Source organism: Psittacula echo, assembly GCF_963264785.1.
Source record: "Psittacula echo genome assembly, chromosome: 3".
Classification (NCBI taxonomy): Eukaryota; Metazoa; Chordata; class Aves; order Psittaciformes; family Psittacidae; genus Psittacula; species Psittacula echo.
In genome coordinates, this window is record NC_137736.1 from 546,542 (window position 1) to 690,720 (window position 144,179).

The window sequence follows — 144,179 nt, forward strand, 5'->3', positions numbered from 1 at the left end:
CGCTCTTCAAACCCAAACATCTTTCTTCTTTTCCTTTGTGTTCTTAGTTTTGAAGCAAGATTAAGAAACATTTATTTATTCCATGTTAATATCTGCTCAGTTTGTTATTCCTTGTATCTTCTGAAGCAACTGTAGCTCCTGGATATTCTCATCTGAATATTTGGAGTAATGGTATTAGATACTCTACAGGAGCTAGGCATTTAGTCAGCATTGGTGTTTTAAATAGAAATTTCTCTTATTGCTTTAGTTCCCGCTATTAATGACATGGGGGGGATCCCTGTACAGAGAGGTGAAACCGGCTGTGCTATCCCTGTGGGCTGAGGCTGATGCCTCTAGAGCAGCAGTCAGGCCATTGAGGTGGTGACCCGGCTTGGTGAGGCCCCTTGCATGGCAGGAATCCGTGGGGCTGGGTGGTGACTGTGCTTCTTGTTCCAGCTGCCTGCTGCTCTCAGGATGGCATAAGGTAAAATTATGCCAAATTGGTGAAATCTGCTGAGGGCTAATTATAAACCACATCTAAAAGTAGGGCTCTGCCAGATGGGACCTGCCTTTGGGTTTCTCCCTGTCAGTTGTGGGTGTCAGGAAAATAAATCCCTTCCCCCAGCCTATCACTTTGTGATAACAGTTTTAGAAAGACAGCGAAAAACCCCAAATCCCCAAACACCGGCAGTGAAGGGGAGATGCTGTAGGACACCCCTATGCGACTGCTGTCCCTTCCAGGCAGGCACAGAGGCTGTGGGGTGGCCACACTTGGGTGCTCCAGGGCTGCGAGTGGAGTGAATGGTGATCCCATGAGAGTGAGGAGAAGTGGGGGAAGAGGGGCTTAACTTATTTAATTCTTTGCAAGTCTCTGCATAATGGGTTGAGAACTTTGTTTTGAGGCTCACCATGATCTGACCAGTTGATATTCCTTACCTTGCTTGCAATTGTTCCCCTGCCCACCATCCTGCTCCCCTCTGCCTCCCTTCCTTTCTTTGTTAAAACAGAAGTTCTGAATGAAGTGGGCCTAAAGGATTGCTGCTGTTACCAAATGCCCTGTCTGTCTGGTTGGATGAAGTACAGTACAGGTTTTTAAGTTTATTTTAATGACCATCAGAGACAGGTTTTCATCTCTGAAAGGGTTTTTCTATGGGTTTCCTTTCACCTCCTGCCCAGGATCTCCCTCATTTGTGTGAGACTCCAGGTATTCAGGGACAGATCCAAACTGTGGCTTCTTTCTTGGTTTGTTTCATTGTTCTATTCCCACTTACTGCAAAATAACTCCATTATGTGCAGTGGAACTGAAACAGTGGAGATAATACTGGGTACGTGAAATGGGGCCAAGGGCATCCTTATGACAGCAGAGCAAATGCTTTAATCTTAAAACTGGCTAATCTGGTGCAAGATTAGGAATTACAATTTGTTTTACCTTTGGAAAAGAGTGTCCTAAAAACACCTGTGAGGAAATATTGTGTGACACTTGAGATACTTGCACACCAAAAGAGTTGAAAGTATTTTTGTTACTGAAGATTTGGAGTACCTTTTAATCGTAATCCCAGGGGTTTTCCTTTGAAGATGTCTAAAAGAAAGGGAGGGGAAAAAAGTCCCTTTTCATCTCCTGTTCCAACCTTTTACACTCATAATGATTTGCTACTTCTAAAGTTTAGTTTTGTGACTCATTAGAGAAACACAAATGCTTCTTTTTAGAGAGGTGAAGAATACTTTAGTGAATGGATACAGGCAAGCTTGCTGTCCAAAAGGTTTTTTCCCCACATAAAATAAAGAGAGATATATATATATATTTATATATATATATTTGTTTGATCAGCATCTTCTTTTTATCTGGAATTATCCAGGAGGTTTCTTTGCCTGCATCCAGCTGGCAAATCTATAACTAATCTGTAAATAATTGTCAGAGGATGAGATGGCAAAGGGGACGCAAAGGAACAGCTGTATGGCTGCCCTGTCACATACAGCTCTCTGGTCAACCTTGGCAGGAGCTTTGTGTCAGCAAATCCATGCTGCCCAGAGCCTGCATAAACTGTTGTGTGATGAGCACTTTAGTAATGCTACAGTGTAGCCCAGGAGTGGAATTCTCCATCTTCCCTCCCCTGGAGGTGGAAGTGCTGTTTTTCTAATCCTAAACCTGCTGGAATTTGGCTGTAGGCTCCATTAATCAGTGTGCTGAGGAAAACGCGTGCAGTATTGTCTGCTCTGAAAAAGGTGCACTGACTTCTCTTATGAGCAGCAAGTCCAAAAGGGAATGCATGAGGTGCTGTATGTGGCTACATCTTCCTGCAAGGTATGGCGCTCTACATTTAAAGAAATAAAAATTCATGAAGCAATTTCGTGAATCTCATTTGTTTTTTAATAAATGGGCATTTACAACAGTGGCAGACTGGAAGGAAACAGTAATTGAGAAGAGCCAAAAGAGGGCATTACCAGATAATCACTGTACAATTTGAACACAGTGTGTGTTCAATTCTTTCTGTACAGGATTTCACTGGTTCCTCACAGTATATGGAGAAGTTACACCCGAGAGTGGCAGCCAGGAATATAGCAAAATAGGGACCTTAATCTGTGGTTTGCTTTCTAGAGCAAGACCACAATGTCTTGGTTGCAAATAAGAGCATACCCTAGTGACCATCTTCTTCAAACCAGAAATGATTTGCAGGTAAAGGAAAGGAGGCATGTAAACTGTGAAGTAGGATATGAGACTAGTGAATGTGGGAGAGGGTGAGTGAGAGTGTGGGAGTTGATTCTTGCTTTTTTCTGACCTTAAATAGAGACTACTGTAATATTCTTTACTGTCACTTAAACAAGTATTCCCATTATAAAAATCTTGATGATACAGTATCTAGAACCTTTTTCAAATGGTGAACAAGTTTCCACCAGAAATCTGTCTCTGCACTAAAGCCTTGGTGCCTGAGCAATCAGGAAAACATAAACCTGAATTTTAAATTGTGATGAGGTTTTAGCCTGTGTTTGTTTGCCCTGTGTTTCTTCTCTCTGTGTAGCTTTTCTGCAAGTACACAGGTGTGTCACATCAAAGAGTGGATGGAGCTGGGCTTTTTGTACCTGATATGCGGAGAGACTCCACAACTCGTAAAAGTTGTAAAGTAGGTATGCTTTTATTCAGCGCTGAGGTGCATCGGGATCGCTCCTTCAAAGTATGCACACCTCAGTGTCGTTTTCCCGCTACATTTATCCTCCAAAGTTACACGCCTATACATATTCATGATCTATCCCTGCTTTGTATTATAATGAGCTAAAAAGTCCTTTGCACATGCGCAGTGCCTCCCCGTGGTCATGGGTGAGGGTCTCAGGATGAAGTAAATGAGTCTTCCTCTTGTGGGCAGGGGTCTTCAAGATGAAGTAAACGAGTCTTCCTCTTCTTAAACTTTTCACCTTTGTCACATCTGGATGCCCCAGTGATTACACAAGTAGCTGGAACCAGCCCTATCTGTCTGTCTTTGCATTAACTGATAAGTAGAGAAGAATGAGAAGGAATAGTAGAATGGGCCAACTGATATGTAGATGTGGTGAGGAGAAGGAGAAGAATGGTAAGGAGGATGGGTCAACTGATAAGGAGGATGGGCAGAAGAATGGTATGTAGAAGGCAATTTATGTTTAGTGGGGCCCCTAAATTCCACAGCCTTCCAGGCGCTAGCATTTCTTATATCAAGCCCCCTTGTATCATACCCACTTGCTAAGAAGGAAACAGAAGAAGGGGAAAAAAAAATCTCCTTTTAGAAAAGAACAGAGTACATATAATCACCACTCAGTTTGGGATTTAAAAACATCTGTTGAATAAAGAATCGATTTCAGCCGTGTATTAGTTCTATCCACCTTGCAGGGCTCTCTTGAGAGAGGGGCTAGATTATCTGTATCTTTATCTGCTAGACTCTTAACTGCTGCTCTTCTGGCAGGCATCTAGCTTGATTGCTTCTCCAATTCTTTGGTGCAAATCTGCAGAAAAGGAGTATTTTGTGAGACTTCGTGGCATTGTCGAAGGTCACTGGAATTGTTAAGGTCTGTGAAAAGGGGACGTGGGTTCTAGTACAGAGGTATGTATGGCTAAATGCAGCCCGTTGGTTTTCATCCATGTGTGTGAAGGGAACATGGACAAAAGAAAGCCTTAGGGAATGTATTTGCTATATTTGGGGATGTGTATGGTTTTGCTCTTGGAGACATGTGCTTCTTGCTCTTGAAGCAAGGTGGATCACATTTGTTAGTGAAAACAGACACAGGCTTTGTATTATACTCTTATTTTTTATGTACATTATTAAGGAGCCCTTCACCAGCTGTGTTCTGGAGAGTCTCTGTTTTACGTAGACATAAAGCTGGGAAAAGGAGCATGTGTGGAAGGTTTATTGAAAATGTGGAAAATTTATGGAAAATATAGAAAATTTATGAAAAGTAACTAAGTATGTGGGCCTTGTGACCTAAGCTTTGGTTTAGTTCCTTCTACATAGGAGCCCTGTGAAATGATCCTGGTGTGAACCTGCCTGCAAAGAGAAGGGAAAAGACCAGGTCATTTTACCCTTGGCTGCAGGGAAGGGAGACAGTAGGTTTTTTTGCTGATTGAGAACTATCTCTTGGCATCTATAGTGTGGGTTCTATCATTCTGTGTTGTCTTTGGAGTAGGCAGTTGGGTTTTAGTCATTCTTGCTGTTTCTCAGGTTTTGAGGCAGGGCTGCTGCCAGCCTTCGCTGTGCCAAGGCTTGCAAAAGGACCAAAGGCCCTGGGACTGCTGTTGCTTGTGCTCAGAGAGCTGCTTTCATTCTTCTTTTTCTCTATGAAGCCATCTTGGTAGTATGTACAGTTGCAAGAAGAGGTCTAGCATAAGCGAAGTTTGCTGCTGCTAAGGCACTTCAGAACACGACATCTCCCTCTGTTTTCCAGGACAAGGTGTTGTGGTTGAATGGTGTCCATACTGCCATGTTGAGGTGGTGCATGGTGGTGTTCTCTGGTCTCGTCTTGCTGGTGTTGTTCCAGCAGTGACACCTGCAGAATTACAGACAGGTTCTTTTACCACTTCAGTTAGCCCTTCCAGGTCTGTGCATTTGTAAGCTAGTGCTGAGGAACTTGAATTGCTGATGATGTGCAAGGGAAGATAAAAAACCAGAGGCCTCTCTTAACTACAGCTGTTAGTCCAGCTGTTTTAGCCTTCATTTTGAGTAACTTTTGCCTTTTTTCTCCTAGTTTCAAACAAGAGACATGTGGTTGAGATTCCCTTCCAGAATGAAAGGGAGTAGGAGACACTCCTCAGACATTTAATGGTAATATTTAAATTGCTAGGAAAAAAAGAATGAAGTAGCCCCATGAATGAGTCCAGGTTAGCTTGCCCTACTGTGATACATGGTTTTGTTTCCTATTCTTCGGTATTGTTTTTTATGTGCCAAGGCTGAAATACTTGCCAGTGTAACTGTAGTGTCAGCACTGTCTAGCAAAAGCACTTTATACCTGCCAAAACCACTGCTATTAAAGTCATTTACATTGGATTGCTAAACAAAAGCAGTTATGTTATCAAAAGCTCAGTTAGATTGCTGTAAATGCATCTAAACAAGAGCTGTTGACAAAGTAGGAATATGGCCAAATATTTTATCTAACCAACACTGCTATGTACACAGAAATTTTCTGAAGCTGACCTGAACTGAGACTCCTCTATATGCATATGTCTGCATGTCTGTCTATATCCATGTGTGTATATATATATATATTTGTGTATGTAAACTTTTTGGTCAGAAAAACAAAACAAGGATTCCCAGGCTGCAGCTTTTCTGATTTGAAGAAATGCAGTTTACTTTTTACTTTCTTGCACTTTTTTTTTCCCCTTTTCTGTTTTTTTTTTAAAGGCCATAAAGACACTGTGCATTCAGTTTGCCTGATTTACCTCAATCTTGTGCAGAAGTTCAACACTGGCAATCCCTCTACTAGTCAAGAAAAAGCAAGAAGCGGTTCCGAGATTAAGTCATATCATTTGCGTTAGGGAGGCTAGCTCTGCATTTGAAAGTGTTTGTCTCCCTGTTAACTTACAGAAGGAGCCCAAGTAACCTTTTAAAGGCTGATATCAGGTGGGAGGTACCCCCTTCCAATTAACTTTGTAATGAATTCATTGGATGTGAAGAATAAGAAGACCTTGAGCGGATGCTAACTCATTGTTGAATGGGAAGGAGTCTGGTTGGCAGGCTGCAGGGGCTAGGAGCCGGGCTCTTGTGAGCTGCTCCTCAGCTGCTGGGAGAGGAGTGGGCTGCATTGTGTATGCTGAGGTTTCCTGTGCTTTGCTGCCATGTGTGCTGTGGACTACTACAAAGTGGGTCATAAGCCTGTCCCTTGTCCTTCAGGATTCAGTGCCTGTTCAAATGCCCAGTGCTTTTGTTTGCTGTCATTTCTCCCTTTTGGAGGAAGGAGCCCTTTCCTGTGAAGGAGCCAAGCAGCCTATATATCTTTTCTGTTGTTGGGACCTGTTTCCTCCTGAAGTCACTGAAAATCTACTTATTCCTTAAAATCCTGCAGCACTGATAGTAGGTCCAGCAGGCAGTTGAAAGCTATCTTCAAGCTTTGGGTCACGCTAGGTCTCTATTAACTAGCAAAAAACCCACTTTGAGTGTTTGGTCTCTATTTCATTTATTGGTTTAAAGTCTGTGGTGCTTTGTACTTTCTCACGAGCTGTGACAGTCACTCATGAATGACTTTTATATCTTCTTGTGCAGCACCTCATTTTGTGAGCTTAAAAGCCTTTGCAGCAAGAGTCTTTACATTTCTTTGTGCTGTAGCTGTGAACATTGTGAATTTAGACACATTCTGTTCAAAGGCCAGGGCACATGCTAACTCCACACAGGTTGGGTTTAAAAGCATAGCATTTGTTACCCCAGGCACTGAAAGGAATTGCGTGTCCTCATGGGATTTTGCGTTAGCTGATTTTTATCAGATTTCACAAATACCTGCTTTTTTTTCCCCACTACATTAGCTTTGGAGTTTGGGAATGATTTTGCTTTGTTTTGCTTGTCTCTTGATAGAAGACCTGTGGCTCAGTTAAAGATAGGAACAGCCAAATGATGAACAGAAAATCAGTGGAAGCTGTTTTAATCAACTGATGATGAAATTATCTGTGAATGTGTATTTTCACTATTTGACCAGTTTTAGATATGGCTCAGTAATATTCATCACAGAAAATCTCTTCTGTTCCCCCTTGTCAGCTGTTAAATAAATTACTTGGGAATAATTTGTTGACATTTTGACAGATCTATACTGCTCGGGGTGTCTGGATTCTGCTGTCACCAAGTAGTCCATTTTGTAGCTTTGCATGCAGCGTATGTGCGTGTTACTGAACGTTGAAAAAGAGTTTGATCCTGTGTCTTTCATTTAAGTTCCTCTGCAGGCTCAGAAAGATCTATTTGCTTCTGCTTGTGTTTCCACCTTCTTCAAAAATTAAGTATAATTGTGCCCTCTTCCTTTCCAATCTCCCAGCTGACTGCTAGGGCCGCAGCCCTGTAATATTCTTAGAGACCTGAGATCAGTCCTTAATGAAAATCACTGTTTTGCTGCAGTACCAGGGCTATCTCGAAGCATCTCAAAATTAGAGGGGAAAAATAAGTTTTTCTGCTAGTGAGACAAAACGGGATTACTTTTTCCTCTGCTGCAGGTGGTGAAATTCACTTTTTGTGCTGGCAGTGGAGTGATTCCCCTGGGTGCTGGCTTCTTTGCTGATATCTTAGGGTTCAGTGGCAAGGATAAGGGGTGCGTCTGGCAAGCGCTGGCCTTTTTTTCCCCCATCCCTCCCCTGATTTGTGTGCAAAACCCACAAGATAGCATCGTCATGTGAGGTGCACAGATGCTAAAGCTGTGAGTGCCCATCACTGGTTCCAGGAACTTGCTTGGTCTCAGTCAAAGCTGCTGAAGAGATGGTAATAGTGTGGATGTTGCTGAGACAAAGTGAGCTGGGCCACAAAGGAGAGCTAGGAGATGAGTCTCAATTGACCAAGACTGTATTTAAGGAATAATTTGACATAGGTAAACCTTATTAGTGATCAGCAAATGGATTTATGTGAGCTTGTTGTATGGTACGTATAAATCCTATGAATTACATGTATGGTACGTATAAATCCTATGAATTATGTATGGATTTTAGGATGTGACTCAGCAAAGTTGACTTTCAATGGTTCCTTTGTCTAATTTTCTCAGCCATGCTGGCTCTGGAGGGTAATTGTAAAGTAACTATTGTTTATAATAATTTCCCCTAGTCAGTTGCTTTCACAACGTGGGAAGCTGGGTTAAGTTATTTCTGGCTTTACTTCATATTACAAAGAGAAAATCTGTCTCTTAGGAAAATTCTATTTTAAAATAATGCAGAAACTTAAGCTAAAGCAGACAATGGACAATTTCAATATCTTTTGAAGATAAAATACATGAAAAAATATTTAGTTTCTAAATGTGCATTGTATGGATATATTGAGGGTTGATTAAAATACTTGCAAAGAAATGTTGCTAGACAAACGTACTATACTAGCCACAGTCTGTGAAATCTGCGTTGTAATGTTTTGATGCTGGGTATGGACTGTTCATCAGGGACTGTAGTGACAGGACAAGGGGTAATGGGTTAAAACTTCAACAGGGGAAGTTTAGATTGGATATAAGGAAGAAATTCTTTACTATGAAGGGTGGTGAGGCACTGGAATGGGTTGCCCAGGGAGGTTGTGAATGTTCCATCCCTGGCGGAGTGCAAGGCCGGGTTGGACAGAGCCTTGGGTGACATGGTTTAGTGTGAGGTGTCCCTGCCCATGGCAGGGGGGTTGGAGCTGGATGATCTTAAGGTCCTTTCCAACCCAAACTATTCTATGATTCTATGATAAAATGGCTTTTGAGGTAGGACACATTATATTCCTGTCAGTGGTCAGAAATCTCAATAAACTGCAAAGGATGAGGTAGCTCAAGTGAATGAATACTTAAACCAAGCTCTTAGCTTTGAAATCCTGGCTATGTGGTACTCAGACATAACTGCTTTGTAACTGAAAATGCAAAACGAGAAGTGAAAAGCTCTGGTCCTGCACAGGATTTTAGGTACATACTTGTAACTAGATATTCTGGATCATCTTAAAAACCAATAAAAAAATATATATAGTCTGAGATGCTGCATCTCCTGTGAAACATTTTATATATATATATATATGTATGCTTTATTCTCTCTCTTCCTGAAATCAGTTACAATCCATATAAAATAGTAAGGGCAGGGTTATAAAAAAAATCCAATTTGTGGATGAATTTCTTGGTAATACTGACATAAAATTACTTAGGATGTTTTAGAGAGAGTATTTTGTAGAGGGCACACGTTTGGTATACTGGCTGCATATGAGATGAAGGACGCTGTATTCAGTTGCAAGGTGGCAGGTAACCATACTATACTTGAGGGCAAAAAAAGGGCAATATATTTGGTTGCTAATTATTGTCCTTAGCAAGTCTGTATCCTTTATCCAAGGGATAAAGGACCATAAAGCCCTAGAAGAGTAAAACTGAAGTGGTTTGTTCATGCCACCAGAATTCCAAGATAAATGTTATAAAAGGGATCAGCCATCATGTATTATCTATTTACAGACAGTGCACATTTTTCTCTCACTGTACTTAAGGACTGAGACTTGTCTAGATGACAGTTACGGAAAATCTGAAGTGCTTGGAATGTGCAAAAATAGAAAGTTACGAATGCCTTTGATAAAAGTTTAATTTGTGAGTTATATCAGTATAGAAATATTTCAGTGATGGATGAAATTCAAAGGTGCATCAGTTCAGACAAAGTTCTAGATATAAACTTTTTAAAGATTTCAGTCTTTTTTGTGTTGTGGGCTTTATATTCCTTTAATTCCTCCTTCTTTACCCTGTTCTTCTTTGTTTTTTAGTGCTTAAATTGACCTGCTTGTTTACAACAAATCTTAACAGACCTTCATTCTGATTAGTGTTTCACTTGATCTTTTATACCAGCATGCTCTGGGGGTGTAATGTGTTTGGTTAGCTCTTTTTGTCTTTTCCCCTCCTGTCTTTCCCCTTTGGCAAGGGTGTCCTGTACAGATCTCATGTCTTTCTGCGACTCCATTGTTACATTTTGAGGTGTTTATTCCCCAGACTTTCATTTTTCCGAGCAGGTTTTTATCACAGTGGTTTTGCAGACCTGCCAGGACTCAGTGTGAACTTCCTGCAGGTTTTGGCTTGTCCTTCTGTCACAGTAGGGAAATAATACCCATCAGTAATCAACCCCAAGTCTTGATGATCAGTGTGGGGCTGTTACAGGTTTGCAAAGCTCAAACAAAACCCATTTGTATAAAGAATACTCTGTGGTTTGAGTGGTTCCCTAGTTTATCTCAAAGGCTCCCCCAGCTGTGACCATTTTACATAGACAAGCAGAACCAAATTGTGGTGAGTAGAGAACTGCAGGCAGGTATTGGAGACTGAAGTGAGGGACTACTTTTATAGTAGCATTCTGAAGATAAATAACAAACAAATTGGAACTGAATGAAGAAACAGATTGGGTTGTGTTTTTTTTTTTCTATGTATCCATGGTCCTGTATCCATCCCCCCCCAAAAAAGAATTTTTGTCCTTTTTTATTTTTTTTCTTATGCAGTGCTTTTGTGTTTTATTTTTTTTCTCATGTTATTTAGCTTAGAGGTGTTCTGCAAGATTGTGAATAGATTGCTTGTAAGTAACAGCTAAAGGTGCTATTATTTCTAAGCTCAACAGGAAATAGTCCCTTGTTATTTCTTCAAGTTGTGATTGAAGAGTCATAGACAGAGCTGCTGTTTGCTAAAAGAGCATAGTATTAGCTTTGGTGACAGCATCAAATCACCTTCAAAGAGAAGCAGTTTCTCCTCTTGTTGAACTTGATTTTGATGTTTGCTCTGGTGTAAGTCAGAAGTAACCTACAGAAGTGTGTCCATTTGCACTGACTATGAAAGTAGAACAAGAAAGAACTGTTTGCTGGATCTGAGAAAGTAATTCTCTGGCCTCAGGTACTACTTATTTCTTGTCAGATTTCATTATAATTGGTCAAGACAAGTGTTGGGACAGCACGGTTCTACCTGTTCAAATTCGTGCCTGTCTCAGACCATGACTGACTCAATATATATATATATATATATATACATGTGTAAGCAGCAGTGTCCACTGGGACTCTACAGTCATCTCTGCTAACTGTACCTTAAGAAAATTTATGTCAGCTCTTTAAGGCTCTTAAAAACTGTTGGACTTGCTCTAGAATGCAGAACTTCTCTCCAGTGCAAGTGTGTCCTGACATAACTCCCAGGATGTAAAAGGCAGAGTGCGCATGAGGCAGGCTGTACTAATGTGATCAAGTTAAAAGTGAAGGCAGTAAGTGGGAAGTAAGATTTTGTGTGGGGACTGGCAAGATATACGGGAAATGCAACTCTATTGGCAGATGTATGAAGAGATGAGAAATCAGACCAGGAGAAGATGGTGTGGCAGGAGGTGGTGAAGGATGAGGGTGCCCTCATCCCCTCACCACAGGAGCCCAAAGAAGTGCTGGAAGGGCTTTGCTGAGAAGGCGGCTAAACCGTGGACCTCCGAGCTGCCTGGGCGGACATAGTGATTCAGATCTAGATGATGTGAGGAGGAGGTGAATAAGAAAGAAGGGGAGGTGATTAGCCCCAGGCAATGGGTCTTTTGTTTCTTTCCCTACAACAGATGCCAGCAGTATGTGCCTTTGAAACATGATGATTGCTAACTCAATATTCAGAGATTTGCCTTCCTTGTGCAACTAGAAAATTATGATGCTTGTCATGTTATGATATGTTATGGACAGGGACTTGCAAATCTTTTCATATACGCTGCTAAGCTCTCCTTTACGGCTGTATTTTTTCATGTCTAGTATAGGAAACAATGTCTAAACACACAATTTGGAAGAAGCTTGGTCTCTCCTGGGTTTCCTGTGCTTATCACACTCTTTCTGGTCTCACTTGCCTGTCTTGGAACTCCACATGCCAGCTGGCCTTGGGAAAGTAGGCATTTGAGAGTGGAAGAAGAGCAAATGCAGCATAAGAGTGAGGGGGAGAAAGAAGGCAGAGAATCAGTATTGTTCATGAGGAAATACAAGGCAGGGAAATTCACTGAATAAAAAAAGGCTAGAATACATCCTTGATGTATTATGTCAAGGGAAAAATAACTAATTGAAAGTCACTTTCACAGTGTTTCAAGAAATGGAGTCAGGGATGAATGGCACAAAAGAAAACTATTTATGTAAAAAGTACATCTTGAAAAAAAACCCACTGGAAACTGGCTAGGTAGAGGGACAGCTTGGAGGTGTACTTAAACTTTTTCAATGCTTTTGGAGTATTGCTTGATTATTTTCTCTACCTTTGATTGATGGAAAAAGCTCTGAAGCATCGGAATTATTTGGTAGAATGGCTTCTAAAGGTCTGATAAAAACAACAACTCTGTAACTATATGACTGTTCAGATTGTCTACTCTTGATGTGTTGAAAATTTGCCCTTGACTATTACCTTTTTCTGCTCTGACTTTACTTTGTTTCCTTGCTATCCTAGAATGTGCACTTGCTGACAGAGATGGTTGAGGATCCACGTCATTGCATTGGTAGTTTGCACCACGTTACTGCCATGAATAAAGATTTTCCTGGGGTAATACTGAATCAAAGCAACTTGTTGGGGTGTTTTTACCCTAGGGCTTTCGATGGGGTGCACTTGAGGCTCTTCCTCTTCCATCCACATTTCTCAATCTGTTTTTCATGTCTGAAGGAAGCTCTTAGAAGTAAATACAGTCCAAATAATTCTTCTAGCTACACTGCAAGTTTTTTTTAGCGCATGGTGGATCTAGGATTAGCAGGCTGTGCAAGCATCTTCATCTAAAATCCTCTCTGTTCCAAGGACAGTTGTGAATATAAGCTTGCCTGCTGGGCTTCCTGTTTTGAAATGGTAGCATTGTCTGTATGCTGATGAACTGGATCTATGTTTGTTTGATAGTTTGGTTTTTTTTCTTGTTCTTTAAGGCCTGACTAGACCTGTTGTTAAATTCTGCCATCTTTACTGCTTTGATCATTCACCAGGGAAGCCCTTGGGCAAGAAAGAAAATGATAAAGCTGTTTGCTTATGGCATATTGGAGCCTGGACTTCTTAGAAGTGTTTCTCTACAGGTGGTGCCCTGACAAAACCTTAGAGAGGTTTTCACATGTGCAGATGAATGCGTTTGAGAACTAACAGGTCATATAAAAAGTATCAAAGTACATGGTGAAATATCACGAACTGTTTTAAAATGCTATGGAGCTTTTTCTGGTTATTGCTGGCAATACAGAAACCAATTGTACAAGAAGAAAGAACTTTGCTATTTGATAACATGTGGATAGAAGTTGATGTGAAGCTTTACAGTTTTATGTATACCTTACAAATTATATATATGTATTATTCGTGTCTTTCAAGTAAGTAAGCAATCATATTTTTCAGGCTACATATGACAATATTAAGGTAAATGCTTCTTTTGCTTCGTATTCCAGCAAAGCAGAATACGCTGTTCTCCTCAAGGATCATTGCCCCCCAGAAGTTCACAATGTTTCATAAAATACACAGCACAGATACTAAAATTAATAGACTTTGCAGATCTTCTTTTGAAATCCATCCTGATAATAGGTATTTTACAAGGGAAAATTGTTAAGACCTTGAGGAACTGAACTTTTCTCAAAACCTTTTGACATGGTGCTGAGTTTTATATCTAAGAGTTTTTTGAAAAGTGGGGTTGGGAGTAGGGGAGGGCTGTTTGAAGCATCCATAAGGACGGGATGTTCTGAAGGCCCTCTTATGTGACCTTTTGGTGTGGAGCAAAGGTGTTGACAAGTTGTGAAAGATTCACTCACAGGTATGGAGCAATGCGTGGGTGCTCTACTGGCAAGGGTTTGAGTTATTTTCTTTTAATGGGTAATTTTATTTCAAGCATATGTTTTTTCCTCCTGACTCAGTGCAGGGTACTTTTCTAGCAACTAGAGATGAATGCTAAAAATGAAGTAGTAGTTGTTTAATTGACCAATTCTGTGGATTGCCACACACTTGGTACTGGCACCTTCCTTGTCTTTGAGGTGTCTGAAGAGGTACAGAAGCAAAATGAGAGTCAGAGATGAATCTGTATGCTTGCCCTCAGACTAATGCTCCCAAAACACAATGCCAGACTTTATAACAGTATGCTGCCTATGAATAATGAACAGGTCTGGCTTAATGAAAAATACCTTGATTCAAAAAGCAATTTAAAAAAATGACAGAATAATTCTTATTCACTGTAATCTGCTAGCTAAGAAAACAAAAAGATAGCATAATATAAAGTTCTGTTTGTTGACAACTAAATCAAAAAATGTCATCCCACTGGGCACACAAGTACACAGTTTGGAGGGAAATACACAGGTGAGGGCTGTACACGTTATCCTGTTCCTTCCCACAAATGGAGCTGAGTGTTTTGAAGGGCCTCATCTTTGTGAGTGAGTAGTGTTGTGGGCAGAAATGGGTGAAATGATGCAAAGCACTGTTTATGATCTCTGTCTCCATTTCAAATGGTGGTTAGTTTATGTGGCCGTGTTGGCTTATTTAGGCAGTGTTGCTGCTTCTTCACTGCACAAATGGGTGTAGTGACCCTTTCTGAGCAAATACTCTTTGTTTTCCATTAGCAGAATGATGCTGTTTGTGATAACTGAGTGGGGGGAGCGGATATATCCCAAACTCCCCTGGGACCCTGTCAGATACTTGTGATGAACTGTGCGGGTTTTACTCTTATGTTGAGAGCTCCCTAAGGAGGCCTTGTTATAAGTAATCTTTGGAGAATTAAGTATGCAAATAAGTAACCTTTGGAGAACTAGCACAAAACCCTCTAATTCTGAAATCAATGAGTGTCTGGGCCAGAGAGCCCAGGTTAGTGGATCAGTGTGGAAGCCTGGTGATGACGATAGATTATACACGCAATGAGCGTAACTCCCCTGAGGGTGTAGAGGTGGGCTGTGTGACACGCATAGAGGGAGGGCACTTATGCCAAGCTGATTGTGATTTCATATGCAATTTTTTCTCTAGAAAACCCTGCCTGTAACTGGAACCATTGTTTTCTGTGAACATTGGTAACAACTGTGTGTGTGAGCTGTGAAGTTGAAAGCATTTGCTAAAAGGAAAAGCACTTTGCATGTGGGGAAACTGTGTATTGATAACAACTGGAAATAATACGGCACATGAAAACTAATGTTAAAATTCATCCTTAGAAGTTGCTTACATTTCCAGAGGGCAATAGATGAAAATAAACATGAAATTCGTATCGGTGTTCATTATACCGTAGTTAGCACAGCACAAATGGTGAAAGAAAACAAAAAGTGAGTATTGAATCAGTGGAAAAATTAGGTGATGATTTTGTCTTCTGTTGAAAGGGGGCTTTTTGGGTTGTTTTTTTTTCTCTTTTACTTTTTTTTGGATGGGGACCAAGATTTTTATAAGATAGTTGATATTCCTCTTGGCTTTAGGCGGTGCTGAAGATGCGAATCCCTTCAGAAACCAGTTTTATTTCAAAATGAAACTATTGTCTCTGAAAGCATTAGCTCAAGAGCGAACAAACAGTCAAAATAATGTGACACTTCTTATTTTGCCACTTTTGTTAAAACCTAAATTAAGACTCTGTCTCCTCAGTGACCTCTCGCTTTTCAAACGCTTACAGCCTCAGTTCCCTGCCTAAGTGTTCCACATTACAAATTATGGCTGAAATCATTACTTTTGTAGTAAAATGTTCTTGAAAACCAAGTGTCTTGCCTGACTGCTATGTCCAGGGAAGCATGAAAATGGTAATAATAAAAAGATTTGCTTTGTGTTCTTTACATTTACACTTTCTAATTCCAATTACAAAAATGGACACTGGTAAAATATAAACAAACAGCAAGTTAGCTGCAGTGTCTTGTACAACTTCAGTGACAAGTGACTTTATGAAAACATAATTTTGCAAGCCTTGCAAGATTTACTCAGTGTGAAAGAGTCAATCCTGAGTAAGTGCTTGTGGTGCAGAAGAGAAGGCTTGCTTCTAAAAAGGCTTGCCTCTGCTTCTCCAGTTGCTGAACCACATGTATCTTAACAGAACTGGAATAGCAACCATAGGACAGAAGAATGTGATTTGAGAAACTTGAAAAGTAGCAGATGGGCAGTACAATTTAGGCAAAATCTAAACTTCCTTCTGTGTGTGCCTTCCTTGGTCTTAGTGATGTGTAACTTAGTGGGGATTGCTGGGTTTTTTCTGCAATATCTAAGTGTGTATTGGCTTGGATTGCTGAGGTTTTTTCCTTCTGTCCTTACCAATCCTGAGGTGACTAAGACCTTGTTTCTGTAATTGGCAGTCTTTCTCAATCTGCAATGTGATGCACCCACCAGAAGCCTTCTGTAGTTTAGTGGCATATGCAACATATTTTGTGCCTGCAGGATTCCTGTTGTTTGCTTTTTTAATACCTGCAAAACCGTCATGTGGGCACACTAGTCATCTTGTGGTGTTCACAGGCTCTACTCAAGATGGTAGCACTTTGCAGCTGCTGGGAGAAGTGAGTTTGCTTTTTACAAGAAGATTTTTGTCTAGTTTATCTGAAGGACATATCAGGACATAATTATTCAGGGAAAACGTGGAACTATGGTGAAACAACATCCTTTTCTTGCACTATTTTTAGTAACGCAGGAATGAATCATCGAGAGTGAACACATTGAAGAGCTAATGCCAACAACTGGCAACAGATGAAAGATGAGAACAGACTAGTTAATAGCAAAGACAAGGAGCCAAGTTAGGCACAGTGTGTGACTCGGCAGGAATGCATTCAGACACTGTTACAGCAGAAACTACAATGCAGCATGGTGTTATAGTGAAATAAAAGTGAGTGGTGCAAGTAATGGATTTTTCAGTCTAGCGGCCAAACTTAAGCATCGTTTATGTGTGAAAGCTCATGTTGAGTTGATGTGCAAAGTTCTGATGATCCGAAGAATGTCCTGTTCAGTTACAATATCCTATGGCTGTTGCAAGCACTTGGTACGAAACTCAAATAGGTACCTTTTGAAGTATTTAAACCTTTAAAAATAAGGTTAGTTTCAACATAGTTGTGCTGTTCTATTTTTAAAATGTCAAAATGCTTCCATTTGCCCCCCTACCCACCCTCCTTCCTGCTTGAAAGCATTTATCAAGCCTGGTCAAATTTGTGGATTCTTGTTTTGGGGTGCATTAGGGGACCGAAAAAAGACTTCTGTTTTTATGTCAATTCACTAAATGAATAGTTCATCATATTAAGACCCAATTGCTTTTGTATATATACCATTTTCCCACAGAAAATTTGGTGATGCATTGTAATTAAATCATCAAACACTTCATCAAAATAGTTTTGTTTTAAAAAAAATTATTAAAAAAATTATTAAAAAAATTATTTAAAAAAAATTATTTCACAAAGAAAACTTGTGGTCACGTTGAACTTGTAATAGTTGGGATTTCCCATTTGAAACATCTAAAAATTCTTCTCTCGGAAGATTGCGTTTTTCAGTTCAACATGAAAAAGGTTTATGATGACTGTGAGTTTAAATTTATTTTCCCTTTTTTTAAGCACGTGCCTTCATGGGCAAAATTAGTGTAATTATATGCATAGACAGAAGCAAGGAGTGTTCTGTCATACCAGTGTAGTACATGAGGAACAACACCTGTGCTCTTGTCTGTGCAGTTTTTTAATGTGGGGCAAGAATTTCTGGTCATGTAACTCATAAAGTTCACGTTAAGATTCCAAAACTAGTTCCTTTCTATGTAGTGCTTTAGGGGCGCAGAGGCTTTTGCAGCTTCTTGCTCTCTCCAGGCATCCCAGACTTGTTACAGCTGCTCTGTGATTTTTTGTCTTTTCTTAGTAGAGAATATGTGTTGGCACTGTGGCAGCAGTGTGAACTTGGGCTGATGATTTTCATGTATTAATATTTTTGATACACTGATAAAGTCAAGGAAGGGAAGCAAAAGGTTCAATAGGTTCAGAAGTCTTGAGGCATTTCTTATTACAGCACTGAAGAGCTCTGAGAGACTGTCTTGGGGATGGGGAGGAAGTGCAGCATGACATTGTAACAGAAAAGGGTCCTACTTACCCAAGAGCTGCTTTCTTTACCACAGAGCCATGTAACTCTCAGGCTTCTTGTGTCTGAATGTTTGTCTCAGACCAGGAAACTGCAGGTAATGGGAAGGTGTGATGCAGCAGCTTTGCTGTGATGATTGTTTTCATTTCCATTTGCAGTAACTCAGCTGCCAGACCATAATAACATCAGAATATTGTTCTAAGCACAGGAGCTTTCACCTGGAACACTTACACTCTGTACTCTGTACTGACAAAGCAGCCTCTTGAAACTGTTTTCCCTTCCAGATGCTTTACTCGGTATTTATAATAATTAGTGCTGTTTGGGCACATTTTTGTTTTTAGCCCTGACAAAAAAACCCAACCCTGGCCTCTTTGGGATTGGTTGCCTTTAGCTATGTTCTCACCCTCCTGGAAATGTGTTGAGATGGGGAAAATATTGCATCTATGTTATCTAGCTGGGTTCAGGTTGATATTTTAGGAAGCTTGAAAGAGGGACGTAATCTGTTGATTTTGCGTGCATGGAGTATGGAAGATGGCAATGTTTCTTTTGGTATGAAATGTGATTCATTAAAATACTTCTCAAAGTTGTTATTTTCCCTGTAACAGTGATGCGAAAGAGCTCACCTTCCAGGTACAATAAAGGGGGATCTAACCAGTAAGTACTATAAAAATAAATTGAAATAAATTAGAAGGAAAATTGCTTCTTAGTAGCCTGGAATTTCATGTCAGATGGGATTCAACAGGGTGTTGAACAAAGTAAATTGCTACTGTGAGATGGAATGACGATTCTGGGTTCCTAGCTTTGGCTCTGGTATATTTTAGTTTCTTATGCAGCAAAAGAATTTGACTCCTTTTTCTTGTAAAAGAAAATACTGCTGGGCTACAGCAGAAAAATTAAAGGATTGTTGAGCAATCTTACATCAGTGTATTGTTTGTGATGAAGTATATACTGTATTGATGCTTTGTAGGTTTGAAAGTATAGTGTCCTATAGAGATGTCCTTGCAGTATCTTCAGATAACCTTTTTTCTGGGTGGGAGAGGAATTCTTGATTTAGTTCTATATAGTTTTAAAATGTCATATATGCCGTGTGTTAAGTGGTTGAACTGTAAGTTGATTTGCGTTAGTATTAAGCAGGATTAATTTTCTTTATGAAAATAAAAGACCAAATTTAAAATTAATTTTGGTATACTCCTCAGCCTGGTCTCCACTTAAACTGTGTGTTTTGTAAAATAAATCACTTAATTTGAAGCGACGTTAATTGTCTCCAAACTATGCACCTTGCTATTGTGAACCAGTATGCATCGCACACATCTGAGATGAATTCCTACAGAGCATTGGCGCAAATATGTGAACATTTAAAAGTTAAGTACAAATGGATCCAGATGAAAGCTAATCACAGAGGTCCCCGTCTGTCAAATATCGATGTACTTAACTTTATGCTCATGTGTATTAACAATGAAGATAACTGGATTATTTATGGAAAATTAAGCACATATGCTGAGGCCCATTTGTGCAATTTCTTTCTCACTAAGGATGTGAAAATGAATATTAATAAACGCTGCAGAAGAGTCTTGCAAAGATGTCTATATGTAGGCAGGTGCTTAATTTTCAAGGTCTGTGGAGTCAAAGTATTTGTGTCTGTAAAATGTAAACATGTGCAGAAGACTTGGCAGAATCAACCGATGTGTCTAAGCAGGTGTATTTATAGTATCAAACCACACTGGTTTACCCAGAATAAAGCCATTATTTTTGAGTGACTTTTCAAGCTGAAAAGGCTTTGGGAATTTGGAAAGGCAATGAAGTTCCAAGTATTATTAAAAGAAAAATAGTCTTGTACCAGCTTCCTATTAATTTTAATTGTATTACACATCAAATGAGCTAAACTCATCACTGGCTGTAAATCCATAGGGTATTTATTTTCACTCATATTTTTCTCCCATGAAATGTATTATTAGTACATTGTATTTGAGTCTTTGCTTATTGCAGATAAGTCTTTTTTCCATTCAGCAATAATTTCATATTCAAATAGTGTATACTTTAGCAACGTGATTTAATTCTTCAGCTTATTTACGTTGGAAAGGCTAATATTTTCCAAACCACAATTTAAGGGTGCAATGTAGCAAGGCAAATTACAGGTTCCCAAATGAGTCGAGTTGTGTAAATTGTCAGCTTGCATTGACATGCGAAGGAAAGTTCTAAGCTGTTATAAGTTATGTATTGTGGGGCTAGACAAGAAGGGTAACAAGCAAATCAAGTCAAAAAGGAATTTTCCCAGCAGGAATTCCCTACAGAGCAGGTAAAATTGCAAGACTTGTTTAAAACACTGCAGAGAGAATGGGGAAAAACAGATTGTAGATATTTATCCTCATAGCTTTTCCCTCATTCAAAGAAGAAATTCCATAAGCTTTCTATTTCAGGGGAAGATAGTGGCACTGAGGTCCCTGCCATAGATTGGGTGATCTGTCGCTGTATCTCATCAAGAGCAATTCAGCTCCTTTTTGCCAATGCAGACAACACTGTGCATATAAAGATCTCCAGCATAGGTGCAGCTACTATTTTACCAAGCATTTTTGTGAAAGCAATATGTGAGTATTTCTGCAAAAGCACCTTTCCTTGATAGGCACAAACGTTTTCCATATTAGGACTACTCACTATGAATATTTATTGGGCCCTGGAAAATACTGGGACCAGTCCAACTTCTGTGAGGCATAGGTGTGCTTGTGAGAGATGCCGTCATCTTAGATTAGCATAAATAAGCTTGCAGCGATTAGTGCATATTGGCAGTATAGAAAAGGGTCGACTTGAATGCTATGTTGTTAATGCTTGGTGGTAGGCTGACTAGTAGCTTCAGGGATTTCTAACCATGACTTAGAACATTCTACTCATTTCTCACCCTTATTTTGCTTAGAGAGCCTTGGAAAAACTTCGAAAGGTGCATGTGGGCATAGCAATGCACTGATTTTCTAGTACCCTGTGATGTCATTTTGATTCTACACCTTCTAATCTGCTTAGATAACCCTGGCAGAGTGCAAGATCTTCATATTATTGTATCACTTCCCAATCAAAGCAATTCTTACTATATGCTGTCAGTTGCTTTCAGAAGTGAAAACAATGATGGCCAGCAGCACTTGGAAGCTGTGGTAAGTCTTCAGGAATACTTAATTGAATTTAAACATGATTTTTTTTTTTCAACTCCATTCATTCCTCAGTGGTTCATTCTTCCTGTGCGCACTTGAGCAGTTTAGCCTGCCTGACATGGAAACTTAACTGAACGGCTGATGTGCTTTCTGAAGTAGTTGTTGTCAAAGGGATGTTTTTTTTAGCTTTTAAAAAATTGTCAGGGACAAGAAATTGCAATGGCAAAGTATGAATGTTACTTGATTGGCCACTTTAAGAAATAATAAACTTTAATAATAATAAAAAACCAAATACAAGAAAATGAAATACTGGGCATATCGCTATATCCTCGAGTGCCAGAATACCTCTAGGGCCACAAACAGTTGCGTTGCTTTGCTAGAAACAGTTCTACGATATGAAAGACCTGTTTGTATACTTGGTTCAGTTGGAGAATGAAGGCGAGATGATGTGACTTCACTCATCTGTTGCAATGAACACTCAACTTCAGACATCACAGACTTGCAGAAAACTTCTTTGTAATAACAGTGTAACCCATTGGTTCTTTAACACATACACGAAGTTCTGAATGCATGAATTCAGATTACAATTTTATAAAATGCAGTTTTTATCAGAACTTGTTGAAGAAGTTGTTTTTACTTTGCTTTACCGCATAGTGTGCACTGGTCTTCAGGAGAATGTTTATTTCTTGCAGACTTGCTTTAGATTGAAATAACTTTTTTTTGTGGTCCTTGCTTTCTCGTTGTCTTCATCTCATTCATTGCTCACTTGAAATGTTACACTCCTCCCAGTGTGAGCCATGGTATGGGTGTAAGCTACATAAATCCATACGGTAATTTTGTTTTCTGTTGCTTAAAAATGAAACTGAATAGATTGATGCTGTTCTTTGGTGATAGATTTCTGTTATGGTGAGAGCAAGAAGTAGTTTCTTCCCCTTGTTCCTTGTTGTGTGTAAAATTTACCTAGTTAGTGCCTACCAGAATAGTACTGTGGGGGTGAGTGACATACGCCTCACCCCTCACTACCTTTTTTTATCACATTATCCCAACTTTAATGTCTGTGCTCTCCATTATCTTTCCAGATGGCATTTATTTGGATCTTTGCAAGACAGAGATATTAGTAGGTCTCTCAAAAAGCTTGCTTTTGTGTTGATCATATCTTTTTTTGTGATGAGACTACAGCCTAATCTTAACTGAAAGATATTGCCTGGGCTTTTCCCTTTCAGTGTCTTCATCATTACAGTTACTACAGAGCTACAGCTTTCTATCAGTTCAGTAAGTGTCGTTTCAAATATAGTATAGTCTTGCCATCACATTCAATTTCATATGGCCTCCACTGGAACTTTATCAGTAAATTCTACCATTTTGGGAATGCTTCCTGGTATGAGTCACGCATAACATATATACCTGCATACATATTACTCATCTTGTATACTTCATTTTTTCATAACACATTAAAATGTTCAACTTTAATGTGAAAAAGATAAAATATATGCAGAATGAAAATCAAACATCAGTCTGAATTGTGGACTTCTAAGGGAAATACTACTTGCAGTGGGAATAGCTTAATTTCTACAATAGGATTTTTCCATGGGAGAGGGAGGGACCTGGGTTCTTGCAACTGAATGAGTAAGTACTGTCTTCCTCTAAATTTTGAGCTATATGCCATGTTTTGGTCCTTCAACCACTACCTGTGCACAGCAGTATACAGGCCTTTGGAGAGGGAAGTAATGGGTTTGTGATAGTCCCAGATTTAAATGCATAAACCAGATGATCCTGCACCTGGCATCCGAATGTGACTGGTAACATAGTACGGACAGTGAGAGCCACACTGCTTAGATGGGAAAACTTGGATGGTCCAGTTCTTAATTTGTACAAGTTGCTTTTGACTTTGTGGATGCTAAAAGTTCAGTTTATGGTTCAGTACTATTGGAGCAGGCATTCAGTGAGTATGTCTTTACTATATGTGACAAAAGAACTCTTTGATATTCTTGTCTAGCAAACCAGTCCTTAAAGTGTGGTGTCAGTAGCCTGCAGATGGCTTCCATCAAATTACAGGCATTCTAGAACTGTTTTAAAAACACCAAATCAGACTCGCCTCCTGTAAAACTTAAAGTATATTACACTGTGGTTTTCTTTAATGGAAGTAGCGTAGAGATAGCACCTTTTGCTAAGCTGCAAAATAGAATCTTCTTGCCTGGGTAGCATTTAGCATATTCAGAAATTGGTACACTCAAAATACGCATGGAGATGTAGCAAAATAGCATCATTTAAAGCTTATTTGAACCAGCAAATTCAGCTGTAAAAAAATCAATACTATTAAGTCAGTTTTAACCACAAACAAGGCAAAGAGGAAAAGAAAATAAACCAGCAATATTAGGGAGGGGGAGAAGGGGTGGACTTTACAAAATATTGCAAGTCATGTGAAATAATAGCTGGCAGCGGTACGTGAGAGTGCCCCAGCCCAAGGAAGTGAACGTGTTGTACTTCCCTGAGGAGTACCTAGCCAGTGCGAAGCCCTATGCATTACATGTATTTTTCTGAAATACATGTGAGCGCTCATGTTGCTTAGTGAAGTTTCTAGTTTACTGGAATACTCTGAAGATTAGTCCTATGTCCGCTAAAGTCAAAGCAAGGATGTGTGGGATCAAAGTTTTTCTGAGTCATTTCATCAGTGGCTTAATACAAGCAAGTAATAGTGATATTTGCCATGGATTGAAGTAAAGATTTTAGAAATGTTTGGGATGCTATTTAAAACCTTGCCATTAAATAATTTTTAGACTGATGAGTCTATGTGCAGTCCAGAAGGATGGGAATGGGCAGGTTTTGGTGAATGCTGAAATTGTAGGCCAGCGTGGGTAGTGCGGGAGTAGGTTAAGCTATACTCTAGGAAAAAAATATTCCTGAATGATTGGTAATTGAGTAACTCTTGGTCCTTTGATAGGTAATCAGCTTTTAGAATTCTGTATGGGGAGCTATCATACAGTAAGCTGGGGTGGGTGTTTTCAGTGTGCTAACTAGATCTCACTAAATCCTTGCGTGAGTGCACCCGAAGCACATGAAGTGTGGCCACACAGTTGCTATGAGTATCCTGCAGGAATGTCCATCCTGACCAGCTAGACTAACTTCCTGGTGCTAGCTGCTCCTTGCTGAGCGGACCCACAGTCCAAGTAGTCCCAGAAGCTGCTTCTCCACTGGTGTCTTTATGGTTAATGCAAAGTGTCATTTTGTTTGTTTGGGGTTGTAATTTACCCTTTAAACTTACCTTTGGCATCTATAACTCTGAGGATTCTCCCAGCTTTGCTCTTCTTTCTGTCACTGGGTTTCAGATTCCTACCATGTGCTTGTAGCCACTTTCTTGTGGTTTTAACCAAATGAATGCATGGCTTTATGCATTTGCCTTTGTATTAAAATATTTGGGATACAAAGCATCCCTGATTACTAACTTTGCTTCATCTTCCTTCATCTTGAATTTCTTGGTAATTATTTTTTTGAGATGGGGTATGTTAATCCCTTTGTTGAGATCAGCCATATGCTCTTTTCTTCTGATTATAATTACTTTCTTTTTATAAATCACCGTGGTATTATTGCGTGTACATTAGTAAGGGAATTTGCACTTTGGCTGGCAGGGAAAATATTACAGGTGTGAATGGTGCTCTGTAATAATCTTCACAACAGCCATCTGATTTTTTTTTTCCTTCATCAAAACTGTACTCTTATTGAAGTTGAAATGATGGAAGAAATGGATTATTCCAACAAAATCTGAGAGGAAAAAAGTTGAAATGTCAAATTTTGACAACTGAGTTAGTTTCTCTTGACTTGAAATTGTAATACCAGCTATTGGTATACTTATTATCATATGCACATATAATTTGCATATAGGCTTGTGTTCATCTTGTTCTAATCTCTTTCTCTGCTCTAAGGCAAGGTTAACTAAACCTTGGCCATTCCTGGCAGATGTTGCTCAAACTATTCTTAAATATCTCAAGACTATTATATGCATGAGTGATCTATTCTAGAGTTTTCTCTAGAACAAAAATAAATGTGCAGTGTTCAGTTTCACTGTAGAAAGTGTTGATCTGTGGACCAACTCAACAACAGTAGCTCATCCTGTCATTTTGGGCAGTGACTTGTTCCTGTTGTGCAAGGTAAGTAGAGGCTGGTCTAGGGTCTATGAAGGTCAGGTTTTGCTGGGCTGATAAAAAAAAACCCCACCTCCCAAAAGATGTTTTTGTTTTGTGGAGTTGTTCTTTGTTAAACTTGGGCTCATTTATATGTTATGTTTGGAGTTATCACTGATGTGCTACCAGTCATTCAAAATTTGAATCAGGTTTTAGTTTTTCTGGTTTTCTCCAATGGGGTATAAAACTGACTGTGGATTTCAGTTTCCTGTCATTTACTTACTGTCATAAATTGTTCCAATTACGTTCTATTGTCTTCTGCTTAAATCTGGTTAGAACTCTTCCTTTCACTGTCCTTATTGTTTGTGCTGCCTTCCAGAGCTCCTGCAAAGATTGTTCCTTTTGGAAATCAGTGAAATTGTTTTGGTTCTCCTACATGAAAAATTCTAATTAGAAAACCAGCACCCATCAAAACCTGGACTTGCACAGTTGCAGCTCTGGGAAACCTGGTTCTGAATCAGCCTTGCAGACTGAGGTCTCCTGCTGCTCTGGAAGTATGCTGGAGGCTCTACCAAGGGAGTGGAGTGAATGAACATGAAATTTAGCCCTGCGGCTTAAATTCAGAGTCTCCAATGAGATATCTGAAATGCTGATCTGAAAAATTGGGAGAAGAATCATGTAAGAAATATTAGTACCACTGCGTGGCTGTTTTCTACTTATTTCCCGTTGGCCTAAGACTGCAGAAGTCCTCTTTCATGTGACAGTTGGCCCAAGTGTGTGTGAATCACAAGCATATGATCATCGATACTCAATTACCAAGTGCATGCTGTGTTCTAAGTTAGTGAAGTAGCAGATTCCTTCATAATTTGTTATATAGCAGTCAGTCATAGCAGCTGGCCTCACATTACTTCTAACAGGCTTCTTAGGTTGCATCTCTCTGAGCTGGAAACAGAGGTTTTCTTAGTTTATACTGCCTGAGGTGAATCAGTGCAACTCCGATGTTATCTTGCAGGTATTAAAGAATGTGGAGATAATGTCAGCCTAATTGCCAGTCTTCTGTATTTTCATTGGTATTTTTTTCTGAACCATAGTATTTAGAGTTTTCCAAGTGGTGGGCTGGTAGTCATCGCTATCTGTATATATGTTAGATTATCGCAGACTGAAAGCTGCTTAAAACTAGATTGGATAGCCCTCTGCATACAGGATGCAAATACATGTGCACTCCAACTTTAAAACAAAGGAAGTGGTGGTCGCATAGAAGATCTTAGGGGGGAAAAATAAATAAAAAATTGAAATGATGTCAGAATGAAGTTCACCAGAAACAACAATTGTTTTAAATTTTCAGCTACAGACAAAAGAAATATCCAATATATGGCAATTTCTTTTCTAATAACTGTGCTTCATTTTTCCAAGGCAAAAATTAAAGAGCTTTTTTGAATATGTACGTATAGTAGCAGACATGATTTTGTGTTTTCATATAAAAAAATAGCATTTTTAAGGCTGTTGAAGAGCTATAGGCTATATTTAAAACCAGAATTAATGCATATTCTAATCCCCAGCAAGGCTTTGAGACCCCAAACAGCGTTTATTAAGTGGAGAAATACAAACATAAGGTCCCATTTCTTGTTCTGCAGGCATTAGTGGATCAAATTGGGAAAACAATCTCTGACCATGAAACAGAGGAAGCAGGTGTACTAGCTAAAACTGGGCTAACTTGTCCTGATGAAATGCTTCTGTTTCGGGGAAAAAAGGTAATTGAATTAATCCAGTCTGTTTTAGGGCATGCATTTCTCTCCTCCAGTTGCTGCTGAAGACTGTTGAAGATAATTGTTTGGACTTTATTATTTGCCTTTTTAGTGCAAATAATATTATGCTTAGTAGTACATCAAGATGACCTGGCAATTATATATTATGTTGAACAGATGAAGGGGAGATAAAACACCTCAGTGAGGTAAAATCAAAACCTCATTTTGATCAACCTGCAATGAAACCATTTTATTAAGGAAAAAAAAGTGCCTAGGAACTTTAAATGTTCTTCTCCCCACCAAGGAACAAAATAAAACTTAATTTCTTTAAACTCTTCTGTTCTGGAGTTCTAACTGGATATGTTCCACTTTTTATGATTGAGTATTAACACTGAATATTGCTATTTTATTTGGTAGTGTTAAGAGAAAGCTGTGCTGGTGATCAGTAAATATTAATGACAAAATATTGTCTGTTCATAAAGGCAGTGTTTTATGTGTTAGATTTTTACAGGGAAACGTTCACCAAAGTGTAGTATAATGAGGCAAAACATAAAAGTTGAAATAATAGATTATAGTGGATTTTTAAAAGTATTTTTGTTTCAGGTTATCTCTAAAGTTGTGCATCTGTTCTGATTTCTAACATATCCAATTTTGAAATGTTGTAATACCTGCAAGTGTAGTTCCCAAGCACTCCAGTTCATTTTCTTGTCACTGCAGGAGACATTTGTTATTGGCAATCTCAGAGAAAAGCTGTAGTCTTGAGTGGGGAATGAAAAAGGTAATTTTCATTAAAATACAACACCTAACTTGCATGAAAATTAGAGACTACAGCCAATTCAGCCATGTAGAAAAATCAGATGTTTTCTTGTGATAAAATTGGGAAACACATGGCAGAGAATTAAAAAAAACCCTGACTTTTTATGCTTGCTTGAATGATTGCGCAGATAGCAGTCCAGTGAAATGCCAGATCCAGAGGAAGTTCTTACTAATTCTTCAATCTCTCCCTCTATATTGGGTCTTTAAATGGGCTTTCTAACCCAAAAGAGGCATCTTATTTCTCTCCTATTAGAAATGATGATTCATCTACAGTTAATGACAGGCAATGATGTCCATCAGAAACATGAATGGGGTAGCACAAGGTATTCATAACTTATTCCTGGGAAACATCTGGCTGGCATTTAAAAGTCTAAATACTTCTGCTTTCAGGTAATTGGCCTTTTGATGACAAAACATCAATGAAGGGAGATAGTTTTCAAAACTAATTAAACTGTTTTGAAAAAGACTTTTAGAAAATTTTCTCAAAAATCTTTGAAGACTAGGTTTTTCCATCAAACTCTATTAGGGGATACTTTAAAACAGCATTGCACAATGGATAGGTTGATTTTTTCCCAAGGACTGCGTGTGAAGGATGTGAGAACATTCTCAAAACCCACTGAAGTATGAAGTGGTAGGAAAAGACTTGGCTAACGTCTTGCCTTCTCCTGGCAAGCAAGGGACCTGGCTGCCCTTGACTTGCACAGCTCTGCCCTTCCTGAACTGATACAGAGCAATTACTGGTGGGGAAGCTACTGGGGGGGCCTCAGCAGTAAGATGTGCTGAGCATTAACTTTTAGAAATGACTTCTTGACTGTGAGGATCAAAGCAAACCAAGACAGAGCACTATTAAGAAGGGAAAGAGGGAGATGAGCTGGATAAGCTGGCATGCAGTGGAGATGGTGCCTGAGTGTGTGCTCTCTTGGGAAGGTGGCCACTGTTGGCAGCCCTGCCTCTGCCTGGAGGGAGCTCTCGCTGTAGCTGGAAAGCCACCTTGCACTGCTGAAACTTCCCATGGGTAGCACAGATCTGCTTCTGAGTGTTCAGGGTTGTCTGTGTGTTGGGCTCTAAGGCACCTGGAGTGCCATTTCATCTTAGCAGGGCCCACAGCTCTGCTGGAGCCTGATGGAGGCTGGCAGGAGGGGGATGAGCCTTCCTACCTGCCCCACTGCAAAGGCAACCTCATGGTTTTGGCTGAGTGCGGGTATGCATGTGCCAGCAAGAAAGACAATGGGGTGATTTTTAAGATAAAAGGATGGGAAGGTGCGATGTGTGTTATTCTTGAAATGAAAGGCAGTGTTTTGTCTATGTGGACTCACTGGTTTTGATTAAAATTAGAGCACTGATAGTGCTGGAAGAGAGAATGCGTGTTGTCCCATAGAAAGCAAAAGCCGAACATGGAGACTGCAATCAGTAACGCAGTCACATGTGTTCTTGAAGACCATGCCCTAGATACTTTATCACAGTCTTTAACCTGACTTTTCTGTTAATTTTTAGGACCAGCTGTACTGACAGTTCAGCAAAATGAGAAAACCAAAATCTTCAGGCAGGTTGCATTCATGTGACTGCCTGATTTCATTGTGGCACTTGCTGGGGCCAAGCTCTATAATACAGGATTGGTGTACTGTGTATTAGATATTCATGACAATAAGCTGTTTGAACTGATGTTAACAGCACCTCACAAATCTGAAAAAACACACCACTGAAGCATGTTTTGCCTATGTCATTTAAGGATTTTGGTGTACGTAGGTAAAATATTAAGAAAACCTCCAAAGATTAACAGAAAAAGATTTAGTTTTCAGTGTTGTCAGTCACATTTGTTTCTATTACATAATGCTAGTAGCTTTACCTTCTTCCCTTGGTATATTTTCTTGAGAATAGAAGCAGTGGCTTGCAGCTGGAATAATTGAAAATCAGTCAGTTTAAAACTAAACTTTAAGTATTTTCTATTTCACTATCAACATCAATAACAACTGCTCAGTATGATGTTGCCTTTTGGAATAAATGCATTTAGAAAACTTGGTTGCATCTCTGACTGGTGAAAAGACAAAAGAAGGGAAGGTTCAGTTTGTTTTCACTTCTAAAAAAACTTGGGCATTAAAGGAGTATTTAACCACTACCACTGTCACCAGTACAATACAGTTTGTCAGATTGTTCTCTTTGGTCAAGTATGAAAAAGGTTACCCTGTAAATAAAATATTTTCATTATGGGTTTAAAATTTCCTTCAGATATATAGTCATAACTAAAACCAGTTTATGGATTTTTCTTTGAAAGCTTTCAAAACACTTGCTATTATTGATATTAATGGCTTTTGCAGTATTCCAGGTCTGTTCTATGTGCATGATTTTAAATGTGGGGATAGTATTTTTAACTATGTTCACCAAGCATGAGCTTTCAAAATGTATTTCACTTAGTTTTGGGGGGAGGGAAAACTAGGTTGAAAATGTGAAAATCTGTGTGAAAGGAAAATCTTTAAATCTCTAAAGAGGACTTCAGAGCTTCACATTATTTTGCTGAGACTCAGTTTAAGAGAGATGTGGTTTTTATTGGCATTCTTTGTGCCATATTATTGAAGCTATACATCATATTTTATGTAATAGATAACTCATAATTATTAGTGTCCCAATGCTATTATATTTAAGAATTTTACATTTTTAAGCGTCGTATTGAATTTTTAGGTGATTTGTCCTCTCATATCCACCACTTCCTTGTTATTAAATGAAGGTGTTGAAATGTCTTCACTAATTAGGGGTATGAATAGAAAACCAAATATTTATTCAAATACATATTTTAGAATAGCATTTTGAAAGGGCTCACTTACTCTGATTTATAAGAAGATGACACTGACACTATGAAACAGGAATTCCTAGTGCTTTGCTCCAGATCAGTTGTTTCTGCTTTGAAATATACTCTTAAAAAGAGTTAAGACAGTCCCCAATACTCAGTCTTGAATCATAGTTATTTCTGAACCAAAGTTATTGCTGTATAAGTCAGTTTGTAGATAAGTTGTTAGACTAAAAGATATCAGAAAAACATTTGACTCTGCTAGGAAATGTTGCAGTGAAAGAAATGGAAAAAACAGAGGTCTAATAAAATGAAATCATGGCAGATAAATAAAGAAGAGATTACTGGTATTTAAAGAAATGTGTGAAGTGTATGTAATTATCTTTGAAAGAGCCTTATTATTGAGGCAGAGCAAGAGGGCAAACTGTTGGCTTTGCATGTCAGTGTATAAGAAGAATTACTGCAAATTGGAGTAGACACAGCTGCTATTAATGCCTGAGTTTATTTTTTCCCTGATGCATTTGTTAGTTCTGTATGTATTTGTATATTGTTTATTTTTTACCAGCACTGGGACAAAGCATTTCCTTTCCTATTTCTTTTAGTGAGGTTTGTTTTTTTTTTTTTGTTTTTTTTTTTTTTTTTTTTTTTTTGTGTGTGTTTTTTTTTGTTTTGCTTTGGTTTTTTTTTTTTTTTTTTTTTGTGTGTGTGTGTGTTTTTTTGTTTTTTTGTTTTTTTTTTTTCATTTGTGCTTTCTGAATAGAGCATGAAAATGGCACAGAGGAGGGAGAAATAATCTCTCTTTGATACTGAGGTTTGAGTAGAGTTTCAAAGTTGAGTTCTTTGTTGTTTTTTTTCATGTATGGAGTATTGTATTCATATGGAGTATGTTGCGTTGCCATATACCACCACTGAAATGTGCTCATTGTAAAAGCTGCATGATAAAATGCATAATTATAGCATCATAGAATGGTTTGGTTTGGAAGGGACCTTAAAGCTCATCTAGCTCTAATCCCCATGCCCTGGGCAGAGACACCTTCCATTAGACCAGGTTGCTCAAAATCCCATCCAGCGTGGCACTGAACGCTTAAAAAACCCAAGAAATCGGTGTTTTGTATTACTGTTCATTATTGCTTTATCATTTATTGACATGGGGACTAATCCAGGTAGGCAGTATTTTTATATAGTATATACTATATGTATTATATATAAAATAATAAGAGATACAGCAATCTCTGTAAAAATTACATGCACATCACCTGCTTCTGGAGTTCCAGTTACTCTTCCAATACTCCTGGCTCTTAAAATACATGTCACTCTTTCAGAATAACACATATTTGCTTTTAGCAGTTTTGCTTTTCTCTGTCAAGATTAAGAGTTGCAAGCAACAATAGCTGCATATTAAAGCCTTTGTGTCTAAGACATTTGAATTCTCTTGCTTTACCATGGCAACATATTGCCATGGAATAGTATTATTGGCTGCTGTGAGTAATAAAGAGTTGTATTCATTAGTTAACAAGGCTAGTAATATTACTGACTGCTCCTGTAATCTGAAGGGTTGAGGGGAACTGGAAGCAAGTGACAACAGTGATGTCTAGCAGCGCTGACTGATGAAGTATGGAGCGACTAGAGTTTGTAGCTGCTGGCATAGCCTTGATTTGTGAGAGTGTTTTTCAGCTTCATCCTCTCATCCCTCTAGGTTGGTGGTATAAGGGGACAGTGTTACAGGGCAATAACAATTGTAGTTGACCTATTGCTAACATAGGAAATAAGAAGTTTCTTGTGCCAGTTATCAGAAAGATACAGAGATTCTGCTTCTGGGCTTTGTAAAGTGTCTGGATATGAGACTTACCAGTGCAACCTATGTAGTTTAGTTACGTGAAATGAGCAATCATCCAAAGGCTCTTCCCACCTGGTGATCCAGGTTATGCTGGCAATCCTTATTTGGGTCTCAGTGTGAGTTTTGAATCTGTACAAGAAAAAACAGGCTGGGCAGCAGCTTTGGCCATTGCAAGGAATATTTTACACAGATGGGTTCAAAATGGTTTAATTTTTTGGAGTGTGTTAAGCACAAGTCAGAAATCAAAGAACATTTACTAGGATGTTGGCCAGAAAGCCCACACCTGTGGACTTACTGCTAGACTTCTAAATTCATATTTAGGCACTGAGATAGTTTAGACCTAATTTTTGGGAGTACCGAACAACCCTGTTGGTCATGGAACTGATGGTTTGCAAAAGGGAAAGTGATTTGAAGCATAAATTTGGATCCTAGTCCTTTCAAAGCAAAGGCTGTGATTCCACAAAACTAATGTTCTGGCAACTGTGTAGATATTTGGAAGAATCTTGTATTTTATAAACGTTTGATATGAGTTTTAAATCCTCTAAATAGAAATATTGGCTCATTGGGAATATTGGTGTTCACAATTATGCATGTTCTCCTTATTTTCTGTTCCCCAAAGGAGTTCACCCTGGGGCCAACGGATGTGCAGCATTAAGATTGCCAGTCTTAAATCCTTGCCTTTATTGTTCTTCATTAAGGCTACTTAGGCTACTTTCTTTGTCAGAGTTTGAATCTAGTAAATCTTTCTTTTCTTCTCTTCCTTTCCCTCATTTTTTTATGTTGGGTTATACTTTTAGAGAAGTAATTAAAGCTTCTCCTTGAATTTTTTTCCGAAGTGGTGGGGTTTTCTGGTTGGGTTTTTTTGTTTGGTTTTTTGTTACACTAACTGTCTTCCTCTCTATTTCAATTTACTGAAATAAAAAGACTTAATTCTGAAATCTGACCAACACTTCAGTAAATATTAGTATAGTTGGTTATTTAGATAATACAATGTTGACTTTAATTCACATACTTTATTTATTGTGTACTTTTGGCTTTTCAAAATTTGCAACTGAAATGATCTGTATTGACAGAGACTGATGTTCTTTTCCTTAGCAAGTAAAAATGTGAGTCTGAATCTACTTAAATTGTGTATGAAAAATATTTTGAGTTGGGTTTTATAGCATCTCAATGCATTGTGCTACTTTTTTTTTTTTTTAACAGTTGTCTTTGTAAAATCTTTACCTGGGCAAGTATTTGTAGGAATTTGGGAGTATTGCTGGGCAATGTAAACACAAAATGCTGGTTTGGTTTGTTTTAAATATGTGAGCTAAAATTCCTAAGCTTAGGTTTCTATTTGCTAAGCTTTAAGGGGGTAAAAAATGTGGATTTGCATGAAGATCCATATAGGTGCCTGTTAGGATTGTTAAGACAGTTTGAGTTGTAAGTCTGCTAGAGCTACAAAATTAGGGATAATCAATGTTGGTGTCTTATGCTGCTGAAGTGTTTGTTTTCTTTTCTGTGTGCAGAGCGTGTCTTCACTCCTATAAGCTCGTTTGGGTACATAGCATATTCCAGACTCAGATGTGTCCTAACCCCAGGTAAATTAGGTAATTCCTCTGCCTTAAATGCTGCTGCAGACCTCTTACATAACTTTCTTTTTTTTCTTAGTTCATTCTTGGTTATCAGAAATCTTTGTAGATCTTTTCCTTTGTTGGAGTTTTGACGTAGTCACCAAGTGATGTTATGGATTAAACTGCTGGGGAATTAGAAGGTGGCTCTGGCCTGATGAATGCAAACAAACCCACCCCATGGTTTGTTTTCTTCCCTAGTGGTTGCTCTTGTTAGAACAGTGGACAGTTGATAAATGTCTTCAGCAGTAAATTGCAGTCTATCTTTTGGTGTGCTTTCACCAGATTTGCTGGCTGGGTTTGTTCAAGTGCCTTAAACCAGGGTAAACCAAGACACCACAGTGAAAGTGTCTAAGATGGGATACATTGGAACTGTCTGTGATGTGTTTTTTACTCGTCATCCAGCCTTTGTTCAGGTTCCTTTAAATGTCAGGAGATTAAGGTTTTGCCCTTGTTCGCTGACATGGTTCGAAGTCTGTTAAGAGGCAGTTGTTGCAGTTGTTGTTCAAAGAAGTCTTTTCTTAGACTCTCTGCAGGTGTCATTTTAATACTTTCCCATGGCTTAACTCTGGGGTATTTTGTGGTTTAGAAAACTCAACAACCTTAATCTTCTGGCCTGAGTGGCTCAGTAAGACATTCTGGAGCTGAATCTTGAAGTGAAAAGTAGCATTAGGATCAAGAAAAGGATGAGGTTCTGCTTTTGTTGAATTTACTAGACTATTTTGTGGTTTTTTGTTGGCTTCAGGCCAAGAATTCCATGAGCTGATCTGAATGCTTAGGAGACAGTTTGGATATCTAAATGTACATATTCTGTGAAATTTGATTACTTTCTTATCCACCCACGTATGTATATTTATATCAGGGCAATGCCTTTTTTGTTTTATCTGCATTGTCCCTAACAAAGCGTGGTATGATACTTGCCTGGGGCTTTTGAATGGTATCATCATTCAAAAAATGAGTAAATAATCGCATTTGATTTAACAGTTCTAGCATGTGCTCATGAAAGGTTTGCAGTACATTTCCATTTGGATTTTATAAAACAAGCCCCGCTAACTGCATGAATTATTAATGATTTTCAAAACTCAAAGCTTCCAGAACTTGAAGCTCAGAAGTACTTTACATGCAATGTGTTATTAGAAACTTTTTCTGTTCCACAGAATTTATCTTGCACTTCGTTGTTAACTAATATGACAGACTGAATGACTAATATTACTTGACTGACTGAATTTACTTCATTGATGTGTCATAAGAAAATGTAACTTTCTGTGGATGGGCACGTTGGCTTTGTCAGTGATTTGTCACATTGGTAAACTATTAGCACATAGATAGTAGTACAGGTGACAAAACCACCAAGGATAAGTATCAGGTGATTAATGTAGCGATTATTCTCATGTTTTCTGATTTCTCAGCTTTATATGATTTAGACCAGGCAAGCTGTTGTTAATAGTTGTAGCTCGGGTAATTAAAGAGAAGCAAAGAATACCTATGCCTTAACCTATGTGTCCTGCTGTGCCTCCTGAATACCGTCTTGCCCAAACTAATTGCACTTCATTCATGGTATAATAAATTCCTGTTATCTTTCTGCAAGGAAAATCAGATAAAGGGAGATACTTCTGTAATCTGCTTTACAAACTATGAGCAAAAAAGTTGTCCAGAACAGAGGAGAATGTGGGACTGTAAGATGTACTGTATAACAGTGTGTGTGTGTGCTCCGCAAACAACATGCAAAATGTGTGACATACTTTGCTTTAGCAGCATTAAGATCCACATTTCTCGTGTTTGTAATGAGGCACTTCCACATGTCTGTGCAGGCTTTTGAGCATTAGTCTGTTTTGTGGTGGGATCAGAGAGGGACTAACCTCAGGGTAGAGCAACAAGAACTCAGATCCATGGTTGAATGTAAAATGAAGTGGGCGGGAGGGCTGCAGATGGAGCACCATTGGAAAAGCTGGTTTCAGATTTGAAGGACATGTCCACCTTGCAGTGCAGAGGCTTGATTAAACCCCATGTATATACAGCTGAGTTGTTTTTAAAGTGGGTCAAGACAACATGGAAGCTGCAGTGGCATGTGCTTTAACCATGAGTTATTCTTCACTGTGAGGCTATCTATGCTGCACTTAACCCTTTAATTCAAGCAATAATAATAACGATGTTTGCCTAAACAGGGTGATGATATGCCAGCATTTGTTTGGTTGGTGTTAGTTTCTCTGCTATCTCCCCTTGTATTTACAGGATTTTTTTGACTTATAAGCAGGTGCCAAACTGAGACTGTGAATGCTAACACCTCGCATAGCATCAAACACCCATACTGGCACTTTCATATACTCTGGCTGCAGATCAGATGGTCCTTACCAGGGCTTCTGCCTTTCCGTGTTGACCACTAGCTGCAGGCTTATGCCAGCGTTTGTGTAACAGCTCTTGAAAACGGTCCCATAGGTTCCTTGTTTTGAGCAGCACAGCCAAATTGGACACTGTAGAACGACTGGAATGAGATACCTGTAGCGTGCCTCTGAAAAGGTATGAAGGCAAATATGTTATTATGTCTACAAAATACTCAAGCAGCCTTGAGCAGTGCATGCATTAAACTGGGAATTATTGAAGCATGAGACTCACACTAGTACTTCACTCAGTCTGAGGAATGCCTGCAAATCAGGATGTGCTGCTCTTGGAGGCTCAGCCTTATCTAATCTGTCCATAGCTACTACATTAGTAAAGAAGACCAATTCCTTGTCCTGGAAACATCCAGGAAAGCTTATACCTTCACCTTTATGCCTTACATCTCTTAGGGGAAAAAAGCAGTCTTTCAGCTGCCCCTTGCAGTGTTCTCATGCAATGCAGAGTTTACTTGGCATGTAATTTGAAACAAAGGATGAGAAGGTAAAAGAAAGGTTATTTCTAATATAAATGTGGTGTTTCCTGATATAACAGCAGGCACATTGTAAGCTGGTAAATAAAAAATAAAGGTGGGTCAAAATCAAAATGGAAACTTTTGCATCACAGACCTCTTTTTATGGCTTGGTCCCTGGGCAGCCAGATTTCCTTAACTGCAGAATTAGCATAGGAAGTTGGTTTGGTGTAAGCACGATTGATCTTGTGAGTGCTGGTATTCCTAAGCTCTTGGGTCACTTGGCTCTGGTTACCGCACCGTTCTTTTTGCCCTCTTGTCCCTTTATGCTCAAGTATGTAGTTTTTTTGCGGATCACTAGATTTCTGCTACTGCTTCTGGAATTCATACATGACTACCTCAGAAAGCAGTTTTGGGAGGATGTCTTGGGCCACTAGTCACAGGTTTTTGGGTGATTATAGGGTGTTGGATGCCATAGGTTTCATATGCCTGAAAGAAGCTTAATATTGCTAAGAAGTCACTGATCTCCACCATTCAAGTCACAGCATCCTAGGCTAGACACTGCTTGTCATCGCTCACCTGTAGAAGTCCACCTGTTCTCAGCTCCCAACCATATCTCGAAGCACAGGTGTTGATGTGCTCTATTTTCTCCTTGTCCCAAGTGTTTTCAGGCAGGCTCTTCTGAATTTACAGAATGTCTCCTGAATATGAAGACATTAGCATGCTTCCTGTTATCCTGTAACAAAAGTCAGAAGAGGTTTTGTGATTATCATGAGATGTGGTGATGTCAAAATTCTGCCCCTAGTTTTGTGTACTCTTCAGGTGGCACAGGTAATTTTCCATCTCCACTGTAAAAATCATCCATGTGAAAAGCAATTAGAGCTTACATTTCACTGAGCTTGAAAATATAATTTCTGGGGAAACTGAGATAAAATACTGTACTTTTATTTAATCTGAATAGATATTTTTGTTCTTTTAACAAAAAGGCTCCTTCCCCAAACAGTTCTTGAATGCAACCAGGGACATGTGGAGTGGCCCAAGGATCAGGCCCAGAAGGAGGGGTGTAGTGGCATCTGTTTCCTATCCACTTCTGGAAAACTCGATTTGCTTTGCTCTGGTTTTCAGAAAAATGGGCTTAAGGAAACAGATTTTTTTCTCTCCTTTTTTTTTTTTTTTTTTTCCTCTCCCTTTTGGGAGAAAATCAGAAGTTGAACTGTTGGGGTCTTGTGTTGCATAGAGATTTAAAATCGCTTGTATTTGTACTGCATGCTAATAAGTGCTGAAACCATTTGCAAACAAATTGGAGAAAAGCTATGAGGATCATACAGACAAACCTGATTCACATGATTAATGGGCTGTTGTTTGTAATGCAATGGGAGGTGCAAAACCATAAACCAACAATGATTACAAAAGCTGTGTATTGTATTGGGTACCTTAAAAGTGTTGCAAAACAGAATTAAGATCAGAAGTGTCCTGGCAAAAGTGTTAAAGTGAATCTGACAGATTGATTAGCGTAGTTGAAGTGTTTGAAGAAGAGCAGAATGCTGAAATAGTGATTCTGAGGAAAAATAGAAGCAGGTTGAGGACCTGAGGACAGGCTGTATTCTAGTATTGAATAGGCTGTCCTGCTTCCTAGGCGTTTTGTAATAAAGACTTGTCTAGAAAAACAATAGCAATTTTCAATGCAGAGAACATAATTTGATGTTGGATACAGTCTTTGATAAGAAACCCTGATTCTGTAAACAATTTTAAGCATGTACTTAACTTTTTAAGCACATTTAAGTCTTTGAGATTGATGGGGCCTCATAATATGTCATGGTGTTGAAGAAAACATTTAACTACTTTCCAGTGGGGAGGGAGGGACACTTTAAAAGTTGACTTTTGGAATAGTAGGTTATGAAATAATGTTTTAAAGATTTCCAAATAAGGATATGTGACAAAAATGTATTGGCTGTATTGAACCTTGGGGATTGATAGCGTGTCAGCCCTGCCATGTTTTGATTAAATTACATTTAGTGTTGCTTTACTGACAAAGAAACAGAAATAGATTGTTAAATATAAGAGGAAATATTTTGTGGTTTTCATGTTTTTCTTTGGGTTTGCTTATCAATCAGCTTCCAGGGCCCTCCAGCCAGTGAAATACTGATTAAAACAGCTGTGTTTACCAATTTTTTTTTTTTTCAATTATTTTATAGTTTATGGCAGAATACTGTTAGATGTGTCATGCTAGAAAAGCAATTGCTTGCCTGTGCAATTACATGTGCCGTTAAGATTATTTGGATGTGTGCAGTTTACTTGTCCATGGAAAACATACACCTACATGTTTTTAAGTTTGAATTTGTATTTCAATATGCTCTTACATTTATGTGCTACTATACCACAGAAGAGATACAGGAATATGTGTATTGACCTGTGTTGTGGCTGAGATTCTGGAGTATGTTGGTCTATTACTCGATCCAGTAATCAGAACTGAATATGATAATCAAACAGTAATATCTTAAGTTGTATCAGCAAAGGCAGTGTTGCCTTTCAGCTTCACGTGTACCTTAAGAATGCATTCAGCTTTTTAATCCTGTGAACATTACAAATGTATTTGAATGTTTTTGGTTAACACAGGTTTTGGGTTTTTCTTAGGGGCGGGACAGTGAGGGTATTGAAAGGAGAAAATGACCCTTCAGTGATAAAAAATAGGTAAAGAACATAAATTATTTCTGGGTGCTCTGCTTGAAATTAAATGGAAGACTACCCCTCCCAAAACAGGCGTGTGTACAAGGAGAGGGACCATGAAATCATAAGGCTCCGGATTGAAAACCAAACAAGCAAAACCCCAAAATGAACATAAATTATTTTACTCAGCTGGTCTCTAGTACTTATTGATATAATGTACTATTTGTCTGGGAAGGAGGAAGTCCAGGTTTTCAAAAAAGAAGAAAGAAACAAAAGAAACACAGAATTGCTGTGTGGATGCTTACTGAAAACATAGAGAATACATGTTAGTGCAATGTTACAGATGGAGTTTAGAAACAAATCCTATAAATTTCAATGGAGCAAAACCTCTCATGCCTTAAAACCAATACATCCCACCACCTCCCAGATAACAACAGCAAAAATCCAAACCAAACCAACTCAATGTTAGCTCAACCTCCTTTACAGGGACAGGAGAAGTTTTCCTGTTCAAAGAGAACAAGTGTCTTCCTCGCAGTACTTTATTACTTGCAGAACTTTTAATGACAGTAGCGGTGGAGGAGGGGCCCAATAAACAAAGTTTAGTTTTCTGCAGAGAAAAGACTTCAGGTAAGGTTTGACGTTTCCTGCTACCCCTGAAATTATGGACTTGAAGAAAATGGATGATTCCAGCTGTATGAATTATCTGTATATCATATATAATCCCATTTTATTTTGAGCCTGTCACTTCAGGTTACATTCTTGAGTAAATGCAAACTTGTGATTCCAGGTTAGTCTTTGGAGTAAACTTCATCCAAAGATCAGGCTTCACTTCTGACGTATAATTGGATTTGTGTGTTTGACCATGACTTGGAATATGACTTTCAAAGGAGCTGTTGATCTACAACATCTGATTTGAAAGGTTGCTATGTAATGAGTCAGTATCAGATTGGTATAAACCAAAAGATTTGTTTCATACTATAATTTCAGACATGGTATAAGCTTTTTGTCACAGAAGAAAACATTGATTCTGTTAATCCTTTTGTGGAGCTTGCATTACACAAGACTTTTCTTCATGTGCTAAAGCCCAAAGCTCTGAGATTAGTGGCTGTGAGAGTGCTAAACATCTTACAGGATCTTTCTCCTAATTATGTTAACATTTGTCCTACTTGTCAATCATGCAACTGTGACTGTCTGTCTCCTAGTTCTGCCTCCAGTTTGGTATAAGATGAAAAGTCTTCTTTACTAAGTAAATGTGTGAAAGTGCCTTTTTGTGTTAGATTTGTTGTAGCTGAACATGCAAATAATATTCTTGAATGCTTTTTATTGCTAGAATGATCATTGCTACAGTTGGATTCACAAAACAAATTCATTCCCTTGTCCCAAAAGCAGATAAGACAGGCTGGTGCTGGGAGTAGCTGTCAGAGGATTTTTAATGGCTGGGTCCTGTTCCCAGCTCAGTCACCCTGAGTAAAGTCACTGAACTGCTGTGGGCCTCCATTTTAGTGACTTTCGTGATGAATATGAAGTTATGGTACCCAGCTCCCAGGGGTATGGAGCTGCCTTAAATAATGAGTTGGTAATGTGCTTTGAGACCCACTGATCTGATCTTCCAGCAGCCTGTATTAACGAAGGACTTGTCCCTATCCTTATCTGTGTGCAGACTGATTACATCTGTCTCCTCTTGCTCTCTCCTAAACGTGTCATCTCTAGTCTGTTTGCTGTGCTTCTGCTTGACTTGTCTGCCTGGCTACCTTTTCTGACCATTTTATTCCTTCCTCTATTGCTTTTGCTTTCTCCATTGCATTGAGCACAGACATCTTTATTGTCACCATTCCTTCAACCTCAACCAGTTGTAGCATAAGGGAAAAAATGGTCTTAGAACTAACATAGTAATCATCTTCAATTCCCAGAATGCAAAAGATCCTGTAAAGAAGTAAAAGAATCAGTTTCCAAGGTTGCATGTTTCTTGTTCTTATGCGTGTGCATGCATATGTGAACTTTTCTGAAGACGTACTTAGAGAAAGAAATAAAGTAAAGTTTTATTTTCAAATGTCACTACAACAAATAAAATGTTATTGAAAGATAGGATGCGATATAGCAAAGATAGTTTTATACAGCACGGTCCAAGTCAAATCATACTGTCTGTGATTCTGCACCTTTTATCAAGCCTTGGTTTTTTTGGACTGGATTGAACTCAGGGCAAACTCTTTTGGTCTGTGTAAATGTACCTGTTTTGATTAATGTTCTTTGTTTTTCCAAAAATTAGTTCTGTCTGTCCAGTGCAGAAATGTAACATCGCAGGATGATGGACACCTCAGAAAGAATGTTCACATGTAATGGGAAGAAGGAAAGAGAGAGGGAGAGAGACATTAAACATCTGAATGAAGGTGTGTGTGGGGGTGAGTTAGGAAATATCCAGCATGATGGTGAAGCCTAGCTGGCAGAATATGATAAGTAAAACTATCTATAAAACATTTATGCGCATTTGTAGTAAAATTTACTTGGCTACCAAACATTCTGCTTCTCGTTCCACAATGACAGAGCAAGAATATATGCATGCTTTCCACATGGCTGATAAAACCATATCCTGAAATCAATGTCTGTACTAATACGTATGCCTAAAGTTACTTTTTTGATACAGCAAAAGGTAAAGCATGGAGCGATACTCTACTTCAGTACTGATGAGGTTGACAGACTTCCCAGTTTGGGCTGAGAAATGTGTGTCTTTAACCAAGGACAGTATAAGCCCATGCACTTACATTTTCATTCTGCTACTGTTACATTTTCATATCCTAAGAGAAATGACAACTGGATGGAACTTACATGGAAGCTCTGTGGACAGTCAAAAAGCTGACCTTGAGCCACGAGGTGCCAGAATAGTTTAGATGCTGTCATCTATATTATTGTGACCGAATGTCAAACTAGTGACATTTGTGACTCATCTGTGACCAAAATGGCAGACTAGAACTGAATGAGGTTACCCCTTTTGGCTGAGGGAACATTGAGCATCTCTAGGGAAACGTGAAGATCAGCTGGTATCCATACACATGTAGAAAGCTTTATTCATGGAGGTCTTTAATACTTAAATTAGGGGAAAACCTGTCTTAGAGCCAGACATAGTTTTCAGTAGTTTGCGGAGCCTCACTGACACTTTGACCTTACTTTAGCGAGACAAACGTACGCAGGGACTGGTGGTGTCCTTGTCTTCACTGGCAGACCAAAGCTGTCTCATTCCTAAGGCTGTAAAGACTTTCATGGTCATACCCACAACTCTGGACTGCTTCTTTTGCCATCCTGTTTAACATTATATAAGTGGTAACAAACAATATATTAAGGGGGGTAGCAAACGAAATGGCTTATGTTTATTGGCAGAAATAGACTTCAAACCATGTTAATTTTGCTTGTGGAGAAGAGGTCAGAGCTACAGGACGTAAGTAATAAGACTTGAGACAATGACCACAAGGCTGTGAATTAATCAGTCTTTAAGATGGAGACTGAAATGAATCCAACAAAAAACATTATTTAAAATTTATAGGACTCAATGAAATGGAACCCAATATTAATACAAATGAGTGCTTGAACTGTTGAAAATAAAAGGCAGACCTGATTTACAGGGGTGAATCTAAATGTACAACCAGTCATTTCGTTAAAAAAATAAGCAGAAGGTTAAACAAGAAACTGAAAATGGACTTACCTAAAGCATCAAAATCTTTGTCCTATGGGGCCTACTTCCATAACAAGTACTAATGAAGAAAAAGAAAAATTTTATTAAGGGCAATTGTAGCTGGGAAAATATTAGTTTGTACAAACTTGAAACTATTCTAAAAGAGCTGAAAAATGTGGAGTGGTATTGGAGGTAGGCAAGAGTGGCTGAAGTCAAAGGGAGGGATAAAATGACATATGAACAAGAAAGGAACAGCTTAAGCAATGCGGACTTGTTTGCAAGTGGCCGGATTGTACTTCCTAAATAATTTCTGTGGGATTAGGCTCTGATTTAATTGGTAATGTGTACTGAAGGCAGAGCTGAATGAACTATTTACAGTGAATAATGTATTTGTTCTTCTCAGATCAAACAATAAAGGGTTAGTAAGATTTCCATGACAGCATGAGGTATAAATAACTTCAGAAAAGTCCTTCTGATGGTTGGATTCATCTTACTTACCTAGCAATTTAAAAGATGTTGAGCCTGAACAGGCAAAGTATCTCTCCTTTGGTAGTGGAGAGCAATCCATCCACCTGCTTTGGGATGTAGTGAGGTCTTATCCCTAGTCTGCTGGAGTCTCGTGGTTTTCTTCACTGACATTGAAGTGTAACTAAATGAATAGGTTGGACTACACACCTGACTTCTGCACTGCTGCACTGAAGTAAGATGAATATCACGGCAAATTATTTGCCTCAGAATGGCTGTGATGAAGCAGCTGCACCTCATGCATTAACAGGTAGCCATGCTTTTCCTCTCATCTGAAGAAAAGGTCACTTACCACTTATTCCTAAGCAAGCAGAAGGGTCTCTGGCATACTGGAATGTCAGTAAAAAAGGTGCTTTTTAATTCTGAAGGGCTGGCACTTTGTGGATTTTGTTGAATACCATGCTGAATCTTTGAGCTGTTAGGGACATGACATTGTATAGTGATTGAATGAGAGGCACTCACCTTACCCTATCTGCGTCATGATGAAATATCAATTCAATTTATTGTGAGGAGGCTGAGATCTAGTCCTTTTGTATGTGAACAGGACAAGGGATTTCTCAAAGCATCAGGTTACTTTTTCCTTGGATAAATCAAGTGTTTGGCAATAAAGGCACTACCCTGCCAAAGGAAGCAAGTAAGAATGATGACCCTGCATTTGGGATTTGTCTCCATATTGCTCTGAATGGATACACAAACAGTTCCTTATGTGGGTCTGTGACCCTTCTATTTTTTGTGGTCTTTGCTGTTAGAAGATAGAGCATCTCTGGGGAAGTGGTAGGAATCCACTACATACCTTCAGGTGAGGTATCTTCAGGTGAGGAGCAGTGTATGAGAATTTATGGAACATAGTCTTTGTAATATTTTATCCTTCTCAAATGTTGCAGATAATTATAGTCTCCAGATCTACAGTTAAATTATTATCCTGATCAGAAATTTAATTGCTCTCACTTGTCTTGTTCTGTATGTGCTTTTGGCAGAATGACAGCACTTTCCATCACTGTTTCTCCATCCATTGAGCGATACAAAATGTGTCTTTAAAATCAGAGGAAAAAATATTAATGGGGGTTATGTTGCCTGATGAAGTGCTTTGTTGCTCTTTTCTGATCTGATGGTAGAACAAAGTGCACTTTAAATATTTACTATTGTTCTTAGAACAATTTCTGAGTTTTAAAGCTGCGATTTCAAACCTAAGGTGAAAGTAAGTTTGATCGGTATTCAGATCTCGGATGTCTTTTGATATTTTCCTTTCTTTTTTGCGTTTCAGTGCATATTTATAGTTTATAGCAAACTCGTTGGAGGGCAAGACAGACAGCATGTTTTCTACTGTAGAAGGAAGAATGTTGCTTCACTAGGAATTTTTGTTTTCCATTTAATAAATTGTCTTAGCAAAGCAGGAGTCAAAATCAAAGCTCGACAGTTATGATCTTATTGAAGCAGAGGAAAAAAAGAAACCCTCCACCAAAACAACACCCAAATAAACCAGAAAAAAACCCAAGGTGTTTGAACTTTTAATATATTCGTGTTTTGAAACTGCTGAGAAATTCAGATCAGAAACTGTTTAAAGTAGCAAGACTGCATGTACAAAAACGGCTCGTTGTGGGATCGAATACAGGCGGAAAGATGTGGATGTTAATTTATGGATTGAAAAGTCTGAGCTTTTTTGTTTTAAGGCAGATGAACCATATGTTTTGCTATAAACACGTTTAATTCCAGTAGTGAAAATGATTGTTACTGTTTGTTTTGGTGTTTGTTATTTACACAAACATATGACAGAAAGCAAGTGAAATGAAAACAGGATGTCTTGTAGAGTCTTTAAAACAACAACTGTGTGGAATGCTGAGGGGAAATTTTAGCCACGAGTGCCTTCAAACAGCAGGTTGAACCAATTGTTTTAACTGTGGGGGAAGTAAAGCTAGGAAGAGAGAAATATTTAAAAATATCTGTAATACATATTATTACATCCAATATATAGAAGTATTTTCAGCTCCATAGGTTTAAAAGGGGTAGCTATCCTTCTCCAGCAATGTGTTTGAAAAATAAGCCTTCACATTGGGGTTTCTAAATGGCAGTCTTTCTGCATAGCATGTGGAGGAATTAAGCTGCAAGTTCAAATGTGGAAATATTTTTGCTGCCTCCTTTGAAAACTTCATAGAGCAGTTTTCCTTCAGGAAAACTAATTCTTTGCTTGCCTGTAAGTCAAGCAGAGACACCCCAGTTTATCAAGCTTTGAATGAGTTTAGGTAAGTGATAGAAGTGTTGTGGCTCAATGTTCTGACTATTGGCAGGGCTAGTTAACCCCATGCTATGTGAGCTGTACTGTGCCTGGCACCCAGCCTGGGTCTCCTAAAGCAAACTGGGCACAGCTGCTGTGTTGCATCACAAGGAATCTTGAAATAAGAGTTGGGGGGTACAAAGCACACTGTAAGTACTGGGAATATTTGCATAAAAATAGGCTTTTTGATTTGTCTTCCAAAAAAGTTCACTGAGTCATGTGGTCTAAAAGTGAGGGTTGAATCTTTCTTTGCATCATAATCATCTCCATTACCAGCAGTTGTGCTATTGCAGAGAAAGATACTGTAAATTAAATTTAATTTATAATAACTAAAAGTCACACAAGAGGAAGATGAATTCACACAACTGGGAAGGTGCTGAAGTTCTCAGACATCTTCATTTTCCAGAGCAGTGTTAGGCCCTGGAATCTTTTTCTCTGTAATGTATTTCAACATGGATGCCCTCTGAATTAACTGAAACATTTCCAGCTTGGTGGTGACCTTTTTACTGGTGCTTATACTTTGCCCAGATGTAATACTTTGCTGCTGTTTTCACAGCCTCAGTGATCATTCCTTCCTTTATGTATTTTCCCTTTTGTTCTAAGAAAGAAATAACTGGCATAGAAATAGATTTCTTTCTCTACAGTTCAGTGCTTACTACAGTGACTGGGCCGGTCCAGCCTGTTCATCCCTTCACCTGTATTTACAAACTCCTTTGGGTAATTTGATCCCTTCTGACACTTCCTGTTGCCTAAATTGGCTTTTCACAGGGAAGGGCTTCTCATTTGTGGCTGACAGAGAGATCTGTTGTTGTCAGCATAGATTTTCTCCAGCTATTTTTCCTGTTGGTTCTTCTCTGCTCAGTCCTCTGACTTACGCTGGTTTTCAATTCTCTGTGCAGCAACTTTTCTCCCTAGAGAATCTTCTTCCATCTCTGGTAATCCCTCATCTGTCTTCCTTCTTTTGCCTATCCTTGTCTCCTTCCCAGATTTACTTTAAATTTATCTTTCTTTCTTTCTTCCTTTTTCAAACCTTTCCCCTTTTCTATATTGCTAACCTGTGGATAACAGTGTCACTGGCTGCACATGCTTTCTAATCCCTTTCCTGACTGCAAAAGCCTTCAATGCAGAGTTGCTGAGTGGCTTTCTAATTTGTATTTTCTCAAGCTAGTTTTTTCTAATGTTAGTGTGAACACTGGAAAAGTCTTCCTCACAATGTGGACTTCTATCAGGGCTTTTTGTCTCATATACTTGCTTTCTAAGCTCATAGGCTGAGAGTTTAGAAGGGCATTTTCTGCCCAATGGAGCTCTTCTATTGAATTTGGAATTGTCAGGGGTTTTGATTAAAACTTAAACTCAGACTCAAGCAGAAGAAAGATAATAATGACTTTGGGGTCCCTTTTATTTGCTTGTTGTTGGAACAGAAGTGCTTAAACTCTTGGGTGCATGAAGAAAATACTAGAAACCTGTTCTAATATTTTAAAGAAATATGTAGTCATAGGAATCCTGTAGTTGGACTATTTCAGTGTCAACTTTCTCACGAAGCTTGGGGGGAAGCACAGTGAGACTGGCAACTGCAAGAGAATCTTAGGGTTTTCAACTGTTAGGCTGGCTTTATAATGTTGTGCTAATAAAGGTTATATCTGCATATATCTAGGTTCTAATTCAGTGTGTAAATTCATCATGGATGGGGAGTGATGGATAGTCTAACCTGGGTGACATTGACAACATTAGTGGTGAAAGTGTCAGTGAGATTTTCATTGTGGACTGTGTTAGTATAGGTGTGGCTCATGGTTAGTAGATTTCTGTCCCATATGCTGCTATTTTCTCTAGCTAAATTAAAGCCGCAAGGGAAATAACTGCTAACACAATCAAATAGCTGCAGTCATAGCTGTAGATTATACAGTAGATTAACCTAAAGAGATAAGTTTATTATCTCCTTAGCATTTAGACCCGCTGATTTCTGAATGGGAGTTATCAGAATATAAGCATTTTTGGTGTGTCCTTTGGTTTGCTCTAAGGAAAGAAGGCAGGACTAAACAGGACAACTTATCTAATTGTCATTGTTCTGCTTTGATTTCCTGAAGTTACATCATCACACGGTTTCTTTGCTGCCTTCACTGATGTAGCTGTTTTGACAGTAAGCTCCCTAGTTAAAAATCAGCTCCTCACTGATTGTGTATACGAGGTTTAGAGCTGTGATGCCCTTAAGTCCTTTGGAACTCGAGCAAACCTGAAATGTTTCTTTGTTAACTTCAGAAATTTGAGAAATGCTAGTTACTGTCTAGACTCCATCAGTAGGCACAGGAAGAGTGAGGGATCTCCACCATTCAGCCTGTCTCAAGGATTTTAAGGTTTTTATCGCTATCTTAATGTGAGGCATGTTTTATCCAAGATGGTCATGGTCCCAGCCAGCTGCAGAGGGCATGCAGATAATGAAGTGAATCTGTCCTTACCTCAGTGTGAATAATAGTTCCAATGGAAATTTCTAAATCTCAAGCCTTGTTTCTTCTGCAGTCTGAATTCTGCAAAATGCTGCAATGTGCCTGACATCTTAAGAAATGCCAGTAGAGCATTTTGATTACTAAACTGAGCCAATTAGGCTTTGCTTTTGTTTTGTTTTACTTTGCTTTCCCTGACAGCTTTTTGTCCAAAAGCAAATAGGCTATTTCCATATCTCTTTATCTCCATACACATATGTAAGAAGCCCCTGTGTACGGATAAGTGAGAAAAGATATGCATAATTCAGGAGAAATTTTCCAAAATCCTCTGATTTTTGTTGTCATGTTTGGTGTTGGGGTTTTTTTGGTTGTTGGGGGTTTGTGGGGTTTTTTTGTTTTGTTTTGTTTTCTCCACTTATAAGTATTTAAACTATTAAAATGAAAGTAATAATTATCTGTCTTCTTGTCAAGTGAAAGTCATGTGCAAGCGAGATACCTAAAATTGAAAAGAATCCTTTTTTATTTTACTCTGTTTTGAAAGTTATTCCTAGAGCTTTTACGTTTTACTTCTTCAGTTTCTTTCTAAGTGGGAAGCAACAATAGAAATGAGAACTCCTTAGTAATCCTAATAAAAAATTAACAATGTCATTTTCCCTCATCAGATTCCCTTTGGCTTACACTGATCTTTTAAAAAAAACCCTAAAAAAAAAAAAAGGAAAAAGAAAAAAAAAAAAGAAAAAGGAACAATAATAGTGAAAAGCAGAAGTTGGGAAGAGAAACTTTTCTGTCTTTCATATTTTCATTCTTTCGTATTTTACTTGCCTGGATAACATATGAATAAACAAGGAGGAAGAATAAGAGATTGGCATTGCAAAGAACTATGCTAGTACTGCTTATCTTCTGGTGTTTGTGTCTTAGAAGAGCTGTGTCTTGCTAAAGAGCAGCTGATGATGATTTTTGGGAGAGCTTTGCTGTTAGAATTCCTGACATGACAGAAAGACATGGGCCTTGGAAACTAAACTATTTTTATAATAATTAATAATAATACAAATTTAGAAAACGTTTTAACATTTTATAGATATATAATAAATATAATACTCCTATGAAGTTTTGAAAGAACATTGGCTATCCAATCCAGAACACTTCACACAATGCGAAGGAACATGGGAAGATGTTGATAAGGAGGAAAGAAGAACAAAGGAGAAAAGGAGAATCGTAAATGTTCAAAGATGCTTTGAGTTTAACCTCTTGGCTGTTTTCCCACTGAGGGAATAGGAATGACTTCATTTTTCCTCTGTTGTCCTCCAGGGAGATTTCTAACCTTGACTACGTCCTGCTGATGAGGACTCTTTAACTTCCCTTGGTGGCTGGTCCATTTCCCTAACTCTTCTTCTTACTGTGTGAAACTTCATGCTCTAACTGTATTTGACCTAAATTTCCCCTGATACTGCTTAAATTCATTAGTTCCTCCACTGTCCTCATTAATTAAGGGGAATAATTGATTCCTGTTCTTTTTATAACATCTTATGTACTTGAAAGATAGTTCTCTGTCACTCTCCCCGATTTTCTCCATGACATACAAATATGAAGACAAAGGGAAATGTTTCACAGGCTGGATGTGTCAAGAAAATAGAGCAACTCTTCAAGGAGAAGGGGCATAAACCATGAGAAGTAGTGTAGTGACTGAGATTGGGAGGGGCCTGCAAGGCAGCTTCTTGTCTAATCCACTTTGGATAAAATAAGATTGTTATACACTCTCCTCATCTCCATGAGACTCCGGCTGCTTGGTCTCCAGCTAGTTGTAGGTCTAGTTGTTTCTATTTAGCTATCTAAGGAACTCCCTGCTTTGCTTTCTTAGATAATCTGGGCAGCAAGGGTTGGTTTTGGGGATATTTTTTTGTGCATAGGTTTTTGATGTACCTCATTTTATTGAGCTGTTTGGAAAGAGGTGTGGGTTTTTTTGGTTTTCACTTCCAGCCTTATGTTGAAACTGAATATAGCTCTCAATCCTTTCAAGCCCTAGCAATCTGTCTATCATTTTTGTTTCCTTTACATTTTCAAGGTTATCTCTGACAGAAGAATGGATAGAAACTTAAAAAAAATATATATGAAAGCTGTGATTATCTTTTATGTTTGTACAGCTCCTGGAAGATAGGGAGGCCGGAGCTGCCTACCCTCATGAATTCTAAAGTGGGACACAGATCTGGTCCATCACAAGACTGTGCAGTGATGTGGTCTGGTATCTGTCAAAATCGTGTAAAATATTGTGTGCTGGTTTTTAGATAGGTACTATCAAAAGCACAGATGTACCATGCATGCATTTTCAACCTTTCTGCAAATGGAATTAAAAACCCATTTCTAACTACAGGGAGTATTTGGTCTGGAAACATAAGGCTGTTTATATTGTCATTATCATAAAAGGTGTGATTGTTCCAGTTACCTAGGTAGAGGAAATCTTATCATGTTATTCCAGAGTGTGATCTGGCACTGACTTAGTGTTTTATCACCTCAAAGGTATCATTAGCGGGTATTCATTTTAGGAAATTATTCCACTGCTCATTTATATAGCCTGCTGGCCTTTCTGGACAATTTGCTTAGTTTTTTTTGTTAGAGATATCTTTCAGTGCTTGAATATGGGGGATGCTGTACAGAAAACACTTGAATGCATTTTGGTGATGGAGAGAGGCCAGTGCCTTCCCCCTCCCGCCCCCCAAAGCAATTCAAATACAGTGAGACCTGTTTGTACATTTCTTTTACAGCTGTTTCACATCTCTGTTCTTGAGGTATAATGTATTTTAGTGCTTTGATGGTGGGAGAGCTAGAATTTCATTGTCAGAGCAGTAATCTTGAGCAATAGCTTAGGATGCTTTCAAAATTTTGTGGGTCTCAAAGCATTTAAATTAAATGGGACAAAGCTCACTTACTGCTCTATTGCATAAGCTCTAAGGGTTTATATGTACTCCTCTCACTTCACTGGTTACAGCATACGCAGTGAGTCAGAAATAGAGAGGTCAGATATTGTAAGATATTGTAGAGCTAAAAGACTGGTCTTAGTCTAGTTGTAGAACTTACTACCTTACCTAACTTCTTAATTGTTGGTATTACCTGGAGAGTAGATTAAAGCTTGTTTTGATGTGCACGTATTAAATTCCCTCACAGCAGAACAGCCGGTGCTTTGGGCTGAGACCTGTTGCTGAGTATCTTTGATTTAATGAGTTACTGTGGGCTAGTTGACAGCAACAACTTAGCCCATGGTATGTGTGTGTTTTATACACATTTGCCACAGGTGGGAGTACTCAAGCAGAGATATACTGGGGTTCACATAAAAGCTTTGACTCTTGGAAAGGCTTAGCTGCTCCACCCTTATCCTAGGTCTGTAATCAGAGTTTCAGGAGCAGAATATGGGCATTTTGTGCTGTCCTTTGATTCTGTTAGGCTGCCCATTAGTGTGGTAGCTGACTAGCAGGGTAAATGCTCCAAACACTTTGCTCTATTCTAGCTGATAGGCAGAATTCCCTTGTGCTTCGATAGTATGGTTGCTTTTTGTAAGCCACTCTCCGCCAAGTACTTCCGAAAAGGCAAAAAGTCTTTACAGTGATGCTGACATAATCGCCTACACAGATATATCTCTCTGCCCAGTAAAACCAATGGTCATCTTCATACGAAGTGTATTTTAAAGGCATAGTCTGTAATATTCCTGTGTTGGTTAATTTGTTTGTAGTCCATTTCTAGGCATGGACGACTGATCCAGTAAACATATTAACAGGAATTCAGGTAATTACACCAGTTGGCACTGTTTCTATTTCAAGGCTATCTAAGTAAGGTACTGTGAAGTAATCTATGTAACTAATGAGCTGGCCTGTCAGCCAGTCTACAGTGACAGCCCCTCTTATGTCTTCCTGTGTGAGCCAATAGTGTGACACGTAACCACACAACTCACCAAGGAAAAATGACTGCTGTAAAATCATGCTGTGCATCTTATGTGGTGCATCCCCATCCTCAAGAAGTAGAGATTTCTGTTGCTTCGGAATCTTCCACATCACCAGCTCTTGAGTCCCTTCGCGTGTTTTTGCCATGTACGTTTTTGTTTTGTCCTACTGCTATAGGCAGTACTGATACAAGTACATTTGCATAGATGTTTGCATATTGACGGATGTGTTCATGGTGTCTTTTCTTCATCACAACACCTCTGGAACAGTTTTGCAGGTGAGGCTTGTCACAGGAATTGAAGTCTGAGGTGATTTTCAGGCAGTTGTGCTGTAAACTTGATGCCACATTGTATATGCAGAGACAGGCTGTTTGTTTTTTTTTCTTTCCATGCCCCTTTTCTTATATATCTTGAGGCCTGACCGCATCTTTTCCGTGATGACTAGGGGAAAATTTATGACATGCTCTAATACACGAAATAATTTGGCTCAGTTTCCTGTCTTAGGCTTTGACAGTTTTTGTTTTGTCTTATTAGGTACTGAACTTGAGGGGAACAGTAGGAAATGTGGCAATTTTGCATGTTTTGATGATACTTAACCATTTATAGCCCACTGGTTTCCTGGCTTCCTAAGATATAGGAAAGGAGTTATTCCTAAGTTACATGAGGCTTAGTATGCTAGGCTTGCTCTTTTCCTGACTTGGCCACTGACTCTCTGAGTAACTGTAGCAAGCTCACTGTACTTTTTTGGTTTTTAAGTTTGGTTTAGAGAAACTTCTACTGTAAGTCATTTTTTATGTTTGATGCCTTCTTTCATTTGGAGTTACTGCCTGCTGCTCTGCTTCAAAGAGCTAAGCGGTGGAAAAGGTTAGCCACAGACCTCTTCTGAAACTCACATGTATGATAAATGTCAGCTTTAAAAGCAACTGCTCTTACCAGTTCATCACGCAGGGCACACAGGATGTAGCACAGTATGGGGTTCCAGTTGGCTGTCAACATCTGGAGGACTGCGTAGTTGTAATAAAACCGAAGTGAAGCCATATCACTGATGGACGTGCTAACCGGAGTTTTGTTGTGGTTCAGAGCATCAGTCAATGATCACCTTGGTCATCAATTCGACATGTGTGGGCACAGAAATGACTGGCTCTGGGCAGTATTTCACAGTGGCTAAACTTGTGGAGGTAGAACAAGTATTGACTTCAGCAACCAAATGGTAGAAAAATGGAGCATGCTCCTAACTCGGCTTTGGTTTCAGCTCATTCCAAGTACAAATGGTTAGAATGAGCAAAATACATGGGGCAGGGAGGTTTAGGGATTCTACTGTTTACATGCTATCTAAATTGTTTGTTTCTAATATCCCCCTTATTGTTGCAATTTCCCCTTTCATATTTGAGCTGAGGTTTTGCTACCGTTCCTTTGCCTGGAGGCCTGTTGTCTCTGCTGGTCTTATACTGTTACAGTATTCAATGACAAATTCATCTGTTAAAATGATTTATTACCTCAGCTCAGCGGGCAGTAGCAGTGATCACTGAACAGACAGATTTGTCAATTTGTTGCACAGATATCTTTATGGTCTCTAACAGGTGCTGTGGGATGGGGAGCAGTGAAGTGTATTTGTGATGGCAAAAGGAAAAAATCTCCAGGAACAAGGTGCAGGACAAAGGAGCAGACAAATGTAAAGGAGGGAAAGCAGAGAAAAAGCGTTTAATTTTTCCATGTTATGAGATATGTAAACTAGTGGGATGAACTTAATTGCTAGCTCACAACTTGCCTTGTATCTGATAAATGTCTATTCAGGTCACTGTGTTTCTACTTGCTCTTCAACGTTTTAGCTGTGTTTTCCTCATGTACTGAGGAGAAAATAAAAGCCAACAAAAAGAAGAGACTAACTAGCAGCAATCACTGAAGAGTCCTGAGGTTTGCAGGTTGGAGTTTATTGCTTTCCTTTGGACTTCCCTGCTCTTCCCTACTCATCTCTTCTGTAGAGACAATGGAAGCATCATTAGACTTGGTTTGTACTGGTTTTGATACGGAGAATGAAAAACTAATGCTAATACTTTCACTTCACACTCTCAGTCATGGTGCAGTACTAATATCTGAAGCAGAGATTCCTCTGACTGCTTGATAAAGATACTTCACTGATTTTGTCATCCGTTCTGTTACCCCGATCAAACATTTTTTTCCTGATCCATGTGTCCTCTATGCTGTCCTGACAAAATACCTGCTTTTATTTCTTGAAATTCACTTTGAGAAGTAAACCGTTGTGCCCTTTGTTATTTTGGTGCAGTTAAGAGGGTTGTCAGCTTTTTTTGCTTTAAGGTTTCCTGTATGCTTTTGTGCTGTGTTTTTTCTCCATTTATTTTTCTCTGGCTCAGGTTTTATTGAACTAAGTGCTCGAAAATGGATTTTTAATTAAAACCTGAGCAATTTCTACGACAGAAGAATTTTTCTTGCAAAAACCTTTACATTGTCACAGGCTAATTCATGCTATAAAAAATAAATTAACTTCGGAAATATGTTTAGGTGTCTCTGAGAAGCCTGTTTTGGACAAATCTATTGGAAAACAGATTGATATATGTAACACTGGGGTGGAATTGATTTTGGGTTTTTTTCCTGTTAAAAAAAACCAAAAACAACCCCAAAGCAGCACACCATCATCTTCCAAATTAAATAGAATAAAAAATAATGTCTTTGTTTCTCCAGGGAGATCCTTCATACATGGAATGAGCAGGTTCGTGTTTTAACATTGAGTTTGAGGGGATGCTGAGCTGGCACACTGAGTTGTTCACCAAGGGTCATGTGTTCGGCATCTCTGAAAGTGAGATCATATTTTGTCACTCAGATTTAAACTGATGTCAAATATAAGAAAAACACTTAAAATAAATGAGTGCCACAGTCAGTGTGGAAAGATTATTTGGCTTGATCTGGTCCTGCATGTTTGTGTCTTTGTCTTTATATGTGGTCATTGCCTTTTTTTGTTGTTGACAGACACCATGTGGGATCTTCCCTCCCTCCTGCAATCGATCGTGTTTAATGTGAAACGCTTTTCAGGGAGTTTTTTACTTTCTCAGCCTAGGCGTGTTTTCAGGCGTATACACTAGCTCTTAAAGAATTAAATTTATAAATGAAATAAAATCCCATACGCAATTTGTCCATCCTGCAGGCAATCCAGTTGTCAACTAAAAGCTCTTTCAATCTTGTGCAGTGAAAATGGCTTTCATATAGATTTATTTCTTTTTTTTCTTTAACTAATGTTAAAGAGAACAAGTGATAGCACTTTGCCTTCAGAGATATTTTGGTAAGTGCCACAGTGTTCACACAGTACACTAACCCCTTTCTCTTTTTACCCTGTTAGATGCTGAGTACTTACAAGATAAAGTTTGAGCTACCTCTCTTGAAGGCATTATTTCTCAAAACCAGAAAGATAAGATAGCCAAGGACAGTAAAAGAGAAGGGACTGAAAGACTTACAAAGGGAAATGAAAGCCTTGTGGAATACAGAAGAAAAGGAACTGGTGTTTCCCATTCTTCTCCCCAGCTAGTCAAGGCAAAATTTGAACAGAATAATGATTTGCATTCAGCCCTACATGATAACAGCAGCCAGCTGGTTCACATTAGTATTTAATCATCATCACAATATAGTCTTTAATTACATGATCACATACTGGGTTTGCCCCCAGATTCAGCCTTGTTCACCGCACAGAAGTTGTGCACCCTGAAAGAACAGAAATTCAATAGTTAGTTTTTTCCTTTCGCTATTCAATGTGCAGTCTCAAGCCTGATTCACTGCGTGCTGAGCAAAGTGTTCTCACGATGACTTTATTCATTTTTACCCCAGGCTTTTTCTAGTTATCATCTTGGATGTGCCTTGTGCAAACATTATTTTAGTGTCACAGGGCATTTCTTTAGGTGTTGGGGTTCATCTCCATTGTAGTAATGTGGAACTTGGATGCACAGGTATGAAATGAGGTATAGCCACTTACTATTTTTGGATAATCTCAAGATAATCATAAGGGCCTGTGTATTCTGGGTGCTTAGCATTGGAGGGTATTTTGTGTGCTAAGAGTTCAGCTTCTTGTGACTTCAGCTGCAGCTGTAATTGTTCCTCATGGCTGCAAATTAGAACCCAGGGGCTCAAGACCAGGTCACTCATAATAAAGCAGCAATTTGTGAGTGTAATTTGTGAGCATTTGTAAAAAGCTTGGTTATAGTTGGCTCCCTTTGCTTCCTAAAGCAATCTCTTGTGATAGCAGTAGGGAATGAATCTGGTTCTTCAGGCAGGATCCAGCTACTTCAACTATAAGACTGTTGCAGGAAAACAACGTTGTCAAGACTGTTTCTTCCTATCAAATGCAGACAAATCATATCATACTTTTAATAAATTAATCATATCCTTTCTCAAAACTACATAAATTGCACTATGCTATGTAGAAAGTTGCTGCAGTACCTATTATTTTGGTGATTGAAAATCTTTTTTTCTAATTTCCGGCTTAAATCTATTTATGGCCAAATGTTTTTATATCTCTACTTGTACTGCTACTGTTCTTTAGACTAAGTAGCTTTTTTCCTCTTTATGTTTGCCTCTGATATATTTACAGAAAGCAATTATATTTCCTCTTACCCTTGATTTTGCTATATTTACATAAGCTGCAGCCTTTTATCCTCTCTTTAAATAAAACCAAAACAAAGTAACTAATTCCTTAGATGTATAGCAGCCCTTTTCTGTACTTATTTCCATTTCAATTAAATACAGTAGATGCTAGACTGTATACAGAATTTGAGATGAGGTATCAGTGCTCTCTGCCCCACAATGTAAATATTCACCCTTTTTCGTGTCCATATTGTACAGTTGGATCATGGGAATCCTGTGATTGATTAAGACAACTAAATCATTGTTCCTTCCTTGGATAAACCCTCAGCTTTCAGAGAAATGTGTTAGTGGTCCTTAAGTGTGTGTACATGTGCGTGCTGTCTGCCAACTTTTTTGACAAAGAATGGAATTGTTTTCACTGTGCAGCTTGACTGGCCGTGGAGCAGGAGTGCACTGCTCACTGAATGCAAGTGCAGGTTCATTGCGAAGCTGTCTGTGACCCCATAGTTGGACTACACTGTAATGCCCCTCGAAAAGGATGCCAAAATAAGAGTAAGAGCAATATTCTTTTTGGCTTTACCTCAGATTGGAAAGTATGACTTTGCTGAAACAGAGGTGCTGAAGTAACGGACTACATGCTTTCTTAGCATGTCAAGAGCAAATTTCTTCAAGGGACACATTTTTTAGGTTTATCTTGGTGTTAAAGCAAAGTATTCAAGGTCTGCTGTGTGGAACTGGGACGAGCCCTGCTGTTGCTTGAACTATCTGAATAACATAGGTTGTCATCCTTCGGATGGACTGAAGGGGAGACCTTTTTCAAAAGAATTCATAGATATCTGCTCTTTATAGGTTCTGGAGGGGTGCAGAGTCCTTTTCTTATTCCTTGCCTCATCCTCTCCAAATTCAACTCCTTCTGTCTTGAGAAAATAGTACAGATTGAAGTACAGAGAGCATGAGACCTTGTGCTCTTCATTGACATGATTCATAATGAGTGTTACCTTGCGTTTTGTTATCTCCTGTTACAAACATATCTTGTTTGATGCAAAAAGGATAGGACAGCCCGGTGGAGGGAGAAGTAGCTGTAGGTTATGACTCTGGGATGCGTCCTGGTCTGAAGTAGACCTCTGGGGTAGCCTTCAGGTAATCCTTAGCTTCCCTGTGTCTCACTTTGTAAAAACAGAGTAATAGCACCTCCTTTCAAAAGAGGCACAAATATATTACAGATGTTGGGACTACTGTCAAGCTAGAAGCCATATGAAAACTTAAATATGTACTTTCGTTAGCCTGATACTTCTGACCAGCTTAGTATCTTGTCCATGACAGTTGCAGCCCACAGCTGACGTTCAGGAAGGGCATGAGTACAGAGTCAGAATGTAGTCCTCTTCCATAATCCCACACTTCCCGCAGTGCTCCACTGCCTTTCTGACCTCTAGATGAGTCAAGCGTATACTGCCTCAGTGTCTCTGCCTTTACATTTTCCAAATAAGATTGTTTAACATAAGGTTTTTTGGTGGAAGCTGCATGGTCCTTTGGAATGGTTTTAGATATTGCAGGTGCTGCCTTTGGAAGCGGTCTTGTTCACTGTACTGTTAAAAGTTGGTCTGCTTATATCCCTGCATAGGGCAGTGCATACAAATATTAACAATAGTTATTGGAAGTAACCTTAATGTAACCAAAATATAACCATACTTCTGTAAGAAAGTAAGGAAACCATTTATACTAAAATGCCTAGTGTAAAATGTTACAATTGATTTTAGCAATTAATCTGTTTGGCATGCCAGGATTCTGGTTGTTCAAAAAATATGGTCTATTTTGTAACTGGCATAAAATCTCCTATAAAACTTGTTTTAAAAAATGTTAGCTTGTGGAAGTAGATTTTTCTACTCCTTTTTTTTCTAGCCAGACAAAAACCAGGTATTTGCAGAGGATTACAGCTGTTTATTAAATTGAATAATTATCATGTATAAGCCAAATCTCCATTTCTGCCACTTTTGTTCTCTGAGGCCTGGAACTCTAATGATATTTCTGCTCAGCTCTTAGGAGACGGGTAAGGATGAACAAAGTCCAGAAAAAGATTTGGGTAACGTATCGTGCCTGGTCTTAGGTCCTTCATGGGAAGAAGGGGATACCTCTCTGGTGGGTCTGTGGAGTCAGTCAATCCCTAGAGCCAAGCGGCCATGCGTCACTGGGACTGCTACCTGTGGCACAATGTAGGGGACGGGAGCATCCTTTTTTAAAAGAGTGTGGCACTGGGTCACCTGCAGCTGATCACAAAACCACCCCCTTTGGATGTGATTTTGTGGACTGTTGCCAGCAGTGATGCTGACTTAAGTAGTTTCTGTGCTCTCTGTACCCTGTTGGCTTTTTGATGTGTTCAAGTTACTTCCCCTGGACAGAAAATCACAACAGCAAAAATAATGTGGTTTTTCACATGGATAAGCTCTGTTGTACCATTGGCCATGCACCAGGACAGAAGCGAGGACTACCAGGGCTAAGAACAGGCAGTCAAGGAGAGGAAGTGGCTCCTTACACAGCACTGATGCCAAATATGAAACTGTAGCATTTGTTGGTTAGGAAGGACCTGTCCTGGCCCACCTGCTTCCATGTAGGAAGGCACCTTGATTTTTTGTGACTAGCTGTATTTGAAAACCTTGTGACCTAGTGAGCAAGAGACTTGCGTGTCAGTCTTCTCAGTGGTAAAGGGGTGAAGAGGAAGCTATTACCAGAAAGAGACAGAGGGTGGTAAAAGCCAGCAGTACAGACTGGAGTGTGGAAAACCCAACTGGAAAGTCTCCCTGGAGGACTAGATTGGAGCAGGAGTTCCTGAACTCCCTGGCAAGTTCCCAAGGCACTTCCTAGCAGTAGGTTGTCTTTCAATTTTATCTATGGAAGCTATTTCCATTAGCATAAACTAATCACTATTTGTAAGACTGATGCTGTATTTGTGGATGTACTGTGCCCCAAGACATGGTAGGTTTTGCTCTTTCCAGCACAGGAAATACCTAATTGACTCACAGAAACTTGAAGAGCTTCCATAGGAGGAAGAAATATCTTTTGTCAATAAGGTGGGAAACATGCAATCCAGCTAAAGATACTGAACAAAAGGATTTCAGTGTCTGGCTAAATACTTTGGTAGTGAGGTTTCTGGTGTTTGTAGGGTACCTGAGCACTTGACAGGAGGCACCAAGTTATGTTAGGGCACACAGTAGCTGAAGAGGTAATGAGATACATAGTGTAGCAAACATCTACCTTTGCCACTCTCTCTGGTGCCTTCTTTCTTACTTTCCCATTGCTTGCTGAATTGATTTGTTTTGTTTTCTGGGAAATTAGGTCTGTACCTGTTTTGCTGGTTTACTGAGGTGCAAAACCTGGATATTGAATCCATGAGTGTATGTTTGTAAATTGTGGCTTTGTAAAATTGTGTGGACCAAATCCTGGCCCCATTGAATTCAGTAAGAATTTTGATTTATGTGTTAACAAGGCCAGGGTTTCTTCCCCAGTAATTAGTAATTGAAAATTGCTGCAGAGCTGTGTTTTTACAGAACAATTTACTAGCTGTTAAATTCCAACCAAAGTATTTTTATCTCTGAAGGCAGAAAAATATTAACTTCAGTTCATGTCATTGCTTAAGCTACATGTTAACAATTATCCATTATTATAATGAAAGTCTCCCAGGTACAGAATGTGCCGGTAAATGAAAAATGGAAGATAGAGAAATGAGATAGGACAGTGCCAATACAGAGCTTGACACTCCTAGACAAGACATCAGCAAAGCTGCAAAAGCAGAGGTGTGATAACACTGTAAATAGACTCAGGTTTATTAATATCTGTTTATTCCTACTATATGAATCTTGCGTACTTATCTCCATTTCTACTCGCACATCTGAATAGCAGCCTCTGAAACACCAAAAGCAATCAGCTAAACAAAATCTTCTCTTTTTCTTGGTTCTAGAATGTCCTAAGGATATTTTCTGCTTCCCTTTTCCCATATTATTCTTCAGTCTGTATTATGGCAACAGTAGGTGTTTCAGCAACTTGAGCTCACTGTACTTGATTGCTAAATAGATCTTTGTCCTGGATTGTTTCTTTTTCTTTTGAGGAGTAGGAGTAATTTAGGCTGTGTGAACTTGTAGCCATGTCAGATCTGTGCCTGTAGCAGACTGCACTGTCCTGTTTATGGTAAACATGTGGGGAAGAAAGCATGTAAAAAATGGACACTTAACAGTGTGCCAGGACAGATTTTCTGGTAGTTGTATGAAAGCTCCTCTTCAGACTGTCCTGGAAAGATGGTGCATGATGCAGAAAGCAGATGAAGATCATGATGTTATCTATCTGCTGTGTACTGGGAGCAGCACTAAGTGTTTGCTGTTGGGTAGTATTTTTGTGAAGGAGCTATGCAGAGATCCTTTGTCAGGCGGTCCTGTTTCCTCCTGTACCACCAGTGAGGTCTGTTTCCTTGAAGAATGTGTTTTCTTTAAAGAATGTGTTTTCCTTAAAAAAGCTTAATATAGACAAATTGCACTGAATTGAGTATTAGAAATATTTCACAATACAGGGGAAAAAAAAAAAGATGTTTCAAACAATGCTAGTAATGCTAATAATAAGGAAATCATTCCTGTTTAGAGCTAACTTAAATCTACAGGAGGAAATGTGTGTACACAAGACCTACAGATCCCTGAAACTTTGAATTTTATCTATGATATTATTTTGCATAATGTAGTCTTATTGCCTGTGTTCTGAATATAAATTAGGCTACTGGATTGGAGGAGAAAAAAAAGCACTGTTTCTGTGGGGTTTTTCTGCTTTTTTAATTCTTGTGGATGTGTAATTGTGAGAGCATTGGTCTATCTAGGATTCATAATGCCATTGTCATAAGTGCGTGGTGGGGGGAAAGGGTGTAACAAAGTAGTCTGAATGTCCTGAGCATCTCGTGCTGCCTGCACCGATGGTAAGTCTCAGCATGGGGTTATGAAGATGTGTGCCAGGGTAAGATCAGCCTTCACTCTGGAACATGGTGCCTCCAGAAGTGAGGGTCAAACACTTGCTGCCATACCTATTGCTGCCTCTATCAGGTACTTGATCTGGAGGCCGTAGGGGTACTCCTGTCAGAGAGAAATAGACTTGAATGTTTATGTTGAATTGTAGTATACTGAGCAGAGCTGCTTTTGTTCCTTTATTAATCATGGTAAGACATTGCTCTCGCAGTAGAAATCTGTTTTTACCTTGTCTTTTGTTTCCTTCTACCCTCTCCTGCATATACTGTGTTCTCCCTGATGTCTTCCTTTTTCTGCATCAGTTTCTCTACCTACCTACTCTTTTTCTTCCTCCTCTTTGGCTCAGTGGAGCTTTGCACGTGACGCTTCCATATCACATTTCACCAGCATGGGCTCCTATCAGCAAGCTTTCTGCAAAATGGAGGACAGAGCTTGTAGATTGTGAACTGCAGCTTGTAAAACACAGAGGCTGCAAAGAAACAGTGTTTGTGAGAGGCCACTTAAGGCACAAGGTGAAGTACGAATAATTTTAGCCTGGGAATGTGTGCTTTTGCTACTACCTCCCTGTCTGTTGGCAATCAGCCTATTCGTGGCTGTTGCTAGCTTGAATTGACAGTATTATTTTTTGCTTTCCTCATGCAGCAGAAGAGAAAATTATTCCTAAGTCAGAGAGGCAGAAATGAATTCCAAGAGTTTCTTTTACCTCTTAGACAAAATGATGAAGGAGAGCAGCATCATTCCCTTACAGCGTGCCAAAGCCTCATCTTAGGGAAGGCAGCTGAGGATCTAACAAGATGACACCAATATGTTCCTGATAAAACATATGTCAAATACAGTGTAAAAGCAAGGACTAGTGATGTGGCACATTAAGCACCAAGAACTAGGGGCAATCAGAGGCAATAATCCATCATAGAACGAACCTTACATCCACTTGAGACTCTAGTGAAACCTGGATTTTGTTGTGTTGTGTCAGAAATAAACGGGCACTGTTCTGTACCTGTTCAGGCTAGTCTCTGGTAGTGGACATATATGAAATAATGTTTGTCTGCGGAAGGGGGGAGGTCATTGTGAATGCTATCATCTGGTATTAAAAAAGAAAACATGTGCTTTGTTGAGAACAACAATTATTTTCTCTAACTAGAGCAGGAGGTTCTCTGAATCCACCAGCCAGCTGTCTCCTTGTTTTTCCAATGTAAATAGCTGAGGCAAGATGCCAAACAGGATATGAGAAGATGTGTCTAGCAGGCATAAAGAGGACCACAAAAGGCTTCATGGGGAAGGCTGAGACACTAATGGGGAGACTGAGGTTTGGCCCTGCTCAGTGCTACTGCACTTATAAAAGGACCAAGAAGTTTTAGGGCTGCTAGTACTAAATGGCTTCTTATAAGGGCACAGGGTTGTATAGCCAGGGACCTTCTGCCCTATTTGTACTACCGCGTGCCAAAAAGGTGTTTAATAATGCTACATTAGTTTCGTAATCTGCTTGGAATTTACTAAGAGTGTAGCTTCGAGTTAAATCTGAGTTAGAGGTCCTTAGATTCTCAACAGGAGTGTTTCTTGGTAGAAAGGCTGTTGTTTTTACATGATACTTGTAACTGCTGGTTAATTCATCACCGTAATTTATTGCCCAGTCATGCCTAGCAACTTGTTCAGTAAGGCTTTTAGCCAAACTGAATTTAATTGAAAGGTATGGCAATGAGTTTATTTTGCTGTCCAGTCAACTAAAAACTCTTGACAAAGGCATAAACCTGTTGCCACTTCCTCTTTTGGTTGATATGAGTATTATGATTTCAAAGTGTATTTTTATTAGAAATCCTTTTAGCAGTATGAGGAATCGGGAAAGTAATTTTTAAAGTACTTGCATCCAAAATTGCAAGAAAACAAGCTGGAATTTTTAATCGCAAGGCCACCCACTTGCTTTCTGACTGTGCTGCTCTTTACTGGTGTTTTTCTTGATGAATATTTAACACAGTGATCCTTCCTGTGAATTTCTGAATGTGTTCTTGGTGTTCATGGTGTTATAGTTGGACTGATGTGCCCATTACTTTTCCAGAAGACTGGGGTTAAGCAGATGTAAATTTCCAGTGTGCAACAAGCCGGAACAGTAATAAAATGTTTCCAGTCATCTTTGTTATAAACAGCCAAAGCCTGGTAAAACTCAGATTATTTTGTCTTCTGAGGTACCTGTAAGAAAAGATAAAAGCAACTTGCTGTAGCTTGAAAAAGTAAAAAATGTGCAAGTGTGTGACAGTTCTGTAATTCTCCTACCGGGTAAACATAAATCTGTTTAGGTAACCTTATTTGCCTTTTATCCTCCTAACTCTGTGCTTGAGACCTAGTTATTCCGGAGTCTTTTTGAAAGAGTATTTTAGCAGTAATGTTTCTCTTTTGGCATCATAGTTGCTCTGCGCTGCTTTGTTTATCCATCACAAAAGGCTGGGAAATAACAACATCCGCTTCTTGTATCCTATTTCGGTGTTTACCTGAAATGTGGCTGTCGAGAGCTAAAATGAATTTTGGCATGTAGGGTCTCCACAGAATCTTAAGGAAGTATTTCTGCAATAAAAAAACTTCAGATGAGAGTTGAGTGAAACATTAATTTTCCAAGTCTTCTGTTCCTTTTAACCTTGTTTGTTCTTTTGTCTGTTTTCAGTAGATGGCTGGATGACTGGCATCCTCTGACAATGTACAGTGCTCATTAGCACAGTGTTATTTTGAGTGTTGTTTCCATCTTTCCTGTTCTTTTTAATTCCTTCCTTTATCAACCATTATTCACGTGTTTAGCAAGTTGTTGACAGTGATGTAGCTTTAAACACTTGACTTCATTATTTTCTCCAGACGTTCTGCCTGATGGCTAGAAGAAAAAACCCCACCTCTGACGTGTAAGGTGGTTAATGCAATATTAACCTCAGCAACTACTTTTCTGAGAAGCTTTCAGAAGCATGATTTTGGCAGGAATTCATGCCAGCCAACTTTTTGTAATGTTTAAAGAAATGCTGATTGCAATGTATACAAGGTGTCATAATGTCAAATGGATTTATTTAAACAATGCAAATCTGTTTCTGAAATGATATTATGAGTTCATTGATGCTCCTACAGATGGCCATATTGTCGCACCTGCTACTAAAGCATAGTGCATACTCTTTTCACTCATGTGGGTCCTGTACTGGCAGATATGATGAGTGCTGCATTGGCAGCTTCCAACACAGCGGAATGAATGCTTCTTAGAAGTTGCTGGTAATCTTTAGTGGAGGAAATGTATCACTAAGAAATGGACTTTGCATGAAAATCTGAAGAAAGTCTCCCATACGGCCTTGTTTTGTGTCTTTGATATCTGTTGAAATATTTAAACTGCTGGAATCAGAATGAAGCCCTGTGTTGACAGCATATTCATAGCTCTTGGAAAGGCTCCCCTGAAATCTGGTTTCAGAGATGGGATTAAAATCTTGCTCACTGTTGCCTTGACTGAGGTATTGATAAGCTCAGTGATGAAATTCCTGTCCACTCAAGTAAGGTAACAGGACAGTGCTTGGCAGATTTTCCTAATGCAGCTGATAGCATACAACTGTGTCACAAGCAGGAAACAAAAGAAGACCTTTGAAAGGCAAGGAAATAAAACCTAGTGGCTGCACGAGCTTTCTCCTAAGTGCTCTGAACCCAAACAAAGAGCTTGGTCTTAACCTTTTCTTTATTCCCTTTTTTTTTAATTCCTTCCACATAAGAAGGTTTCAGTGTTTCTCTTCAGGATATTATGTTCTATAATCTCCTCTGGGAGGTTGCGTCTCTTTGCTGAATTACTGGCAGAAGACCTTTCTCAGAAAATCACTGTCTTTGAACCTTCATATTTAATTTGTGCTTTGCTCATTAAATTATAAAAGCAACAAAGGTCTGTCTGCAAATCCTTAATTCATCATAGCAAATTCTCCACCTGTGTGAAACATGATTCTTATCTACTTCTTGATTCCTATCCATAGCGTTTTAGATTTGATTTTTATAAATTACCTGTGCTACCACTACTGTGTAAATGGATGTGCAATGGATTGTGATGATCAAGAAACTCAGTGATGTCCAAATGAAAACAGTGCATAGGGAAAGAGTTACAGTCACAAACACTGCATTATTTAATACAGTGACTTTTAAAGAAAAGATTTTCTCTTAAAATAGAAAGCTCTATTTTTTTTTCTTGATGCAGATCATTGTCAGACTCTTTTCTTTGTACAGGAGAGAATGAATGGTTCCTTGTGTCATAAGCAGTAACTGTAATAAAAGTTGTATTAGAAACCAAAGAACGGTTTATGTAGAAATAAACAAACGTGCTTTACCTCCTGTTCAGTGACCAAATGAAATATCTGTTTTGCTAGAATTCATGGATAACATCACTTGAGTGACGCGGGGAATGGACTCTACTTAAATATCTTCTGTTCAGTAGTTGCATATGTAACTAATGAAGGCAAGCACTGCAAAAGCGAAAAAGCTGTATTTGAAAAATGCCAAGTGAGTTGCAGTTAGTGCAGATTACCCTTGGCATGTTGAAATGAAATGAATAAATACTACAGCAATCAATAAAATTATATGTATAAATCAATGAAAATAAAAGCACTGGCTTGAGTTTAGATAACGCTTCTTCCCAGAACATATTTCAAACGAGGATTTCCATACAAATGGAAACACTTCTTTTTGTGATCAAGTTTGTATTTAAGTAAGTTACTTCAACCAGAAGGGTTGTTAGGGTATCTTGATTTACTTGGTGTTTTAATCAGAACAGAGAAGAAAGCCTGCTGATTTCCTTTGAGTCCTGTGATGGCTAGTTCAGTATATGGATCTACTAGTTGGTAGGTAGCACTATCTTCCTGTCAAAAAATGAAATGCTTTCAGTTGCCCTAGGGGTTAACCATTGTGTATTTTCATGCCATTTGAACTGAACTAGGTAAGATGACTCAATATCCATTTGAAATTAGGGATCAGCGCAAATATTCTATAAGGTTGAAAACTACTGGGCTCTAATCTGCGTTATCAGATGTGTCAGATGTTTACTGAGGGACAGTACTCGGGACTTGAGACAGAAGTTAGATCTTAGGAACAAAAATTACTATAATAGACTGTGAATCATGTTGCACTTGGTAAAGAGTCTTATTTCAGTGCGGTAGCTGATATGTTTCTACCTGTTCCTGAAAGCTTTTGGGAGGAATTAATGGAAAACTCACAACAAGTTAGAAATAAGTAAATGGCAAAGGTTCTGGGTTTCCTCTTTGTTTTGCTGCTGTTTCTTTCAGGACAAGGAGTTTCACAGAGTGCTTGAGTAGAATTATATAGTAATTCAGGTTGAATGGGGTCTCTGGGGGACATTTAATCTAAATCTGTGCTCAAAGCAGGGCCAAGCAGCTAAGGTTGCTCAGGCCCTTGTTTGGTTGAGTTTTGAACATCTCCAAGGGTAGAGATTCTGGAACTTCCCATGCTACCTTTTCACAGTGCCTGACAGCTCTCATGGTGAAATCTCTTTCCCAGCATCAGAAATCTATGTTGCAGCTTGTACCCACTGCCTTTTGTTTGGTGTTTTTTTCTTTGTATGTTTACTTGTAATTCAAGAGATCTGAATCATAGAGATATCTTGATGTCCAGTGGCAGCCCTGGACACATCAGTCAGGACAGAACATTGGTCATATTGCTGATGGCAAATTGATCCACCGGTTGTATATATGATAACTCTGATGATCTTTGTAACCAGCTCGGTAACAATGCTGAGTACCATGTTTCAGCTGTATGGTTCTGAGATAGTCACAAAGAGTGGCCCCAGTGGATGACAGACTTAACAGATGCATTATCTTTTACAGTCCTAAACTCTCATATGTTGGGAAATGGGGCAGAGTCCCATAAATGAAAAGTAGTGTCTGAAGGTGTGACTCTACCAAGATTTTTTTTTCAATTATAAATTATGCTTGAGTGCAAAGACTTGTTTGTTTAAAACAAATGACACTTGTATCAGTGGTAATCCCATAATGGAGACAAGGCCAGTATGTAGTAGTTGTTAGGAGATATTACCATTATATCAAAACTAAACTAAATATAAACCTAAGGCTGATTAAAGTTAAGGGTAGTCTCAAAATAAATCTGCCAAACACAAAGAAATCTCTCTTCTCCCTTCAGCAAATATTTAGACTGTCCTGTGGGGAACGTGATAAGTACCTTGAAGGTTGTGGCAGGTGAAGAATATTCACTATCCTAATCCTTGTATGACTGTTTTTGATGAGGCTTCTTCATAGCTGTGGGAGATAGTGGGAGAAAGGCTTCTAGTGTAGGAAGATTCCAAATCCCTTCCACTTGGAATAGCAGTCATGAGAGAAAATGAGCCACATTATGCTCCACCTCAAATGAGATTTACAATAGTACTTAGAGACTGTTTTTTGGGTTTTTATCCCCATCCCACCCCCCCCCCCCCCCATTTGCTTCATTGTAGGCCAGTCTCTGGACAGTATTGTTCTGGAAAGGAGAGCATGAATGCCTGGGTCCCTTGTGCATTGGAGGGCAGGTAACTTTTTGTTGTGCCAAAGCTCTCAGTGATCTCTCAGTGGAGTAATGCAGGTATTGATGCAGCTTTATAAACATTTCCTCATTTGGTCTCTATTCAGATTCCTGTAAAACTCAGGTAAAACAGAAAAAAGTAAATCTATTTCAAACTCCAAAGGTAAATCTGGATTTGTTTGATCTGAAAATGTATGCAGCCCCAACGAGCTTAAACACAGTTCAAATTTGAAGGAATACTTTAGTGCAATATTGTTCTCCTTTAGCCCAGTTTTATGAATGTTTTAGTAGGCTTAATCTGTATTTCCACTTGAAAATGAAAGTAGGCATCGTGAAGGCAACACAGGCTTGTTTGGGGCTTTCTCTGTGGAAGTTGCACACAGCTTCAGTCAATCATAATCTATATACTAATGACTGTACACCCCTTTGGCTTGTTTGTTCTCTCCTCTCAGCTGGAAGCTAGCAAAACACATGCTGGCTTTCTGCTTTTAGTTATACAACAGACAGCTGTCAATCTCTGTCTAATGCTGTCACAGCTTTAGTAATCCCTAGTGATGAACAGCTGTGTCTAGGAATATGAACGCGAATAACTGGTACACATTTTGTTGTCTACGTGGTACTTTCATGAGCAATCTGTCCATAGCTTTTATTGGTTTCTAGGTCATTCTAACTAGGTGCTAGTCATTTTCTAGCACAGAATTCCCAAATTGCACAGAAGTGTTCTGTTCTTAGCATATGGACATACAATGAGAAGCAACTGAGTTTCTTTCAAAGGAGTTCAGAAGCTCTTGTGTGTACTTTGCTTTAAGGCGTGAGGGAGCAGAGTCAGGGTGATTATCCTGGCTCAGCTGCAGAGCAATAACCGGTTTGGCTTTTTGAACTGTTTAGGCTCAGTTTCCTCAAAGTAATTTTTGGTGAAAGTTACTCCTTTGATTTTTTATCTTTATTTTTTATTAACTGATTAGAGTTCCTGCTGTCCCAGGATTTAATCTAGCGTGATGCTCCATGGGCAGCTTGGCCCAAACTTGCTGATGAATGAGTCTCTGTTTGGGAAATTTGTTTCTGACAGTGGGAATGAATGAGTATCAGTTTATTAATCTGTCACCTGAAAAATGTAAAGTGACTCAGATCAGAATATTTCGGTTCTGCTTTGTTTTGACTTTCTATACGAGAAATGATCTCAACTTTCAATTTTAATATACTCCTGCGTATGTATGTGTCTATGTATTTCATAATGCATATTTTATATCATATTGATATATTTGGCAGCATTAAACCAAAACATCTAAGAAGATTTCTTTAACGTTTTAAAATCAAACCAGTTTGGATGCATGAAACATCAGTGCTTTCTAGGTTTAAGAAAATACTTGCAATTTGCATGAATGTGTTTTCATTATTTGCAAAGCTTTTTTCTGTGTGGAGGTCACTTTGTTCTTCTGCCTCCTCCCTAGGCTCATTCTCCACTGCTCAGCATCTTCATTTTCCATTTCCTTAGTTACAGGGAGCAAGACAAGGATTTATGCTCCGGCATGGGATCAGGCTCATGGGAAGGGAATAAGATACCAACAATATAAAAACCTGGAAGTTTTGCTATTGCCGAAACCCGTGTTTTGTTTGATCTGCAGGGAAGGATATATGTATTTGTGTGCATTGAAGTGGCTGCTGCTACAGGTGTAGCAAATCTTCCAGATGGTGGGGGAGGATTCTTCCCATCTGTGTACCTCCTCAGTGCCAGCCCAAGTTATCTAAGCTTGCTGCAGGGTTCTTGAGTTTAGCTATAACATGATGGGCATCATTCATCTTTGGTGGCTGAAATCAGTAGCATGCAGGATGATTTTATTCCCTTAAAGCTGAGATGTGGGTAGAATGTTTATTCACTGATAGAGAACCACATGTACGTGCGAGTGTGCACATTGTGAGCAAGTCTATCTATGGTAAAGCTGTGTGTTGATACTTCAGACCAGTATTTCATTAGCAGGCATCATAAAGACTACCATCAAGTTATGCCTTGAAGTTCAACCATCCTGCCGTAAAAATGCTTCTCACTCTCATAGAAGGTACAGCCAATATCCCTGAGCTGCTGTACCCAATAGCAAATGTTAGGCTTGGGTATTACTGGGATCTCTTTAAGAGCTGAGCTGATTCACCATAAAATAGCATGTTCTGTCTCTGTGGCTGTATCTTAGTGCATCTTCCCTATAGGGAGAGAATGGTTAGGGGAATGAAAAAAAGCCGCGTGTGGTTGGGTGCTTTCACGAATTTCCACTTACGCAGTTTTAAACTTAGGCGAGTGCTGTTGTTGAAAGTTAAGTTCTCTGTTTTTCTATTGAAGTTGGAGGTTCAGGTAGTTTGGGTGTTTTCAGTGACCAGAGCAGCAGCAGTTTTCTAGAGAGCAATTACAAGATTTGATAAGGTTACTTCAGGAAAAAAATAAAGGCCAGTTGGCCAGGCGTTCTGCTGTGTGAGAGACAGCCCTGGAGAGCTGTTAACCAATGCTGACAGGTGGCCCCCGAGTTCTTTGGTGCTCTTAGGGAGAATCTCTGAATTATGTCCCTGGTAGTTGCATCCTTGTTAGATTAGGGTAGTGAAATAGAGCTCCTGTTTCCCCCTTCACACTCTGCTTTCCTGGCATGTCTGATGTCAAGATTAGATGTTAGAGGTGTGGACTGATCTCCTCCACAGCTACTGCTATGCCAAGCCCTGCTGCTTTTCATCATCCTCAACAATTCAACAGAGCATGCTCTCCTAAGAAAATATTTGTGTGTATTTTAATTTTATTTGTGCTTTCTTTATTACAAAACAATTCACAAGAGGTCTTCTTCACTTTGATTTAGCAGGCTGAAATTAAGGGCTTATGTTATGGAAACATGATCATGAGGGAATAAATGAGCAGAAACTGTCTTGAGCAAAACAGAAGGAGACAAACCCCAAAATGCTAATTCACATATTATCTTTAACTGAGAGCTATAAACCACATTAAAATAAAGATTCAATTAACTGTGATTAATTATGCTTCTGTACATTAGTCCTGTTGTCTTTTTCCTTAGCCTAGTCCAGGAAGTTATTCCAGATTAATTCCTGATCAGCCATGCAGTTCCTGGCAGAGTAAGCATCCTATTTTTTAGACAGACAAATGATGTATCCCAGATCTGCAGAGTTCTCTTTCAGCCGTCCCAACAAGTGCATAGTGGTGTAGAGCTACAATATTGCACAGAAAACTTTTGTTTCTAAGTGGCGTCTTACAAACCTGATGCTTGTTTAGTTACTCTGTGAAGATGTCCAAGAGCATGTCCGAGTTTTCCAGCTGGGACAGAGAGGGGAGGGAGGCAGAATATGTTTAGTAATTACCTACCTAACTAATTTAAAGATGAAAATTGGAAAGTTATCCCCCTGAGCCTCCTCTTGCCTGGCCAGAACAGTCCCATCCTCTCAGCCTTCCCTCATAGAAGAGGTGTTCCAGCACCTTAATAAGTTTTGTGACCCTTGGCTGGATTTTCTCCAGTATGTCTCTCTTGTATTGAGGTGCCCAGAACAGGACACTGGACTCTAGATATGGCCTCACCATTGCCAAATAGAGGGAAGGGCTCACCTCCATCAGCCTGCTGGCCACACTTTGCATAATGCACCCCAGGATGCCATTAGCCTCCTTTGCCACAAGAGCACATTGCTGGCTCATGTTCAGCGTGGTGTCCATCACAACCCCAAGGTCCTTTTCTGCCAAGCTGCTTTCTAACTGAGTGGTCCCCAGTCCATACTTGGTGCGTGGGTTTTTCCTCTTCAGGTACAGGACTTTACACCTCTCCTCATTAAGCTGCCTGACATTCTTGTCCTTCATTTCTCCAGTGTGTCTAGGTCCCTTTGGATGGCAGCACAAGCCTCTGACATATCAATCACTCCTCCCAGTTTTGTGTCATCTGTGAACTTGCTGAGGGTGCTGTCTGCTCCATCATCTAAATCATTAATGATGTCAAAAAGAATCCCAGTGAGGTTCTCCACTGCAGCAAAGAAGTTTTTAGTTAATGCAGAAAAGAAAAACAAATAAAGGTGCATTTTTAATAAGCTGGAATGTTACTTTGTTCTTTTTTTTTTTTTTGCCTGAATGTTTTGAGGGATTGCATTGCCTGCAAAATCCTTTATCCTCCCATTAATCTGCTAACAGCTTTTAAGATGCTGTGCATTCATCTATTTACTTTTGAGGTTCTGGTATGTTAAATAATTACCTTGCTTTGTAACAGGATGTTCCGCTATTGCATAGTTAACATTTTCTAAATGACTCCACTAGTGTTCTTTATCAATTATGCCTCTTTGAATAAAAGGTAATGCCTCAGGCCCAGCTGAATTATTTACTTGTAGCTTGCTGAGGTGTTCTTTGTTCCGTTTAGAATTCTACTCTACCTGCAACTTTGTCAAACAGCTCTGCATTTCTTGATGCTCAAAAGAAGGGAGAGATGTGAAGTCAAATGGGCTTATATTTTTAGTAGGAAGAGACAGAAAAATGCATATTAAAAGGCTTAGATGATCAAATAGTAATATCCTTTGGTATAATGCTTTTCAGTATCGGTGAACAAAATGGTATGACATGGTAGCAAGTTGTTGGCATCTATAAAATGAACTAGTGTTCAGCATAATATGCCTGGAGTCTTTGCAGCCAGCCTTGGAAGTGATGTTCAGATTTATTATGGAGAATAGACTACCTTCCTGCTTCTCAGCACCGTAGCATGCACTGCTGCTGATTCTTTTTCTACTTCTTTTTGCTGTTGTCCTGTTGAGTTCAGCTCTAGATGAATGGAGGACAATGGTTCTTTGACCTTCCAGTCCAACACTTCCATCAGCCATCTCTGCTTGAAGAGAAAGGGAAAGTGCATGTTTCCTCTTCTCCCATTCCTTGTAGCATACTACCTGCATTTCAGCAAAGACATTGATGTTATTATGCAGGATGCTCTGCACCATGCCATCTGAAAATGGAGAGAAAATAACAAATGCTAATAAAGCATTAATAATGGTTTGAGGAGGCAATGCTCTATTTAGCTTGAATTAGTTCACATTTCTTTTGAATGCTTTTATGCCCTTATGAAAGCAAACATTTTCAGGATTGGGTGCCTGAAGTTAGCCTGTTGAATTCTTATAGGAACTCTTAAATAAAGGTCTCAGGTTGCTAAATCATGCAGCTTCTTTCTGATGCTGAAATACTTTTAGCATCAGTCACTGTATGAAGATCTGTAATCCTTTAGTTTTTTAATAATGGCTTATGTGTAAACCAGCACTTTTTATAAAGCAATTCGAGATCTCATGGTAAAAAGCACTCCATAAAAAACAGTGTTATTTACTCTTCAACTTCTTGATATATACAGAATGTGTGTTCCAGAAATGCTGTTGTTTTAATTTTTAATAATGGGTAAGGCATGGTCTAGGATGAGGTGTCCCTGCTTATGGCAGGAGGGTTGGAACTAGATGATCTTAAGGTTCTTTCCAATCCTAAACATTCTATGATTCTAAGAGTATTTCTTCCTAGAACACAGGTTGAATCCCATATCAGTTCATTTTGTAAAGAGCTTTCCTTCTGTGCATAATGCTTTCTCTGAATTTCAGCAGGGTAGAGCACTCGTGAGGGTATAAGCAAGGTAGTGTTGCCAACCGGAGGACATAAGATCAAGTTTCTGCTGATCAAGTTTCAAGCGTTCCCTAATGTACTAAAATGAAACTTCCTCTGTTGTATATGGATAATCAAGAAATCACATTGATCAATAGATAAGATTTTAGACCAGCATGATTATTAATTTTGAGTTTACTAAAACAATATAGAACAACTTAACCAAAGTTCACAGTTAATATGTATGTAAATGTCTTTTTGTTTTATTGGTTTAGGTTTGCATTTTTATAGTTCAAATCCCATATATATGTGATTTAGAGTTTAACAGGAACTTGTTCACTTCATAAATATTAATTACTGCATAGGCTATATTCCATATTAGAGCATCTGGGGAAAAAGTGCTGATCATTACTTGCTTGTGAAGGATGTATTTTTGCCTAAAAATACCCTTGGACAAATTCAGTCTGATTTAGAGAACATTAGTCTGAAAGGTGTAATGCATTAATTTCAGGCATAATATTTTAATAGCAGCAACTGCAATGTAACAGCGCATTCAGCCCTGCAGTCTGAAATGTACTGCATTTTACAGTGTCCTCCAGCAGAGTTTGAGTGGACAAGTGGGAGAAGGATGACATCAGCTTAATGTTATATGGTAGCAACAGAAATATGCACATCCACTGTCGTTAAATTGTAAAAGACCAGTTCTTAGGGCAGCTCCCCAGGTAAAAGTAAATCAGAAAACTTCTCTGTCTTCATTAGCAGGATCCTTAGCTGGCGTCAGTCAGGATTGCTCCATTGATTGCAGCACCGAGCCAGATGAACAACTGACCTTTCTGTCTTTAAAACATAGCCTGAGGTTGAAATGATTGTAAGGTATGTGGGATACTCCACCTTTGCTGCAGGGAGCAGCATGTATTATTTCCATAGGCACCTTGACTGGGTGAATAATTTGATCGCAGTTACTTACTGTATGGAGATTGTATTTGCTCTTTTACCTGGTCTTCATCATCTTAACATATTTCTATGCTTACCACAACTCTATTTGGTCTGTTCTTCTGGATAGTACAGAAAAAGGGACATGTAGTTACCTGGTCTGTATTTAGAAGGTGAAATCCATAGCAGGTTTCACCTGGAACTGTACCTGACTTTTTATCAAGGTGATAACAGTTTGCTGTTATCTCTCTTGAGTACTGACACAGAGCTAGGTACAATCTGTCCAAGAACCCCTTCGCAGTGCTCATCTCAACTTTTTGAGCCTGGACCATAGTGTGGGCTGCCTGAGCTTGACCTTGAAATTCTGAACATAATTTTTATTTTCTGAGTATTCTGGGCATCCAGGGAAATTCAAGTATAAGCTGCTTAGAATAAAACTCTTGATTGTTGTCACATATTTTTATGTGCCATATATTTCCGTAGCTATTTAGATGATGAATCTGACAAAAAACCCTGGGTTTCATCATCAATATATTCTTTGTGTTGTCGCCAGTCGGTTACCTTCTGTTTTACTCCTAGGTAATGGTATAGATTAAGACTCAAATGACCCATAATCCCACAATACTGGCATGTTTAATACAGGGTCAGTAACTGTACAGCATTAAGCAAAGCGCTGTTTAAAGAAGCGTAGATTTGCTCTTTGTCCATGTTTGGATAAACATACTGGAATAAGGCAAGGAGTTAAATAGGAATATTTGTAGCATTGCATTTATTTATTTTTTTTTAAATCCAAATATTTTGTCATTGTTTTACAATCCGTTTGCTAATTTATGCATGGAAAGAATCACGGTTTATGTATCCAATAGAAAACTGTGATTATTGTTGCCAAAAGTAGATGTTGCTTCTTTATAAGAGTGGGTACAAAAAGCAGGAGGCAGAGTTCTGAAACAGAGCCCAGTCATCGATGAGTTTGTGAGGATAAAATGTGAAAAAGAAGCGATGGCCAGCAGGAAAGCCTTGGGGATGGGAGGTGAAGCTTCAGTCTAAAAGGCGGAGAGATACTCAAATATGGTAGAATTTGGGGATGAAATCCTTCCTTTATTCATGTCAATGGGATATTTTTTTTTCTTATTTTTCCAGTTCATTTGTTGAGACTTCTCTACTTTTTATATTATCTTTATACTTTTGTAATCTAATCAAAGGTCAGGTCAAGTTTATGAGACTAAATCTGTTGACTTGACTGTTACGCTCTCAACACGCTAGGTTGTGTTCAGAATAATGTGCCAGAAGAGCCCGTGTTTCACTGTACTTTAATGGCACATTCTTCACTTGCCAGATACGCTTAGGAGACTATGTAAAAATCATACTTGTAACTCACCTTTTCTAAAGCAGCATATTTCCACTGTGCCTCTATTTTTTGTAAAATGAAATGAGAAATTAGAAAGCCCAATTGCTGACTAATTTTTCTGCAGTGTCTTTTGTATTCCTTTTCATTTCAAAAGAAAATAATGTTAAAGTCAGGATGTTTAATATCAGTGGAAGAGTTACTGAGAACTTGATTGTATTGCCAATACAGGGAGAATTAATTGTTACCAATTTTAAAGACATATTAATCATCACATTAATTCCAACCTTCTTTTTTAATGAAATGCTCAGAGCTGGTTGAATGAAGTCTAGTTGGTAGACAATTAACTGATGGCCAACTTTTCCTTCTATCTTAGAGACAGGGTATTTTTTATCAATTACTGTGTGAGTTGTATAAAAAGATACTACCTTATTGGTATTTTTAATGAAATGGGAACATTTGAAAAACATTGCTTTATGGGTAGGAAAGTAATTGTTTTACTAAGAGAGCTGAATCTTGAGATACTGATGAAGATAAAGGCAATTTCATAACTGCAAGTGTTGGAGGTTGTCATTTTGGCAAAATGAAGTGAGCACTTTCTAATTTTTGCGATATTCTTTTCTCACCTGCAAAGGCAATGAAATTATCTGCAGCTCTGAACTGGAATGTCTGTGAAGATTTCAGATATTGCCTTAGTAGTGATATAGTAACGTTCTGAAATCCCTTAGCTTAGCTTTACCTGGCACTGTAGTTGGCAGTGAGTTTTGCTATTTCTAGGACAGTGTTTCACAGCACTTAGGGAGATGTGCACTGGTCTCGGCAGCTTGTTCTATCCTGGTCTTGGCCTCTGGGCACCAAAGTGCTCAGGATTCTCCTGAGCTCAGCTGTTACATGAGAACCGTCTTCCTTACTGTTGTTGTTTCCTGCACTCTCAGTGGCTCATCTTTCCCTCTGTCCTATCCCCTTAATTGGAGCTTTCTATCCCCAGCATCATCAGAACTTAGAATTTTATCCCACTCTTGTATGAAAGGGGAAGGAGAGCTGGTAGCAAATAACTGTGAGCAGGAATTTCTTACACTCAGTGAGCCATGAAGAGAATAATATTTTTATCCTTCCTCAGTAGATGGATTTGGACTTGCAGTTGAATGTAGTTTGTAGTGAGGCTATATAATACTCTGAAATTCAAACGATCATAGTCCATGATCCATCAGTGTGGGACCTCTGCTATGGGTCAGCACCTCTAACAAATTTGTTCTTCTTATGATTAAAAGACTATAGGTAGCTGACTTTGTGGAGTTGTATTAGGGAAAGCAAGTAAGTTGAGGGAAATAAGAGCTAATAAGATCCTAATCCTCACTTTGTCACAAAACTCAGAACTGTTGGGCTCAATCTTACTAGGCTTAGAAATGAAATATGGACAGTATGCAGCGAGAGAATAGCAATTACTTCAATTCTTCAATTCCAGTGTCATGTCAGAGTTGATTTACAACATTCTCTTAGGCTTGACCTAGATGACTTCTTCCAAGTTTAATGAAAGCTACAATTCCAAGTGTTAGGCTTTTTTTTTTTTTTTCCTCCTTCTCTTTTCTATATTGTATGTCTTCAAAGAAGTGTTATCTACATTTTAGAACATAGAGACAATAACAGTGTTTTGTTGTGATCTACATTGGCTGCAGCATGTGTTCCCTCCACAGCATTTTACATAGGTTTAACGACAGCAGAGGAGCCTATGCAGTGCATTTGCTGGGTGAAAAGTCTTATTCTTGTTTGCATATTCATGATTTGAGAGACACATACACATGAGGGTTGAGACATGAGACTGAGACATGTATGCATGTGATCAGGTCATAGCGTAATGTTTCCTGGTTTGATACTTAAAGAAATGCACTGGATTTTCTGTCCAACAGAGGACTTCCCTCTTGTCAAATAGCAAGTGGTCCAGGCAGTGTGGAAATCCAGAAAAACGCATAGTATTATGCAGACCTGTGTTTTTGAGACTTTGAAACCAGATTCCTTTTCAGATGTGTTCAGCATATGGTGAAATTGCAGGAGTCAAAAGATACCATGAATATAAACACATGTGGTTGGCCAAAAGAATAGGCATCTTCACTTCTGGTTGTTTGTGTGGTTTCGGAAAAAAATTGTCTTAAAAAAAAAAAGAAAGAAAGAAAAGAAGTGTAATTCTGGGAGGCCTGACCTTTCCTTTTTCCTTTTCCCTTTTTCTGCTGACTCTGTCCATGACAGAGAAGGACACCATTTCCTCCAGGCTTTCAGGTTAAGTGCATGCTAGTGACAAGGCGAGTTTCCTATTCCTTGCAGAGGCTGCAGTCTTGTGTCTTGCCTGGCACTATTGGCTATCCTGCTTTTGCTCTGCTCAGGTGTTCATCTGCCTTCTGAGGCTGTGGGCAACTGAGTTCTAATTTGGGCGAACATGTTGTGCAATTGGTATAATTTGATTGGAATGTGAAGCGTTTGATCATTTGCCTTTTTCCAGTACTAAAGTACCCTTTTAAGAAGTATCCACCTGCATTATTTTCAACCTTCCTGGCAACTATAGAGATGCTTTGTTTTCTTAGCTGTCTTGTGACAGTCACATCAAAATATATTTCTCATCATCCTCCAGGGAAGTAATAGGTTTAATACATCTATGTTTTTACCCCTGGGCTGTTGATTTCCCTTTGCTTTTTTTTCTGTAATTGACTATAATACGTGGTTCTCTGATGAAGCTTAAGAAAAAGCATCAAGTGTGCTAGTTTCCTGTCTTTGTGTGTCTGTCTTCTTATTTTGCCTTACATGAAACACATTTAAGTATTCCCAAGCCTCCAAAGTGGCTGCCATTCATTCTGGCACTTATGTGGTTCCGTTTGGTGCCACCATGTGCTGCAGGAATCTGAGTTTTCTGTTCTTAGCAGATGGCAGGGGAACGTATTTGCTTCTTTCTGGGAATACCAGTCTAGTGGAAATGTTTGTGCTGTATGTGTGCAGGTCAGTCAAAAACACACTGCTGACTTGAGAGCTCTTGGCCTCGGGTTTGCAAGCTGTAAAGCATTTAGAATGCTTAAATGATCCGGTTAATTTCAAAGGGGCTAAGTATCTGAAAAGCATTTTAATGCTTTTATCTCTAGATGTGTGAGGAACTTAAGATGTTCATTGCCATTTCTTTACATTAAGCCCTCAGAGTTGCACTTATCTTTGGTAAAGAGAGCATCCATTTTTCCTAGTGCAGTTCCTAGCAAAATGAGTTCTGAGATGTGAGGAAAGAAAAAGTATCACTTAGTCTATATGGAGCTGACCTTTCTTTCCGCAGTTGTCTTCATGTTGTTAGCATGAGAATAAAATATCCTAAAGCAGAGAAGTTTATCTGTGTGTTGTTTGGAGAGAAACCAACATCCAGCCAGTCTGTAGTATATTGTATATTGCAAGGCAACACTAAGGTTTGTCAATAGAAAAAGTCTGCAATGTTCTGTTTCCACTTGCTTTATTTTACTTTGTTTTGATTTGCTTGGCAGTAACATATTTAGCATCTTCTCTCATACCTAATGCCAGCAAAACAGACGCTGCTTTGCTTCATTTTACTAATTTTTTTTTTCCCATCAGGGACTTAAGACCTTTGTTCTCATCTTGTTCAGTATGCTGTTCATACCTGAGTCCTCTGCCTGCCTTTGCCAAAATTTTTGATTCCTGCATTTTCTATGTCCATTTTGTATCTTGTTTCATTATAGCTCTTTTTGAAGAAAGTTGAAGGATGGAAGAATTCTTGGATGTTGCTTGTTCAGTGTTACAGCAAAATCTTCATGTGATGCATCTGTCTTATCACCACTACTTTAAACCTGCTTTGGAGATTTGTATGCCTATATTGGCATAAAACTTCTAGTGAGCTCTCTTGCTGCTGTTGAAATTAGGATGAGTGGTGGCAGTTCCTGTGATGCTTGTTCTTGGTGGAGTGGCAAATAAACAGCAGCAGCCCTGTGTTCCATCCTTCCCTGTTGTTTTCTTCTCCTCTGCCTGTCTCAAGTAGCTTAACCTGTTTGTTGTTAGTAACTTTATGATTTAAGAGCATCTATGAACAAGAGACATCAACTTTTTGGATGTTAGTCTCCTTGACAATCAGACCCTTCCACCCCAATTATCTTTACCAAGGACATGCTGGAATCGGATGCTAAATGCAACAGAATGTATTTCTGTCCTACTTCCTCCCCATTCAGCTCAAAACCAGATGACACTGATGTTGCTTTAAGTGTTTGTTTACAGCTCATCCACTACCATGGCACTGGGGACCTCTTGGATGAAAGACATCCCTGCTTTCTGTATCCCACAACTGCAAGTAGTCAGTTTGCTTGCTGGCTGGTGATGGGAGCCGTTTCTAGGCCAATCGTCCAAACAGACTAACAGAGCCTTTTCCTGAGTCTGGGGTCCAACTTTGGACTCTGATTTTACACCCTCTCCCACACCTTCTTTTGGCATTGGAAGAGCTGGCTGTTTACAAGGTTCCGTTTGCAACCTGTGATTTGAAAGATGAGGTCACTTAATGAAGCATAGTGGAGTATAATGTGTTGAAGGTTAGATCGTGTGCTCCAAGAACCCTTTCTGGCTTAAAAATCTGTCCTCCACATCCTTTGAAACTGTGAAATGGCCAATTCTAGGTTGTTCCATGCTTTTTTCTAGGCTTAGCTTTATACCTAGCTTTCCTTTGGGCAAGAGGACATTGTCAGCATGGAACATACAATTTTGGATCCAGCTGCACAGATATGAGCTAATGTTGCAGGAAAGAGGGAGGAGTGCCTCTGTATGCATGTCTGTGAAAGGAACTACCTCTGGATGAAAAAAAGAGCTAGGTACAGCTCATCTACTGTAAATTCATACTCTAACACCTAGGAAGGAAAGTTTGGGTAGCTTTATCTCCCTTGCTTTTCTATGTCTGGTTCTGTTCTTTGCCTTTGTGCAGAAGCTGATGTCCCCAAGAAGTGCTACAGCTTTTCTGGCCTGCTTTTGCAGATCCAGTGCTTAGAGATATCAGTCAGTGAGGTTCAAACAAACCACCTTATGTGACTGAAAGCATGCCAGAGCTGAACCTCCAAACTTCCAAAGTTTTACTTATTTTTCACTAAAACCCTCTCTGTATTGCTAGAATCCCAGTTGCTCTTGCAATTATCTCTTTTTGGACAAGCTACTGTATTTTTTATTGGAATCAACAAATTCCATATTCATGTTTTAAGAGCAGAGCTGAAGACACTACTTGTTTTCCCAAGTGCTTCAGTCATCCTGAGTGAACTCTGTGGAAATGACAGTTGATATGCCTTTGGAGAGGCCTTGTACAGATTGTATTCTGTTGTGAATCAAATGCCGAAGGGTACAGTTATGTGATAGGCTTTGAGCAAACTGACTGAGGGGCTAGGCAGGCTCTAACAGGAAATCTTTAAAAGAAAAGAGAATGAGACAAAGGAGTAAAGAAATTAACAAAAGGCAACCACAAGCAAATGTGAAAGTGAGAACAGAGGGTGAAGATGAGTGTGTGGAGGTAATTACCATGGTTCTAACTGTTGCCTTGCTGTCTTGACTGAAGCTAAAGCTCTGCTGCTTTCTTTTGCCATACTCCCTTATTCTTTTCCTCTCTCCTCTTTCTATGCTGCTGTAGTAGGTGGAATGGATTCCTCTAACCTAGCTTTTGTTGTCTCAGCAGTCCACCTGTCCTACCTTTGCGCTTTCAGGATGTGATTTGGCTCACCTATTTTTGATGTCCATGTTAGTATGATATGAATGATACCAGAACATGCTTTTTTCCCACTCAGACAAAAGAGGAAGCCTCAAACATAAACTAGGAGTATACACTGTAGAATATTTTGGCAGATAAATTATACTGACAAACAGACCAATGCTACAGTCACTGTCTTAGTGTGCTGTTAAGTTTTGAGTTTGGAGCTCAGTAGCACTTCAGTAATTGAATAGAGGATGTTTTGAGAGAACATTCTCTGTTCTAAAGTGTGGTTTCCCTTCACAGCCACTGTTGAAGCTGAGCTGATTCCAGAAGGATTAAAATTAAACATTATGGTGTTCATAGTTACTATTTCTTAGTCTTCTTTTTTCCCCCTCATAGAACTCTTTCTCAAATTCAATCTGAATTCATAAGCTTTCCTGGATTGCCTATGATTGAATTTAGGACCGAGTGAAAACATTTCATCCTTTCTTAGTAGGTCTTTGCCTACATACAGATGATTTCTGGAAGACTCTTTGTTCCTAACTTACCTCCTAAGTTGATTTTCTGTTCTTATTTTGTGCTTGTATTGCTGTGAAATTCATGATTCCAGTCAGGGCTGAAGGCCTCTTGAATCAGGCATTCTAATGTAACACAAGAAAAGCACTGGTGCTTCTCCTAAAGAGGTCACCAGCTGACTGCAGAGGAGAAAAATGAAAAAGTACTTAGCATAATTTCAGGTAACTTTTGCTGCTAAACTTTCTTTATGTTACTTGTCTCCAAGTCGTTAGCCATGATCTTGAAAAGCGTTTCGTGTCTTTCTTTGCTGCTATATAGGAATGGCCATTAGCCTGCATATCAGATTTTTTTAGGCTCTACAAAGGTACACCCGGAGCAGTGAGGTGCCTCTGTGTCTTCATCAGTGAGAAGCGCTGTCCTTGGCTCAGCAATTACAGATGGGTTCTTGGAGCTCTTGCAAACTGAAATCTCAATAAATCAAACGGTGACTCAACACTGGAATAATTTCTGTCCTATTACAAGATATGTCTGGCAGTTTCAGAGTTGGAAAATGTGATTCTGATCTTTGCTTAGCAGAACTGCCAGTGGATCTTCTTGAGGGGCTCTGTGCACTATATGGATTCATTCAGGAATAGGTGTAAATCAGTTCAAAGACATAGAGTATTCACAATTCATCAGAGGTTTGTGGCTTTAACAAAGCACCCTGTAGGTGTATGTAAGGAAAAGCAATGCTCTTGAAGAACTGCAATTACTGTTAAGCCATTTTTGTTTTGAAAAGGGCTGTAGGAATTTTGTCTTAATGCAAAGGAGTTTTCACTTTTTCTTCACATTCCCCCTTATGCACACATAAGAGAGAAATAGTAAGATGCTGGAAGAGAGGAGTCTCTCTGCGATAGTCCCAACCCAAACCCCACTGTAACATTTACTCTTTGGAGAATTCCTAGCAAGATTTCTATGTGAAAGGATTATTGTTAAAATTATTTAACATTAGTTTCCGCTGAGCTTCTCCCACCTGTAATTCACAACTGGATCTATATAAAACAGCTGAGCTACTGTTAACGATAGAATTTGCACACATCTGACACCTCTATGCAAATGTCTGAATTTCATACAGATCAGATAAGGGTAGCGAGTGCCAAAAAAATTCCAACCAATCAAATCCCCTAAATGCTGTATAGGTGTTCCTACATCCAAATGCCACTGCATGGTATTTGGTTGTTCTCAGAGATCAGCTACATCTGTTGGGGTTTTTTTGTTTGTTTGCTTTTCTTTTATGTATTTGTTTTTAACTGGCATAAAAACATACTCCTTTGTTTTCGAGATGCTGAAATTAGGGTGGGAATAGCATTGTGGTCCTAGGAATCAAGGTATCCCATTTGCATGCCCTTTTAGCTCTAAAGCTGAGAATCCGTCTTAGTAGCAAAAAACCCCAACGAAATAGGCCAACTCCTAAAATAAAACTAACTTGACATTTTTCCATGTTAAAAGTGAAACTTGACTTGATACATTTATTGTAATACTTTTAAAAACTGTCATAAATCTAAACCCGCTTTGTACCTGCAAAGAAATGCACAGGTCACTGTTAGTTTTGAGTGATAAATACAGAAATTGTCAACAGTTTGAATTTTAGCTCGCAAAATGAAATCTACATGTGATCTATCCAATTAATTCAGTGTGAGTGGATTTATTGCCAAGACACAGAAAAGGTGAAAACAGAAGCTAAGTGAAAAGAAAAAAAAAAAGAAAAAGGAAGTAAAATCCACTCTGGTGTTATATAGTGCATAGTAGAAACTTCTGGACTTTGTCTATAATTGACATACATCTCTGCTGTCAGATGTACCTGGTACATAAACACACAGTTTGAAAACTCATTCTTCAGTTAGAAAGGGGAGAGAGAAACCGTTATAAAACTCATCAGTTGAATAAAACGCATGTAATAAAAAGTCATATTTTCAGTGTATTGGTTTCCATGCACTCCTGACAAGTTGGCGGCTTCCTGTTTCCGTTGCTGAATACTGCTACTGCAATAAGACAATATATAGCCACGGATATTACATTGATTTACTGAAAGGATACTGTAGGAGAACAGGAAACTTAGTTGGGCAATGTTGCACTGCCATAACAGGCATTACTGCCAGATAATTAACTTTGCTGTTTGTTTAGCACCCTCAGAAAGCTTCATTACCAATGCAGTCAATTATCTTCTGGTAATGGCTACTACAGAAGGTGGAATTGCTTAATTAAAATTATTTAGACCAAAGAGGCTGTGTGATTGGGTGACAGATACTGGAATGGAATACAATAATCTCTCTGAGCTACATACTTCATCTAAGTTGTGTATTTCACAATTCAGAATGCCAAATTCTGCATCTTCTCTTCCAGACAAAAATAACAATAATAATAATAATTATGTATTCATTCTTCCACCCACATACATTTCCTTTCTCAATAACATCTTTTTATAAAGCATCTACAGTGGGAGAAGGAAATAGCTTAATCAACCATACAGAGTGTTTTAAAGAGTAAAGATAGAGATGAGTCCATTGCATGAAAAAAAAATGAAAAAGAGAGAAGATTATTGCTCATGAAAGCTATGCAGGTATGTGTTGAGTGTCACTGAAGATAGTCTCTTGATAGCCTCCCCTGAGAAAAGGGATTTGATTTGTTCCTCCCTCTGTGACAATATCCTTTTCCACCTTCTTTATAGATCATGAAAGAAGTGGAAAGAGGCCTGAGTTCTTGGCAGTTGGCCTTACAGCAGGACTATCTTTGAAGTTAAAGGCTGGTTGATATGGAGATATAACTTTGGGTGCCTGTTTCAGTAGGGCTTGAAAATAGCTTGTTTTCCAAAAAAATCTTCAGAGCTTTGCTCCCACTTCCAAGAGCGCTTGAAAGCCCAATGGGTCCATTAGTACAGACTTTAATTGATCAGTTAGTCTTAGAGCTAGTTCTGTACTCCCAGGCAAGCGAGCCCTAACTGATGTGTGCTTTGCCAATAAAAACTCCAGTGGGATGGAACTGTATAACTAAACTCTTTTTTTACCAGGCTGTTTCACTCATAGTTGATTTTCTTGTGTGCTTCCAAATGTGCAGCCTTGTTGGTGTGCTTAAGTGCATGGTAAGAACTCTGCTGTACATGAAACATAATGTGTAATTGTAACTATGTTTGTAATGACAGCCTTAGTCTAGGCATGGTATATGACTTATTCAGTACCTGGTATTCTTCTCAAGGGCTATATTTTTAAAGGGATATAAATGTCAAATATGTAATGGAAGTGAGGGGCAAAACCCCACTAAAGTAAATGGCATGGATGAGAATATCCATTTCAATCCAGCACCTAAGCTACAAATTCAGGTTGGAAAATCTGACAGGCATCTGTGCCCTAACTTACCTCAAAAAACTCAGCCCCTACATTATTTTTGATAGTGGGACTTGGGTTTATATGTCACCTATGTACGTTTTAAACTTTCATCTGAACTTTGTGAGTTATGATCCTTTTGAGTGAGTTGATAGTTGCTATAGAATAGACTCCAAAGGTAGAAGCTAACAAGGAGAAGGATATCTTGGTGGAATGAAGTTAATGGCAGAATCATTTTGGTTTTATATGGCCAAGATCCCACTTATGATTTCTGTACTCAGCTCTGCATTTCTAGACTTAAATATGTCCTTAACAACTATAGACTTTTTATCTTCTGAAAGCCATAGCCAACATGAGAGATTATAGCTGAAATCATGTTTGTTCTCGTATCTCTACCTGTAAATAGTATCTTCTATTAAGAAAATAACTGTGATCTTTTCTGCTAATTTTGTCTCAAGAGAATAACTGCACACATTGTACTGAAACCAGGTACCCTTCCTTAAGCTTTAAAAAAAGGAAATAACAAGCCAAAATGCAGGAATAAGCAAATAACTACATAAAAGACATTGCTTCTTTGCTAAGCATGCAATTGAACTATGGACCTTGCTGCGTTCAGATACTGAGGCAAACGCTTTAGCCAGATTCTAGCAAAGCCTAGCTATTTATATAAATAGTAAGAATAATCCAGACATATAATAGCTGCCATAAAATATAATGAGTTTAGGAACTCAGAGTTAAAGACACGAGCAAGATTGCTACCTCATAATTTTACCTTAAGCCTTGCTATGTTCACTGTTTTAACCAAGCCTCAGGTTTAAAGCATGTTTAAAACTTTCTCCTTCGAAAAACGTATAAGACGTATGTTGCTGGTTCTCCTGAGAAGTGAAAACTAGAATCAGGATTAGCAGAATGCTTACCTTCTACCTAAAAAAAAAGAAGGCGTTAAAAAGTCAGACATCTCCTGTACTCAAGGCCATGCTTCTTTGTGGAGCTGACCTGTAAGGTTTGAGTATTAGTGACGTTGTGATTGTACGAAGACAACCGCTTGCCTGTGGGGTCCTGTGGGGAAAGAAAACATTTCATTTGACAGCTGATACACTTTCCGTACCAGCCCCGAGTTCTGTGAGCTGTACATGGGGAGAGAAAGAAAAGCATGATCTCAGTCCTCCCTTGTAATAGGGACACACTAGAAATAAGAGGGCAAACGCAAGTTTTCTCTAGAACATACCAAGGATGTTTCCAAATAAGTGAAAAGTTTTGTCTTTGAATAAGCTATGGTGCTTAAATAGCACATATCAGCAGGGCTATAGTAGAGATAGGTGTGCATGTTGTGAGGATGTTGGTCTATGGCAAATAGTAAGATATGTAGATGTGGCGCTCAGGGACATGGTTTAGTGTTAGGTTTATGGTTGGACTTGATGATCTTAGAAGTCTTTTCCAATCTCAATGATTCTACAGTTCTGTGATTCCTGTTAGTGTAACTTGAATTATCATGTGCTTATTGCAATTTACAAAACTGCATATACAATTCTGCAGCGGACAGTAAATTTCTAAGAGCCTTTAACTGTTTATCTGTGCTGCCCAAGAGAAGCCTGTCCACCCTTTAACAGATCTTGTTACAATACTCGGTAGGGTGCCAGAGTGTTTCCAGGTGATTGGAACATAACACCATGGGCAGCTTGCTCAAAACAATGAAGCCAATAAACTTGATTGCCTTGCCTAGAAGTCCTCACACTTTCTTCAGTTGCTTCACGACAATAACAATGACAGGCATGTAGAAGTTCGGGTAGATACGAAAGGTGGGACAGCATAGGGCAGGGCAGTATTTCTACAGAGCAGAAAAACTACCTTTCTTTTTTAGAAATCTACGTGCAACTTTAGAGCATTTTATGGGTAACCTTTGTATTTGCTCCTTCCTTGCTCTGCACAGAGCATTGGCAATGCCACAAGGACACCTTGCAGCCTAGAGCAAATGCTAGTACCACTTTAAATTAGCTCTTATCCTTCAGTGATTGATTTGCAGCCAAGTACCCTTAAAACATGTTTGTTCCTCCCCAATACAGTCAACTCAAAATAGAACCTCAAGTGAGAGAAAGTACAAACAGATTCAAGTACATGACATACAGTTACTGTATGGAAACAATAAAACAGGGAAAAAATAGCAACCACTTCAAATCTTATTTCCTTCCAAAAGAGAGTGTAATCAAGGTATAATGAGCATTGAAATTAATAAATTAAAAATAAATGCCCATAACAGGGAGAAAAAAAATGTGTTAATCAGTTGGCAATTATATTTTTGGCATTGTAAATTAATTCCCCAAATGAATCTCCTTCCAGCTTATTTCACTGCATTATCTGTTTTCTTCCTTATTTTTTATTCATGATTAGTGTTTCTGAATTCTGTACATAATGATAATTTTTAAAAACCAAAGGTGTTTGTGTAAAGATTAAAAAATAGTGTGTCAAACGGAAGATGGTGACGTTTTGTCTTTTCCAATCTGTGAAGAACAGAAATGTCCATACAATGAAGCTGTCCTTTCAGACTGTTCTTTTTTTATTTATTTATTTTTTTCCCCGTGGGTTAAGCCTTGTGGCATTCCTCATCTTTTCAGTAATGGAAATGATGTTCAGTTTGTCGCCCAACTACCATTAAACAATATTCTGCAACAAATCTCGTCTGTTCCAACTCCTCTATCTTCTTTGCCCCACCTTCAAGCACTAAGAGGTTTGCAGACAGTCTAAGAAGGTTTCAGTTAAGAAAGAGGGGAGGGAATCCTAACTCTGCTGGTTGACAGTTCCTTCTCACTAATGTCTCTCCTGATTTAATCACAATAGCATTTTCTTTCTGCCCATGTATCACAATCTGCAGTAGGTAGACAATTATTGATGCTAACCTGAAATGAAGAAGGAAGATAGCATCCAGATATTAGATAGCATATAAAAAAGTGATTTGATCTAGCAAGTAATTAGGAGAAAATAAACAGCAGCTGGAATTCTTTGTTTGCTTTGGTTTCTCCCTCAACCCTACCAAAAAAACCTCCAAAAATATCAACATTGTGTTTTGTAGGTGAAAATTCCTGAAATGGAGTGAATGTCCATAAATTTAATTTTCCATGGCAATGCAGTTCAGAGGAGGTGAGAAAAAGGCTGTATTGTTCATGATCATCTGAAGCACTGTGGAAAAGAGAAATTTATTGTGGAAGAGGAGGGAGGTCAGAACTAACACATAAACCAAGGTGTTGCCAAGATTTCAGAACACAGGCAGTTTGGGATCTGCCTGATGGTGAGCATTTTCTATATCTGAGAGGCTCAGACACTGCTGTCCTGACTCTTTGGAGCGATGTTCAAGGGTAAGGTAGCAAGCAGACATGAAATCTTCTGCTACCTTTTCCTGCCACCCATCTCAGGAATGGCTGTTTGCCAGGCATTGAACTTGGTGAGCTGAGGAAGAGTGGTTCTTTTGCTTTCTCCCTCTGATCTGTTTTTCAAGTACCCTGTACTCTTAGAAGAAAAACATATCAGTGTGCTACTTGCACTTCTACCTGGGGCTATGTTTCCACCGTCTGGCCAGAAAAGGATTCTACTGTGCTCCTTCCTGCCATCTGTCCTTTCCCCTTACGCCAGCTTCTCTAGCGTCTCATGGGGCAGTGACAGGGATCTTCACAGCATGGTGGAATTTTGCCTATGCCCTCTCTGGCTGGTGCCCTCTCTGGCTGGTGCCCTCCTAAACAGCACCTATGCTGCTTGGAGTCAGGTGTGGGGAGATAGAATGATCTGCCAACCAACTTGGGCCACTGCATCTGGTGTAATGATAGGAAAGAAAACAAAATATCCAGAGGTGTGTCTGGTGAGCCTAATGGTTTCTGTATGAATGTGTGATGTGTGGTGCTGGCTTGCAAAGGTCTTGCCTGGGAGATGAGAGAGCCGTCTGCCTTTGCTAGCATCTGAGGAGGTCTTCAGCTGAACCGTGGCCAGTAGTTTTGAACTACGAAGACAAAGTGCTTGTGTGGGAGTGTTTCTGATAGAAACATTCACACAATAGCATGACAAGGCTACGTAAAAAAAGAATAAGCGAGCTGTAGCAGCTGGGTCACCAGGCAGCACGTTTGTGACTTGTCTTGGCTGTATATGGGCTGTGTTGCTTGCAGGAGGGAGCTCCCTGTCCATGCCAAAGGGTGCTGGAGTGTGAAATGAAAGCTTAGGTACTGTTCACATACAGTGTAAAAAAACTGCCAGCAGCTAACCATGTTTTGTACATTAAATGCACATTCCTATTGGTTGTTTGGTTAGGTCTGTGTTAGTCTTGCAAATAAACCCCAGCCCAGTTATGGCAAAAGTGTTGTGTTCCATATTTTCCTGGCTCTGTCCTGTTTTCAGCACTATATAGACTCAGGTTTCCTCCTTTGGAGGTGTTGGATTATTCAGCGATGCGGTGTCAGTAAATCTTCCACTGGTAGGATTCTTTGTGTTAGATTTTTGTGGCCATCATTTCAAGCTCTTCTGTTTCATGTTAGTCTTGTTGTCAGTAAATTTTTTACAACAGCATTCTTAGCCTGGCTGAAATTGGATAATGCTCTACCAAGGATCTTTGATGTATAAAAGAAAGCCTATTATTAAATATTCCTGTGTAGTGTGCTGACAATGTGTATGTGCTCGCCTAACTACTCCGTACCTGCAAGCATTTCACCACAAAACTGGCAAAATGGGTAAAATGGGCCAGGGCTGCTGGAATACTTGGGCTGTGCCTGTGTGGCCTGTGTGCTGGCCCACAGCCATACTTGCTCTGTGACTGATGTTATTACTGTCTTTCAAAAGTCTTCTTTATTCTTCACTTGCCAAGCTTTGCGCAGCCCTATTAATTACAATTACTGTTGTTGCTAACCACTTCACTTCTGGATTTTCAATGTCAGTGTTGTATAATCCATTACAGGGGTGGTTTTCTTTTTGTGTTAGAAGGAATTAAAATGTATCAGTTTAGCTATTCACGTGTCTGCTAACTGAAATCCTTCCTTAGCTGTGGCATAATTCAAGCTGTAGGCAATGCTGAAATGAAAAGGCCCACGTGCAGGTAGCAAATTTTCCTGTATCATTCGGCCCTCCTCCATGATGCTCATGCCTCTAATGCTTCTCAATAATGTCCATGAGAGCTTTGTCCCTGGTGCAAAGTAAGTTGCGTTGTATCCTATGACCCTGCTCCTGATACCATCGTGTTACTTTGCGTGTGACAGTGCAGAATTGGGAACCTTGGTTCAAATCTTTGTAAGGAAGAGAACTTCTTTTCTAAGTCTTTTTGGCCAGAGAGCTTTGATGGCTGTAACAAACACTATTCTTCCTACAATAGTTCTTTCATTGTACGATGTAAGCAACTGATCATAAGCAGTGTGGGTCACCTCCCTGAAATTTCAGGGCCTTCTACGAAAGCTCCTGTTGGTTCAGCAGCAGCAATGTGGAAAGGACTGCCAGTTTAAAGGTAACGTAGAGCTCCACAGGGAACAGGGGCGTTTGATTTAAGGAGTGTGCTATGAACAAAAAAATGCTGTTGGTGGCATAAGGTTCTTCTTCCTCTGCTTCCACATTAGCCAGGTACTAGATTGGACTCCCGAAGGGATATTTGTCTGTTCATTTGTCAGTCTTCAGAACTTTTCCCATTGTGTACAAAGGAACAGCCTGTAGTTTAATATTGGGCTTTCTTACTATTCCTCCCTTTACTCAGGTGCCAGGAAGCAAAACCAGACTGAATGGGGAATGTCTGTTCTGGATTCTGCCTTTTCATCCCCTCCATACAGTCAGGGAAAGCAGCTTTGAACTGTGGTGTTTGTTGCTGTCAATGGGCACATAAGGAGTGAAGGAAGAGGCACAAGCACTCCTGACTGGTTAAAGAGATGAGGACTTGTAGGCAGTAATGAAATAACACAGACAATGGGTCTTTTTAGTGACAGTGGTGGAATCCCTGAACAAGCCCACCTGGACCCAAAGGATGGCTTTGCTAGGGTTATTAGAGAGAAAGATAGGAATGTTGGAGTTTACTCTCTCTTGGGCATCTGTTTACCTTGCAGGTAGGGAGCTGCCCATGTTGTTAGGTAGTGTGCTGTTGCTTTTGGCGGACAGAGCCGTCTCCCAAGACCTGTGGTGTCAGCTGTTACAGAGAAGGAGAAATAAATGTAGTAGGCCAGAAAGCCTCAAGAACTTACTGATTCTTTACAGGATTATGGAAAAGGGGCAGGGGGCTTATTTTGAAAGCTATTTGTTTTCTCGTTCTGCTTAGATGTGAATTTAACCAGAAGGTAGAACTGCTACAGAAAGTCACTAGGTTGTTTTATCTCTGTGCTGTTAGAGATTTATTTCAAATACAGCTTTTTCTCTGGAAACAAATACAGTAAATCTTTGAGGAGGATCTAAAACAAAATCCACATGTATATGTGTGTTTAAAGCACATATATGTGATATGTATGTTGAAACTGGACATAAACATTTTGATATATATACACGTGTTCATAAAATAGAGAATAAAGTCTCTATTTAATGATAAAAGCATATTGATGAATTTATTTATCTTCTAGTAAAATGCACATTTGGAGAGAGATCTGAAACTAACATCCTCATTTTTCTCCAGCAAAGAGCAGGCATTCTGGGACACAATCAATCAGGACTGTCCTGCTGAGGTTTGCTAATCACAAATATGGGCTATCTATTCCCTGATGTTTTTCAGCTTTCCTGTAATTTGTAACTGAGCCAGGTTGCAAAAATAGCTGGTACCTGCCTAGCAGACCCTGTGATGGCAGTACGTGCAGCGGGGTGGGAGGAAATACTGGGACAAAAGGAGCAGTAACTTGTTTTTTGTACATTAAACCTAATGTCATCTTGACATCCTGTAAATCCAGGTGCAGCCTACAGGACAAATTGTGTAGATAACCTCTGAGAAAAGACAGCTGGTAAACTGCATGATTTTTTAAGCTGGATCACCAGAGTTCTTAAAGCTGAAAATCTGTTTTACATCATAAAACAAGATTTATTCTTCGTTCCCAAGTTTTAGGCAGACTCATTCTCACTATTCCATTTTCCCTTGACTTTTGTTCAAACTTCAATAATTTCTCAATCCTGATTGTCTCAAAACTTGAAACGCTTTAGCTATTTGACACTCCAAACTTCACATCCATGATATTCAAGTTTGATAAAGGGTCTGAAAGAAATCTACCTATGTCTTGCTTATGTATTCTTACTAGCATCCATGCGGCCTAACTACCTGTAATTTACTGCTTTAATATTTCACATAACTTTTCTGAACAACCATGGAGGTTAGAGTTTGTGTCACATGGTAATTCAAACTTCTTTGAGGACTGTTCTTAGAAGGATGGTCATATTCTTTGAACTGTGCTGTATTTATCACTGTTGACAACTTTAGGACAGGGGCCACCTGGGGTGCTTCTTTTCAGTTACTGCTTGGGATCTGGACATGGTCGATTGGGCTGAGATCTTGGGAAAGGGAGATTATTTGTGTGCCCATCATCAGTGTTGGATAGAAGGTCTGTGCTGCCAGAAAGGAGAGCTTGATAAGGTGGACACTTAAAGTTGGTTTTATGGGGAAAGTTACAGCCCTTCCCTGTTTTCTTCTGTAAACGTATGCCTGCTTAAAGCTGCCTGTGTGCTGAGCTCAGTGTGGTGAGACAAAGAACAATTTTACCCATTTTCCTGTTATTGTCTTATAAAAGGATGGAATCTTAGGGATGTAGCAGAAACAGAAGTGTTATTAACTTGAAACTATCATGTTGTTTATTTCCTGCTTTTCCTTGGGAGAGCTTTCCGTAAATCACCATTCCTGAGGGTAAACATGTTGGCTGGTATTGGGCCTTACATTTTTGAGGATGCTAACTTTTAAATGTAACTTTTCGCTGGAGCAAAGTGTCTGATTAATCTGTGTTTTCCTAAAAAAATCTAAAGCCACTGTACCATAGTATTACCTTAAATCGTACTATGAGAAGTTAAACCACATCAAATTATGCTGTGCTTTAGCAAAGTTATCACTTGGCCAACAAAAAAAGAAGGTGTCCACATAAGGCTTTCTTTTAAACAAAAATAAAACAAACCCAGCCCCCTCCCAAACTACGGTCAGCTACATTGCAAATTGTCTAATCAATAAAACAAGTGGTTAATTTTTAATGGGATGTTAAAAGCCCTCTCAAACTTGATCCATATTTCCATAAAACTGTTGGAGGCAAATTTAAAGAGGAACAATTATTTATAGAGGAAATTCCGTTATGGTTGTGTAGCTGTGGGTGGGAGATGAACCTGCAGCACAAATCCAGACTTTAAGTCCATTCCAACACTTGACTTTCCAGCGTGATTTCTGATTGACCAAGTAAATCTGTGAAGCAACTGTGATTTTCAGCTATATATTTTTAGTGCTGTTTCCACTGCAGAAGGGCCAGGGGTCAGACAGCACAAGGTGTTCTGCAGGTGCAGCCTGCAAGGGTGCCTGAAAAGAGTGATCCAGTCAAATCAGGCCACTAACTGTTGTGATGTTCATTGTTAATGATAAATAAAGGTGCGTCTCTTATACCTAAGTGCCTCACAAGCACTCTTTCCTTGAGCATATCATAAAGGGAAGTGGTTCTTGGAAGAACGAAGAACAAGGGGCTTTGAAATGATTTCCCCTAAAGGATTCCATGCTTTGAGCCTAGCAGTGAGGAAAATACTGAGGCATTCATGGCAGAAGTAAGCAGCCAGGGTTACTGTTCTTTACACAATAGGCCTTGGAAGTCAGCAGATTATTTTTTGTTGGGGTAACTGAAATGAATATTTAGTTTGGTAGCAGAAATGATTAAGAATCTTCTTATTGTGCCAAGATATTCAAAGGGGAATGAGAGTGAGGCAGTTTAGTATTCGGGGGGGGGGTTTGGGACTACTTTGCCATAGTGCAGAGCAGGTTTCAATCTTACTATCCTTCATTACAATTAAGTAAATGCAAGTGTATTGGAGTAAGAGGAGTCTGATTGAGGAGTCTGGGTTATATGGTGTACTGTGGACAACAATACTTAAGAATTACAACACCCAGGGAGCACTGTGCCACTGAGGAAAAATGTATCTTAAGGTTGAGCATTAGGCAAAGAATTAGAGTCTATAGCTAGATTAAGTATTTTGATATGAGGAATGCTGATATGCTTGGGGTTTTTCTTCAAAAGTATTAAAGCAGAATATTTATTAGCTCCATTTCTAGCCTGTGAAAATACAAGGAAATGAGTAGATGAAGTCTATGTGGAATATATGGAAATCAGTCTGACAAGGGATAAAAATAGGTACTGGAATCTGTCACAGAACGGATATTTTGGATTTCTTTCGTTTTAAGTGTTAATGCTTTGCATCTACATGAGGTTTAATGCAAGCCATGATCAAAGTATTACTCTTAAGTTTCAAGACCTAAGTCACTGAGAATCTTTCCATGCAGACTGTGTCTATCACACTGCTTACATCCTCAGAGAGGATCAGCAGAAGCTGTTAGATAAAAAAAAAACCCAAAAAATGAAACAAAAAACCAAACCCAAACCACAAAGGGAGGCTGTCCTGAGCATAACTCCTGAGAGAAGGCAGCAGGAGCGGCTCGGGGTGTGTGATGCATGTAGGATGATCATTCATTTCTAATCCTGTGGAAGTGTGTAGCTGACAGGAAACAATCCAGAAATGTGTATTTTTACGCAGTTTATACTATTACAGTACACATACAAATACATGGGCAGCCCTCTAGAGTTCATATATTGTGATATATGACACATCTGCTTTATGTATGAGGAAACCTGGACTTTGACAAACTCAGGTAGAAGTATGGGATGGCAAGAGATGTGACAGGCCACTTGAGAAACTTAGGATATAGACTGGTATCTGGTTTCTCAGCAGTTGAGTGACAAGAAGGGAGTTGGAACTCGGCCTGGCTTCTCATTGACAAATGGGAGAATCCTGTAGGAAGCTGCAGCTGGCTGCTTTTCCTTCAGCAGGGTTGTGCAGAGGAAGAAACAGGGCTCCAGCAAAGCCAGGGAATAAAGTCAGGACTGGCACTGGGAATGAGAGCACACGGGACTTTCCCAGGTGTTAAAAGGATAGACAGGCTCTGGGAATGAACATGTTGCCTTTGTGACTGCTCAGGAGCCAGTGAAGATCCCAAGTGCCTGGTAACACTGCAGGAGTTCATTTGTTCGGACAAGGCTATTTCTTCAGCATTCATTTTCTCCATTTGCTTCAGTGGTGGCGTGTTGCTCCTGAGCAATGTCCTTGAACAGCGGAAGAAAAGCAGCAGCAAGGAGAGCTCCTGCTCTTTGCATTCTGAGTTGAGGCTTGGCATCAGCCTGGAAGGATCTCTGTTGTGCCCCACATGGTTACAGTACACATGAAATAACAGCCTGGTTCCAGGTACGCTTCTGCGTTGGAGAGTTCATTTTGACCTTTTGATTTACCCTGCGTGTTTTGTTTTGGTTTTTTGTTGATGATGATTTAATGCCATGGTGTGGCTGCGTGTGCTTCTTTGATCGTCTGGTACTCTGTGGAAATGATCGGTCTCATCAGGACCTTCAAATGATCTTTTGATAGTGATCTGTAATATCTATTCTGTAACGTACAGTCTCATGTTCTAGACAGACTTTTTCTGAAACAGCTGCATTGCTTACTGGGGACGTAATTACCCTGTGTTTGTAGTTACGTCTGGTGTTTGCTTCTTTATGTCATTAAAAAGTGATAAAATCAATACATTTGATCACTGCTTGTCCCCAACTCCTCTACTGTCCAGCCTCTTGGATGATAGAAGTTTATTTAGGCTGGAGATGCACAGAACCTTGCTGGAAATTACTCAACTGTTATGGTAGATGTAAATCATTTGCTTAGAGAGAGGAAGAAGCTGCATAATCAATTATTGATCTCTCCTGCTCTGTGCTTCCTCCTCTGATTAAATCTTCCAAAATACTGATACAGACTTATAGCAAAAAAAAAAAACCCATGTGAGATGGGGATGAATGTGCCTGACCTTGCCATGGGGTGGAAGCAGTTCAAGAGCAGTAAGACAGGGAGAAGGGCGCAAGAGGAGAGGTGAAGTCATCTGGCGGTGTATGAGTGTCATTGTATAGCTGCTGAGACAGAAACTTTCAGAGAGACTGGTACTGGATGTTCCTGTTTTGGGTGAGAACCCCATTCAGAGCAGCTCCAAGATACATGAACCAAGTCATTGCCAAACATGGGGCCAGAATTAAGAATCTCTGTAGTCCGTGACTGCTTTCCTGTCTGGTCAAAAAGACTGAATCTAGCAGCTTTCTGGGATATGCTGGAGACAAAAAATAGATTGACAGAGTTTATTAAAAAGGCTGACTGTTCACACCTCAGCTGCTTGAAAAGGTGGAGAGTTTTTGGAGGGGCTAGCTACCTTTCTGTTGGAATGATTGTTTAATGAGATTTGACTGCTGTACTAAGGGATATCTTGAGGATATACCTCGAGAGGTACGTGGGATCCTTATTATGTTTCTTTGTGGACCCAGGGCCACAGTCTCTGGAATTTTGATGGTTAAATCCAGCTCTAGAGTTTAGTAGGAGCATCTGTAACAGGTACGAAGGAAAGGCTTATTAAACAGCCTTAACTCATTTGAAGTTGTCGCCTTGTGGACAGGAAAAAATAAAGTGAAGCAAGCCCCACACATAGCACGTGGCAGAGACCAATCCACCTCAAACCAAAATCAATTTTATGCTTCCTGTTATTGTGTTAGGTAGAGGATTGAAAACTTGCTTTTTCAATTGATTTGTTTTCTACTGCAAAACTAATTATGTCCAATGCAGTTCTTCCTCTACCTGCCTCTGGAGGAGAAAATATATTGGCAACGGTGGCTCCTGTCCTTTGCTCAGGCAGCTGTGTCAATATCCCCATTGCTTCACTGTTTGTTGAAGGGTGAAAGATCCCAAATTTCAGCAAAGTCCTCCATGCATTCATTCTTTCAAAATGCCCTTTTCAGCCTTGCCAGCCCCGAGATGCACGCTGTTGATTGAAGCCACCCCCAGTGGTGCCCTCAAAGGCAGAATGAACACATGGATGCACATCAAGAGGAATCTGACCCTAGGAGTGGTGGTTGCTAATGCATTTTGCCTTTACCAGGGATTTTCAGAGATGTCAAATCAAGGACTTGAATTTCTGAGGGTTTTGAAACCGCAATGTAGTGGGATATCAGAGGACTCTTTTGCTATTTTTGATTGGTTTTCTTAATAATTTGGAAAGTGAGAGACTGGGAGAAAACCCTTCCTTTGTCTCAGTCATTTTTAAGCCTAAAATGTTGCTTTTCTGGAGATGCTTGGTAGACACACGGATAACCGGCTGTTCCTGGGGGTCCTGTCTGGGTTACTGCTGCGCAACTCTTCTAATGCCAGTGGTGACTGCAGAGTGGATTTCGTGGTCCATAATCAGCCTCAGAGATATGGTGGCATAGTCAAATTTAGAGCTTAGTGAGCCACAGGCTTCACGTGTAGTTCTTCCTCTCAAGGTGTTGAAATTGTAGAGTGCCAGATGTTTCACTCAGGATGGCAGCAGACTCCCATGCCCATACGGAACCCTCCTAAATTCTACAGACATACTGGGCGATGCAGCAGCAGATAGTTCTGCTGAGAAACAGCTGTCCACAGGAACAGAGTTTGTTTCTAACTAAATGTAATGGCTCTGAGATGGACTTTTCAGAGTAATGGTTTCCCCAGATAGTAAGGGCTGCATTGGGCAGTAAAAGCTTCTGTTGATATTGCCTTGCTAAAGGGCAGGTCTCAAGGCACAACAACAGCTAGGTAAGCTTGTCCTCTGCAGCAGAGCCCCTGCTCCTGCAGAGCTCTGGTGCAGCGTGTTGGGAATTCCACAGCAGCCCCCCTGTCTATGAAAAAGGAGAAGGGTTTTAATAAATTAAATGTGAGCTTCTCCAACACAATCACTTCATTTACTGCTCACTAATATGTATTTTGTTGTTTTTCATTTGTATCACACTGTCCTCTGCTTTCAGTTTTCAAAACGCTTAGGGATGTTTGCTTTGTTGACATGTAACAGTACAGTAGATGCCAATGGCGAATCAGGAGGCATTTGGGCATGCCAGGATGCTGATCTGTGTGGTGGGTGCTCCTTCTTAGCTGGGACACCCTCTGTAGAATGGGAGCAATTGGCACATGAAGGAGGAAACAAATAGGCACAACACACTTTTTGTCCCAGAAGCAGTAGAGCAACTGGGGATTTTCTGAGAGGTGAAATACTAATGAACTAGTCCTCTCTGAGGACTCAGGGGTTTTTAAAGCCCTAAAGACTTCCTCTGAGAGGGTCAGTGTTTCAAAACCCTGTGCTTCGATGTAATTCACCCTCGGATATGGGAGAATGATGTTTTCATGCTTTTCTGATGTATGCGACGCTTTGGGGTCCTTAAAGCATAGGTGAACAATTCAAATATTGATTGGCAGTGAAAGACTTCACCTTACTTGTCTTCCCTCAGCACCAGTCCTTCTCCTGCCCCACTGCATGCAGCCTTCTGCTATGTGTCATCTCTTGCTGTATCTCCTAGCAGCAGTGCCCTGTTTTTCTACCTTGTCCTGGCTTTTGGCAGTGCTTTATTTCTGTTGGCTGCTTGTTGTACTGGCCTAGCTTACATGTTTGCTGTGTCATCAGTTAATATATTAATGCCATATTTTAATTTTAATGTATTAAGCTATTTCTTTGGCCTTATAACTTACGGATATAAGGCAAACACTGTCTTTCTCTGTTGTGTTAAACACAGCATTATTTGGAGTTACAGTTTTACTCCAGAGGTTCAGTAATCATTAATCTCTTCGCTAGATGCTGCATTGCAGGCTGATGTCCCTTCCAACCTGCGTGATCCTATGATAATAATTAGTGCCCCAGCCAGTCCATCTTTCTGTGATCGTGCAGCTTTCTCTTATGAGAAATTATGAATTATGAACCTAAAGAAACCACCCAGCTGTGAATTGTGATACAGTATTACTTTTATGAGATTAGTGGCAGTTGTAAAGAAGATGTAATTTATGCTGTTGATCTCCAAAGAATCACAAGTCAGGAGATGGGGACAGACATCTGTGCTTCTAGTAATTTTTGCAGGATTAGAGTGGGCAAAATTAATACTCTCAAGTTCCAAATGCATTAGTGGGTACCAAAAGTCACAACTCTCTACACCTAGCTATCAAACCCACTAACTCTTCCTTGATATCTTCAGTACACTTAAACAAGTTCATTACAAAAATCTTTGCTGTATCAAAATTGGAACAAGTAGCTCAAGCATAGAATAAAATAGATTTAGTATAAAATAATGCAGGGATTGCATTCTTGATTGCATGAATAGGTTTGGTGCTTAAATCATTAAAACATTACTTGTAGAGAGCTGAAAGTTTTCAGGTAAGTTGAACTTCCTGCAAAACAACTGCAAAACTGCAAGTTTTAAATACACAACTAATCCAGGGTTCTTAAGACTATAAAATAGTTTGGTGCAGGTCCTGCATTAGCATGTCCAAGTTATCATGCACATCACCTATAAAGAAATGTGGATATTGTACATCCTTGTGCCAAAATAGTGCTGTAGATGAGATGCTTCTCATTTTCAGTAACAAAGACAGTGTCTGTGGGTAAATCACAGAAAGTGTGCTTTGCTTTTTAAGTTAATGGGGTCGTTTTTAGGGTGTAACAGGTTACTTGAAAGGAAGAGCACCACCTTGTGACACCAAGAATAATGCTGCTGTGGTACTTAGAAAAGGAAAGGAGTAGATTTACTTACCATTTATCTTCTAACAGGATTTGTAGAGCTGGGGTTTCTCTTTCATTTGCCTTTTCTTTTAAGTCCTAACAAGGGAACTGATTTTTCCCAAGGGATGCAAATTCAACCAAACAGCTTTATTTCATCAGTATGAAAAGCTCGTTTTCCAATTTAATCTCAAATTTCACTTTTTTAATGGGTTCACTTCAGAGAGAAATTGCTATGAATTCTTAGCAGATTTTAAGACTGTCAAACTATCAGGCCTTTAAGACATAAATGTGGCTTCTTCTTGTCCATTCTTCTTTCAGAAACTGTGAGGAAGGAGAGGGATTTTATAAGCTCTTTTCTTGGTAGCATGCAGGGACCCTCCTGTTTAGGCCGTACAGCTAAAGCATTTGTATGCTCACGTCCAGTTTGTGGGGGGACTCTTACAGAAGCAGCTCCGTCCTAGGGCACAGGACCGTCAGCCAGACCTGTCCATTTTTCCTATCCTCAGCTGTCAGACTGGATGTTCAGTCAGACTAAAATAAGTTCTCGCTGCCTGGACAGAGCATGGATCAGGGCAGTGTCAACACTACCGGCACAAATTTCTTCTGACAAAGTTTTGCACAAGCAGAGGCTTTGGCAAGGATCGGTTGTTCAAATACAGCGTTAAATAATCCATGTAAGAGTGCACGGGGTCTGGCAGAGAGCTGGGTGGAGGCTCTTTTTACTTTTATAGAAAACAGAGTATTTGGCGAGTTTAGAACATATTGATTGGAAAACGACAGGCTTAATGGATACAGGAATATCAGCAATAAGCCATAGGTGGGGGTTGCCTTTCTTCTTTTTTTCCTTTTTCTTTCCCCGAAGTGTAATCTTTTACACAATTCAGACAGACATGTTTGTTAGTGAGGGCATTTTATTACTATTGCCTAAGGCGTTTATCTCCATACTAGATTAGCATTTACCACTGAGTTTTATTGTGCTATTTACATAACTGTGACACAGCTGAGCCTGGAAAGCTGGATCTCACCTGTCTTTCAAATAAAATGTCTCTTTGTGCTTTCTGACTTGTTTGCTTAAAAGCCTGTTGATTTTTTTCAAATGCATATTTGTATTTTAATGACAAATCTAGCAGTTTCAAACCAAGCCTAAAGCGGACTCAGAGGATAAAACCAAGAATTCTCTTCCTTGCTCATGACATGCTTTAGTTTAATTTAGCCGAAGATCTGTCAATCTTGTTCGGTGTGAGTAAGATCACACTGGAGGGATTTGAACAACTGCAACATGCAGCAAGTTTGTTACGCTAGGACAGACTATGATCTGCCACTATCAGGTACCAAACTAATCCTGCAGTGTTAACAGGATTTGAAACTTATTTGTACCTGGTTAACACTGGCAGGTGCAGCTGAAGCAGACTCAAGCAGTGCACAGTGGATTGAATGTGATCCTGGATACCGCTATTGCACTATGCCTAGTCCAGTTCCTGTAGTTTGAAAAGGCACTTCATGGATTATGTCTCTCTAGAAAGAAACAGGGACAGAAGTCAAAGATACTCCTGAAGCTGTTCCCTAACGAAGGAGAAAGGCCAGACCTAGAGCTGACTAGAGAGAGAAAAAAGTATTGTTTGAATGGGTTTTACTCTGCCTTTGCCTGGGACAAGTAAAGGATGCTGTGATTTACCATCATTCCTGGTTTCCTTGGTAACGTTCTGTGTGTTGGGAGGTGGCTGTTTGAAAGTCATATGAAAGGGAAAGCCCTTGGAAAACTACAGTCTGATGCAGGACTTTTTTCTTTCTCTAGAACAAAGCAGCTATAAACACGTACATACGTTTGGTTTTGTTGGGTTTTTTATTTCGAAAGAAACTAATAAAAGGGCCCATTTATGTGTTGCTGGCTAATTCCATCTGCTGATAAAATATACATTGGAACTCTTTCATCCAAACAGGGATGTCCTGGATCTTTCACCCGATTGCTGATATGAAATGCACAAAATAGAATGCTAGGTATTAGCTTGCTTTAAGAGACTAGGGATAAATAACGTGTTTTGGTCGTTTTGTTAAATTTGTTGAGAGCTGTTTGTTTCCTCATGTACAATTCCTGTTCCTTTTTTATAGAAAAAAGAGAGAACATGGTCTTATTGGGGAATTTAACATTTGTACAATGTGTTCGATTGTTTGACTGATTAAATCTCTTGTATCTGGTACACAAAGGTATTTTAAAACCCCACAAGCACCTTCTGTCCCTCTGTCAGCAACCAAATAGTTCCTGTTTCGAGGAAAGTTGCTTGCACAGCCTCTTCTGCCTTTGGGCATTGATCCAGTAAAATTTTTAAACTCTTAATCGTTAAAGGAGAAAAATTCCAAGCATGAGTTTTTTAACAGAACTATTAATGACCTGAATATTCAAGCAGGCCAGGGAACATTTCAGTCTGTTTCCTTCTCCTCTTGGCAACCTTTTATTTTAGAGTGGTAAAGGGCAAGACTTTTAAAGAGGTGCTGGGCCATGATGCTGACGGTGGCTGCTCTGCACCATTAGAATGTCAATACCCAGCTCTATTGGCACGATTTTTGAAAATGATGATTTATTTTGGTAAAGCTGTTAGCACTGCAAGTACTGTGAAGGGAGAAGTCAGCTTTCTAGGCTGAGAGCTGTGATTTCATCAGAGAAATCTGATCTGACCTTCAAGCAGCTTTCTCCCCGTTAGGCTTGTGCTGGCAAATCTTGTCCCGAGGTCCTCAGCTCCTTTCATCAGATGAACAGGAAGTCTGGCCACCCAACTGTAAGCTGCAAGTTCCCTGCTGTGAATGTGAGGGCTGCCAGCTTGGTGGTCCAGCCTCTGAGTCATTCGTGGCTCATGGCTGAGTATTTTTCCAAGCAGGTGTTCTGCTAAGTCCGTATTTAGGAGGCAAACTGAGAAAATTCATTTTCAGGACACAACTCTCAAATCGATTTTTCTCCTTTTTGCTGCTGAATTTTGTTTTTATCAAATGCAAACAAATTTTGCTGCCTAAAATCTACATAATATCTGCAGAAGAGAATATGAAAGAAATTAGTTACTGTTTTTATAGAGTCATGTTTTCTGTTGTCCTTTCCTGTGTTTTTTTGTTTGTAAGCTTTTCCCTTCCCTTTTAAAGAAACCATCAATAGAGAAAATATAATCTTGATTGCAGCCCTCCATTGACACATCTCCATTTACTTTAAATTCCCATACAGCTGAAAATCTTTTTCTTTTGAGCAAAAAAATCAATGAAACAAAAAATAATAATCCCTGTGAGTTCTCTACATTTTCAGGAGTAGAACAGTAGTCTCTCAAGTTAGGGTTAGGGAGATTTTCAGTCTGTATGACCTTTCTTTTCTATTTCCCACAGTCATATGAGGCAACAGAACTAGCAGGTGTGCCTCATAAAAGCTGGGAAGACTATAGCTTACTCATGCCCCTTCCACTTATATGATACAAGACAGTCAGTTCCTTTAAGAGAAATGTTTGCAAAAACCATCATAGCAAGATCCAAGGCTAAATTACTCTTTGCTGGGATAGTCAGGATCAGAATAGCACAGGCTGGTCTCTCTGCTTAAAATTCCTCGTAAAGTGCATTTCAAGTTCATTTAGAGGCTGTCCTGTGGACATCCCATTGGAATTATATTGACCATCTTCTCCTTCCTGCCTTTGTTCGCTGTTGCACCCCTTCTTTTTAAGAACAGCAGAAACTGCTTATTTGGACAAGCATTACTGCTATGTGTTTCAATTGCATGGTGATTTGCTTTGTAGAAAAAAGTGAGTAGCTCTGTCTGCATTTGTTCTTCCATATAGTTCTCCCATTCATCACTCTATTTGGTCTGTTTCCATGATTTACTCTACATTTTAGTTCTTTCTCCTGTACCTATGACAGAAATCTTGGTGAGCTTCCAAAAGTAGTCCAGCCTCGACTGTATCTTCTTCCTTTTGATAAGGCTTCACTTAGGAATGTGGGACCAGGGGTTCTGGTTACAATGAAGAAACGCTTGAGTCACTCTCTTACATGATATGTTTGAGTACTGAGAGGAATTTGTATCATACAGCACCTGAAACCCATATGTATTTTCTTGTCTATGCACGGCATCCTCTCTTTCTTCCTATCCCTTTCGAAATCCCTTTAAAATCTGTTTTACAATACCATTTCTGATAGTCTATCTTGTCTCTATGACTACAGTCGTTTTTTGCTATTGTAACTACTTTCTCACAGATGACCCTGGCATAAAGAAATATTTGATAGGTAGAAAACTTTGCTAGAGGAGTTCTGGGGCAATCTTTATGATAATAATGGAGTGGTCTCTGCTCACTAGCAGGGACTTCTAATTTTCTTACCATGTTTTCAGGCATTGTCTCTGAACCTAGACCTCATCTTTTCTTGCTTTTCTTCGGAGAAGAGGAAGGCAAGGAATTCACATCCATATTTAGTTAGCCAGTTTTACTAAGGACATAAAAATATCTGAAGACTTGGTGGTAATTTCAGAGGAACTCAGACAGATGTCTGCAGAACTGCTTCCTTTTAAGAGCATTTTTGTTGCACAGTTATGATTATCTGGTTCTGTGGGATTTCCTTTTTTCCTTCCTAATGGTGTGGCTGTGACCATCTTCCCAGTCTTTTACTTAGGCTGAGCTGCGGAATTTTAGCTCATGTATATAATGCCTGATTTTGAGACCAGAAGAGAGGTTTTATTGGACCAGTGAGGGGACAGCAGAAAAATTCTCATTTGTGTGCTGCTGCTGCTGTAAAGGCCCCAGATTAGGAATTTTCTCCTCTGAGATTGGGCCCAAATTGAAGATTTTAAGTAATGAAGTCATGTAATGCTTACTTGTTTAATAGTAAACTGCCCAATAAGTCATTTATGTAGCATGGCACCGTGAAGTAATGTATCCATAAAAACTGACTCCATCCCCGGGAATCTGGGTCTTTATTTTAGCATGAGTAAGCATTTTAAAGCTGAACAGTACCACTAACTCATTGATTAATTCTGTCCTCCAAATCTGTTCATTGCACAACCCTCTCATCCCCATGAACCATTCTGATCTCTTCCTAATGCATTAATTGTCTTCCAAAATGTCCTGTCTCCTCCTTTACACTCCCCCTGTTGTCCTTTGCATAGCAAAACTAACAATGAACAAGAAATGTTTTGCTAAATGTAAAGCAGGGTCTTTGGAATATGAGATCTTTGATCTCTGTGGGTTTTGAACTTTTACATTCTAAGGTTTTCCAATTAAAGCATGAATCACAGAGCTTCATAGGAAAGAAAAAGATAACTTCCCTTCTGTGATCTGGATTTCTCAATTTTCCCTATGTACCAGGGATTAATGTTGCACACAGTTCAGCACCAGTGGCCTTGTTGTTAGGTTAAATTGATTATAGCAGTGTCTGGGAATTAGGGATGGTAAAATGTACACTGTTTTATGTGTGCATTGTATGTGTTAGCTTTATCCATGTGATAACTTTGCAAATCTCATTTTGTTCTACAACTGCATGTATTGGCAGCAGAAGTACTGATGGTGTTTTAATTTTGGTAAAAAGAGGGGGAGTCGGGGAGAAGACAACACTGGAATGAGAACATTCTCTTGGCATCCAGATTTATGGGTGTGCTAAATAGAAAGAGAAGAATTAATTTAGTAAATGCTTAATTCACAAAACAAGTTTATGTCTGCCAGGGTTAATTGCTTTATTGAGCCTGAAATGTAAAGAAAAGCAACATACACCAAGAAAAAATGAAAAACAGCACAGTTTTCCTTGTACTTGCCCTGAAAGGTTGGGTTTTCCTTTTTACAGAGCTTTAAAGGGCCTTGGAAAGAATGCATGTTGCCAAGATTAAGTCCGAATAATGCTTTGTTCTTCCATGGTGCTTTCTGTGGCTTCTTTGCCCTCTCAATGTGATAAGATCTTTTATAATCTTGAAGCAGCCACAATTAGATACAAAGGCTCTTGTTAGGGGAAATGTCTCTTTTCATCACTTTAACTAAGGAAATGATGTTCCAGACTTGGCATCTGGTGTGTTGTGCCTTTGCCCCTTTATCCAGTTGGGTTTCTCTAATCTTCTAGCAGCAGAGAATCTGCACAACTCATGAACGGCAAGGTACAGGAAAGCTGAACAGAAATGCACAGATTTGCCACAGTTCCTGTGCGGGTTAGGAGAAGAGCAAGGAAAGTGCTTTAAAGTTGTGTAAAGTGGGTTTTGTGTATTATAAACATAGGAATATTTAATTTGTTTTTAGTCCATAAATTTCAGCTTCTGCTTGCTGCTAGAAATAGATTGAGTAGGGCTATTCCTACAGTTTTGATGGATTCTGTTCTTCCCTCAGGGCTTTCAAGCCCGCCACCAAGCCATAGCCTGCGCTCTATTTGGGGCTGTCAGTGGGGTTTGGTTTCCCCCTTGTCCTTCCTGTGAATGGCATCTATGTTCTGCTAAAAAAAGCAGAATTCATGAAGGCAGAAGACGACCTCTTCGGGTGGTTTCTAGTCCCCAGGAAGGTGTACTAGGCATTACTTATGTAAATAAAAATGGATAAGCTGTGACTATTTCACAGTCAAAGTTGGAACACTTGTAGGCTGGGGAGAACTGTAACTGCCCAACTGTCAGGAGGTTATTTAAAAACCTAATGCTTACAGCAAAGCTGAAAATGGGAGGAGGAGTAAAGGAAAAGCTATCTCTTCTTTCTTCTAGGTTTAAGAGACAGGCTTGTCCAGTTCTTTGAAAGAGTTTGTGGAGATAAATACCAGGAAGGATGGGCTGCCCTGAATCCCAAGCCAGGAAAATCACTCCTTGTGCCAGCCCGACTGAGGTGCTGCAAGGAAAGGAGGGTTGAGGGGGAGATCCCTGCACTGATGAGGCTCACGCTGACCAAATCTCAGCTCCCTTCCCACACAACATGTGGGTCTCTGAACAGTCTGAAGAGCATCACTCTTCCATCGTATTGTAGAGGGATATTGGTGAATTTGGGTTTGAATCCTGCTTTAGTGCCCATGTGCCTGAATCATAGATATTGCAGGGCCTAACCTTTCATCTGCTCAAAGCCTTTTTTTATCCTCTATTAGTAGATCTTATCCATAGGTTCAGAAAGTTTCCAGCCTTTCTAATTCTTACTTTGTAATGAATCTTGTCATACAAAATGTGGTGACAGAGACAAAGAATTCTGTTCTTGCCAACTAAATTTACAAAGGTCACCCATGTGACATTAAAGGAGTTGCACAATTTAAGTGTCATTATAATATGCTGGTTTTATAATTAGAACTATCAAAGCTTATTCATTTAAGCCAGCCTCCTAGTGCTCTAATTCACATTTGATCTGCAAGGCAGGAAATTTGCATGCATTAAATGGCCACACATTACAAAAAGTGGCTAATCATTGGGAAAAAAAATCCTTTTGCATTTATTGTTCATACAGAACTCAGTTGGTATTAATATGGCTATAATTTGCAAAGCTAAGAAAAATCTATTGTAATTTAATAGATTCATGTCCAATTGTTGTTAAGTGCTGCTATACTTTTCTTGTAGCAGGAGGGATTGTTGCTGTTAAAGCTGATGAATCTGGCTTTGTGAAATGGTAGGTGAGGTGACATTTTAAGGTTGAAACCAGCAATTGTAATTTGGAATCAATACTTTATGTCCTAGAATAATGTAAGGTACTGTTCTGTCCTAATTGGCTGGAAGCTAAAACGTTAATGCCAACCCAGCAGATGTATCCCCAGCCTGTAGTTTCCCATGAAGATTTGGTTTGCAAATAGATGACTTTCTATTTATGGGTAAAGTAAAGCCTAATTGTGAGTCTTCACAGTAGCAAGAGCTGCAATGACTGCGACTTTAAGGGAAGTGACTGGCTGATCACACTGATGCAAGAGCATACTAATGAGTTGCATCAATGTACCTTTTCCAATATGTGAAAATCTTTGATAATCAGCAGAATGTAGACAGTAGTAAATATCCCATTGTTTTTCACAGTGAAGTATTGCAAAATCAGAGAAATATGGCAAACTCTAATTGGATTGAATACAATTATTTCCTCTCAAATAGATTTCTGACTGCAAACTAATATAATCCAGTGATGTCCCAAGTAATAACTGCAATGCACAGATGGTGCCAAATTGAAAGACTAAGAGACTGAAAGTGTTGACATGGTAGATTAAAAATCCATCCTAAAAATATTTCTGTTTCAGCGTGTGTTTCCCACATTTCACCTCCTATCCAGACTACCAGAATTTGTCATTGGGTGGCATTTTCAGTCCAGCCAATGTTACACTTAAAGCTTTCTCTTTTTGTTGGGTGGCATTTTCAGTCCAGCCAATGTTACACTTAAAGATTTCTCTTTTTGTTGGGGGGGGTGGGGTGGGGCAAGGAGAAAGCACACCTTATGTATAAGTAAATCCAAGAATTTGTTGTTGGTATAATTGAAGTCTTCAGAGTTTGTGATCATCATTAGTCCAGATTTAATTGGTACTGAGCAAGAAAGGATAATAATGCGTTTACAATTGCTATACACACACACATATTTAGTTTCTAGCCTTTTTCTGGTGTTATGCTTGCCCTGCTGCTATTAATCTGGATCCTAGTCAGTGATTTCATTTGGGTGGTGGCATATGTGTAGGGGGTGACAGAGTTGTCAGCATCTGGAGTCCTTTGCCAGGAGGAATATGATGCTGAATATGTTGGCGTTTTCTTCCTCTCTCTTGGATTGAATTGAGATCATTTTTGTATCTTTGTTAACAGACTTTTACATCTTTCTTTTTTTTCATTGGTTTACTGTTCCAGGTTGCATCTAAATCTACTATATATTTTATGTATATTAAATATTATTTCTTTGTTACCTCTAAAACCAGTTTTGTCCAGCTCAAGAACTGCATGTTCTTAACTGATGACAACTGAGCTGTTTGGAGCTGTGGAGTCTCCAGTGCCAAGCCTGGATCCCCTCTCTCATCTTCCCGTGCCAGTACTCCTCTATGCTACATCCTATGTCTTCACTTCCTAAGGCCTCTCCTGTTGTACTGGCCCTGTGTTTCTCTACACTATGTTAGTGTGCTAGAAGCATAAATATTTCATTTTATGGCATAACTGTTACTGCTTTTTCTATGCAGCTATGGTTGTACCTCTTCAAGATAAACAAAACAAATTAGCAATAGACACCTGATCAGTTGGAGAAACTGCTGTCATGCTAAACCAAATAAAACAAAGATAAAGGCAGGCAAAGGGAAATCTAGACAAAACAGACCTGACAAGCCTTAGTTCTGAGGCCTTGTAAACTCAGAACAAAACTTACAGCCTATCAGCAATGGCAATGACAGGGCTACATGGTTATACTAATTATAGATGGACTGTGCTGAAGGTACAGCCATTTAATATTGCCTTTGGAGAGGGACTGTATTATTATAAAGATTTTCTCCCTTTTGGCAGAGCTTGAATGTATGCTGTTCAACCTGCAACACTTGACTAAGAGAAAAAATTAAATGTGGTTGGTGTTGAGCATCTGAAAATGCATAAACCCACTTAAACTTGCATCCTGTGATGCCCTACAAGCCACAGGTGTGCTTCCAGTGAGAAGCACCTCAGCTATTTGTGTGTCTGTCACTCCATCACTTGCCTCATTCAGCAGAGGTCCTGCATAATCTTTTTTCAACCTTTTGCTGCTGAAGTTGCAATAGAAGCGTTTCTTGTCCTTGATGTCCTTAGCAAATGTCAGCTCCAATTCATCTCTGTGTTTTCTAACACCAGGCTTACCTGCCTAGCAATGTTTTCAATTCCTCCTTCCAGCCCTGTTTAGCCAAGCCGGATACCTGATACGCCTGTCTGTTTTCCTAAGTATCAGAATGGACTGTTCTTCCCCTTTGAGGATACTGTCCTCAAAGAACTGCCAGCTTGCCTGAACTTACCTTTCCAAGCCACATTTCATGGGACCCCACTGAGAGTTCTCTGAACAGGCTGAGGTCTGCTCACCTGAAGTCTAAGGTTTGTGCTCTGGTGTTTCCTTCCTCACTCCTCTGAGGATTTTGAACTCAGCTGCTTCATGGCCATTACAGCCAAGGCTGTCACTTCTTTCTTCATGAAAAGCAGGTCCAGTTGTGTGTCACCCCTGAGCTGACCATCGTGCACCTCTGTCAGAATGTTGCCTCACCCTCCAGAAATCATCTGATTTTGTCCCTTCCAAGAGGTCGAGGAGATTAAGGTCTTCCCTAAAAACCGGGGCATGTAATACAGAGACTTTCTGAAGTTGTTTAGAGAAGACCTCCCCGTCTTTCTCACCCTGGTGGGGTGGTTTGTACCAAACTCCCCCACAAGGTTCCCCCTTCTGGCCTCTCCGCTTCAGCTGGGTGTAAGGTGTGTGAGGGGAGAATAGTGGGTTATCAGGAAATAGCCTCATCTGAGCCCTTGGTTCTTCATGAGACAAGAAGACTGAGACCTTGATGGGTATAAGAGCTGGTAAAAGGAGGTCATACTAAACTGTGGGCTGGTAAGACATGTTCGTAAAGCTAATTGCATGTCTGCCAACAGAGATACAGGATTTCAAGTGTGAAGTGTGTTGACAAAAAAAGATAGTTTTCTCTAAAGAAACTATTGAGTTTTCATTGAAACCCTTTGGTCTAAAGCAGAAACTTTCTCAGTTTTTAAGTCATCTATGCTTTCTGGAAGAAAGAACTTTGCTTTCCAAACAGCTCTGATATGCACCAGAGCACAAAATCCTGTTTGGTTTGAATGGCAATAAAACCTGCTCACGTATGAAGGTATCAGGGAGTGTCCTGATGTTGTGTCTGCTGGACATAAAATGCGAGTGGTTCATTATGCAGGTAAAAGCAATGCAGTTTGAAATTATACCAGTGATAAGAGTGCAAATAAAAATTGCTCGAACAGAATGGAACTTACTCTACTTCTGTTTTTTAAGGTCTTTCTAATAAACTTTGATCAGTCATATGAAAAAAATGATAGCCTCAAGTTTTCCCTCCTGTTTGAGTCGGCCACAACCGAATTCAGAACTGTTTGAAATTTACTTTTCTCTGTCAGAAAGGTGCTAAAGTTTAAAGTGTGCTTAATGTTTTGCTAATTTTCTTTCATAAAATTTCCTCATTCAGACAGCTTTGTCAGCTCTCCCTTATCCAAACATCACTTTATGTAGTACTTGAGAATATGGCTGTCAGTGCATTGAAAACATGAAACGTGAATCTCACTCTATGAAGCTAATGGTAATATGAATTGGTGTAAGCTAGCTGCAAAGTACTTTTCATGCAAAAGAAGAAAAAGAGACAGAGAGGAAAAAGAAAAGCGTGTATCTTAGTGACATTTTTCACAGAAACAAACTCATTTTCGAGCTTGACTGAAAAGTGAAAGTGTGATAGTGGTTTGCGTTTCATCATGAACATTTCAAACACATCTGATTTCTGTACATGCTATGATTGCTAATGTGTGAAGTCACTTAATTAAGTATACATTTAACTCTTCTGTTCTCCAAGAGGTGCTCAGGAGAAATTGAGCTTTTAAACTAAAACAAACCCATGTCCAGCATTATATGGTTACCCTAGTTGTGAAAAACTGGCAAAAATCACTGTTGAATTATTCATTTCTATTGTTTGTTATCAATGAAAATAATTTTTTATCCAGTAGCAACTATTGTATGTTCTTCAGGGGACACTAGGCATGAAGGTCAGCGATAAATTCTTCCTGCTGTGATGTTTTCTGGGCCCTGAAATCACATATAATGTTCATTTCTTTGCATTATTTTGCGGTGGTACTCAGTTGAGCTAAAGATTGATTCAAGATTATCTTTGTTGGGGCAGGGAGTTGAGAGGAAGGGAAAGGAATCCATTTTTATAACTTGTAGCTGAAGAGGCTTGCAGATTTGGCCTTGGTTTTCTTTTTCAATTGAAAATCTTTCAGAGATAGGCAAGGGACAGTGCTTGTGTTGTCATGTGTTTGAGGTGAAGGAGAGCGGCTGGGGGCTTCTGGTAAGGGTTTTTTTTTGTACTAGCCTCTGTTGCTTTCTCATTTGAACTAGGAATTAACAGCCTCCTAGAAACAGGTTCCTAGTGACTTCATAGGGCTTTGAACTGGGCAGTATGGTTGTTTGCTGAACTTGGTGCTTGTATTGTATTGGGAGGGATGTTTTTCTTCTAACTTTGTAGTATGCTGGTTCCAAAATGGTTGTTACTTTGGAGGCTTTGTTTCTTGAGTTGTTTCTTTGCTTTTTGGCAATTCTGAGCCTGTTTGAACCTTTTAATGAAGGCAACCCAGAGTAGATCATATTAGCCAAGGAGGCAGAGCAACCACCAAGATCATGCAAATCCTTTAAGAGTAAAGGTGGTTTTGGATAATGCAGATTTGACAGAGCTGGAAACTCAACATGTATGTTATTCCTGAAAAATAATTTAAGCAAAATAAAAGTGCAGAAGGCTGAGGAAATTTGAAAATGTATTTAAAATGAAGGTTAAATGCTTGAGTCCAGTGAGAGACTTCTGTGAGCTGTGTGTAAATTGGTTTTCTCATCCTCAGTATGTATATGTTATGGTTGGTTTGCTGGTTTTGTATTATCGCTAGTTTAGATTGAGTTTGTCTATGTGCAGTCAAGTATATAACAATTACTTCATGTTAGCAATAGTAACAGGGCCCCACAGTGAGTCATTTTGAAGTTGAGATCACTTGACCTTGCTGAAAATTCATGGCAACAGTAGCAGGGGCAGGTTCTCTTTCTGGGGTGTTTGTAGGCTGTAAACATATTACAATGATAAAGCAGATCTTAGATTGGTACCTACAAATCCACAATTTCATGTGGGTTCTACCTCAATTAAATAAAACAGAGTGATTTTATGAGAAGCTTCAAATAAACTGAATTTTATTCAGTTTATTTTGAAATATACTGAATTTTAACATAGGATTTTTTCTTTTTTCTTATAATGAAACCTTCCAGCTACATCATATCCCTGGTACCAACCCCTGATAATTTGATTCCTAATAAAGCTAAGAGATGCTTAGCGTATTGGTACCCTTTGAATAAATGTACTAATTCTAAAAGTGCTTTCTTTGTGTGCTATTTCTAACCTATCAAAAATGAGAGCAGTCCTTCTGCATCTTCCCAACTGTGGAATGGTATTTTTTCTTTGCCTTTGGCTTTTAGTGATTTGTTTAATTCCTGTATAACAAACAGATTTCTGAGCTTCTCTCCAGGACTTTTTAAAATGCCAATTTGATGTGCTTATTGTACTCAATCAACACAATACGGCACACCTTCCTTTTAAGAAAGAATTTATTCTCTTGGACTGTCTGGGCTTTTTATCTAATTGCTTTTCCCTCATTGTTTGCTTAGTTCTTATACTCTCAGTATTTATTCGTAAGAAATTTCTTAGCTTGTACCTTTGTTACTTTCCTTGCATCCGCAGTATTCCATTCCTCTTTCTTTCTCCCCATCTCCCTCCTTTCCTCTTACCCCCAATCCTACCCACCATAAGTGACATGCTGAATTTCAGTATTGCTGATTGGTTAAACCATACCAAATGTGAACCTGTGACGCATCAGATAGGAAGGTGTCTCAATATTACAAGACAGACATGGAGTTTTAGGATAGATTACAAAGTTTGACAAGAGCAGGTAGTGAGCCTGTACTTTAGATAAGGATTGTATTTTGATCTCCAGAATCACAGGTTTTGTTTAGTATTCAAATCCGTCCTACTCAACCCAAATGACATAAGTGGGCACTATGCTATGGAGGGGGCTACTCAGGGGGGAGATCGTCAGCTCCAAGCAGATGAGGTATTGTGAAGACAGTAACAGCTATGATGGGTAAGTTAGGAAAATTTAGCCACTCTTCTGGACCAGTTGCTTTAAAAACATACAATTGAGGTATATATTGTTGTATTCACAGCTGTCGCTTCTATGTTGGTGTTGTAATGCCTAAAAGACATTCAAGCCAATGCATACTCTTACTTACCACTGGGATGTGAGCATACAATTATGCAAATGGATTAAAAAATGTAAAAAATTCTATATGTTGTTAATGCTACTTTTTTTTTTTTCTTTACCAAATGAGCCACCAGAGTCTAGATCTTACTTAATAATTTTGCAACAAGTATTTGACTTCAGGATGCTATCTTCCTTATGTTCTAGAGCTGTGCATGCCTGTTGGTGCTGCATGGCACTCTTAATAGAAATAACTCTTAAGTAAAATCAAAAAAGAGTTTTATCCCCAGTTCATGTCTCAAATTTAGTATGGATCATGTTTTGTATCTGAAAATGCGGATTTCACAATGAATAGTGGGAGCATAAAAGTCTAAGACATGAGAGGACATGGGTGAAACTGCTGTGTGATTCATGTTAGATTTGGAGTGAAGCTGGTAGCTTAGAGGGAATCTTAAAAGGATTTGTCAGTGACATAAGCTCTCCAAGTATAGGGAGCCGTGGCTAGTTTAAAGCCAGCTAAACTCTCAGTGCAAATGAGTCTTCTGATCGCGAATGGCTTTGGAGTAGGATCTGTAAGGATTGGAAAAGACTGCAGGGTAATTTAAGTTGCAGAACAGTGGTGGACATCTACATAGCAGGAAGCTTCAGGAGGAAGCAACTTGAGCTCAGCTAGCATGTAGTCCTGAGAGCTAAGGACAATCTCAGTTCTTAGCTTGATTGCTTTTGTTTTCTGCTACCTGTTGTTTATTCTTTCACTAATGGCTTCCAAGGTTGTGTCCTATGGTCACTTTGTTGTGTCTTTGGAGGCCTCCAGGGTTGGCGAGGAGAGCCCCTGAAAGGCTTGGCAGGGAAGGCAGACTGATCAATCAGGAAGCAGTCAGTCAGAGCCTGATGCAGCAGTAAGTAGTGAGGAGAGTGAAAGAGACTTTTGCAGTGGCAGTTACCTCAAAAAGATGAAGGCATACATGTATATCTCAATGGAAGGGGGTGTGTGGATGAGACAGTGCTACCGATCATCTTCAACAGGAAACATCTCAGTTTCCCACACCGTACTGCAGCACAGGGATTGAACAAACCCTTAAATTTCTCCCAGTCCTTGTAGCTGGAAGTTCCCTCATATTCTGTGAGCAAAGTCGAGGTGAACAGAGTTCATCTTGTTAGCCAGGATTTTGAGTGGTAACATCTTGTATCTGTTACTATGGGCACCCCTTGGATTTCAAAGCCTTCCTACTGCAGACTGTATTTGATAACAGCTCCCTTCAGAAATTTCACTACCAGTAATTTTGTCAGGTGATTTTGAATGTAGTTTAGAGACTCAGGTTAGAAACTACTGCTAGAAAGCCGGTCTATTGTGTGCTGCAGGGTCAGTGTGAAAATGTAGGAAAACACCGTACCTGAGGAGTACCTTGTATCACATGCACCAGTGCTGGTTACAACAGCCAGCATTCTGCTGGGAGAGTCACATCAACTCTTGAATAGCATGAGGAGTATTTCCACTCATCATGTTGAGGTTATTCCTTTTGTAGTAGTAACATACAACAGCTCTGCCCACTTAGAAGTTTAGGTGTAAAATCACAGGTGATCCCAAACATTCCCTGAATTTGGTGATTTGAATTTGAACTATTTGTCATTGTGTGATATGAGATGTCTGAGTTGAATTCCTGTCCATGTTGACGTCAGTCACGATATTTGGTGGGTTTAGGACTTCTCACCCTATGGCCTTTTGTTTGATTTACCAAATCAAAGACCTTTTTCTGTGGGTTTTTGGTTTTGGGTGTGGGTTTTTTTTTGGGGGGTGTGCTTTCATCAAGAAGTTTAATAAAAGAATGAACTGGACCCCAAGCCTTTACTCTCTTTTGAGGTTCTACTATGTCCCTTGAAATATTGCTTTTTAGTATTTTTGATAGGGCCAATATGAAACTCTGCAGTTTTGCTTGTTTTCAGCTGTAGAAAAACTTGCTTTTGATCCTCTACTTTCATTTTCTTGTTGTTGAACTTTTTGAAAATACAATATAGTAGAGTCTACATGAGAAATGAAATTGCTTACAGTAAATTGATATCTAGAAATTCTGTATTGCTGGGAAATAGTCTATTTATCTTGGGATCAGGGCAGATATGATAAAGATATGAAACATAATCACCAAAATTCGATACCTCAGGCCAATTTCAGTTCAAGGCAAAGTATGAACAAATCCCACCAACTTTTCAGAGAATGACATTGCTTTACACCAGACATGTTTTTATTCAGATGCACTTTCTGGTAAGATATAGCATACGTTTCCTATAAAATGTTTCAGACAAACTCTGTATTTCTCTACAGCATAGCTCACACAAAATGAAGCCTTATGGATTCTATCTGTGCAAACACAGACTTTATTATGGCATTTGAAAAGGCAAATATTTATCTATAATGGACATCTTTCTAACTCCACATAACATTAGCACACCTGTAACCAAAGTCTGACTTGAAATCTGCATCCCACCGGATAATCTCAAGCAACACTTGTGATGGGGTGTTGTGTGTATGATTTACATATTTTCTTTATTGTAAAAATACAATACTGCCCCTATCTCTGTTGTCCAAGGTATCTAAGGTTTTTTACCTGCTGGTAATTTTCAGAATCAGTTTCTGGAAACTGCTGTCTCCTCAGGATATCACGCACTTCTATAATCTGTTGCTTTACGGTGGAGCGGGAGGAAGGGTCATTCATATTCCTGAAAAAGAAAGAGTCAAAAAAAGTCTCTTAAGGATGGCTACGTTCATTTAACTATCTTAATCTCAATGCACATGACGATGTGCTTGAAGTTGTCTGTGGCACGGTACCTCTGTATGCTATCACTGTATTATCCAAGCCTACAAATGGGTGTCGGAGTGGAAGGATTCATGGAAGAATAGGATAGAGGAGCCTAATTCTAAACAGAGATCTACAAACCCCCTAGGTTATGCATGAGTCCCCACATCCCCTTGAAACATACTTACCTAATATTTGTGCTCAGATACACTGTGGCCTTGCCAAGTTCTTTAGCTGCTGCCATCTTCTACCTAAGATGAGCTGCACTCCAAGGATGCACTATTTTTAAACGAGTGTTCAGCTTTTGTACAGTGTAGCCTGAGAAATGACTGGGAAATGTGGGATGCCAGTGCCAAAGGGTTTAAGAGCTTCTTTCTCATACCCATAAAAAGTATTCTAACTACAGGACACATCTGGGATAGGGATCATATCCTTGCAATTAAATTGAGCCAAAGGACTGCAAGAGATGCAAGATCAGTTTGGACCTAAGAGGTGATAATCCTGGGGGAGCTTGACTTTCAGCATGGTACCTGGAGCCAAGAGATTCACTGCTGCCATGCCACTACCTGTGTTTTGCTTCTGGAAGGAAGCCAACTGTGGGACACTGTGGTCTAGGTGGGACAAAATCTGCTGAGACCCAAGTTTAGTTTTCCACCTCTAGGTTTCTGTTTCAGACTCTTTGGGGCAAAGCTGCCAAGCTGTCACTGTTGAAGTGCTAATATTTTTTGTGAGTTACAAGGAAGACTTTTGTGGAACAATCCTCTAGACTTGCGCAATGTGACTCAAAGGCTTGGCTTCTGCTTACTGCAATTTTATTCTGTTGGAGCTCTGTAGTCTTTATAGCAGTAACTCCTGATTTACGAGAGCATGGGGACTACCATAAATAAGACTTGATGCTCCCTGGTGGAAAAGCCTTATTGAGTTTAATAGCATATAATAAGATTTTCTTGCCTTTCTTTCTTTCTTTCTTTTTTTTTTTTTTTTTTTTGTTTCTCCTTATTCCCTTTATTTTACTAATTGAATCCCATCTGAAGAGATGGTTAGAGAAAATTGCTGTGATTTTTGTAGGGGTGACTAGTCTTTATCAAATATTCATAGACTCAAAGAGTGGTATTTTTTTTTGTCTGAATCCCTTGAAAATTCTGCAAGATTTCATTTAAAAAGTTGATAGAGTTTATTTCGGTATTTGCCACTGCAGAGTACTCAATACATGCAGTTTCAACTGCAACACTGAGGCATTACAAAGCAATGGTCTGTGAGCCTGAATTTTGTTCGTGTTAAAATACTGTAGATTTCTTCTTTTCTGTGGCTCTCTCCCTTATTTACGTCAGTGTAAATGAGATGTGATTCAGTCTTACACCTTGTCTTGAGGAATTGCTTTCCTCTAGCTTAGACATTGTATTAAACTGAGGGCTAATCAAGTAGCAGGCTTGCAAAAGCAAACAAGAAATGAGTGTTTTCAGGTCTGGGCACATGGATTTCCCTAAAATCGTTGTCCAGATAAATCTCCCCAAACAAATGATTTACGAACTCACTCAAGCAAAATGGATTATTCAAATAATTATGTAGTAATAGAGGAAGTTTGAGCAATGATACTTCTAATAATGAAGCTGCCCACAGATACTGATGCTCAGGAAGATTATGAGGGATTAAGATAGATTCCTTCTCTGCTCTGCCACAGTCCTGCTGAAAATGTGAACAGTTGTGTGTGCCTTGAAGAAAAAGGGTGAATGTTGTGGTTTTTAGCAGACACAGTAAAGTTAGGGCTGCAATTTAGTACAGTTTAAGCACAGTGGAATGCAAGCATGTAGGTTACACTTTTAAAGGTACAGGCTTAAGTCACTGATGTAAATCCTTGCTAATTAGATCTGAGAATGTCTAGAAACATTAAAGGTAGGAGGGGGAGGATTAAAGTTCTTACTTTTTTCTTTTAACCTTTTCTTTTAAAATTATTTTATTTGAAGGTTCTACAAGCTTATAAGCCTAAAGGGAGCTTAAATATGTCTGAAAGCAGATCTCTAAAGCAATTAAAGCACTTTAACTTTGTACATTGTTCCTTCTCCTCAGCTAGCCTGCTTTAGATTAAAGAAGTGTCCAAGTGTAAGTGTTTTAATGTTGGCAATTCCCAAGTGTGTTTTTCATCCATAGCCTAGCAACTAATTCATGCAATTCTTTGTGGCTTATTCCACCTCCTCTGGATTTCAAACTGCTGGTGAGCAAACAGGAAAAGGCTGGCTCTTGTCTTCATTCCTTTCAGTGAAGCTGAATAGGTGCGAAAGTAGTTGCTTATAAAATTGCAAATGTAACAGTAAATGAAACTAATCTGCAATGACTTCAAGAAAGTATTGTTTCTGCATGATGATAATGAGAGCTCTGAGTTGCAGTTCATAATTCTGATGAGTCTAATACAAAAGCTGTAAAGAAAAAGACTTTGGAATGAAGAGAGGCAGAGCTCTGAAGACTTTTTCATTCAACTGCTTACTAAAAAATTAATTAACCAACCATTTAAAAATGAAAAAGAAAAAAACCAAAACCAGAAAACAAAACAACAACAAAAAAGCCACAACCCCAAACCAAGCAAACAAAACCCCCCAAACCCCCAAAATCTCTACCCAAATTTGCTAGGAATGTCACACTTTTTACAAGATACTGAAATACCCAAGTTAACCTTGTAAATGGGATGGCTTGTAACAGCAGGCAGTATGTACATCTGCAAGTAAACTTCTTTTGTAGTATCTCTTCTAAGCAGGACTACAAGGTTACCCATTACTTCTCAGTACTGAATTCGGAGTGCCAACTTTAAGCCATATTTTCAGTGGTTGTGATGGCTTCGGATGGGTGAATCTGAGACACCTGAAGTATCAAGGACATACGCTATCCGAATACTGGTTTTGACCATGGGGTGCCTCACAAGGCAATAGGTGAAGTGTCAGAAATTTTCCCAGCAGTTCCCACAAGAGACACTCTGTTGCTGTGGCACAAGAAGTGACTGGGAGGTGTAGTTGAGGAAGCAGTGTGTAGGGAGGGCTGGTGAAAAGAGTAGATGCTTTTTTCTGGAAGCAGCAGGAATACTGACTGTAGATACTATTGTGCATTTACCATTGGGACCAATCTGAGACATCCAGACTGATGCTGCAGTCCTGACAATTATCCCTCTCCTCTCCCTCCTTTCTGTGACCATTGTCTTACTCAGTACATAGACTGGTCTGCTCCAGAGCTGAATCAGGGATAACTGTACAGGTACAACGTTATCCAAATGTATTACAATTATTTAACTGCACCACAACTGTAGTAAAACCAGTTTTTATCCATAAGACTCTGTGCTTTACTTACTGCAAAGTGTGTAGTGAGGAGCTGAATGTAGAGGACTGAAGAAGAGATGGGACAATATGATGGTTAAAGGATACTGACAGCTCTCTAAAAAAATAGATTCTTACCTTGTGTCTGTCATAGAGCTCTGCTGCTACCCAGGTAATTTAACCCAAGCCTTTCAGAGATTGCCAGTAGTTAGCATACACATTTAGATTGCGCGGTGTGTAGATGGGTCAGGATTCTGTTGAAACATGCATGGCACTATGGAGTGTGCTTCAGAAGCATTATGAAAAATAAATTATGTGATAAACATCTCAAATGAGATGCCAAGACCTACTAAGTGCAACCTGCAGCTTAATGTCTCCTGGTAATGATCACCTTACAGGGATGTTCTGAAGATTTATTTCTATTTTATTGAAGAATTTAAGTTTTCTGCCCGTACTGGAAAAAATTGTTAGTTGTGTACTGGAAGAATTTGTCAGTTCTTCCTGAGCATGGCTGGAAGTAGATCTTATGGAGAAAGGAGTAATGTTGGGTGTCATCAGGAGAGGTGGAGAAGGGTATATCCATCCGGATGTTTGCCTTGTGTCAGGAAGTGGGTTGTGGACTCAGGTAATGGCGAATCAGAGCATGCAGAAATCTCTCCCTACCCTTGTCAGTCTGGCCCTGCTCCCTCAACCTTTTTCCTGAGGAGGAGAGGAATGAAAAGATTCAAGAGATCTGTGGTCTTTACCCATGTTCCCACTCACAATGGGTAGCAACAGGGGTGGATCTACAGGTTGCCTTTCTCTCTTGGCAAAATCTGGCTAGGCGGGGCATTATGCAGTCCCCTGCCTTCTGAAGCCTGAGAGCAGGGTTATGAACTCCAGAGACTGCTGGAGAAATGTTGGTGTCCCTGGAGAAAAAGGTGCTGCTAGGAAGGCAATGAGGATAAGATTACTGCATAACTGAGGTGACTGTACCCTACGCACTGAGTAAGGCAGGATCCCGTGGGGAAAAAGATGCCGTGTGATTATGTTTGCTACAGGTTGCATCATAATGCAACATGTATAAAAGAGCTAGAGGATGTACAGCAGTTTTAAAAAAGTGGTTTTTAATTGTGAGTACCCAGCCATTGTGGTCTTCATGTTCTTTTTAGAGCAGTTTATTTTTCTCTAAGCTTTGCAGAGATGTTAAATAGGCTGCTATTTGTAATAGCTTGTTAGGAAACTCTTTTTCCTTTTTTTAATGTGAAAGGACAGTTTGTTTTCGAAAGGTGGATGTTTCCCCTAAGAAATACTTCTCTGTGGGGAGGAACTGTTAGCTGAGGGCAGTGCTTCATTTGATTTTAATGCTCTAAGTTATCCTCCTAAGGCCATCACTTTTCACATACTCATTACTCCAAATGTTCTTTTCCCAAATGTGCTTTTGTGCATCTTATCCTTCCTGCATTTTAGGCAACCTTAAGATTCCACTTACACGCTCATTAACGGTAGAAAAGACAAAGGCATGGAAAAACCCACTGGTTTTGGGATACCAAAAAAACAAAAGCAGCCCAAGCCCCAGGAAAAAGGAAAAGCTCATTATGGGTTTTAGCCACTGAAGCATGCTTATGTTTTGCACAAGTACTATCCTTTCAGATTGATTCTCTGTGGACATATAAGTTGAAAGAGTAATAACACACTCACATCTGGCACATATGGAATGTCATTGTTTGTTTTCTCAATGGCAAACAATGCACAGAAATGTTATAATTGTGTTCATCTAGAACTGCTTAGAAAATGCCCATCAAGTCTTGAAACAAAAGAAACATTTGGGAGGAATTATTCATAGTTACATTTTCCCAAACAGTATTTAAAACATTTAGGCAAGAATAGGTATGTTGTAAAGAACTCCTATGTCCTACTGCTTATTATGTTAATGGTCATATCATATTGTACAAAGTAACATAAGTTTGTAAATACATATGAATTGGCTTTGCAGTAATACAGAAATCAATTTGAATGGCTTTGAAGACCCACAAGTTGGGGAGTCTCATAAAGATAGGTTTCTTTTATTTTTCCTTTGCAGTTAATGAAACTATATTATTTGTAGAGATACATTGTATTTGAACCAAAGGGACATTTTAAACATGTTAAAATATATGAAGATTGCTGGCTTACATTTGAAACTCTTAACCTGATGTGGGCAAAAAGAATAGAGATGCTTACTGCATATTTTTTTCCACATAAATGCATGTGAAGTGAGTGTCAATTTTTACACAGCTCAATAAAAGGCTTCCTTCCAAATACCATTATCACATTCTGAGCATCAAGCAAATACCAAAATTAGCACTCAGATCTAGTGTACAGAAGCAGAGAATACTTTCTAACAGTCTATGTAATGGCACAGCATGAAGATAATGAACCCCTTAAACTGATCAAGTGTGAAAATACCTTTTAAATGGAAGCATTGTTTTAAATGTTAGCAATAAACCTGGGAGAAAAAACTGTCCTTCTTATTTCAGTGTCTTGACTCTTATTAAAAGCTTTTCTTCTCTGTGAGTAGCAAAAATAATTCTGTCACCTTGGGCTCATTCAAAAAGCTACTCCAGCCATCTAGAAATTAAATGTCATACATAGCAGCTCATCCTGTGGCCTTAGTCTTAGTCTATGGATTAACATGCCGTGGTTAAGATTTGCTCTGTCATCATGTAAATTCTATAAATTGTAGCAGTTCTCACTTTCCTTGCTTGTCAGATAAGCCAATACTACCAAGTTCCCAATGCCTCCTTCTGTTGTAAGCTGTTGAGTATGTTCTCAGAGAATTTAATTACTGTATCAATGAAGAAGTGCATATTAAATTATTGGAATTTCCCCTGTGTGTGCCATAAAAACATATGGACAGCACCATCTGTGTTCTTGTGACTACAGATTTGTATGTTTGTTTTTTATCAGGAGGTCAGTGTTATTTGAACCCAGATCTGGCATCAGAGCTTACATCCGGAATGCTGGCTTCAGCCCATGTATGCATTATGTGACAGCTCTAGCTTGTCCTGCAAATCAGAAGGCCAGGAATGTGTCTGTTCCCTTCTGCAGACTTACATGTATAGCATATGAGCTGTATGGAAAGGGTGAAGTTTGGTTATTCAAGGCTACCTACTTTGGAGATCTAATTTCTTCACTATTTTTGTGCCTATGGGGAAATCTTCAGTTAATTCTTCATTTTTTCCTTTTGCAAAACAGTGATAGTAATAGCTATCTAATAGGATTGTTGACAGAATTAACTTTGCAAAGAATAAGCAGTAAGTGCTGGTTTTAGCTTGTAGGCAGTAGTAACATATGTTCACTATCTTTAATGCCTTGGTCTAAGTTTTGTGAGTTCATCTAAGAGTATACATGGCTCCTCCGTAGCTGCTATTCTTGAAATTGTGCTGGAAGGAGAAGCTTCCCTTTTCTTAAGCATCCTGGGATCAGGAGTGTTCATGCTGTTTCTCTTAGAAGGTGATGCGTGTGGGTGCTTCAGATTCTTTAACTTTGGCTGTTGCTGGGCTGTCATTCGCACACACAGCAATATGTACAACAGTTCTGGGACCTGTGCATGTGCTTGACTCTCTACTTTTTTTGTTGTCAGGAGTATCTACCATTAATAGCATTGGTCTTCTCTAAGAGGCTATTGGTTCAAACAGAAAAATATTCTTTTTATATACAACAATCAACTTTTCCACAGCTGTTAGCATTCCTTCCTTATTCATATGGTCCTTTCTCTTCCAACTCCCAGCTTTGACGTGGTTTGACAAATAATTTTCTTCTTTTTTGATCTCATGAATTTAAGAGGCAGTGGTTTTGTGCAGTGCATTGGTGCTGGAAGCTGCTGCAGAAAGGTGAATAAGAACATAAGAATATGAATGCAATAGTTGATGAGTATATGTCTCTTCCAGCCTCTACTGAATATTGAAGGCATGCGTAGTTGAGGAAGCACCACGATAGCTTGCCAGGAAGTTAGGAAGTTATACACTTGCGATGGAATAAAGGCTTGTGTTCACCTTTCTCTCCTGTTTTGTGTAGAAAACCAGTTGTCTTTGCTGAAAAGAATTTATTTTTATCCTTGGAGCAGCTACCACACCCTCTGTGTGAAGTTACTGCTGAATGCAGCAAATGGGAGAGTGGATGTTGTGCAACCTGAGGGTCTAAAAACAGTGAACTAAAAAATCTTCAGAGTCTTGCTATGCAGAAGATGTTGCTCTAGGAATAGAGCTAGTCAAGAATTGTGACACAAACACTTATTTTTCATGTTTATTTCAGTTTTGAAAGAAAACTTGGACACTGTGCAATACAAGGGTGGCCTGGGAGAAGGATAATCTATAACCTCACAGGAAGTTCTAATGCTTGTCTTCAATATTCTTCATAAGAGTTGGGCAACTATCTCTACTTGGGATATTTAAAAATATATTTCATGCATTCTGGGGGGGGGGGGAGAGGGAGCTTATGCGAAACAAAACCTGGATAATTAAATATTGTATTTGGCTTTATGAAAATACACTAGCCATAACAGAAATCAGCTTCCTGTGGGATACTGTGCTGTTTAGAGTTGCTCTCCTGTGGCTAATTCATAAACCTGAGGATCTCAAAGCACTTGTATTCTTTGAGGCTCATCAGAAAAAGTAGTGAGATTAGTTTCTCGATCTTGGCTGAGCTCTGGAACTGTTTATGACGTATCACCTACTTAATTTTCCGCTGCGTCTTTGGTTATTAGGTACAAATAGGTACAATTTTTCACCACTTGCTGCTAACTGTAAAGTGCTATGCACGTACTGGTAAACAGTGGCTTCATTTCAAGCCACAGCTGATTGCATTTTAGAGGAATTTATCAAAATACTTCTACTGACTTTCACATCAGTTAGTTTACAGTTCTTTGTGGAATCCATCATGATAAAAATGTGCTCTGTGTGGTCCTCATCTAATGCTCAGTTATCTGGAGAGTGTATTTCTGTTACAAGCAGAGAAAAGGGTTTAAAGGAATATTACATGTGGTAGTATTTTAAAAAATGTGCTGCTTCTTGCCAGTGTGCAGGAAAAGTTACAAACTCTTAAGATGTAAGTATTTAAAGGATAAATATAAAAAGGAAAATACACACACCAGTGTAGAAAGCATTAGCGATAGTGAATAATTGTATTAGTTTGAAAAGTGATAGGGTTGACTAAGCCCCCTTATACATATTAAGTGATTTGTTTAATGAGAAAACAGAAATAAAGTCCTATGAGTGCCAAAATCATGCCACTGCTAGAACGTAACCTTTTGCATTTTCTGACTCCTGTTGATTTATGGTACTAGTCCAGCAAGTAGCGCATATATTGAACAACAACTTTAATATAAACACCTGTGCATGTGCTTAAATATTTAACTGATTTAGAGCCTAGTTGCTCATACTTAAGAGTTACGTTGAATAGCTTTTGCATTTAATTTTCTGGACTTAAAAAAAATAATAACTCCTAAGGTGATGTAAGGTCTATTTATATAATAGAATAGAGCATAAGTTATCTCATTAATGTGTATGGTAGCTGTGGACGGGTTTTTGTTTGACTTCATGGAGCTACATCACCTAGGTCATTAAGTCCAAATCCCTGCGGCGTTCAGTAAAGACATGCCAACTTTCCCATAAACCTCTATATATCCCATTACAAAGTGACTTTTTAGGAGGTCTCCTTTACCTGACTCCTTTTCTTCCTTCATAGCTCGGGAGCTAGCCTGACACCAGGCTTGTCCAGCCCAACTAAATGGGAGCTAGGCATATCCCTGTTAACCCATCATTAATCCAAGTATCCCACACTGGATGGAACAGTGTCAACTGCCTCATGCATTCAAGGAAAATGAAGTGGTAAGGACAATATATTACTGCATAACTGCAGTAAAGTCCTAAAACCAGTAGAGTACTGTGAGTTACAGGGTGTCCTTAAAGAGATAAAATTCAGCTCTACAAATAGTTAAACATCTTTGTATGTGTAAGCCATCGCAATTTGGACAGGAAATTGGATAGATTCTAAGTTTAGGTCTTAGAATATGCTCCCTATTCTCAGCTTCTTCTGAAGTCTGCAAGCTGAAATGTCTCATGCACTCTACAAGCTGAATAAAATCATCAGGATCATTTTTTTCTTGTGCTTCCACTGTTAATGGGATATTTCTTGAGTTCCGGTTTCCTGCCGTTTCCTCTCACCACTTGGAAGCATTCCTTTTTTTTTTTAATTTTTATTGTATTTTATATTTTTTTTAAACCTTCTATTCTTCCTCCTCACCCAGTGACTTTCTGTGGATCTGTATCTGCCTTACAGGCTAGCAATCCTAACTTCAGTCAATCCAGTCGCTTCTCATGCTCATGGAACCCCGTCCAGAAAGTACTTTCTTGGAGTGATTAATTTTTAGTGGAAATTACAGAACAGAGTGTTTTGACACACTCTGAGATTGATGCTTAAGTTACTGCCAACAAATGAATTCCCAGCCCTCAAAATAAGCACTTGCATGCTTGCTCTCTTTCCTGATTTGGATAAAAAGACAAGTTTAGGTAAGCTTGTGTCATGCATTTATTCATGCAGCTGGTTTTGGCTGTCTTACAAATATACACGGTACTGCATCCAAAAATCCTACACTAAAATAATTTTAAGGTCGCAAAGTCAAATATGTTGAAATTGTGAAGTGTCAGAAGTAAGTTTGCCTGTGTGACCTTAATTCATCACCTTTGCACGTGTTCTTATAATAAAATGTGCGATGGTGAAATTAAAGATTATGGGATATTTTTTTCCCTGTCCAAAACCCCAGCTTTGTTCAATAAATGTTTTATGTCATACTGCCTTCACATCTTCACCTCCTTGATCCTTGTATTGAATGCAAAATTATTAATTTATTGAGGGACTTTACTAGGAATGGTTCAGCACAGAATCTGCATGTTCAGCAAACATTCATGAATTTAACTCCTAGCTGGGACTGGTTACTATTAATATCCCTTTTTATAGGCCCAAGAGACAGAAGCCAAGGGTCTGCTAAGTTTGGGCGGCTAATTTAAGGCATGAATCTTCAGGCTATTTAGCATACAGGATGCTTTTTGCATTCAAACCCTACTTCCAATATTTTAGTTACAGAACTTATGCAAAAGCATTCCCAGGTATCTCGGCAGAAAACCATGAATACGTGTTAGGGGTAACCTGTGACAAATTTGTTTTCAGTACCCTGGTAGTGTTAATCAGAAGTGTTGGGGGGCAGCATTAGTAATTTGCTAGAGCACTGTTTAGCTGCCCTCTCCATTAAATAATTCCTCCTTTTTAAGCATCTTTCTGCAACCTTGACTTCAGACCTTCTAAAGTGGTTGGTAAATATCAAGGACTTGTTCAAACTGCAGTCTTTTGGCACATAATCCTAATTCATTCTCAACCGGCCATCTTGTACACCAAATGAGGTGGGACCTACTTTAGCAAAGGTTAAGGTTCTGTTGTCCCCATCAGGGGAAGGGGAAGAGCGTTACAGCTAAACATACATAAAACCTTCTGAAAAGAGAGCTACCTCGTATTAAGTATTTTCTGAAGATCTGAAAAAACCCACTGTTTTTATCTCTGGCTTTAAGTACAAAGTTCAGCCTCAGTATTTAAAACATGAGAAGTTCTAACCAACTGAAACAAGGACTTAAGCTAGGAAAGTGTCAAATATGAATAGGGCTACAAGCTCCATACAGAGCATTGTGCTGGGGGGGGGGTTAAGCATAAATTAGCAGAAGGCTGAAATGTCACTTAGTGGTGCTTTCGTAGGGTATGTAGCTGGGCATACCATGTAGAGCAATGATGCTTGGTGATGCAAAGCAGCATGCAACTGCTTAGAATTTTGAAGGAGGTATTAAGTAATGCAAAGATGTTTAAGTTTTCAAAGTTGAGCATCACTGTTGCAAAATGAAAGGTTGAAGCAGCAACGTTTTGCTACTTCAAGACGTTTTTTCCACATCCTTAGAGAAATATGGCTGTTTCCTTTAGAATAGCATCCTAAGAGCATTACCTTTTGTGAAATCTCTCAGCTCTTGTATTTAAAGGGAAGAGGGGTTTGTAATGGCTTCCAAGCTAGTACTTCTGATCCCAAATGGGTTTCAGAATATTTTAAATGGGCTCACAGGCAATTCAGCTGCATCATTACTTGGAGTGTAAAATGGAGCTCTCAACTAGGGGTGGAGAGTTTTAGGTATGTACTTGGATGTGCTCAAAGTGTTGATGTTCACAACTCTTGGTGCTACACAGTTAGTGAGATCCTGGTCGTGTGCCTTTCTGATTGGAAAGTAAAAAGTCCGTAAAGAGGTAAAAGTATATCAAATGTGGAAATCTTAACTCTCTAATACAAGTACCTGCTGCTGTATTGAAGCAGAAATGCATTTCAGTTGCACTCGGTGACCTTTTGACATACTACAGAAAGCATGTTATAGCCATAGCAAAAATTTGTGTTAAAGAGATACTGCAAGAGATTGATGATTGCTGAGAAATCTAGGGGGGGCGGGGGGAGTGGAGAGGGAAGGTGCTAAACGTTTTTATTACAAAGTAAGCCTTTTCTCACTATTCAGCATGGTGTATACATGATCCTCAAAGCCTCTTGAACATTTCGGATGTTGAGTTTTTATTAAATCCTGAAACAGTCTTAAAACTTTCATTACCTATTGGATTATGCCTATAATGTGATGGTACAGATGTGGGGAATGAAGATGTTAAATCCAGTGAAGCTCTTACCTTCATATTACTCCTTTGTAGACAATGGCATCATAGAATAACATGGTAGAAACGGGTTGGAGCCTCCTTCAGGTGCTGTTCCAGAATTTTGGAAAGTGTAGCTAGAGGTGGATGGTTATTAATGTTTTGAAAATAGTTGAGATAATTGCTTTGTCTTGATGCCACGTGCTGCTAAATGGAGTTCAGCAATCTTTTGAACATTAGTTCTTGAAAGTTACAAATTCTTTGCATTACTTTACAGTAACCATAAGGATGTAGACAAATGTAAGAAATAAGATGGCAATCAAACTAGTTCATACAAGATCTTTAGTTTCTATGAATGCTTACTCTTGCTGTTATTTAAGCCTATTAATTCATACCAATTCGTACCTTATAAGCAGTTTCTTACAGAATTACTGGTCTGTGAGCTGATGTTGTGGAAAAAATTGCTTGGGTCTGGATGCTGTATTTTGTCAGCCAGCTAATATTATTTGTAGACTCTATAGCTATATAATAGCATAAGCACTGCAGTATAACAAAATCACTTTGAAAGAAGCTTTAGAGAACCAGACTCCTAAACCCCAGGATTATTTGGATGGCAGAGATAAAATCTCACTTTACCTTCTCAAATGCTTATGAATTTTTTGTTAAGAAGAATAAATGAACACATAGCAAATCAGATTTGAAAATAGAGTATTGCCATCATTTCTATTTATTTCTCCTCTAATCTATACTAGTTCATGTCCAAAACCAGTAATCTATTTTATGGACACTTGAAAAAAAAAAAAAAGGTTTCCACTTTAAATGAAAAAGATCAATTTAAGGCACAGGAATGTAGTTTATGGAAACAGCCGAGCATTTGATACCCACATTTCCTGCAAGGAGCGCTGGAGGTAGAGGGAAGTCTTGTATTACCTTTGTATTTTTTCTCATTTGTGAGAAGTAGTTTTCTTTCAGTCTGAATTACCATCCCTGAATTTTAAGATAAGTTGGAGTCCAAAGAGAAGTTTGGCTTTTTTCACACTTGAGTTACAGTCTCTCTGAAAATACTGATTTGTTAAAGAAATGCTGACAGGACCTTATCTGGCATTTGAAATATTTATGAAAATGGTTTAGCTTTCATATCTGTGCCTGTTTCAATCTCTACAGCAACAAGGAAAAGTTATGCTACAATCTTAAAAATCAACTGCTTTGATTATTTTAAAAATGTTATGCAAAATATGAAGAGACTTGTTTTGGATCCCAAGGTAAAGACTCATGTGCATAATACACAGTTATTTCCATTTTTACCAGGGTCATAAATTGTTCTAATGTCATAGTAGCATTCAATTACAAAAACAAACAAATCCTTCTATGTCCAGGATTTATGCCTAGATGAGTTATAATGATGTATCTTCAAAGACAATAGAAATTATAAGTTATGAGGTAGACATTTAAAATAACTATTGATAATAGCTTACAGAAAATATTAATGAATGCAATATTATGAGTATAAAAATATAGTTGCACTAAGGATGAATAAAGAATAATTTTGGTGAACTGAAGGATAAATCTTTCTCAAGCACCCAGAAGCTGAGCTGTTGGAAAAGATATCTAACAACCAGAGATAGATTTTAAAATTCTCTTCAACTTACGTGATATGAACATGAAACACAGAATCATAGAATGGTTTGGGATGGAAAGGACCTTAAAATCATCTAGTTCTAGCCCCCTGCCGTAGGCAGGGATGCCTCACACTAAACCACATCACCCCAGACTCTGTCCAACCTGGCCTTGAACGCCTTGAAGTATCAAACAAAAAGAATCACCGATCTGTACCCCAGGTCTGCTAGTTTGGGTATAGTGGAAACCATGACTTCAGGTTAGTCTGAGAATAGTTTAAATATTGACCTGACTTTCTCGAAGTCTGCGGGATACTTTATGATGCGTAAGGTGTCTATGTAAATCTCAATAGGATCAAATTGTAAATTGGCCAGTCAATGGGAAGGGTCTCTGTATTATTTTGGGGACAGTCAATTCACAGCTTCAAGTAATAAATACAGTTGGTTTAGAACAACAGGAACAGAAATTTGGAGCTTAAACTGCATTTCAATGCTTCAGTGGATTTTTATGCTTAGAAAAAGAAGGCAACAATTAAAAGTGTTTAAATGACATGTGCAGTTCTCTGATTTTTTCCATTATTCTTATTAGATAAAGCCTTCAAAAGCTTTTTTACAGTTGTAAGAATTGTAACGTCTTGCACCTGCGGAGAAAGAGCCCAATACACCAGTGTCCTGGGTTCAACAAGCAGTACAATCTGGGGAGTGACTACCTGGAAAGCAACTTTGCAGAAAAGGCCCTGCAGTCCTGGTGGACAGCAAACTGGCTGTGGAGCCAGCATTATGCTATGCCTTCATAACAAAGGTGGTGAACAGCATCCTGGGCTGCATTATGAAGTGTGTTACCAGCAGGTCAGGGGATGTGAGGTGATCCTTTCCCTCTCCTCAGCGCTTCTGACAGCACATCCAGAGTGGTGTGTCAAGTTCTGGGCTCCCCAGTACAAGAAAGACATCCACACACTGGAGCAAGTCCTGTGAAGGGCCACAGAGACATTTACGGTACTGGAGCATCTCTTATGTGAGGAGAGGCTGAGAGAGCTGAAAAGTTTTGCCCAAGTCATTTATTCAATAACTACAGAAATGTATTGTCAGATTACCTTTTTATTTTTTATTCCTAGTCTTATATAAGCTGCTGCTCATTATCATTTTTATTGAAAAATGCCTTAGTTTTTGCCTATCTCTTTTCTTGGATTCGCCCTTATTTATTTGTCCAATTTTCTGACATCTGACCTATTGACCTCTGAGAAAAATGTGCTTATAGTCTAATCTATTTCTGTTCACTGATGTAAGATTTCTAGCCTAAACTTAATTCACCCTAGTAGTGTGCTGGGATTTTACTTGCCTCTTTTGTCCATGGCCTTTGGGCTTAGAGTATGTTCAAGCTCTCAACCTTAAATCAAATAATCTTTTAGCAAGGGAATATGGCTACTTTTTTTCTTCTGAAATGCTGGTGAGCTGGGTTGCTGTCCTAACCTCCATTTCAATGCTTCATCCAAATAGCTCAGAAGAGAGAGGATTTCGAATTTCTTTGGCTTACTAATTCTCTTATCTATTGTGATCTGTAAGATAAATATGAATCTCTAGAAGGTAGATGCGGGAGAGATTCCATCACTGTCTGTATTTCCTGCATTGCTACCTGTATGACTAAATAGCTCACAGATAGACTAATGGCAGCACATTTTTTATAGCTAAAATTAAACTTCTTTGAGCTGAGAAGAATGAGGTAAACTCTACATTTTCAAAACAGGCATTGTGAGCAAATAATGAAAAATGTTTTCTAATAACATACTACTGGCAAACTGATCTTACCCTGAGTAAATTAGCAACAAAACAATAAATGAGCTCCACATGTCCTAGGTATTGTTCTGGTGTATTTTTGCTGCAGATTAATGTGATTTTTTTTTTCTCCCCATTTGGTTCAGGTGCAAACATACACTGGGATGATTAATTATATGTCATTGGGACTGTATCATTTAGTGGTATGAAGCTCAGCTTTTGCATAGGTATGTGACTTTGCAGCTTATGAGCAACTGTTCTTAAGGCAACAAGCAAAGGCAACAGAAGTGTTTGTTGGCTCAGAGTTTAGGTGTGTGCTAAACTGTGCGGTTGAACTCGATGCTTGTGTATCTGCATGAAACATTCACTAATGCCAGTGGAAGAGTTCCAGTGACCATAACCAGGGCTGTATTGAAATGTGTATTTTGCTCTTCTTATATCTTCTCGGTCAGGGTATTTTCTAAAACCTGTCTTGTACCTGGCAAATTGAGGTTCGGTAGAACCTTTCTTGTCACTTGACTGCTTTAGACTCTACTTTGCTTACCTAGACTTCTCTGAAGATTGATCCCCATGCTTGCAGTTGCTGGCAGGCTGTGATGGGGTGAGAAGAGCTGTACAGGGAGGGAGCTCAGCTGTGCAGGTCTGCAGAGCAGCGTCTGGACCTCTGAAGGCCTAAGGGTGTTTGGCTCAATGTTCGGAACGGCCAGTCCTAGCTGCCCCATTTCTGCTTCACAAAATGTCACCACATGCGTGTGTTGCGCTAGGGCTTTTGAAAAGGTCCTAGTTTATCCCCGCTGCTGGGGTAAAGAGTTTACTTCCTCTTCCTGAAGAAATCGTGTAGAACTGAGCCCACCCGAGTAAATTTTTCATTAATCTTTTTTGTTACTTACAATAACCAAAGTTATCCAATGTTCAGACGCTTCCCCCTTTGCAGCCAGATAGGAGGCAAATGTAACTTGGTGTATAGACCACTCTCCATTCTCTCTTACATATTATTGTCACTGACTGGGAGCTCTGTACTTCTCAAGGAAATAACTTTATCAGCTCTTTTCTTTCAGGTTTGCACCCCATTGGTGTCCTCTTTTCTGCACGAATGGGATCTGATAAATTACTTCGCTATGTATCACTATCACTTGAGCAGTTAGCAAGACTTTTCCCATTAGGTGGTAAAACTGCAGAGGCGAGTCAGTGTTACATTATAAAGAAAGTACTCATTCTCTTGCTTTCCTGTATATAATAGAAATTAAGAAGATGGGAAAGTTTCCTTGTGTAGCCATCCAGTTCCATTCCAAGAGAAATAGTGTGCCTAAAACTAGAAACTCTGACTCTTTGCTTCCTCACACTTGCTCAGGTGTTCTTATAAGTCTCTTCACTGAGCTGCATGGTCCATGCACTGCACCCAGCAGTGCTCTGACCTCTGCATTTGCATTAGTTCTTGGCCAGCTTGACATAAACTCTCCTGAGACTTTCCATGCTGACTTGGTCTTGGGACAGTGGTTATAATTGTTTGAGCTCCTTCCATGTGAAATGTATTTTCATTGCTTCTTCATTTACCCTGAATGAAAAGAACTCAGCATGTACGTCAAATCTAAGCAGGTCAGGCACTGATGACAATCATGAATAACTTCCTGAGTGACACTGACAGTTTCTATTCCTTTGTATTACCAATGCTTTGGGATACCAACCAAGATCAGGACCCAACTGTGCTGCTCTCCGTACAAGCCCTAAATAAAAAATGATTTCTGCTGCCAAAGGGTCTGACAAACTTAATGAGCACTCTAGACAGGGAGTTCATATGTAGAGGGTGTGATGTACAAGTAGGCTGACAACTGGGAGAGTTTTAAAGGTTGTGCTGCTATTATTAATATTTTAAATTATGGCTCAGGAGGTAGGACCATTATTAGGCAAACAGAGTAGATGCATCTCCTTGGGTCTCATTTGATTAACACTAAACAAGGAACACTGGCATTTTCTTGTTACCTTTCACCTTTCTGAAAGATTAATGTGTATTGCAATCTCTGTAGGTTAAGCAGAGACGTTTTTATATGCCCAGATGCTATAGCTCTTTCACTTCACTCGACACAGATTCTAATACCATATTTTTACTAATCTCCCTTCCCAAATAAAGATCAATGACTCCAAGGCCGCATACTATCCTCGATAGCTAAGAAAAATCACGCTGCCAATCAGTGTGTGTGCTTCATGCAGATTTTACACCAGCTATGACTTAGCATTCTAATGGCTTGTTTTCTGAAGCAAAGTGATGTAATAGGAGTCTGCTTCTGAACAGCAACTTGCTTATATCTTAAACTCTACCAGCTTTTTTAGTCTTTTAAAGTCCATTAGCTAGAATGATTTCTGCACTCCTTGAAAAATTACAAGAAGAAAACCTAGAAAACTGATCAAAATAGTGTTTTGATAGTATGTGTTTGTATTGTGTATACTAAGAGTGTTTGACTTGTAAGTTGTTTGGGCACCAGTGAAATAACAAGATGACCATCACAGCAAGTTTAAAAGGTTTGTCTCATGTAGGGTTATTTCATGCTTCAAGGTGCAGATTTTAAGAGAGGTAGATTCGTCACTATTTCTCAGAGTTTGTATTTAAGAGAGAAATATGGAGGTAGATAACTGTATTTCGTTCCTACTGAAAAGCCTCCGTATCTTATGTCCACACCCTGAAATTATTAAGTACTGAGGACAGGTTCTTTTGTGTTGCATGGAAACTGACATCCATAGCACCTCTTAACAGCAACAGCAGTTGTGTGTGTCACTTGTTGTGAACCTGAATGGGACAGCACATGTGTTCTCTATACTGTTTGTTCTTTGCCTGTGAACAACTTCACGCAGGTTCACCTGGAAAGGGAAAACATGTTTTACATGTTTATCAGGATACACGACTCCTATTGGTTTTGTTTTGCATGTGAAACTTGGTAAAATGGTAGTCAATTCTGAATGACTGGTTTTGAGGCTCCTGTCTTTTGGTGGTAATTGCCATCTTTTCTCATAGCAGAGTCCTACAGCCAGGTTGATTGATCACAACTGAAGTCAAAGCTCTAAAGGGAAGACCACAAGTGTCAGGGCTGGGGGAACAGCAATGGGGTGTCCTGAAGATGATCAGAAGTCAGTGCATTACATGATAGAGGCATAGTTACTATTAAGTGATGTCCTTATTTAAATATTAGATTAACAGAATTTGGTGGAAAAAAGAGAACCTGTTTGTTGATGCTTAAAATGGCCCCTACAAATCATGCAGGAAAGAAATAGGGGATGGTACTGACTTGGAGATGTAGACTATCAATCAGTGAGAAAATGAAGCAGAAATTGCAGGGTTGTTGAGTTCTGTATTGCTCTGTGGAGGAAAATGGATATGTGAAACAGTCATATCTGTTGTTGCTATTAGATGAAGTTCTTATCCGGAAGTAGGTAGATATTTCTTAGCAACTGTGAATGCACTTTGAATTCACCTTAATTTGTCCCCTTCTGTAAGTGCTTCCAGTGATCTCTGGCATGAGCTTTGAAAGGAAGAAAGAAGTAGTCCTGCTCCTAAGAAGTAGTCAAGTGAAGCATGGATTCAATGTCATTCTTCTTTTTGTGAGCAAATTCAAAGACTCCTAAATGGGCATCTTTCAACTTTACTGTATTCATGTACCACTCATTATATGTGTCATTTGCGAAGTCTCCTAAACATGTGGTCGTGACATGTAGGTCGTCCTACAGGGTTAAAATGTCGTGATGGCGTGGAATATAATTAGAATAAGACTTTCTTATTTTGATGAACCATAGCTGAGGCTCTTGTAAATTCAAATGTATATCATTTCCTGCACGTTCACCTAGCTGCAGATCTGGAATTGGCGTTCATATTCACCTCTGCAATTGGAGCTGATAGAATAATTCGACAGGGATGTGTGAGTAAGTGTGTTGAGCTGATGTGCTCATTAGTGTGGTTATGTGGTATCAGGAAGCCTGGAAAGTGAAGTGGCAAACGGGCAACATGACATGCAGCAGTGTTTCTTCTCCTTCAGCAGTTACATTCTGCCTCTGATAAAGGTTAGCACAATTTAGCTTGTTACCCACATTGCTGAAGTGCATATGTAATGGAGAATGAGAAAAAGTAACTATCTTCCTCCATGTTACCCTTGTACAACTTGAAACTATGCTTAACAGGACAGCTCGAAGTATTTAAGAGCATAATCAGAGATCTACACCACCCCACCCTCCCAAATTTATTCTTTCTTCTAACATCTCTTTTTATGTCCCCTCCCCTGTTCCAGCAGATTCGTGTTTGGCAAATTCATGATGCTGAACTGTGCGTATCTGTTGGATATGGAGGAGAATAAAGACTGTGCTTTTTAGTTCAGAGAGTTTAATTTTCAGCAATTATAACAAATTCCAGCTGAGAAATGAACTGTTAAGCTGTTTGGTTTTGGGTTTCATCCCCACCTGGTTTGAACGCATTTCCTACCTGGTTTAAATGCATCAACAGAGCCTTTAAAACATTGCAGGAAGCAAACATGGGTGAAGAAGAAGGATCATGTTGGTGCAACTCTGCAGTCTTCTATTCCAGTATTTCAAAGCAAATGTTTGGAGTATTTGAGCTCCCTCCTCCTCCCCTACCTGCTAATGTGCATCTTAAAGTTTTAAGTAATTCTCATTAAACCCTTTTGCCCAACTAAACATCCTGCTTAGTAGAATTATGACATAATATTACATGCTCTTCTGGCTCGGTGTATTGATAAAACTGAGTGCATGCTGCATCAGTGTAGGAGAGCTAGAAAACAGCGAGCACTGCTGTTCCCACTACATTCTGAAACAGTTCGTGCAATGGAGTCTGGAGAACTTCACAGGTATGGGCATCTTTCAGTGGAGCCAATGTCCCCCCAAGAGGTAAATGCTTAACTCTAGAGCTGTTTCCATGATCATTGTCATATTGATTCTTCTTATGTAATGATTATTTTCTCTTGGCATTTTTGGTTGGTTATTTATTTATTTTTAGAAAAGCGGTTATTACCAGTATTTTGCACACTTTGGAATTACTTTTGAAGGACTGAAGACACGAATTAATGCATGCAGTTTCATATTTATTCAGATAATACATGAAGTTTCAGACTTTTTACATCATTTTAAGCATCTGGACAAAGTTAGAAGACAGTAATTTTGCAGATATTTTATTTACTAGAAAGTGCATAAATATTCTTTAATAGAATAAATACTACGTGGAGCATAGAGTATTCTTTAGTATCTTTTGTCACAGCGTACCCATACTTTACAAATAATCTTGTGGAACCCCTTTGGAAGGCCTGAAAGCAGATGCCAGAAGTTCTGAGATATATTCCTGGTTTGGTAGTGTTTCTTATGGTTATGTTGCATAATGTGTTTACTCTCTAACTTATTGGACCCATTTGTGAAATAGGTATACTGCATTGAAAGCAACATGAGGATATATATTGCTGGCTATGGTGTCATTGCCACACAAACTTGGGTAGTTTCACTAAAATAGCTGAAGCTACAAAGATTCACATCAGGTCAAAGCTAGGTCTCTAAAGAGGGTGGAAATTAATGAAATGCATCATTCTGTACATAGAAAACTTGTGGAAAAAGTAATGCTGTGGACTGTGCTGGAAAAAGAGAACTCTTTTCTACTGTTGGTTGATTCTCTGCAACTGATGGCAGTGTGACAACGTTTCCATGTAACAGCATTCGGCATCAGTTCTGTCATAACACACGTTTGTGTTTTGAAAAAGGCTTTCACCCTTATTTTGTCAAATACCTTAAAATTCTTCAAGCAAAAGTGGGAAAAAAATTCTATCTTATCAACATAGTGTCTGTTGTCATGCGAGGGTTTTCTTACATAATCTAGTATTTGACAAGATTTATGACTCTTGCTCTTCTAGCCTTTGACTTATATTACCTATTGCTTTTTCATGTATCATCTGTAGGAACAGTAGACATTATAATGACTTTTAAAGACACTGTGTTTGATAACCTACCGCATTCAGAGTGTACAGTTTGCATTCGTAAATACAAACTTAATGTTAATCTCTGTTGCTAAACCAACTAGTTAACTCTCTATAGCTTCAGTTACCCTGCATAAAACACTATGAAAATGATGGGGGATTACTTAAAGGCAAATATGTAGTGAAATTGTTTGAAGCAAAGAGCATGGGAAACTTTTCAGGACCTGACTTGAAAACACTTCATTCCTAGAGTTTCAGTGCTTATCTATCAGCTTTAAAAACCACAACAAAAAAGATAAATGGACACATGAAATCATGGTACAGGCTCAAAGATGAGTGACTGTAGTAAAGATGTGCTACTAAATGGAATAAGACAGCTTTGCAAGGCTTGTATAGACAGCTGTTGGTTAGAGGAATGCTTCCCTGTAGAGCATGCAAAAACAAGAATTATCTGAAGCAGCAGGTAAAATGTCATGTGCAGATTATAAAAGAAGTTGAATGGGGAAACTTGTTTTCCTCCTGGAGAATTTCCAGCAATTTTTAGCATTAGTGCAATGAAGGATTGCCTTGGAGGCCGTTACCTCCAAGATACAATCCTGCAGGAGAAGATTCCTCCTTTCCCCACTTTTTCAGTAAGGAAAGACCATTTCCTAAATCCCGTTCAGCCTGTTCTGCCCCCAGAAGAGCTCACATCTTCTTACAGTAGATTGTTTGAGCATTTCTGGAGAATAAAAATGGCTTTGGGGAAAAAAGATGCTTCATTTTAAAACTGTACATCAGGAAAAAAACTGTTCCTGCTCTAATCTATCAAGCATTCTCTGGAAGTGGCAGTTCCATTCCATGGATTTCCATTTATTTAGCAAGATGTTAAAGGGCAGTCTTGTGAGATACGGGATAGTGAAGATATCCAGCACAGTGGGCTCACATGCTCTCTGAGCTTGGTGCTTGTCTAACTTAGTCTCTTAGTGTTAGTCTGTTGGTGTTAGTCATGGATTTCAGTTTTACTTTTCTAGAAGCAGAAAAAACTATGTTTATTGCTTTCAGTTCTACTCTCCAATAACCTACTTGTGTGCTTATGCTGAGGTGAGAGAGATTTCACATTTAAGAGGGAGAGATTATTCTAGAGTAAAATTAATGCTTAGGAAAGGGGAAGATAATAATACAGGATAAACGTTTCCTCATCAACATCCCAAAGACTTCCCCTGTCTTTTACTGCTAAAAAAATTCATGTGCTGAACAGAAAGCATTGAAAAAGCAGCTTTTCTGGCTTTTTTTCTGAATGTTTTGACCTACTTAACCCAAAGCTGCATGAAGATTTTGATTTTCTTTACCCAGCATACTGGGTAAAGGAAACTGGCTTTATGTGTTAAATTCTCTTCATAGACAATTTTCCTTAAATTGCAGCTCCTAGATACAGGCAGCTCAGCTCATGTGTGCATCTCTAGATATAATGGTCTGAATTTCACTGCTTGGTTTCACACACCAGCATCAGAGGTCAGCAGTGCCAGTATGATGTAGGGAGACCCTGTCTGGTGATGAGAGGTGGAGTTGTCAGCACCAGAGCTGGAGAAAAGAGTCTGTCTCCATGCCCAGTGCTGTGGGCAGGGCGCTCCTTTGCCTCAGTAAAGATGTGTGTATGTTGGTTCTTTACATCACATGGGTAACACCAACTGCTGATAAGCCTACTGTCCATCTTTCATCAAATGAACTGAACCCAATTGTGGCTGGGATAGAGCTAATTTTCTTCCTAGTAGCTGGTACAATGCTGTGTTTTGGATTTAGTACAAGAATAATGTTGATAACACACTGGTGTTTTCAGTTGTTGCTAAGTAGTACTTGTACTAAGCCAGGGGCTATTTTAGTTTCTCTCACCCTGCCAGTGAGAAGGCTTGAGGGTCACAAGAATTTGGGAGGGGATACAGTGGGACAGCTGACCCCAACTGACCAAAGGGATAATCCCATACAATATGACATCATGTTCTGTATCTAAACAAGGGGGAAGCTGGCCAGGAGCAGCTGCTCAGAACCTGACTGGGCATTGGTTGGCAAATAATGAGCAATTACAATGTGCATCACCTGTTTTGTATATTCTGATCATTATGTTTATCATCATCATTATTTTCTTCCTTTTCTGTCCCATTAAATTGTCTTTATCTCAAACCAGGAGTTTTCTCACTTCTAACTAGGGTGAGAAGGGGAGTGAGCAAGTGGCTGTGTGATGCGTGGTTGCTGGCTGGGGTTAAACCACAATAGAACCTAAGAACTGATGAATTAGAATTCAGCTGTCTGGAGAAGGTGTAGGAAGGAGATTTCTTTATCACAACAAATAAGGGATGGAGGTGCACTAGAAGGCTTCGTTGTGATTTTCACTGCTATATAAAATTATGCCAAAAAAAAAAAAAAAAAAAATCTTGGGCAATAGAATTCAATTATCCACACTTCTAAGTCAACTAGCGTTAACTCCAACAGCTTCCATGCCTGTTTAGGGAAATGATATGGGGTAAGACGATTCCCAATAGGTTGTTTTGGTGTAGCTACCCTGTTTGCAGACAAGTTTGATATTGGCATTTCGCCTTAATGCCATGGAATGGTCCAAGACACATTTAATTTACATGCTAGTGTAGAAGTCTGTTTCCAATTAAGAACCTACCATGCAGTGACTGCTGTAGATGATCCCAGCTCAGATCAGCCTTATGGCTGTCTACAATTGTGCCATACCAGTAAGTGTCAACTTTATACCTTGGCTTAGCTGCACCTTTACCATTTTTCAGTGCAGCCAAAGACCTGACCTCACCACTAGTGTATGGTAATAATATCGTACTCTTTAACATTTGTGAAGCTTTTCAAGTCCAATTTACAACAGCCGGAGAAGTGAGTAGTGGGCTGATGGCTTTCAGTCAGCATTGCATATAGATAGTCACTTAAAAAGCTTAGCAATGTGATTGTATTTGTTAAAAAGGATTGAGCTAGCATAGATATAAATACCTTTTATTCTTAAAGAGGTTGGCTCCTCTGGATGAAGTCCTTAAGACTTTGGTGACTTATCATTCCTCCATTACAGAGGTCAAGCATGATTCCTTTTTGCATCTGTGCATTTGTTTGCATTGTAGGGCATCTGTAAATTATTTTGTAAAGTTTTTTTGTGCTTCTTTCCTGCTAAGAATGCAAGAATAACACACCTAAGTAAGCCATTAATAAAGCTAATTATATAATAGCATCCTGAGTTAGTTCTTTTGAGTCATATTTTGATATGTGTGCTGATGATCAAGTTTCATAGACATAAGCAAGGTCAGAATGAATTTCTCTTCAAATATACAAAGAAGATAAATGCTTGAGAGAAAGGAGAAAGAAGAGGTAGGAAGGAAATCCACTAATAGGTAGTTTTTACCGGACATCAGTGAGGTTATTATGTAGATTCACTATTCTGTTACTGAGGTTTGGAAGTGACTTCCTAGTACGGTTAAAATAAACTATATTTAGTAGCAACTGTTAAAGGTGTGTGTGCCTGGGAAGTGAATAATATTCTCTGTGAAGACAGTTTGCTTGCAGTACTCTATGTTGCAGGGTGACTGTTGTAGTGCACTTGAAGACCTAAATCTAGTTCCTAGATTACTTCTGTGGAAGAACTGAGTGCTAAAAGTCCTGTAATTCAGTGTTTTGCTAGGAAGTATTATCTGAGAGTAGCTCATAGGTATTCTATTTTATTCTCAGTTAATGCTAAATTAATACTTACTACTTCATAGGAAGAAAGAAAAATCCTGCAGTGCTACTGTGCTATACCGCATCCTATTTCCATTTGTTGGGCATTCAGTCAAAGTGAGATTATTTTCTCTCTTTGTTTTTAATATTGGTACTGGGCTACAATTCCTTTGTGACTATTCCGGGGGCCTACAGTGAGAAACTGCTAGAAGCTTCTCTCATGCCTGATGGAGCTAATGCCAGCTGGCTGCAAGACGGACCTGCCACTGGCCAAGGCTGAGCCTGTCAGCAACAGTGGCAGTGCCTCTGGGCATAACGTATTTAAGAAGGGGTTGCTGGTGGTGGGGAGACCTGCATAGCAGCAACTGCAGCCAAAGGAGTGAGAATAGGAAAGAGCTGCAGACACCAATATCAGTGAAGAAGGAGGGGGAGGTATTCCCGCTGCAGCCCGTGGAGGTCCATGGTGGAGCAGATAGCCACCTGCAGCCCCTGGAGGATCCCACGCTGGAGCAGGGGGATGCCCAAAGGGGGCTGTGGCCCTGTGGGAAGCCTGTGCTGGAGCAGGCTCCTGGCAGGACCTGTGGTCCCGTGGAGAAAGGAGCCCACACTGGAGCAGGTTTGCTGCAGGACTGGTGACCCCACAGGGACCTGCATTGAAGCATCCTGTTCCTGAGAGACTGCAGCCCATGGGAAGGACTCACGTTGGAGGAGTTCATGGAGAACTGTCTCCTGTGGGAGGGACCCCATGGTGGAGCAGAAGAAGAGTGTGAGGAGTCCTGTCCTCGGGGAGGAAGGAGCAGCAGAGATGCCTGTGATGTACTGACCTCAACTCCCATTCCCCATCCACCTGTGCCGCTGCAGGGGAGGAGGTAGAGAATTCAGGGGTGAGGTTAAGGCTGGGAGGTAGGGAGGCACATGGGGGGAAGTGTTTTTAAGATTTGGCTTTATCTCTCATTATCCTACTCTGGTTTTATCAGTAGTAAGTTAATCTGGTTTGCCCAAGTCAAGTCTGATTTGCCTGTGGTGGTAACTGCTGAGTGATCTCACCCTGTGCTTGTCTTGACCCATGAGCCTTTTGTTATATTTCCTTTGTTCAGCTCAGGAGAGGAGTGATAGAGCAGCTTTGGTGGGCACCTGGCATGCAGCCAGGGTCAACCCATCAGATGCTGGCATGCTTCTTAAAGGTTGCACTCAATAAGCAAAGCATTGTGCCTACTGCCTGTTGAATTGCATTTAAATTAGTGGGTAATTATGCAAAGAGTGAGATTCCCACAACACAAAACATATGGCTTGCTTATGCTGGAATACTCGGAAAAAGCATCATCGGAAACTGTGTGTGTTTGGTAGAAGAGTTTTCCCATCCCCTCTGATTTCCTCTATGATATCAGTGAAAAATATTGTAAAGTTATTAAATCATACTAAGGGTAGCAGGGCTTTCATGCATTTCTTTATTTGCATGATGCGCCTTCACTTGCAGTAACTGCAGAAGGGTAAGGTAATTCTTGCTTATGGTTTTGGGCATGGAGTGCGTTTGGGAATTCATTATTTAGAATGAAACCCAATGCCGTGGAATTCACTGCAGACAGAGATGTCTGCACAGACAGGGACACATCTGATATAGCTATTGTAAAGGGATTAAATGTTTCTTAAATTAGACTAAAATGATCATAACAGCTTCCTTTGTCAAAGGCAGCTGTTCTGTCTGTACTCCAAAAAAAGAGGGAAAGGAAGCA